Below are 144,179 nucleotides of genomic sequence, written 5' to 3' on the forward strand. Positions count from 1 at the left end.
TCTGGTGAAAATGGTATATCAACCAAATGCTATTAAGGTGGACATTATTGGTCAAAAATAGAATCATGTATTTCCTTTTACAAAAGACTAGAAAGACTTGGACTTTCCACACAGGGTGCTTGGGTCAGAGGTAGCATTTACTTTATGTGTTGCCATGGTGAATTTAACATTAGTTGGTTTTTCTTTGATGAGGTCATTAGTAGTTGCTTGGAAACAAGATTACCTATAGAAGGGTCACTTTCTCTGATGACCCCAATTCACATACCATGGTGTGTGTTGGTCTCATTGGGCATCTTTCTCATGATTATATACACAAGCTGGACTATTAGTATGATGTATTATTTTCCTTCCAGAGCTTGATTTGTGCAGAGTGGAATGGCCAGAGACTAAAGACTCTTGACGACTCACAGGCAGTCACTTTCCTTGGAGACCAGGCCTGCCTACACGCTCTCTGCTTCCACACATACAGTGGCTTCTGAGCTCAGAGATGGTCGGAATAGCATGGCACTCAGGGCAGTGGAGTAGTTTCTGCTTCCAGATTTTCTAGCTGAAAAGAGAGAAAAAACAGACAGTGACAGTTTCAGAGTTGGTGGCAGCACACATTGAGCATCCCATGGGTGGGAGAGCTCTATCGAGGACCATCAGGTGTACTTTCTCCTGCACCTTCCAAGGTTTTCTAAGCACCAAGATGATAACTAATCTCTTTAGTGATTTCTGGGTAATTATGAACCTGCTCTAGTATTTGTGTCCACTGCTGAAGTATTACATGCTGGGTGTCCTAGAGATGCTATCGATATTTCTTAGGAAAAAAGCTCATTTTAACTCAAGCTGTTTCTTTCCCTCTGCCTTCTGCCTCCTTCTGTTTGTCCTCTCATCAGTTATGATTTGGCTACGATTGTAAATGCAAGGCATTGCCTTTCTTTGAAATACATTTGCGTTTTTCACTTCTAGGTAGAGATATTTTTATCCCAATCTGATAATTAATGTATTTTTTTCCTGAAGTAACTTCTTTCAAGTTCACCCCTCCCTCATTGTGCCATCAGTTATGACAAGGAGTCTTCAAAATGTTTATGGAAAATTTACATTATGAGAAAATGATGCATGATTTCATTTTTTGAACCAAAATAAGCTTACTTTTAAATTCTATTTTCTGTGAACCTTTTGAAAATCTCTATGTTAAGTAGCAACATGACACTTGTACATGTGTTTGATGTGGCTTGATTTTTTTCAATTAAGGAGGAAGGCTGTGGAAATGAAACAAGTTCTGTGTGTAACAAGTAGTTGTTGCTATCACCGTTGCCATTTTGGTGAGAAGAAAAGGAGATATTTTTAAATGTGAAGGAATGTGAAATTTAAAAAAAAAACTTTATTAAAATTATTATTGGTCAATTTCAAATTTCAGGTGAGGTGAAGGAGTTTAAATGGTACAAGGGACTCTGGTCTACTGTCTACCCAGATTCACTTACAGATTAGAGTTACCAAATGTTCTTTATCCTTGGCTTTCTCTTTTGAGTCTCTCTCTTCTACTTGCAACTCACTCACACACACACACACACACACACACATTATCTTTAGAACCCTTTGACATGAAGTTTGCTCTTTCTTCCTAAGGATCTTTTGTGTGTTTCATAAAATTGATAATAGGTCAGATCACTGTCACTGTGGGTCAGGAAGTGCTACATAACTTTGCTGATTGTGCCAACAGGCCTCTGACTGACCAATTCTGTAGCTGGTCACACAGGCAATCCAGTATGGGCAGGAATCCACAGCACCATCCACTATATTGCTGTTGTCTCCTGGCAAATATCTGTTTATCATTCCTCCAGGTGTTGAAATTTAGCTTTGGGTCCTCAACTGTGACAGAATCCACTGTGTGTGTAGCCATCACCTGGTTTCATTGCATCACCTTGTGGGATATGGGGGCAAGGAAACTGGTACTACTTGCAAAATTTTGAATGTTTGCTGTGTTGAGTCTCTGTTTGCTTTTGGCATCTCTAGAGTTGAGGCAAGGCAACCTACTGGCTTGGTTCAGTCATCTTCTCTGAAGTTTCATTACCTCTTGCTACTTTCTAATATGCTAAGATTCATCTCAGACAAATCTGCAGAAAATGCACAGTACCAGGATAGACAATGACTTCTCAGAAGGAGAAAGACCAGAACTCAGGGGCTGGGTTCAGGGAAGTTTGGAAACTCCCTGGTGCTGAAAGCAAATATTCCGGCTTTTGTGATAAAGAAAAGAGTAGTGAGTGGGCCAGTTATGTGCTATCTTTTGAAGATTGTGACTTGGATCAATAGATGGAGGCTGAGAAGAATAAAACCTAACAAGCTGCCAGGATTTCTGCTTGCTTTCCTATGAGATGGGGGATTAGAGGACCACTCTGGGAGGAAGCACAAGTGAAGTCTTGTTCAGTTAAGCTCATGCCTTTCAAATGCTTCTCCTGACACCTGAGAGCCCTCGTGATGCAGGACTGTCCCAGGCTACGCAGAGGTGGCTTCACCAAACCATGTAATAGTGATTCACATCTAGATTAAACCTAAACTAGAGAAACTTGTATCCACTAGTTATACCTGGGAGACAGTAGCCACACATGAACACAGGGGTTACTACTGGCTCATCTTTGACCCACTGTGATATTGGCAGTGGCCACGTTGTCCTTGTTCAGGCCACAAGTAACAAGGGTTGTCCTACTTGAGGGGTAGAGTGGTGCCATATTTCCGTACACTTGAGTACTGTTCTTTGGTATTAGCGTCCACATTCTAGAGGCATATCAGGATCCTATCCTTAAATTTTGCTATCACAGGTAATGAGATGTAGCGAACCACAGCGATCAGCAGGTCAGTTTGCACTCCTCCCTCATAGTAAATGGATTACAGGTTGGCCTTAGACTACTTTGTGGCTGCACAGGGAAGGTTTGTGTTACTCTCAGCTGCTCATGTTGTGATTGTTGTTAACAGTAACATTATAGAGACACAATCTATGGAAACAATAAATAAGGAAGCTACATGGTTGTATGAAATTAGCCTCTCTGGGACTTAGCTGTTTCCAGGATACTGCACTGCATGATTGATTGATTAACCTCATCTGGTGGATGAGATTCTTTTGATAACAATCCTCACTTATCCAGGATAGTGAATGCAACAGGTTTGGTTCTAGCCCAGTATGTGCTATCCAAATTGCTGATGGGTTGATATAATCATATGAAAATTTAAGTTCATCTAAGAACATACTGGGCTGACAGGTGAATTATTGGGAGAGGTTGTTCACTGATCATCCCCTTCTATTCTTACTGAGGTGAACTCCAAGACCGTACTATCTCCTGACTCTTATTTGTTTCTATAGCTAGCCGCCCAGCCAGGTAAGAACCTCTATTTCTTGACTATAGGAGGACTACAAGATGACCACTTTGTAATTCTTGCTCCCAGGGTAGGAAGATTGGTTTGTTTACTGCTTACTTCCTTAATCCTTGTGGTAGGATCTTCAGTTGTGGTGTAACCCATTCTATGTATAGCAGTAACTGTGACCCTTTGGGTCATGCTGTAAGACATCGATATTGGGTCAATGGAACTGGTGCTATCATGCTGCTGCTCCTACTGTTTGCTGTGCTGTGACAAAGTCTTTTTGCTGGTCTCTGAGTCACTTTGTCTATTTTTGGTAGATATAGAGTAGTGACAAACCAACCTGCTTGCTTGCTGAATTCCTGCCTTTAGAGACTTGGAACTACCTTCTCTGTCCTAAGAGTGGATTTTCCCCCTGACGGTACCCACAGTAGAGCTCTTTCCATAGATTTGACATGTGACATTGGATAGAATACTTAGATACAGAGATATAACCTTCTAGCACCACTTTTGTCAATTGGTTTTTAAACTGTGATTTTTTTCATATGTTCTTCCTGACTGTGGTAACTAATAAAGCATCTAAAAGGTCATCTATAGAAGTGAAATTGACACTCTGAGATGTGATGACTTTGAGCAGCCCTTGCCTTGACTATTGAGGAACCATTTTTCTTTTAATACTATTTGTTGAGCTATTTACTTAGCATAGAGTTAATCTTATGTGTATAAAGTTATTTGAAAATAGATCTTAGTAAAAAATAAGAATGGGAATAGGAGAGGGAGGAAGAAGAAGGATGGGAGTGCAGATGGGAGGATGGGTACGGTGGGAAGAATCACTATGTTCCTAAAGATTTATTTATGAAATGTGTGAAGTCTGTATATCTTAAATAAAAGATTTCTGGAAAAAATAAACTGTTGTTTTTCCGGAAGGTCAACTAGAAAATCCTTTTGGGTTATTTTTTGGGCTTTATAAAAACAAATAAAATGTTTGAAAAGCTTTCAAGCTTCAAGCAATGCTTATTTGAGGTGATTTTAGTCTCCATCTATATTAAGAATTGTATTCATGTCCTATGGCTTTGGAGCTGGAGAGAATTTAAGAAATTATGCCTTTCAGCATCATCAATCTATGGCTGGAAGCAGAAACCATTAGAAGTGAAGCAATGCGCACAAGTGTGTTGGACAAGGATAGTTTAGTATTTTTATTTTCAGTTAATCTCCTTCACTTTCATTTGCTTTTTCTTACTTGTGATGCTGTATGAGTTAACAGTTGGAACCAATAACAGACTTGGAAACTTCTAAGCTGATTACAGTTTCAGGTAGTTCAAAATCTCATCCATCTCTCTCTCACACACACAGACACACATGTGCACACACACACACACACACACCTCTTTGGTGTTGATGACTCATAAGCAAAGACATCCATGTACCTAAGTAATTGGAGCTCATTCATCTTTCCAAGTTCCAATTAGACAAGTTGAGAACTGGAGCACCAGGGTCCAAATTCAGGAAGGGAGAATTCAAGGAGCAGAGGAATCATTTGGTCACTCAAAGGATGCAGACTTGAGCTGCCATAGGCTTCCTCCTGCTTTTGATATGGACTTATTTTGTTCAGTGTGATAAATCATATGTCTCATGAAAGAAAGTTTTGGTGGTCACTTTTGTGGTCTACCAAGAATCACTGGCTCCATGGTCTGAACAGGGTAATCAATCAAGCCCAAATGAGAATCCTTTTTCTTGGGCAGGAAAATGGGGCTAGGAAACTCCTGCTTGTTAAGATGTATAACTGAAGCAATGGCTGGCTTTGGACACTAGGCTCACACAGGTGGTCATCAGTAGGGCTGGCTCCAGAAGCCAGGTTCCCTGCCTTCTAAAAGCATTATTTCACCAGAAAATACTGTCATATCAACCTCCCACAGCTGAGTGTTTGTGCCTTTTAAAAGAAGTACGTTTTCTGCAAAAATATTTCCTTCAAAACAAAAGAATGTGTCAATTATAAGGCTTTTTCTTAGCAATGTGCAGTTTAATCCAATAAAAACACACCCCAAAAGTTACATAGACTCTTTTCCTTATAATTATAACCAGAAAGTGTCAAGCTTCAAAACAAATGCAAAACAAAAGTGAAAACCCAAACAAAAATACAACCTGCTCTGTTTTCAGAGATATGAAAAATTTATGTCTCGCTTGAATACTGAAGGATTTAGATCATCTGTTTTAAAGGAGTGAGAATAAGATCTTGACAGACAATTTTAGGATTCTAGTTAATACCTGGAATTGTGAGTCACATCGTTTATTCCAGTGAAACACTGAATTTAAATAGCTTCATGGCTAATCAGGGCATGCTTGTATACAGTGGATTTTTCAAAATTTCCTGGTGAAAACTGCTTTGTGTGAGATGTTATAAGATGTCCCTTAAAAAACTGGGCCTATGCTCAGATGAATTTGAGAACTTTGACCTAAAAAGTGAAATGGATATGTATGCAACACACACACACACACACACACACATGCAAACACTCATGCAATCCATCCCCCAGACCAAAATAAGATAGACAATATTTATAAACACTTGTTTATGTAGTTTTTTCATGTATTATATTAATGTTTTACTTTAGCATTAACATTCTACAGAAACCTAATAGAACTGAAAAAACTAAAAAGCTTACAGATAATCATCCCTTCAATCCCTAACCATCCAATCTTAATATCTGAATTCTCTCAAAGCCATTTTTTTTTCTGGGAAAAACACTGATATTTTAACATTAGAAATCTCTAGTAACAAGGAAACTGCTGTGTCTCCAAGCTTGGATAATTCTTTCTAAACTCCCCATACTGTAACTTTAAATGGATCTTTTTTTGTGTGTCAATCATATCTCAATAGTTTTTAAAAAATCACAATTCCTTCTTTGTTTATTCTGAGCTACCTTTCCCTATAATTTCTACTCTTTGTATTTATTTACTTAGTGGGATTATATTGTATAAATCTTATTCCTCATTCACATTTCTTTCAATCCTCAAACTATGTGATATACAAAATAAAGAATGACATGTTCAAAAACTCAATACATGAAAATGCATTTGTACTCACAGATGGCTATAAAATAGCAAGTCATTATTTAAATTTAATCAAATAGGAGGACAGCTCACTGTAAGTCATTTTTAAATGATAAATTTTTACATAATATTTTAAATAATTATCATTTTAAATGATATTATGTTGCTATATTTTAATTGAAAGAGTAGACAACAGAAAATGGTGTACCATTTACATCAGTTAGTCCAATCTGTAGGACTAAATCTTGAAAGAACAGAGATTGCTTTGAGTAAAGAACTGATTGGGTTATAAGCTCAAATTCAACTGGAGCCAAGATCAGCCACTTTTAAAGTGTTATTATGGGCAAGTTACTTTGTTAAATATAGGTTTTCTCACATGTAGAGTAAAAATTGTAATCCATACCTCAGGATTAAATAAGAGATCTTGTCTTAGATACAAACTGATCAATAAACATTGTTATCAACAATAATTAGCCAAATATTTATGTGAATAAACATATTCCCAATAAAAATAACTTAGCCTCCCAGATTATAATGAATTTATAGAAGCATGCTAATTTATCCTGTTTTTTTATGAGATAATATTCCTTTTCAACCTTGATATACTCTAATTCCAGAACCTCATGAAGAGCCATACCCCTGTCCATGCACACACATGCAACTGGACCCATTGTCTTTTTAAACTATAGAAATGAAACAAATTATCATTTTGCTTTCATTCACAAATATGCATTAATGTGGTCTAGTGCCGTAATTTTGTGAGCTATTCTCATTTGGGGCTTTTATCATGGAGTTGAAATAATCTCCTTCCCAGATTAACTCTCCACAGATGTCTTTTAAAAAATTGAGATCCAGCTTTGGAGAGTTAGTAGTAGTTTAAAACTTTAGGCTTCTGCTTTCTATTTAGCTGGGGATAATACAGTTTATGGTTAATTCAAATGCATAACATCTCCTAGTTTTTTGGGTCACAGTGTTGAGGAATGGACTTGCTGCATAATGATAGGGGATTAGGAGGACATACCATAAATTGAGCTTTCTCTTTGTTATATTACTTTGTCCTGTAAAGCACACTGGTGATATAAGGTTAAGGCCTTTTCTAATGATAACTTCATTGTTTTGTAAAACACATGGTTATTGAGAACACAAATTCTTGGACCGCAGCTCCACACAATGATCCATAATATACCAGAGGAGCTCCTAAGAAATTACATTTTCTGGAGCTCATGGTAAAGCTTGAGACTCCCTGATTGGGACCATACAATAACACTTGAGTGTCAAGTGGCCTTGGGTGGCAAGGCTGAGGAAAGCTTTGGATTAATGTTGCAAACCTTGGGTGCTCATCTGGATTCTGCCTTTTCCTGGTTGCTTGATATTTTATAATCATTTAACTTCTGTGAGCGTTTATTTTCTCATGTTTATCCATCAGGATTGTTGTAGGAAGCGGATGTGACAGGGTATATGAAAGCACTTTTTAATCTGTATCTTTCCATATGAACATAAGATATTATTATTATTTTGATGATAATTAGCATAAAATGTTTAAATAATGACCTAAATGACCTAGGAGTCATATATTTTCCAAAATAACATGCAACATTTAAAAATCACCTAAGTGGCAAAATAGAAAAATGCTTTACTGAATACCAGTAGGGTAGAAATCAACAAAGAATGCAGAATTGCAGGAGCCAGCATTTGAGATTTGAGTTGGATCTGAATTGGTCTGAGTACATACGGGAAGAGTTCTGAAGCAAAGTGGAGTTCAATAAGACAACAGCAGGGCAGAGAAATTAAATTACACTGAGAACAGATGGAAAATGAATGCCTATGCCTGTGTCTACCAAATAAAGACCTAGAAGCCATAAAGACAAAAAACTGAACATAAATCCCACATGGATGCTGCAGCTGGAGCAGTCAGCTGTACCGTGAAATGAACGAGAACATGAAAGTTCACATTTTTTAATATTAGCCTAGGGAAGACCTCTTCAGGGCTCTGAATCTACTTTGTCCCTTCCTTTAAAAATAAAAAAAAAGACAAGCATGTATGTAACTAATTTTTTGAAAAGTATAACTTTTAATCACAGCACCGAAGACTAGGAGGATAAAATGAAGGAGCCCTACAGTGAATACTTTCTGGTTACTGGAGGGTGAGCATGGAATAACATCACAATGTGAGGCCGTCATGTAGGCTGTCATTCGGCTGTGCAAGAAAGGGGTCATTCCCACTACTCTTCACATCTCCCGAAATAACGTGCATCCTTTCATCATTCATTCATTCAATATGCACTTTTCAGTACTTTCTAGTGTGCTAGATCCTCTGCTTAGTAAGTACTGGAGGGAGAAGAAAGTGCAGCACAGGTATCTTCCTGTCTGTAAGTGATGGCTTGCTGACCCATGCAGCATTTTCCTACTGTGGATTGTTAGCAAAAGTGGCCCCAGTTCTTCCCCTCCCTATTGCCTCATCCCTTTGCAATGTGACTGCAGATCCTATGGGCGAGGCATGGAGTACTTTTTCCCACCCCTTGAATCTAGGTTGACATGGTGACTTTACTTGACCTGTAAAAAACATGGAAGTAATTATCATGCATTTGCTGTGATCCTTGGAATCTAATATATGAATGGATTCTTTTAAAAAATAAAATAATAAAAAGCAAAGCAAATCCAAGAAAGCGTGGGAATGACTTCGTACTGGTTCCTGCCATAGACCTCAATAACCCTTCTTCTCTTTTCTTTCTCAGAACTGGTGGCTCCCCTTATGACATGTACTACCATGCAGAGGAAGAGAGCCCAGGTGGAGCCAGATGGTCTTGCTGAGGCCATTCTAGGTCATTCTGGCAGCTGAGTGCAGAGTGAGCCCAGCTAAGACAGGAGGGATGCTCTAGTCCAGCCCAGTTTGAATCATTAGTCTATAGAAATATAAACTAAATAAATGCTGCTTCAAATCACTAAAGTTTGGAATTGTGCAACAGAAGCCGATTGAGCAGCACTTAGCTATGGAAGTTTATTTTTGGCACAGAATTTTCTTATATGATTTATCAAATTACCTTTGTAACTGCCAAATCGCCACTTCACTTTGCGCGGTACAGACATGGTCTCAGGGTACAGTTGTCAGAGTACAGACACCCTGGGAAGGTTTGATATTGGATCTCTGATCTGCAGAATATGAAGTTGACTAATGCACTTAAAATGTGACATATATTTGTATAGTAAAACATATTTCTTGGAGAAAACACAAATACACAGGCAGAACATAAACACCTAAAACCAATATAAACTTACAACAAACACTTAAAAATTTAATGCAAATCAAATTATCTTTGTTTCCTAATATGATGTCCCATGATGTAAATAAAAACCAGGAAATAAGTAAAAAGAAACCAAACAGCTGTTTGTCAGATTCTCAATTTGTACTTCTAATCGAATAAATCTTATGGAAACAGCCATAAAGTCTCTGAGTTCTCCAAATGACCTCATTATTTTGGTATGTCATTGAAACTCTGATCAGAGGCTTCTAAATTGTTCCAGTTGTCTGCATGTTACTGCCAAAATTCTAATGATGACACATCAGTAGAGATTAGTGAAAGAGATCTTTGATTTATCCTAATTTTCAAACATGTCAGGATGCCTTTTCCTCTTTTCCTGGAGTCTTCCTTCTCTGTCCAGCTCTCCCAGTTGGGTATTTTGGGAAAGCAGCCAATTCCTGGGTAATGTGTTTCTGCTGTTATCTGACACTGATACTGCTTCATGGAGGCCACCACAAAGATAAGCCCTAATTGGATGCATTTTTAAAGAAAACTTAGAACTTCTCCAATTAGCTTCTTTTCTTCTGTATCTGACTGTGCAAGAAGCACACACTCAGGCGGAACTGCTGAGCTGGAAGGGATTCAAGGACAGGGTCTGGGCTACTGAAAGACGATGACGCCGAACTCAGGAGAAAGCGCCAGCAGACATGCTGGGAGTGCTGTTTCCCAAAAGTGAGACAAGGGAATGGAGCTGAGAAGGTTAGATATGGCAGGAGGCCCTGGCAGTAGCACGTAGAAGGAGGAAGAATCTGTAGCCCCTAAAGCAAAGAGAGTCAATGTTTGACAAGGGCCCTCAGTTTGCACCAATAGGAATATTTAACTCCACTGCAGAACATGTTAACCCAAGCTTAGAAGTGAGAGTTTTAAATTGGGTTGGAGAGAATATGTTTAAACCCTTCCCCTCTTTAAGTGGCTCTAGGTTTTGACAGCAATGGAAGAGGAGAGCTGCTTAGTAAAAAGAGCAGATACAGAAATCCTGAGGTGAGAAAAAAAATTAGATAAAAGAAGCAAAATCTGAAACCATTTCTTTCTGGCTTTTGTTTCTGAAATGGAATTAGGAGTGAGGTATAAGTGAATAATGTCTCCTTGGATGGAAGTGGGTCTACCAGCATTACTACATGCCTTTGAGGGCATGTGAGGTCTGTGTTCCTTGTAGCAGTACTTAATAACAGGGGTATACAGATTCTTGGACAGGTCCATCTGAGCCATATTTCATTAATGGTTAATCAAAAACTGTGATCCTGGGCGGGACCTGGTGGTGGTAGTGGGGCAAACAAGGACACAGTGAGCGAGGCACTAATCCCTTCTCTTTAACCACAGAACCAGAGCAGCAGTGACTTTTGAGAAGTTCCAAGGGTACTGAGGTAGTATCTGTGACATCTATAACATTTCTTTGGGAAATGATAGGGATTCTAGATCAAGATCACTTCTATAATATGATAAAATCTTAAATTTTGCATAGAAGCAAAAGTCATGAAGATAATAATTTTTTAGCAGCTTTATGGATTTGTAGTTGGCTTATGTTTATACCTGAACAATACATGCAGCCAAACACATGTGTGCCATATATAACAAAGCCATTCTGTGGCATTGTGATCACAATCTGCTCCCCTCCCCCTCCATTCTCATAATGAATTGCAATCCTCTAGTTACTGATCTCCTTATAATGATTTAAAATCTTGGACTCCTATGAAACTCTAATTTTTACATCATCCTCAGTAGGTTTATCTAATTCTAGAAACTGCATACCTGATGATTAGTCCTATCCACTGTATTGGCTGTGGAGGGGTGGTCTCTAGTGTTCTGACGAACTCGAGTGGAGTTTTGTTGCTCAATGGTGGAGGATGTTGGGATACAGAACTCTCTGAAGCATCGCTTGAAGTTTTCATCCAGAAATGCATAAAGGACGGGGTTGAGGCAGCTGTTTGTGTACCCAAGAGCAATGCAGAAGTGCCACGAAACTGTCTGGAAAGTAGTTTCTGGGATGTTGATCAATGCTTTAATGATGACATAAATGTGAATTGGAGTCCAGCAGACGATAAACACAGCCACAACCACCAGCACCATCCTGGTGATTCTTCGCAGGTTCCTGTCTTTTTCTTTGGAGCCTGAGAGCATGCGGACGCTCTTGAGGCGAAGGATCATCAGCCCGTAACACACTGTGATGATGAGGACGGGCATGATGAAGGCAAAAATGAAGACACAGATCTTCAGCAGGTTTTCCCAATACCAGGTTGGGTGAGAAAATGTTAGTGTACAATCTATGGAGCCTAGACGAAGAGGAAAAAGGGGCAGCAACACTTGGTTATAACATCAGACAATGTTTTAATTGTGCTTATCTTGCCATTAAAGGATATTACTGCACAAGACAATAAGAAAAGATTTAAGAAATTATGGGAAAAAAACTTAGCTCTCTGTTGATTTTCAGGGAGTGTCTTATTTTTCTCTAAATTTCTGATTATTTTTGGTCCACTTTGACCACATTAAGCTTCCATTCAGAGAACAATTATGGACTTCTGACCATGAGATAGACTCTCTATAGAGTCTACATTGATATAAAACTATAATAACTACCTAATTCATTAGAAGGTTTCAGCTAATGGTCATTTTCACTCTGATTTTTTTGATTGGTAATTCATTTATCTGCTATTAGATCTATAAAGATGTGTTTATCATGTAGGCAGCCACTTGAATTTTCAACACAATCCCCAAGGTGATTTTTAATTTAATCTTTAATTACTCTTAGATGAGCAATATTCTTATTTCCATACCATTTTTATGATATGAGTACAGAAAAATCAGGGACAAATAGATCATATAGTTGGTGAACTTATAAAGAAAATTTCCTTTTTCAAAAATATTCCAAGACATTTTGCTAGAGAGAATAATTAAAATTACATTTGACTCTCAGGCCAGCAACATCACTTACCATGCCTGTACTTTGTTGTTGCCATGAACATTACAGGCAGACCAATGGCTGAAGAGAGGATCCAGTTGCAGACATTGACAATTTTGGCATTTCGGGGTGTACGGAAATCCAGGGCCTTGACGGGGTGGCATACTGCAATGTAGCGATCAACACTCATGGTGCAGAGGGTGAATATGCTGGTGAACATATTATAGTAATCTATGGAGATCACAATCTTGCAAAGGATGGTTCCAAATGGCCATGTGCCCATTAGGTAATTGACACTCTGGAAGGGCAGAGTACTGGTTGCTAAGGCGTCTGCCAGAGCAAGGTTGAAAATATAGATGTTGGTGGCAGTCTTCATTTTGGTGTATCTAAGAGAGAAAGAAAGAACTATGACAGAGCCAGTGAAGACACCAGTTTGAAATATAGCCTGGCTTCCAACAAGATTATATTGTTTAGTGGAAAGCTTTCAAGATTAGATATAGAACTTTTTAAAAAAACTACTCTCTTGGCTATTTACAACCATGGCCTGTGGACTAGATTAACAATTGCCTCACTTCTTAGTTTTCTATCAGTGAACTAGTTATAATAATAGCAGCCAGGGTGCTTTATTGAAATTGTTTTCAATATGCCACTCACTGTGATAGGTGTAATAAATGCAGAGAGCTCCCAATCAAGTAGTATTGACAGAGACTGGATAATTCTCAATATACAAAAGAAATATTTAAATATATAGATATAATTAAAATTATTGAACTCTGAAATAGTGCAAAGATATGTATAGACACATACAGGTACTCATCACACATGCACATTCAAGCACACAGGGTCATCTGCAATCATAGAGAAGAGCTATCCAACAGAGAATAAGGCAAAGGAAACAGGAGCAGTAAGATGTGGAAGGCATTCTGAAAGTGCAGATGCCCAAGTTTAATCTTCAAGTGTAAGGAAGGGTATGAATTAATCAGTTTTGCTAGGAGCAGGTCATTCAAGCAGTGAAAAACAAGAGAACCCCAACAAAAGCATCGAGTTGAAATGGCATGATGTAAGAGTTTGGTACTATTAATGAGTAAAAATCTACCAGAGAATGGAAATGGATATGACAGAGGAAAAATATGAGGGTATTTCAAAAATGTTGTATAAAAATGGAATAAAAAGATAATCCTTTTTTTCCTGCAAAAATGTTGAAATCCACACATAATTTTCCCACAGTATGCATTTTCCGAAGTACAAAAATAAACACCAAAATTAAAACTGAGTTGAAGCTTTTAGAGTAACTGACCTCTATTTCAAGTTGTTAATTTTGATTCTGTTGGTGAGCAGCTTTCTTCCAAAAGGCACAAGACTCATTTTTGTCAGATGATTGTTGATTCTAGATCTCCATGATCTACTAGCGTGATTGACTGCATGAGTCACTTCCTACCAAACAAACCTTACATTTCACATCTTATCTTTAATAGAGTGTTTATGTTAAACAGTCAGGTTCTTTACAGTCAGGTTTCTGACTCATCACACGTCTAACTTCTTCAGATTTATCTTGGCACCATGCACTTTCAATGTATGACTATTTCCACTAAAAAGAACCCCTCATTTCCTCCCTCAGAATAATGTGTTGGTGAAACAAAATTGGGTTAAGGTCCTACATCACAAAAGGCAAAGCAGGGTAGAAAGAAATACATACGTCAATTAGCTTGATTTAACCACTCAACAATGTATATATATTTCAAGACATCCTGTTGAACACCATAAACATATACAATTTTATCTGTCAACTAAGTAAGAATAAAGAAAGAAAAATAAATATTTAACTACAGAAAGTAATTCAGTGGGAATTTTACAGGAAAAATGGTGATGGTGTTTAAATCTCCCAATTTATTCCAAAATTCCAAAATTTATTAATAAAGATAGATGATTCTGATTTCCATTACTCATGCTTTGAATCACGGCAACATATAAAAAGGCATACAGCAATTTCTTAAATGTAAGAACGAGGATTATACAAGACTCAAGTCTTGGAAATTTCAACTGTCTCCAAGGTATACTCAAAGATTCAATCTAAAGAGACGTTCTCATCAGAAAAGGGGTAGTGTATTTAGCAACACATGCTTTTATCATTCTGTTCTGTTCTTATATGGTGGTATGAGCATTGCCCTCAGCAGAGCTAAAGGAAGGATCTGAGTCCTACTATAAGCCATGTGCAGGAGTTTACAAACCAAACTTATCAATGAACCACAGGTGAGCTGAAGGAAGGATTAACTTGGCCTAAGCACAATTCTGGCTGTTAACACACAATCCTACTTCCATTCTCTGTGGGTTAACTGTGCCATGAATGTGATTAATGGCGAGGTGGGCAAAGTGGACTGAGAGGGATATGCAGCATTTCCTTAAACAGTCTCATCTGGACTCACAGGCTGGTCCTGATCTTGATGGTTTCTATGATGCCTCCAAATTGGTTCTACTCCTGTAGGCAGTACTTCAAGCTATGTTTTTAAGCTTTCAAATTATTCCATTGAAATTTTTGTTGCAAGTATATTTCTTTAAATGTGTCCTAGGAGATTGAGTAGATTCTTTTATAAAGACTTTATTTATTTATTTTAGAGGTAGAGTTGCAGACAGTGAGAAAGAGAAACAGAGAGAAAGGTCTTCCATCTGCTGGTTCACTCCCCAAATGGCTGCAGTGGCTAGAGCTGAGCCGATCAGAAAATAGGAGCCAGGAGCTTCTTCTGGGTCTCCCAGTTGGGTGCTGGGGTGCAACCACTTGGGCCATCTTCTATTGCCTTCCCAGGCCTTAGCAGAGAGCTGGAGCGGAAGTGGAGCAGCCAGGACTCAACCAGTGCCCATATGGGATGCTGGTGCTGCAGGTGAAGGATTAACCAACTGTGCCACAGAGCTGGCCCCAGAGTAGATTTTTTATGAACCCAAATTACTATGCATTTTTTTAAAAGTGTGTTCTTGTAGGACCTTTAATGTTTGACCTAATACAGTGATTTTATTTAGTTTCCAGATACTGTATTGGGGAAGAGCAGTATTTTATTGACAGCTCACTTGCCTTATGTTACATATTTTCCTTTTATTTGTAAATGTCCTTTTTATGATTATAAAACAATTCCTATTTATCTTCAGACCCAAGCTTCACACATTCCCACAACTATCACCACTTACCAAATCTTTGATTTTGAACAACTTGTACCAATTGAAGCTGCACTAAATAAATCATTTATGTCTATAAGATGGGCTTTGCAATTTATTGTTTTTTATTTTTTTCATTAATTATTTGAATTGTATGACTCTATCTAAGTTCAGAAATGCAACAGACAAAGGAAAAGAAGAAAAACATATTTTAGAATCCAGCCTGGAGATTTTGTACCATAGCAGCTCTTCACATTGTCCAACCACCTTTATTGGAGTTCCAAATAGAGCCAACTGGGATGTACAGAAGGCTGTCTCCCTTTTTAGGGTTGATTTTTCTGCTCTTTCATGTTACTACTAAATGAAACAAAGAAATATATCTCTATGAGTCCCTTTTATTATTTGCTTACTAATTTGGAAGTCAGAGTTACAGAGAGAGAGAAAGAGAAGGAGAGACAGAGACAGAGATCTTCACTCCCCAATGACTACAATGGCCAGGGCTGAGTCAGGCCAAAACCAGGAGCCAGGAGCTTCTTCTAGGTCTCCCACATGGGTTGAAGGAGCTCAAGGGCTTCAGACATCTTTTGCTGAATTCCTAGCCTTTTAGCAGGGTGCTGGATCTAAGTGGAGCAGCGGGTCATGAACGAGTGTCCATATGAGATGCCTGTCACTCCCCCTCTTCATGGAGGAATGACACTAAACCTGCCTAGGCTTCATATCCGAGTCACGGCACCATTATGTCGCTCCCCGTCTTCGTGGAGGAACGACACAGGACCCTGCACTGTTCTTTTGTCTGCTCGGCCCTCCCCGGGTTTGCTGCTGGTTCTTCCCGGGTGGGCTACTGTCCCTTCCACCTCCGTGGAAGGGCAGTTCCCCCTGCCACATTCCCCACTTCCGCAGGGGAGCGGCACACCGCCGGCCGGCTCTCTCGGGGGCTGCACAGGTGTTCCTTCAGATAGATGTTCCTCTTAGATGTTCCTGGTGCATGCCGTCTCTCTCCTCCTTTATAGTCCTCCTCCGCCAATCCCAACTCGGCTGCCCACACGCCGAGTACGCTGCTCTCCTCCAATCAGGAGCAGGATCAGCTCCTGGAGGTCATCACTCAAGTTGGCAAGAGGCAGCTGCGTAGAAGCTGTTTTCTCCTCTCCCAGCGCCATATTGTGGGAGAGCAGATGCATAGAATAAGTCTTAATTCCAGTAACTCAGTCCAGTCCGGGTTGCTCCCCACAATGCCAATATAGTAGGTGGTGGCTGAACCCACCTTGTCAGAACGCTGGCTCCAGTGAGCCCTTTCATGCAATCTATATTGTACTTGGACAGGTGTACCTCTTGCACTTGGCATGATTCTTATATTCACTTAGACTTACATGGATATCCACAATTTTCATGGAGATGAAACTCTTTTAAATAGTCTGATTAAGTTGTTAAATCCATTGAAATGAATCCATTCATTCTACATTCCAAATTGTTATTTAGATGAAGAAAATGATCAAATGAGTTTCTACATGGATTCTTTCATTTTTTATTTTTATTTTTATCCATTCAATTCTGATACTCTAGAGGTGTGTGTGTGTGTGTGTGTGTGTGTGTTTGTGTGTTAGGGAGAGAGAGAGAGAGAGGGAGAGAGAAAGTTATAAAATAATTAAAACTAAAACCAGTGATTATACTCTCACTTAGTATTACCAGAAAGAGACCATTTATTAGTTTAGTATCTTTTGTTATGTTCTCTGCTGGCTTAGTGAAGGAGAGAACAGTGGATAACTCAATTTATGTTAAATGTTCTAAAACGCTTCATTAACATTGATTTCAAAATAATGTCATGAAGTCATTTATCAACTTTCTAATGAACTAATATTATTAGTGAAGGCAGCGTGTAGTGACCTCCGAATGTGAACCCAGCAGAAGCAAAATGACTATTGCTTGCTAGGTTGCCTCAATAAAGAAGATAGAGAGACGCTTCCAGGTAAATAAATAAAAAGATATCTCCTTCCAATAGATCCTCTGGATGCTCTCTGTGCACCAAAGTGGGACGAGCATCAGAGTTATTTTGGTAGAGTGTTAACGTCTCTATATCCACATTTTCTTCACTTTGGTTCTTTCCTCTTCTTTCTTCCTGTTCCAGGGTTTTTTTTTTTTTTTTTTTTTTTTTTTGACAGGCAGAGTGGACAGTGAGAGAGAGAGAGACAGAGAGAAAGAGCTTCCTTTTGCCGTTGGATCACTCTCCAATGGCTGCCGTGGCCGGCACGCTGCGGCCAGGGCACCGTGCTGATCCGATGGCAGGAGCCAGGTACTTCTCCTGGTCTCCCATGGAGTGCAGGGCCCAAGAACTTGGGCCATCCTCCACTGCACTCCCGGGCCACAGCAGAGAGCTGGCCTGGAAGAGGGGCAACCGGGACAGAATATAGTGCCCTGACCAGGACTAGAACCCGGTGTGCCAGCGCCGCAGGCAGAGGATTAGCCTATTGAGCCATGGCGCCGGCCCAGGTCCTCTTAATGACAAGGAATGAGAAAAGTATCCATCAGACAAAGCAAAGGGAAGTTCTACTTTCTTGGAGCAATGGTGAGCTTTATACATAGAAATATGAAGTGAGTAATGAATCATGTTTTTAACTTTGCATGTGGTGTTAGGAAAATATCAGTAAAATTTGTGTCTCTAAAGAGTGGTGGAGAATCTAATGTCATACAATTCTATGGTATTAACTCTCCTGATCTCATGATATTATTTTTGATTTCTTTTTGTCTGTTTTCTTCATTTCTATCATATTATTGTGTGAATTTTTATAAGCCTCTTCAAATCCTCTTTCTGGAATTGGAAGCTGGGATGGAGAAGGGGAAAGAACATAGCCATAAGTCAGGACTCCATTTCCCTGGGCATAAGAAAGAAAGTGAAAGGAAAGATCCTTCCATTATGACCAAGAGAACTTGCTAACTCATTTTAAGATTATACTTTTTTGGAAGTGCCAATTTTCTGCTTTATTTGACTTCTGATATTTTACTTCAGGGCATAAATAACTTTTATCATAAGTTTAAATGAAAAATTGTTTTACTTTTTTGATTTCTGTATTATGTGATATTTATGTGTTATAGGGAAATATTACTATACCATATTCTACGATGTATACAAATAGTTATAGTTGAATAAAATATTCCTATCAGTGATTTTAGGTTTTTCTTTTAAGATATAAATAATATTCCTTTTTTGGGCTGAATGATTTAAAATCAGCATCGGAGCATCCACCTTGGAAGCTGCTGCTTTTTGGTTCATGGATGACAGTGTTTCGTTTTTTATTCTAACAGCTTGGTGTTTAGAACTTAGACATACCTTAGCTTTCAAGTGTAAAACTTCTAAGAGAGAAGGAAATTTCCTTTGTTTTAAGATCTAAGGGTTTTATATATAAAGAAAAATCAACTATGCATTACCAAAACTTCAAATAGTGATACATCCATAGGTATTTCTTGAATATTGAAGCAACAATAAAGACTATTTGAAATATGATAAAAGAATTACATTGGAGTCAATGTTATTACTTTTTGAAAAAATATCAAAATTAGTATTAGAAAATATTTTATTGATTTTTTTTGTAGAATATCAAGCATATGCTGTCAATTATAAATTTTTAGAGTATGGACCATCAGTACAAGTGTCTTATACTTAGTATAAATAATATAAAGCTTCATATACACTTTTGGTGATAATCATTCCTTGGTGATGATATAATCTTGCAAAATAGATAAAGTATGAAAGGTAAAACGAAATAGAAATTTCTGAGATGAGCAATGTCCTTAAACAAACTGGAAGGAGATGGAATTCAAAGCACATCAGGAAGGGTTGGTCACTTGACTACATAGAAAAGGTCTGTAGACTTGCTGAAGACATAGTGCCTGCTTGTAATTCCTTGGAAGCCTTTATTGTTCTCATTTTCTATTTTGTGATTTCCATTTCTGATTTTCCTTAAGAAAGAATCTAAATTCTGTTTTCTATTGGATAGCCACACTACAAATATTGGTTAAGTTAATAAGTGCAGTAAAACCATAAAACTTCAGTGGAAGCTGGTAGAGGAAAGCAGGAGAGCAAGAAAATACATTTAACAAAGAAGTTTTTGTTTGGCATCATTAAAGGGCTCATGGAAGAAGATTTGTAGCTTAGCAGAAACCAAAAATAAATGGTGAGGATGATAGATTGGAGAACTATTTTGAGGGCAAATTCACATTCAGGGTCTGGAAAGATGTGCTGTTGTTGAGAGATTTTGGAGTTACTGATGGTAGCTAGTTCTTGGATGTGACTATGAGAGGTAGGGAAAAACTTAGGTAGGATGAAATAGCATTGTTGAGCTTGGTTCACATAGCATCCCTTTCATGGTTCCTGATTCTTCCCCAAGGTGGAATCCTTCTAGCCTGTGAGTTCCCCTGGTGATTACTGCTGCTTGTGCGTCTTGACTCTCTTTGTTCTTGTTATGTTTTTACTCCCTTCTCCTATTCCCCTTCTTTTTTTTTTCTCCTTTCTTCATCCTTCTTCTGCTTTTATTGCCCCAGTTATTTTGTTTTACATTTAAAAAATTTTTTTTAGATTTATTTATCTTCTACTGCTTTCCCAGGCCACAGCAGAGAGCTGGATTGGAAGTGGAGCAGCCGAGACTTGAACTGGTGCCCATATGTGATGCTGGCACTGTAGGCAGCAGCTTTACCCACTATACCACACAGCTGGCCCCTGTTTTACATTTTGGTTATGTGCTTATGATATCCCTTTAGTGCAAGTCATTCTTTATATTTTAAAATATTTATTTATTGATTTGAAATAGCATCAAATTGGGGGGAGAACCTCCACACACACACACACACACACACACACACACACACACACACAGAGAGAGAGAGAGAGAGAGAGAGACCCAAAAAGCAGTGAGGCCTGCACCAGGCCAAAGCTAGGAGCCAGGAACTCCATCTGAGTATCCCACAGGGGTGACAGGGACCCAAGCACTTGGCTCATCTTCTGCTTCCTTCCCAGGCACATTAATAGGAAGCTGGATTGGAAGCAGAGCAGTTGGGATTCAAGCCAGCAGTCTGATACGGGATGCCCAAAGTAGCAGTTTAACCCACTGAGCCACAATGCTGGTCCCAAGCCATTCTTTAAAAACAGAGATTATGTTCCTTCTTCTCAGAGCAAGGTTTTAGGAGGTCGTGGCTGTGCTCACACACCACAGGTGATTTTGTCCGAGGGAGAACTACACAGCCCCACTAACTTTGAGTCTGACCCGGGAAGCTGGTAGGGGGCAGGGCGTCCTGTTAACTCCAAGGCCACATGGCTCAAGGCAACAGGTTCAGCTTGCTGAGGTGGAGCTCTAACTGACCTACGGCAGGGAGCTCACTGACCCCTTCCAAATCCAATTGACCCTCTCCTAGGATGGGAAACTTGTAGGACAGAGAATGGATTTCTTGCACCCTGTGATTTTGGGAGTTCTTAAATTTTGACTGTGGGAATCCTATGAGTGTGCAAGTTCCGCATAGGCTGTGAAATTCAGAAGCACCTGGGCGTGGTCTGGTCACTGGCCTGGTCCATCACCGGAAGCTCAGAACTCCCTGTGGTGGGGAGGCTCATCATGGAGGGGTCTGTGCTCATACTACAGAGAACCTATATGCTATGCGTGGTTCATGCACCTGAGTGGGTGGGGTAAACAGGCATTGTGAGCTCATTCTAGGCAGTGAGTCTATTTGCTCACCTTGGCACACAGAAGGGCTGGGTCTGTGAACATGCCAACTAGCTGGATCATCCCTTTCCCCTACTGACAGTAGAGGAGATCTAACATGCCCAACTTGAGTGTAATTTTGGACTCTTGCCCCACTCACAAATGCTGACTAGAGATCCCTGGACCCAACCTGTACACGTCACTGTATATCTGCTGTTAGATGCAGGCTTTCTACCAAGCTACAGAGGCACATTTCCAAGAACAGAACCTTCAGAGGTGACACTAACAAATGGTCCCCCAAATACATAAAAATAAATATAGAAATACATGAAATGTGAATTAGAAGGACAATGTTACTCAAAAACACAGGAAGGCAGTTACATGAAATAAGAAAATCTGCACTTGACATGGTTGAGAAATTCTTTAGGGAGATAGAGATATTAAGGAAAAACCAAAACAAAGTGTTAGAAATGAAGAATTCAGTATGTCAAATGAAAAAACACAGTGGAAAGTTGTAACAACAGACCTGGTGAAGTGGAGGAAAGAACATCCAAGCCAGACAACAAATCTTTTGAAATATCTCATGCAAACAACAACAAAAAAAGAAAATTTAGAAAAACTGAGAACATTGTTTGGTATCTGTGGGATACCATTAAACAACCAAATATACATGTCTCAGGAATTCTTAAAGGTATGGAAAAAATAGGCCGGCGCCGCGGCTCACTAGGCTAATCCTCCACCTTGCGGCGCCGGCACACCTGGTTCTAGTCCTGGTCAGGGCGCCGGATTCTGTCCCGGTTGCCCCTCTTCCAGGCCAGCCCTCTGCTGTGGCCAGGGAGTGCAGTGGAGGATGGCCCAGGTGCTTGGGCCCTGCACCCCATGGGAGACCAGGAAAAGCACCTGGCTCCTGGCTCCTGCCATCGGATCAGCGCGGTGCGCCGGCCGCAGCGCGCCGGCCGCGGCGGCCGTTGGAGGGTGAACCAACGGCAAAAAGGAAGACCTTTCTCTCTGTCTCTCTCTCTCACTGTCCACTCTGCCTGTCAAAAAAACAAACAAACAAAAAAAAAAACAAAAAAAAGGTATGGAAAAAATAGAAGGGCTTAGAAAACTTATTAAGTGAAATAATAGCAGAAAATTTCCCCAACTTGGAGAAAGATATGAACATCCAGGTACAGAATGTGCAAAGAACTCTAAATAGGCATGATCAGAAAAGATCTTCATTACAACACATTATAGTCAAATTTTCAAAAATAAAATATAAAGACAATATCCTAAAGTGTGTAAGAAGAAATGTCAGATTACCTTTAAAACATGTCCAATTAGATTACCATCAGATTTCTTATCAGAAACCTTACAGGCAAGAGAATGGAAAAATATAGTCCAAGTCCTAAAAGAAAAAAACTGTCAACCTAGAATACTTTACCCAGCAAAACTGTCATTTATAAATGAAGGGGAAGTGAAGATTTTCACTAACAAGCAAAAATTGAATGAATTTGTTACTACCAGTCCAACCTTACAAATGATGCTTAAGGATGTACTATACAAGAAACAGAGAAAGATAATCAGTATCACAAAACAATGTGAAGACAGAAAACCTCCTAGTAAAAGATGAAAGGAGATCACCCCCAAAGAAAAACAATAGGAATATTTATGGAAAAGTGGCAGTCATTACTTACCTGTAATAACTTTGGATGTAAATTGAGTAAATTATTCAATTAATAGATACAGATTGACTAAAGGGATTAAAAACAAAACCCATCTATATGCTGCCTACAAGAAACACACCTCAACAACAAAGTTGCACACAGATTGAAAGTGATGGGATGGAAAAAGATATTCCATGTAAACAGAAATAAAAAGTGAACAAGAGTAGCTATCTTCATACAAAACAAAAAAGACAGTAAGGCAAAAAAAAAAAACTGTTAAAAAAGACAAAGAGAGTCATTATGTAATTAAGGGATCAATTAAACAGGAAGATGTAACTATAGTAAATGTATATGCATCCAATGATAGAGTGCCTGGATGTTTAAAACAAATATTAATGAATCTAAAGTGAGACATAGAATCCAATATATAGCCCTGACTGTTAATGAACAACTTAATACATTATCCCTCTTAGTAGTTTTTTTATCTGTTCTACTTAATATGACTGGTTTAGTTCTGTAATTGATGCACAGTTATTCTTAAGTGTTGAAAATTAACTGAAATGTGATCCCTGTTGAACATGGGAGTGGGAATGGGAGAGGGAAGAGATGTATAATTTGGGACATGCTCAGGCTGACTTGCCCCAAGTGGTGGAGTTGGAAGCATACCAGGGGATTCCAATTCAATCCCATCGAGGTAGCATGTACCAATGCCATCTCACTGTTCCAGGTGATCAATTTCAGTTCACAGTTGGTCATGGTGGAGGGACTGGGAGTCAAAGGGAGCACATAGACAAGTCTAGTACCTGCTAACGCTAACCGATGGAGTAAATAAAGGGGAGAGTGATCCAACATGGGAAGTGAGATACTCAGCAGACTCATAGAATGGCAGATGTCCTAAATAGCACTCTGGCCTCAGAATCAGCCCTAAAGGCATTCGGATCTGGCTGAAAAGCCCATGAGAGTATTTAAGGCATGGAAAGCCAAGACACTCTGGCAAAAAATCTCTGTGAGTGAGATCCCAGTGGAAAGAACAGGTCATCAAAGAAGGAGGTACCTTTCTCTGAAGGGAGGAGAGAACCTCCACTTTGACTATGACCTTGTCTAAACAAGATAAGAGTCGGAGAACTCAGAGGGCTTCCATAGCCTTGGAAACTCATGACTGGAGCATAGGGAGATTACTGATGCCATAGACAGGAGTGTCAATTGGTAAAGTCAACAACAGGAGTCACTGTGCACTTACTCCTCATGTAGGATCTCTGTCCTTAATGTGCTGTGCATTGAGATTTAATGCTATAACGAGTACTCAAACAATATATTTCACTTTGTGTTTCTATGGGGGTGCAAACTGTTGAAATCCTTACTTAATGCATACTAAACTGATCCTCTGTAAAAAAAAAAAAAAGAAATTATCAATTCCCAACTTGACTCTCACTGGGATTAAACATGACAATAGGTCTGATCTGATTTCATCATCATTAAAAAAAATCATCTATTATTTTTCACTTTATGTTTCTGTGTGGGAGCAAACTGTTGAAATCCTTACTTAATGTATACTAAGCTGATCTTCTGTATATTAAGATAATCGAAAATGAATCTTGATGTGAATGGAAGGGGAGAGGGAGTGGGAAAGGGGAGGGTTGCGGGTGGGAGGGACGGTATGGGGGGGAAGCCATTGTAATCCATAAATCGTACTTTGGAAATTTATATTCATTAAATAAAAGTTTAAAAAAATAAAAAAATAAAAAAATAAAAAATACGATGTATATGAGCAAAATTGAAAAAAAAAAGAATCCAATATAATAATAATGAGGCACTTCAACACCCCACCTTCATCAATGTACAGATTAACAAGGAAAAAAATCAACAAACAACAGAGCTAATCTACACTATTGATCGAATGGATCTAATTGATATTTACAGAACAATTCATCCCACAACTGCAGAATACACATTCTTTTTATCAATGCATGGAGCATTCTAGGATAGACCATATGCTAGGCCATAAAACAAATATCAACAAATTCAAAGAAATTGAAACCATATCATGTATCTTTCCTAGCCACAATGGAATTATGACGGAAATTAACAACATAAAAAGCTATAGAGGGGCCAATGCTGTGGCATTGAGGGTAAGGCGGCTACCTGCAGTGCCGACATCCCATATGGGCACCTGTTCCAGTTGCTGCTGCTCCACTCCTGACTCAGCTTTCTGCTATGGCCTGGGAAAGCAATAGAAGGAGGCCCAAGTCTTTGGGCCCCTGCACCCATGTGGGAGACCCGGAAGAAGCTCCTGGCTCCTGCCTTTGGATCTGTTCAGCTCTGACCATTGCAGCCAGTTGAGGAGTGAACCAGCAGATGGAAGACCTCTCTCTGCCTCTCCATCTCTCTCTGTGTAACTTGGACTTTCAAATAAATAAATAAATCTTAAAAAAAAAACTACAAAAATATGCAAACGTATGGAGGCTAAATAATATGCTCCAGAAAGAACAGAGGGTCATGGAAGAAAGAGAAACAAAAAATTTCTTGAAGCAAGTGAAAATTACAACATAATACACCAAAACTTGTGGAATATAGCAAAAATAGCGTTTAGAGGAAATTTGAGGTGATTAGTGCCTATATCAAGAAATTGGAATGGTATCAAATAAATGATCTAAAATATGCATCTCAAGGACTTAGAAAAAAGCCAAAACTGAATTAGTAGCAGGAGGAAAATAATTAAAATTAAAGATGAAATAACAAAATTAAAATTAAAAAAAATAAAATGTAAGTAGAATGAAGATTTGTGTTTTGAAAAAAATAAATAAAATTGATAAACCATTGCCCCAACTAGACAAAAAGGAAAAGATTCAACTAATAAAGTCATAGATGAAGAGATATTAGAAGTAATATTACAGAAAGAAAAAGAATTAGCAGGAATTATTAAAAACAGCTGTAGGCCAACAAGTGGCCACACCTAGAAGAAATGAGTGGATTTCTAGACACATACAATTGACCAAAAATGAGGGATGAAAATGTAAACCCTGAGTAGACAAATAGCTAAGACTCATATTGAGTCAGTTAAAAAGACCCTCCCAACGAAAAAAGCCCAGGACCAGATGACCCCATGGCTGAATTTTCACAAATTAAAAAAAAAAAAAAACTTATACCACTTTTCTTTAACTACTCAAAGCAATTGAAAGGGAGCAAATCTTTCTGAACTGTTTCTATGAGGCCAGAATTCCCTTAATTCCAAAATCAGAATAAGACACAACAAAGAAAAAGAACTATGGACCAATATTTTTGATGAACTTAGAAGCAAAGATACTAAACAAAATACCAGATAATTGAATCCAACAACACATAAGAAATATAATTCATCTGGACCAGGTGGGATTTAACCCACTGATGTGGGATGCTTCAATATCCACCAATCAAAAAACACATCACATTAACAAATTGAAGAATAAAAAACTGTATTATAATCTCAATAGATGCAGAGAAAGCATTTGACAAAGTACAACATCCTTTCATGGTAAAAGCATTTTAAAAAATTGGATATAGAAGGAACATACCTCAACACAACCAAGGTCATAAACAACAAACCCATAGGTAGCATCATATTGAATGGGGAAAAACTGGAATCACTTCCAGTAATAATCAGAACCAGATAAGGATGTCCATTCTCATCATTACAATTCAATACAGTTCTGGAAACTGTTCAGAGCCATTAGCAAGAAAAAGAAATAAAAATCAAAGGGGGTACAAATTGGAAAGGAGGAAGTCAAATTATCCCTGTTTGCTGATGACATGATCCTATATAAAATGGAAATAAGATATTGTGCTATGAGACTATTGGAACTCATAAGGGAGTTTGACAAAATTTCAGGATATAAAAAAACACAAAATCAATAGCGTTCATAATATAATAAAATGCCATGTCTGAGAAAGAATATCTAAGATCAGTCCTATTTACAATAGGTACCAATATTTAAATACCTTAAGATAAATTTTTCCAAGGACCTGAAAAGTATCTACAATGAAAATTATAAAACATTAAGGAAAGAAATAAAAGGCACACATACAAAAATAGAAAAACCTTAAAAATTTTACATATTTGTGTATTAGAAGAAGTAACATGACCAAAATGTGCTTACTATCCAAATCAATGTACAGATTCAATACTATCTCAGTCAAAATTCCAAGGACATTCTTCAACGGATAGAAGACCTCTCTCTCTCTCTGTCTGCCCATCCCCTGTGTGTGTATAACTCTTTCAAATAAATAAATAAATCTTTTAAAAAAATCCCAAAATCCATATTGAAAAGCAAGAGACTCTGAATAGCTAAAGCAATCTTACACAATAGAAAGCTGGAGGCATCACAAAACAAGATTACAAGATATACCGCAGGGCTAATATAATCAAAACAACCTGATAGTGGCACATAAATGGACATGCTAACCAATGGAACAGAATAGGAAACCTAGTAACTTATCCATACATCTCCAAGCAAGAGATCTTCGACAAATAAGCTAAAATCATCCCCTGGAGAAACAAATCTCTTGAGCAAATGGTGTTGGGAAAATTATGACCCCTACACTGAACCCTATACAAAAATCAACTCACAGTGCATCAAGGATCTAAACTTAAGACATGAAACCATCAAATTACTATAGGAATAGATCAGAGAAACACTGCAAGATGTTAGCATAGCAAAGACTTCTTGGATATGACCCCAAAAGTACAGATAATAAAATCAAAAATAGGCAAATTGTACTACATCATGCTAAGAAGCTTCTGTTCTGCAAAGGAAACACTCAAGACAGTGAAGAGGCAACAGTCAGAATGGGAGAGAATATTTGCAAATTATAAATCTGATAAAGGATTAATATCCAGAATATATAAAGAACTAAGGAAAATCAACAATAATAAAACAAACAATCCTGCTAAGAAATGAGCAAAGGACATGAACAGGTATTTTTCAAAGGACCAACAAATGGCCAACTGACATAAGAAAAGATGCTCAGGATCACTAGCTTCAGAATGAATGCAAATAAATACCACAGTGAAGTTTTGCTTCACCCTAGTTAGAATGACCATCGTTCAAAAATAGAAAAAATGCTGATGAGGATGTGGGGGAAAAAGTACCCTAATCCATTGTTAGTAGAAATACAAACTTGTACAACCATTATGAAAGACAGTATAGAAATTCCTCAAAAATCTGAAACTGAATCTACCAGATGACCCTGACATTTCATTCATGGGAATTGACCCATATGAAATGAAATCAGAAAAAAAAGATTATAAGGATATTCAAAGATATGCAAGAGAATATAGATAGATAGTTTAATGAGATTAGGAAAGCAATGCATCATATGAAGGAAAAATTCAGCAAAGAGATCTTGAGAAAGAACCAAACAGAAATGAACAACTCAATGAATCAAATAAAAAATTCAGTTGGAAATCTCAACAACTGACTACACAAAGAAAAAGAGAGAATTTTGGACTTGAAGAAAGGTCTTTTGAAATAACTCAGACAGAAAGGAAAAAATAAAAATGCTTAAAAAACAATGAAGAGTATTTATTACACTTTTGCAAGTCCATTGAATAAGCAAATAGTTGAATTTTGGGACAAGAGAAGAAAAAAATGTATTCAATGATGTAAGATCTGCATACTTCCCCAATCATGGGAAAAATATGCACATGTATATTTGACCCATACAAGCCTAAGTGGACATGGCCAGAAAAGACCCTGATCATGACATGTTATAGTCAAATTGTCAAGATAAAATAAAGAGAATACTAACAACTGCAAGAGAAAAGTATCATGTCACATTTGGGGGAATTCCATTAAACAAACAGCAGATTTCTTATCAGAAACATTACAGACCAGGAGAGAACAGAATGGCATTTTGCATGTTCTAGAAGGAAAAAAATTCTGCTAAATTAGAATACTATAGCCAGTAAGGTTATCCTTCCTAAAATATGGAGAAATAAAGACTTTTTAAGACAAGGAAGTATGGAGAGAATTCTTCACCATCAGATGAATCTTATAAAAGATGCTTAATGGATTTTTGCAAATAGAAGCAAAAGGAAGATAATTACCATAACAGAAACACTTGGAAGTATAAAACCCACTAGAGGAGTGATATACAAAAGATAAATATAACAAAATTAAATTTTATCAATACAAAAATTATAAAACCACAAAGATGAGCAGCAATAGAAGCAGAGAAAAACAAAGGCTATTCAAAACAAACAGAAAAATATCAACAGAACAGCAAAACCCTAACCTTTATTTTCAAATAATCATCTTGAATGTAAATGAACTAAATTCCCTTATTAAAAGATACAGATTTGCTGAATGTATAATAAAAAGGCCCAATGACTCTCTGTCAGTGAGAAAGTCACTTCACCAGTAAACATGCATAGACTGGAAATGGAAGGATGGAAAAAGATATTCCATGCAAATGGAAAGGAAGAGGGAGCACAAGTAGACATACTAAACAAAGCAGACTTTAAGATAAAAACCGTGGAATGAGTCAAAGAAGGTTATAACATAATGGTCAAGGCACCAATTCAGCATGATGATATAAAGATCATAAATGTATATGAAAGTAATGGTGCAGCCTGTGACTTTCTATAATGTGCATGGTTAAGATTGTTATACTACTATAGTTTTAATGTTCTGTGATTATTTTAAAATTTACTGTATTGAATGAAATGGACATCTTTTCATTTGATTATTTTATAGCTCTTACCTATATTTCTGCTATGATCTTTTGACTTTTTACATGTTGAACTATTTAGTAGAATATTAAGCCTTCAACTATAATGTAAATTAAAAATATGCTGTCTAGGACTATCCTTGTGATGTCATGGATAAAGCCATGGCCTGCAACACTGGAATCCAATATGGGCACCGATTCAAGTCTCAGCTGCTCTACTTCCAATTCAGCTCCCAGCCAATGCACCTGTGAATAGCATAGGAAGATGGCCCAATGCTTGAGCCCCTGCTACTCATGTAGGATACTTGGATGGAGCTCTTGGCTCCTGGCTTAGGAGTGGCCTAGTCCCAGCCAATGCAGTCATCTGGGGAGTGAATCAGCAGATGGAAGATCGCCGCTCCCCCACCCCTGCCCACACACATACACACTCTTTCTCCCTCTCTCTGTAACTGTGCCTTTCAAATAAATAAAATAGATTTAATAAAAAAACATTATTTCACAAATTAAAAAAGAAAGAAAGAAAGAAAGGTAGGAAGGGAGGGAATGAGGGAGGGAGGAAGGGAAAAAGAGGGAGGGAAAAGCGGAAGTATCATTATGTTATTAGAATTTTATCTAGGAGCTATATCAAGCCTATTTTCTTTGTATTAATGCACTAATAGATTCCTTAAAAATAAATCTAAAGGGAGACATGGGTTACAAAACCCCTTGCATCAGGGGACAGATCATGCAGAGCAATAATAATAAAAATCAACACAGAAATATCAGAGTTCATCAATACCATAGACAAAATGGGTCTAACAGACACAGGAATTCACTCATCAGCTGCAGAACACATATTCTTTGTATCTGCATATGAAACATTCTCTATGATAAAGTGCTAATAGTAGATGTAAAAATCAAATCAATCCCATCAAGGTGGCATGTACCAATGCCATCTCACTAGTCCAAGTGATCAGTTTCAGTTCACAATTGATCATAATGAAAGGGTTAAGAGCCAAAGGGATCTCATAAACAAGACTAATGTCTGCTAATACTAACTGGAAGAATTAAAAAGGAGAGAACAATCCAACATGGGAAGCAGGATACACAGCAGACTCATAGAATGGCAGATATCCTAAATAGCACTCTGGACTCAGAATAAGCCCTAAAGGCATTCTGATCTGGCTAAAAAGCCCATGAGAATATTTCAGGCATGGAAAGCCAAGATACTGTGGCAAAACAAACAAACAAACAACAACTAAATGAAAGATCTCTGTGAGTGAGATCCCAGCAGAAAGAATGGGCCATCAAAGATGGAAGTACCTTTCTCTGAAGGGAGTTTAGAGCTTTCACTTTGACCATGACCTTGTCTAAGTAAGATTGGAGTTGGCAAACTCAAGAGGATTCCATAGCCTTGGCAACTCATGACAAGAGCCTCGGGTGATTACTGACGCCATAAACAAGAGTGTCAATTTGTTAAGTCAACAACAGGAGTCACTGTGTACTTACTTCTCATGTAGGATCTCTGTCCTTAACATGTTGTACAATGTAAATTAATGCTATAGCTAGTACTCAGTTAGTACTTTTACACTTGTGTTTCTGTGTGGGTTCAAACTGTTGAAATATTTATTTAATATATACTAAATTGATCTTCTGTATATAAAGAGAATTGAAAATGAATCTTGATGTGAATGGAATGGGAGAGGGAATGGGAGATGGAGGGTTGTGGCTGGGAGGGAAGTTATGGGGAGAAAGCCATTGTAATCCATAAGCTGTACTTTGGAAATTTATATTTATTAAATAAAAGTTAAAAAAAAACAAAAAATACATCAAACAAAAGACAATAAAAAAGAAAGAAAATAAGCAAGTAAGCTAGGAGTTTCACCATAGCAAGGAAACAATCAGCAGAGTGAAGATAATGAATAGAATGGGAGAAAATATTGCAAACTATCATCTGACAAAAGACTAATATCCAAACTGTGTAAGAAGATGAAAAATTCAAAAACATAACACAAAAAATTAGGTAAGAAATAGGCAAAGAATATGAACAGACAAATTTCAAAAGAGGAAAACAGATGACCAAAAATATATTAAAGAATGGTAAGTATCACTATCCATTCAGGGAATTACAAGCCAACACCAGTGAGGTAACATCTCATTACAGTTAGACTGATCATTTTCAAAAAGTAAAACAAATAACAAATGCTGGTGGAGGTGCAGAGAAAATGGAACCCTTGTACACCGTTGGCAGGAAAGCAAATTATATGGCTATTTTGGAGGACCATATGATGGCTTCTCAAAATAATGAGACTAGATCTGCCATATAACCCCGGTTTTTCACAACGGAAATGAAAGTAGCATTATCAAAGTGATGCCTGCATTCCCCTGTTCCCTGAAGCAGAAGTCACAATAGCCAAGGTTTGGAATTATCTAGAAGCCCATCAACAGAAGATTGGATGAAAAGGTGACGTACATAAACTATGAATATTATTCAACGTAAAACAAATGGTATCCTGACACTTGCATCAAGATGGATAGCAAAGGAGGTCATTATGCTAAAAGAAATACACCAGACACAAAAAGAGAAATATCATGTTTTCACTCACATGTGGAAGTTAAATAAAAGTCAATCTGGATTTAGAATGTGATTAATAGAGGCTGGAAACAGAGGCAGGAAGAGGGGGTAAGCGAGTGTAGACAACATTCACCAGTCGCCCAGATAAACAGAAGCGTCAAGTTCTAGCATCCACACCACAGTGGGATGACCATAATTCACAATGATGTATTTTATACTGTATGGAAAAATGAAAGACAGGAACTCCCAGGCTCCAAACATAAAAAAGATAAGGGACTTGAAATGCAATAACCTGACTCAACCAGTTTATATGGTATATATGTGTTGAATTATACTGAATTCCCTAAAAAAGTACAAATATCACATGTTAATTATAACAAGTTAAAAATAATGTGGTGGTTAAAAAACAATAACAACTTTAACTTTTTATGGGATATGTGTGCTTGCCATACACCTTCCTTATTCTGAGGTTATTAAAACTAAACTCTGAAATTTCTATTTGATAATTTAAAGATATTGAGTCTTTAGAATGTACATTTATTTGGTTTGTAAAAATGATACAAAGTTACTGTAAAAATATATAACAATACAGAAAAGTACAAAGAATGAACTAAAAGTTGAAATTTTACCATCTGAAGAAGGCATTGCTTCTAAACATCTTCCTATGAATAAGAGGAAAACAAACATTTGTGAATACTGCGTATGTGCCTGGTATTGATCTAAGTAATTTATAAAGTTTATGGGATTAGCGCTTTATTATTTCTATTTTACAGACAAGGAAACTAAGACTCAGAGAGATCAGCTTCCTTTTCCAACGTTGTAAAACCAATAACTGACAGGCTGGGTCTGTTTCCTGCTCCACTTGTCCTTCTCTAATAGGGAGCAGGGATGAGTCTTAACAGTTCTCCAAAGGCCAGTACTCAGTATGCACTTAACAACACTTATTTTGTTTGGCTATCTAAAAATAGATCTAATCTCTATCAACAAGGTGTGCAAACATAATTTCATTCCTGTGTTGCAACAAACTCTGCTGTGTTCTTCTCTTTCCTTGTCTCATTGGTGTTGTTCATGAGATGATGTTCAATATTTGTAACAGATTATCTTACTCTTGACTTCAATGTCAGTAAGTTGTATGCTTCTAGTGTAAGTTGTGAATGCAACTTCTAAAATATCTAACGTGGCTTAACAAACAAAGCGACTGCCTTCTCTATCCCTCACGTGCTGATGAGAACTCGGATTCTATTCCCTTATGAAAATGCCATTCCCTGTCTATTGCAGCGTTTGCAATCTTATTTTTATCTTTTACGTTCTTGAATTTCATTAAAACATGGTATGAACTTTTTATAGAAGATATTGTGCTTCACACATAGAGAAGTCTCAAGTTCAAAGCTCATCACATCTTTTAGTCAGGGGAAATCTGGAACTATTGTTTATTCAAATATTTCCTTACTGCTAGTCTATCTACTTCTAGTAGATAACTGCTAGCCTCCCTGAGCCCATGCTTCTGGTATTTTGTCTGTTTCTGCATAGTGTTCAAATCTATCTGACTTACTACATCCCTCCAACTCATTAACATGCTTTTTCCCTCCCCTCTTTCTGTTTTTTAGCTCACCCAGAAATTTTGATCTTAAAAATTATGGTTGCTATTTTTAAGATTTCCAATGTGTTTATGTAATATCTTATATCTCAGCCCTTACTCAGAGTGTTTAAAAAATGTTAAAACATTGAATCTACCCACCAAGTTATGAATATAGTGCTATAACCATTTCTATTTTACAGATGAAAAAACTAAGACACAGGTTAGCGAAGTGTTTCACTTCAGAGGCACTCACTAGCAGTTGTTGGAGACAGCATTTGAACACAGGTTGTTTGGGCCCTTAGTTGTGTTTTGTTGGTCACCTCCTATTATTTTCTAATTGTACCTTCCTACTTCATGGAAAACATGTTTTCCTTCATCTCTCTGAAAATATGAATTAAAACTTGTTCATTTATTTAACAGAGAGACAAAGAAAGAGAGAAAGTGAGAGAGAGCAAGGGAGAATGAGGGAGTGAGCGAGTGAGCTCATCTGCTGGTTCACTCCCCAAATGTCCACGGTAGCCTGGGCTGGGATACAGTCAAAGCCATGTGAGTTCCAGGAGCCCAGTTGCTTGCATTAGCACCACTGCCTTCCAGAGCTAGCATGAAGCTGGAAGTAAGATCTAGAGAAAGGAGCTGTTCTCTGATTTAAGATGTGAGCTTGTTAACTAGTGTCTTTACCATTAGGCTAAAATGCCCTCCCTGATAGAACTTTTCAAAAAGCTCTATTATTTATTTGAAAGGCGGAGTAATAGAAAGGGAGACACACAGAGAAATCTCCTGTTCACTGCTTCACTTTCCAAATTTCTGCAACAGCCAAGGCTGGGCCAAGCCAAAGCCAGGAGCTTAGAATTCCTTCTCTGTCTCACGTGGGTAACAGGATCCCACATACTTTAGCCATCATCTGCTGCCTCTCCGGTGCATTAGTATGAAGCTAGAGTGGGCTTGATCCCAGGTGGGCATTGGAAACAGTGGCTTAACTCTCTGTATCACAACACCCGCCCCTTATTTTAAAGCTCTGTGTGATTGCTTTTTAATTATTTCATCCTGTGTCATTTTTTCTTTTCTTTGTGTTCTAACCCCTATCTTCTCTTTCATGGTGAAGTCCTTCATTAACAAGACAATGAATATTGATTTTAAGATGATTCTCAAAACGAACCTTCTCTGGTAAACTGTACTCTGCCTCTGCGTGTGCAGACTGGGACCCCATCCTTGTGCACTATATAATGTCTGGTGAAAGTGAGGATGAGGGCTGGTGCTGTGGCATAGTGGGCTAAGCCTCTGCCTGCGGTGCCAGAATCCCATATTGGCGCCCATTTGTGTCCTGGCTGCTCCTCTTCTGATCCAGCTATCTGCCATGGCCTGGGAAAGAGTAGAAGATGACCCAAGTGCTCGGGCCCCTGTACCCATGTGGGAGACTTGGAAGAAGCTCCTGGCTCCTGTCTTTGGATCAGCACAGCTCCAGCCATTGTGGCCATCTAGGGAGTGAACCAGCAGAAGGAAGACCTCTCTCTCTCTCTCTCCCTATCGCTCTGTAATTCTACCTCTCAAATAAATGTATAAAATCTTAAAGAAAAGAAAGTGGAAGATGAGATGGGCTTGAGAATGACATAATGCACTGGGGGCTAGTTATCTTATTTGGAATGCCATGTCCTCCTCCAGAGAACTGCTAGTCTCCCAGGAATAGCCTCATATCTCTGCCCTAGCACTGACCCAGTTTTAAAATGGACATAGTTGATTCTGTGTAGATTCTATTTTGGAAGATCTACAAGAGACAACATAGCTGCTGCTACTGTAGACATCTGCTTCATTATGGAACAACATAGAGTGGGGGTTACCTCAACTACCTGAGGCATCTATTGTCTATTCATAGTCTCAGATATTCTTTCAGATTATAGTTTATCTGGAGTGGGAGGCCTTCTTTTCTTCTGACTTTACATTTCGTGAGTAAAGTCATCCATGACTGACACTCCACAACTCTCAGTTCCATTTTTTTACTGTTTATGAAAAATTTGAAATTTTAATTTCTAATAATATAAAGAGAATAGATTTCATATATCTCACAAGTTTAGCTCTACAAAGATGACCATACTTCTCTCCATCCCCTTCTCCTCCCGCAAACCCTCTCCTTCCCTCCCTTCTTTGCCTCTCATTAATTTTTGCAAAGACATAATTTTAATCCACTGTATAATCACAGGCTTAATTCAGCACTAACCATAATATTCAACAAGTAAAAATAGGAAGATCACAGTTCCTCAGAATTATAAACTAGGGTTAAATGCAGCAATCATAACACAATATATGCAGTTCACTCCTATACATTTTTGTATTCTGTATTAACTGTCACATATCAGAGAAAACACAATTTTGCTTTTTAAAAAGAGGGATCACTTAATCAATTTATATGCTTAGGGTGAAGAACTGGATATGTATGGCCTTACCAATCCCCACCCCCTCTTTGAGATTCCAACTCCCAAAGAGAGCACACGCTCTACACTACTACCCTGTGTGGTAAGTTTTAAGGGGATTGGCCTCCATGTGAATGATACTGGGAAAGAAAAATAATCCCCCAAAAGTTTTCAGAGAGCTAGCCTAGTTGCTAGTCAGGTTGTGGTATTCCTGGAAACAAATTTTGTAGATTATCAACTTCAGTCAACTCTTCATGACTGTGATGAAATAAGACAAATACAAGCCGATTTTGTAACCATATCTGAAGCAGAGATAGAACTATATTCACCTGCACCCATAAATAAGAAAATATTTCCCTCTTCTGGTTAACATTAAATGACCACCATTTCCTGGTCAATGAAAATTCTAGTCTTACTCTCTTAATTTTGCCTCTTAGATAAGAAGCTATTGATGTCATTAATCAAATTACCCTTGTTTTGGGACAGCATTCTGTATGGCTATTCCTTTATATCTTTGAATGATTTTACAGATAATGAAACATAAACTAAAATCTCTGTAGTATTTTGTCTTCGTTGTTGCAGTAAATTCAATAAATCAAGTTTTAAACAAATACGGGTATATTCCTGATGATGGTAGTACAGTGCACTTACAGATAACAATGAGGATCAGGAGTCTACATCAGCACCAGTAGGAAAATGAAACTCAGCAACTAGAAGGAAGCATTAGGAATTCTCCAGTGATATCCACAGATGGATATAGGCCACATAGGGAGCATTGAAGCTGCAGTGGCTGCTGTACCTTTGGAATGTTATCTTATGGACTCACCAAATGCCTATCTGTAGCAGACAAAAACACTGAAAGTGGACCTAAGGAATTGTAAAAGCTAGTATTGGGATTGCATGTCACCATTTACAGAGACTCTATCTTGTTTCAGATCCATGAAAATGCACTGTGCGTTAGCTAGATACTCATCATGGTCTAGGTAATTCTCTTTCCCTATTATGGGAAACATCATTGCAAGGACAAGTTGCACATTGCTTTTACCTATGGAAATCATTACAGTGAAAAACTTCTAACTCAATTGTAATGAAATGATTTATATTTACAGAACATATTTTCAATATCTCCTAGAGTGATTTTGTATGCTACAATGACTATTCAATTTTCTCTAAATTGAAATCTTAAGTGTTAGTGATTAAGGAAAAATCCCTACCTTTTTGGATAAAGGTATTCTTAGGATTTCCTGAATGATGCTAACTACTTATTCCATTTTAAAAGCATGGCCAGTTTCATCAAAGAGCTATGAACCACTGAATTTTTTTATTTGATTTTTTGAATTTCACCTCACTTGGCTTCTTAACTAAGTTAGGAATACAACAATCAGCATAGTCTAGGAGGCAGAATATTGGGTTTGAAATTAGAATACACAGCACTGTATCTGTGACCTTACCTAAATAGTTTAGCCTCAATTTGCACAATTGTAAAGAAGAGATTGTATTACCAATAAAAATTATCACTCCAACAAATTCAATGATAATGGAGATAGATGCTATGCTTTGAGCATTGTAATCACAGGTAGCATTTATTTAATTTATTTTTGCTGGACATTGCTCTAGGGAGTTCACTTGCATTATCTTACTTATAACAGACTTTTAAGACACACTGTGTCACTTTTTTAAGATGGTTAATTAAGATTGACAGAGGCTAAATAACTTGCTCAAGAGTAACAAGTTGGGAGGCTGGCGCTGTGGGAAAGCAGTAGAAGATGGCACAAGTCCTTGGGCTCCTGCAACTGTGTGGGAAGACTTGCAGGAAGCTCCTGGCACCTGGCTTTGGATCAGCGCAACTCTGGCTGTTGTGTCCAATTGAGGAGTGAACCAGTGGATGGAAGTCCTCTCTCTTTCTCTGCCTCTCCTTCTCTTTCTGTGTAACTTTGACATTCAAATAAATAAATAAATCTTTTTTTTTAAGAAAAAAGAATAACAAGTTGGGCAGATGGTCAAGTTGGAAGCACCAAGAATCTCTTTGCACATCCAGATAACAGTTGTGCTGGCATGATTTGTATAACGTAAATATTTTGAAATTTTGGAGGATATTAAAGTCTTACAACTTCAGAGAAACACCTGGGCAGTAAACTATGCTCAGCTTGGGTCAACTGTAACTTTTGTTTGGCTAGAAACTCCCCATGTTTCACCACAAACTGGGGGCATGCAACTTGCAGGTACCAGGATACGCAACAAGAACTGTCTTCCAAATATTAGGATCTGTGCTTTAATTGCTGCCTGCTGCTTCTGACCATGGAGATGCAGACAGAGATGCAGCTGGCTATATCCTCTTCACCAAGCAATGTTGCAAATTTCTTCCCTTATAGCTGGAATTGCTTATAAAGGACTTAAAAGGCATTTCCCATTCATCTTTATTCATTTTTATTTTATAATCTCTTTTTGAGAACCAAGCATTAAAATCCAAGACATTCGAAAGCAACTGTATATACAGGGAAAATTAGAAATTCAGTAAAGATTACCAGGGAATGGTTACACGTTCAGACAAAATCTGGAAAATCTCAGGCTTATCATTGGCATGAAGACTAAAATCTAAAAATCAAACCGAACCAAACTGAAGCCAAAAGAATAGTAGAGAATCCCAGGGTTATTGGAAGAACGACACTCTCTTATTTAAAGTTACCACATTATCCCGTTTAAATATACAACTTTCAACAACAACAGAAAAGCATAAGACAAGCAAAAAAATAGGAAAAGACATTCCATTCAAACACCAGTAAACCATAAACAAGCAAAACTGTCAATGAGGCAGATTAGATGATAAACCTACTAGAACAGACTTTAAAACAATGTCTTTTTAAAGATATTCAAACAACTAAATGAAGAGGTGAGGAAAGTTAAACATTGCAGACGAAATGAATGTCAATAAAAAATCTAAAGAGAAATTAAAAAGAAATTCTAGAGCTAAAAATTACAATAATTGAAATAAAAATTCACTAGAAGGGGGATGGTATTGTGGTGTAGTGGGTTAAGTACCGCTTGTGATGTCATCCCATATCAGAGTGCTGGTTCACGTCCCAGCTGCTCTGCTTCTGATCCACTTCCCTGCTAATGTCCCTGGGAAGGCAACAGAAGATGGTACAAGTACTTGGATTGCTGCCACCAATGAGGGATACTCAGAATGAAGTTCCTGGCACATGACTTTGGTTGGTCCAGACCTGGCTCTTATGTCCATTTGGGAAGTGAACCAGTAGATGGAAGATCTCTTTGTATCTCTTCTCATACTTCTGTTACTTTTTAAAATGAATGAATGAGTGAATGAGTCTTTAAAAATTCACTAGAGGGATTCAAAAAAAAAAAAAGATTTGAGTACATAGAAGAATCAATGAACTCAATGATAGGAAATTGAAAATATTAAGTCTGGAAAAGAAATATAAAAGTTAACAACCTAAAGGACTTGTGGGACACAATCCAGTGAACCAACATATACATGGTTGGAGTCAAAGAAGGAGTGAAAAAGAGAGAGGGAAATAGGAGTGATTATTTAAATAAATAATAACTGAGAAATTCCTAAATTTGGTGAAAGATATAAATACAAATGACTTTTAAGTAGGTAGGATGAATTCAGAGACTCGCATTGAGACAAATGATCAGATCATCAAGAAACTTGGAGAAAGATAGACTCTTGAGAGGAGAGAGATAGAACCAACCTATCACATAGAAGGTTTTCTCAATAAGATTACCAGTAGATGTTTCATCAGAACTCTGGAAGTCAGAAGGTAGTAGTTTGGCCTGCTCAAACTACTAGCAGGGAACAAAAAACCTGTTATCTGGAATCTTACATCTGGCAAAACTGTCCTTTAGAAGTGAGGAGGAGATTAAGACATTATCAGGTCAATGGAAGCTGAGGGAGTTTGTTACATCCAGATCTGCTCTGCAAGAAATGCAACAGGGAGTTTTGTAAGTTGAAATCAAAGGAGAACAGAAAATAAGCTACTGCCATATGCAGAAATAATGATTGCAGTAAAGGTGAATGTTTGGAAAAATACAGAAGCTGCTATTGTAGCAACAATCTAATTTAGTCTTATTTATTTTTTCACATGTTAACTTATTTATTCCTTTTAAAAATAAATTTATTTTTATATAAATAGAATAGAGTTTATGTATTCCATACATACAATTTTAAGAGCATAATGATACTTCCCACATTCCTTCCCTCCCTCTCATTCTCTCTCCTCTATCCTCTTTCCTTTCTTATTTTTCTTTTAATGTTTATGATGACATACTTTCAATTTACTTTGTAATCACAAGCTTAATGCTCCTATAAGTAAAGAATTCAACAAGTAGAAAGACCACTCTTCCTCAGGAGTATAGACAAGGGCTATAAATAATAATCAAATATTAAGATGTCAATTTCACTCATATACATTACATTTTTTTGTACTCTGTGTATTAGCTACCACAGATCACAAATCACAAACTATCTTTTTGAGTTTGGCTTCTTTCTTTTTTTAAAATTTTTTTTGACAGGCAGAGTTAGTGAGAGAGACAGAGAGAGAAAGGTCTTCCTTCTGTTGGTTCACCCCCCAAATGGCCACCACAGCCGGTGTGCTGCACCACCGATCCGAAGCCAGGAGCCAGGTGCTTCCTCCTGGTCTTTCATGCAGGTGCAGGGCCCAAGCACTTGGGCCGTCCTCCACTGCCTTCCCAGGCCACAGCAGAGAGCTGGACTGGAAGAGGAGCAACCGGGACAGACTCTGGCGCCCCAACTGGGACTAGAACCCAGAGTGCTGGACCCCGCAGGCGGAGGATTAGCCTAGTGAGCCGTGGTGCCGGCCTGGATTTGGCTTATTTCACTAAGCCTAGTGGTCTCTAATAGCATTTACTTTGTTGCAAACAATGGATTTTATTTTCTTATGGTGAGATATACATATATATATATATAAAATGTGATATATACATTATGTACATGTGACATATACATATATATAATGTGATGTATATGGAATATATATATATATATATCACATTTCTTTATCCAATCATCAGTTAATGGACATCTGGATTGACTCCATATCTTAGCTATTTTGAACAGAGCTGTGATAAATGTGAGGGTACAGATAATTCATATATTGATTTAATTTCTGTTTATGCTGTATTTTCCGTGTTCTACATGAATTAAGAGATGAATGCATCAAAAACATTATTAGTGTAGTTGATTTTATGGTTGTCACTTTGTTTTATAACTCTACTTTTGTTTTCTATTTGAGAGTAACATTTAAAATGATTAATTTATGTCTTTGAACATAAAGTATATATGGATGCAATTTTGTGACAGTAACTGGTAGCAATGGAGGCACAGCTGTGAAATAATAGATCTGTGAAATAATAGAATTCTTGTACAATATTGGAATTAAGCTAACATAAACTCAAATTAAGGTGTGAAAACTTTAGGATGTTGAATGTACTCCCAATGGTAAACACAAAGAAAATAGTTATAGAATATATACAAAAGAAAATGAGATGTGAATTAAAATATTTCGCCACAAGAACAGCTAAACACAAAAGGAAAACACTAACAAAGAAAATGACAAACAAAAAAGTTATAGCAAAGAAAACAAAATGACGGTGGCAAGTCCCTTCTTAGTAGTTAGCTTAAATATATACAGAACAGCTCCTCAATCAATGAACAGTTTTTTGTTGAATGGATTGTAAAACAAAATATGATTCTACTATATCCTGTATGTAGGACATTTGCTTCAGATCCAAAGGCATGAGTTAAGTTGAAAGTGAAAGGCTGGAAAAATATTCAGTGAAATTAGTAACCAAAATGAGAGTGGTTATATTTAAAGCAGACAAAACAGACTTTCTGTGAAAAGAGTTTTTAAAACATAAAGAACACTGTATATTAATAAAAGTTTCAAAACAGTAAGAAAATATGATGATTGTCAAGAGTTACTCATGCAATGGCAGATCATCAGAATATATAAAGTAAAAATGAATAGAACTGTAGACGGTTCTGTAATACAAGAGACTTCAGTGTTCCACTCTGAAAAATGGATAGAACAATCAGGTAGAAGACAAGTGAGGACATATAGAGAATTTGCAAAACACAGTCAATGAACCAACTTTCACGGCTAAACACAGAACAATCTACCCAGCAACAGATAATACATGCTTCTTGTTAGACCCTCGGAGTGAGGATGCTAACACGTCGAGAGGCACACCCCAGAGACTCAGACTCCAGACCAGCTGATGCAAAAGCAAGAGGATTTATTCGGCATCTGCGCAGACAGGCCTTCTGAACTCAGGAGTCCGGAGAGTGCCCCCAGTACAAGCCACACGGTTTATATACCCGCAGCGACCAATCAAAAGCACTATAGAGTCCATGCACACAGCAGTCCAATCCGTGAGTTGTTCATGTGAAGGGCATGTGTCTTCTATCCAATCAGCTATGGGATCACATGGGAGGCATGCACCTCGTCGCCATTTTGTTGTTTACTTCTTTAGTAGTTCCTTTCCCTGCCAGCGCCATCTTGTTCACCCTGAGGGGGGATGACGTCTCGCTCCCTTTGTTCCCCTTGTGGGAGAGCGGTGTCCCGCTTCCCACACCGTTATTTGAGTATTAGGAGTTATACAAACTGGGTTAGGTCTTAGCACAGTCAGGCACAAGCGTCACAGCTAGCTAAGCATAGGGTCCCTTATTTTATATAAAATTCTAGACATTATACATAGTGTCTCTCTGACCACCTTAGGATGAAGTAAAAATTCACTCACAGAAAACAGGAAAATTAACACATATGTGGAAACGAACCACATTCTGAAATGATAAATGACTCAGAGAAGGAATCACAACCAAAATTAGAAAACATTTAAGAAAAGTGAAAATGAAAACACAACATACTAAGTTATGGAGTGCAATAAAGCAGTGCTAAGAGGAAATTTATAAATATAAATGTTTACATTAAAAATAAGGAATACCTTAAGTCAACAACATAACTTTGTATCTTAAGGAACTAGAAAAAGAAGAAAAATCAATTCAAAGTCTGGTAGACTGGATGAAATCATGGAGCAGAGGTGAATGAAACAAAGAATAGGAAAACAATAGAGAAAATGGGCAAAATTAAAAGTTGTGTTTTCAAAAAGATCAGAAAAATTGCAAACTTTAAAATATATTAAGGACAAAAGAGAGAAAACACAAACTACTAAAATCAGAAATGAAAGTGGGAAATTACTGCTGCTTCTCCAGAAATAAAAAGAATCCTAGAGAGTTCTATGAATAATTATATAACAACAAATAGTATAACTTGGATGAAGTAGACAGATTTTGGAATACACAAAACATACTGAAATGCTCTGCTTGGCCTGTCACACGAAATACTACACTACGAGTGGATAAAACAGGGAAATTTATTTCTTTTGTTCTGGATGCTCAGCCATCCAAAATTATGGTGCCTCTCTCCATCTTTCTGGCTCTATTTCTCTTCTCTATAAGCTTACCAATTCCATCAAATTAAGATCTCACTCTTAAGACCTTATTTAATCTTAGTTCTCTTTTTGAGGCCCTATCTCTAAATATTGTTAATCTGGGAGTCGGAGTTTCAATATATAAAATTCTAGAAGGGGGATAAATTCAGACCAAAATCTTTTAAACTGAATAAATGAATTCCTCAAAGTAGCAGCATACAAAGTGAATGCATGAAAATCACTTAGGGTTCTGTGTGAACAATGAACTATCTGAAAAGGAAATAAGAAATGCAATTCCATTTATAATAATGCACAAAAGAATAAACCATTTAGAAATTATTCAGGGATATGACAGACTTGTACAATGAAAATAACAAAATATTGTTTAAAGAAACTAGAGAAGATACAAATAAATGGAAAGACATCTCATGTTCAAGGATTGGAGACATAATATTTTCAAGATACTGATAGAGATTCAATCTAGAGATTCATTGCAATGTTTATACAAATCCTAAGGAATTTTTTTACAGAAATAGACAAATGCATTTTAATATTCAAATAGAATCTCAAGGGACCCAGGACAACCAAAACAATCTTGAAAAAAAGTACAAACTGAAGGCATCACATTTTCTGATTTCAAAACTTATTTTTTTTTGAAAATTTTTATTTAAGAAATATAAATTTCAAAGGTACAACTTTTGGATTATAGCAGTTTCCCGCCATCTCACAACCACCCTCCCACCAGCAAACCATTCCATAACCTACTTCCTCTCCCATCCCATTCTTCATTAAGATTAATTTTTAATTATCTTGATATACAGAGGATCAACTTAGTATATACTAAGTAAAGATTTCAACAGTTTGCACCCACACAAAACACAAAGTATAAAGTACTGTTTGAAGACTAGTTTTACCATTAATTCACATAGTACAACACATTAAGGACAGAATTCCTACATGGGGAGTAAGTGTACAGTGACTTCTGTTGTTGATTTAGCAATTGACACTCTTATTTATGGCGTCAGTAATCACCAGAGGCTCTTGTAATGAGCTGTCAAGGCTATGGAAGCCTCTTGAGTTCACCAACTCCAATCTTATTTAGACAAGGCCATAATCAAAGTGAAGTGGAAATTCTTTCTTCCCTTCAGAGAAAGGTACCTCCATCTTTGCTGGCCCGTTCTTTCCGCTGGGATCTCACTCACAGAGATCTTTCATTTAGGTCATTTTTTTTGCCAGAGTGTCTTGGCTTTCCATGCCTGAGATACTCTCATGGGCTTTTTAGCCAGATCCGAATGCCTTAAGGGCTGATTCTGAGGCCAGAGTGCTGTTTAAGACATCTGCCATTCTATGAGTCTGCTGTGTATCCCACTTCCCATGTTGGGTCATTCTCTCCTTTTTAATTATACCAATTATTATTAGCAGACACTGGTCTTATTTATGTGATCCCTTTAACACTTAATCCTATCATCATGATTAATTATGAACTTAAACTGATGACTTTAACTAGTAAGATGGAATTGGTACGTATCAACTTAATGGGATTTGGAGTCCCATTCAAAAGTTATTTCAAAGCTCTGCTAGTTAAAAAAAAAACCTAAATGAAAGATCTCTGTGAGTGAGATCCCAGTGGAAAGAACAGGTCTTCAAAGAAGGAGGTACCTTTCTCTGAAGGGAGGAGAGAACCTCCACTTTGACTATGACCTTGTCTAAACAAGATAAGAGTCGGAGAACTCAGAGGGCTTCCATAGCCTTGGAAACTCATGACTGGAGCTTAGGGATATTACTGATGCCATAGACAGGAGTGTCAATTGGTAAAGTCAACAACAGGAGTCACTGTGCACTTACTACTCATGTAGGATCTCTGTCCTTAATGTATTGCACATTTTTATTTAATGCTATAACTAGTACTCAAACAATATATTTCACTTTGTGTTTCTATGGGGGTGCAAACTGTTGAATTTTTTACTTAATGTATACTAAACTGATCCTCTGTAAAAAAAAAAAAAAGAAATTATCAACTCCCAACTTGACTCTCACTGGGATTAAACATGACAATAGGTCTGATCTGATTTCATCATCATTTAAAAAAAATCATCTATTATTTTTCACTTTATGTTTCTGTGCGGGAGCAAACTGTTGAAATCTTTACTTAATGTATACTAAGCTGATCTTCTGTATATTAAGATAATCAAAAATGAATCTTGATGTGAATGGAAGGGGAGAGGGAGTGGGAAAGGGGAGGGTAGTGGGTGGGAGGGACGGTATGGGGGGGAAGCCATTGTAATCCATAAATCGTACTTTGGAAATTTATATTCATTAAATAAAAGTTTAAAAAAGAAAGAAAGAAAAAAAATACTATGACAATAACACGAAGGAAGAAATACCAATTAATGGATTAGAACCAAAAACAAAGAATTAAACTCTTGCATACATGGTCAAATTCCGAACAAGAATTACAAGACGACTCATTTAGGAAATGGTAATCTTCAATAAATGATGATTGGAAAACTAGATAATTCAGTAGAATGATCTTGGAGCTTTACCTAATGTGACACCTAGAAATTAGCTAAATAATTGGATTATATACCAATATATCAGAATTAGAACTACAAAACTATTACAAGAAAACAGAAGGCAAAACCTCATAGCATTGGATTTGATAATGAAAATGTTTAACACTGTACATTTGAACTATCTACTTTTGTTGCTTCACAAGCAAAATATCTGGACAATTATGTTTTGTGTGTGTGTGTGTGTGTGTATGTGTGTTTGATTGTCCTGGAGATATAACCATTTGCAATCTTTTAATAATAGTAATAAAGAGAGAATTATGTATCAGGATATTGTGCAGGGAGGTGAAATTCAAATAAAAATGTTCTTGTTGCTTCTGTTTTGCAAAAGGGAGACTTAATTAAGATCCATGAAGGCTTAATTTCAAATTTCATTTTTCAAAACCTATTGATTAACAATCCCTATTTATCCATTTTATTGTGCATGCTGATGTATAAATGTTTTGGCAATTAATTATTTCCTACAGCAGCATTTTCCAAAATCTTTTAGGTCCAATTGAAGGAAAAAAAATAAGCTAATGAAATTTGGTCCTGCAGATCTTGATTTATTCAAAACTGTGTATTTATGATAAGCATTTTTCACCTAAGAGGTAAATAATCCTTTGCAACTGTACTTTCATGCTACCCTAGGATTTTTCTAGGAAACAGAATGAGGCTTACTCAAATTTTTTTCTAAATATTTTCAGGCAAAGTGGTTTTTTGGAAGGTATTTTCCTTCCCATCCTTCCCCTGTGGAGAATTCAATAGCATTTGTTAGGAGAAAATGTGATTCATGAATAAGCCCATAATTTGGCAATGTATGTAAGTCCCATTAGTTTTTGAAAGAAGAAATTTTAGTCTTACAGTGCAGTAGGTATTATTAAATCAATACAGGATTGTCTTCCAACTTGGAATAGATTTCATTTCGCACTAACAATATTTTTAGTTACAAATTAAAGTATATAATTTTATTTCAAATAGGAAAACTCCAACCATGACCTTGGTTTATATTTTAGTGAAAAAGCTCTCTAATGTGATATTTTATTGGTTTTCAAGATAATATACTTTTGAAAAATTTCTCCCTTTATTTTCATATTATTGTGTTTTTCCACTGTACATTCAATTTTTAGAAGTCTGAAGAATATTGAACTATTTAAAGCTAAAATATAAATCCTTGTAAACAACATGCACAGGCAAACACTGAGAACAGTGTGGTAAATTTAAAACTCTTATTTTGTGATCAGAGTCATGCTCAATTTCTCCTAGCTAAAGATAAAAGGTTTATTAGACTTTACGTCTGTATCCAAAGAATTATCTGTTTTTAATTTTCATAGAGCATATTTTTCATAACTGCTTTGGTTCACTATAAAATCTTAAGAGTCAACATTGAGTCAACACCAATTTGTTTAACATTTTTAAATTTTAACTTTTGTTAAATATGTGGTAGACACTGGTTCTCAACTGAGATAAGTCCCTCTTAACTTAGAGGCGCAGGCTGGTGCTGCGGCTCACTAGGCTAATCCTCCGCCTTGCGGAGCCGGCACACGGGGTTCTAGTCCTGGTCGGGGCGCCGGATTCTGTCCCAGTTGCCCCTCTTCCAGGCCAGCTCTCTGCTGTGGCCAGGGAGTGCAGTGGAGGATGGCCCAGGTGCTTGGGCCCTGCACCCCATGGGAGACCAGGATAAGTACCTGGCTCCTGCCTTCGGATCAGCGTGGTGTGCAGGCCGCAGCCCGCCAGCCACGGCGGCGATTGGAGGGTGAACCAATGGCAAAGGAAGACCTTTCTCTCTGTCTCTCTCTCTCACTGTCCACTCTGCCTGTTAAAAAAAAAAAAAAAAAAAAAAAAAAAAAAAAACACTTAGAGGCGCTGTCATTGTGTTGAGAAACCAGAACCAAGGGGTTTCAAAATGGCAAAATGTTTAGAAATTTTGGCAAGGTAAAGCAATATCGAGAGGAGTACCCATGTGTCAGGAATGCTCTAATTGTCCAAAAAATTGTTTCCATACATGACAATATTAAATTTGCTTTTCAGGGTCATGTGCCCAGTTCATTCTGCCAAAAACTTTGTGTCTGATACTGGCAGGAAGCCACTAGCGTAGGATCAACCTCAAATGAGTTTATTTTTTTCCAGAAACAAATGTAGATCTACTTTCTTTAATTAGCCATTGTATTTTTTCAGAAATGAATATAAACTTATATTAAATACATTTAAATTCACACATTTTACTATGTATTTTATGCTATTTTACTGATAGTGAGATATTAGTAAATTTTATTGACATTGTATTTTCCATTCTGTGAAGTAGGACTTCCTTCCTTTTTTATAAGTTTTATTTAATTTTAAAGTCAGCATGAGAAAGACAAAGAGACAGTGAATGTGTGTGTGTGTGTGTATGTGTAAGACAGAGAGAGAGAGAGAGAGAGAGAGAGAAAGAGAGTGAGACAGAGATCTTCTGTCCCTGGTTCACTCCCCAGATGGCCACAAGGGCCAGAACTGGGCCAAGCTGAAGCCAGGAGCCAGAGGCTTAACCTGGATCTCCCATGCGTGTGCAGGAGCCCAAATACTTGGGTCATCTGCCACTGCCTTTCCCAGATTTTTAGTAGAGTGCTGGACTGGAAATGGAGCAGCTAGGATGTGAACTGATACCTAAATGGGACACCAGGATTGCAGGTGTTGATTTTACCTAGTATGCCACAACCCTGGCCCAGGACTTCCTTTCTTATCCTACGCTTTGTATTTTACAGTGTTTGTGAAATGGTCGATAGAGAGTAGAGATTAGAAATTTCATTTGGACACCTAGTTAACTCCTAGCGAGATGTAATGATCTAGATTCCTTAATTAATGTGTTATCTTGGGATTTCTTCCTTCCCTCAGATCCTGAGGGGTGAATCCTACGTCCTTTTCCTGCCTCTGTGGCCATCCCGTCTCATCTTTTTTCCCCTGTGGAGGCATAAGTCTTTTGATTTTTCAGCAGAAAATATTTCAAGAGAATTTTTTTCTCAGTGTTTTCTAGTTTTCCATATTATCATATTGGTGTAACAAAGCAATATCTCATTTACTAAAAATCTTCCTAGGTACTCCATCTTTTACCTATTTGCTTCTAAGGCATGGAATGTGGAATAAGCTGGAAGAGAGAAATAATTCTTCTAGGACAAGAATTTGGACATGATTGAGAAGGGTGGGGGTGGTTTCTAGTTCTGGTATCTGTTTATTTAGGATTTCAGGAGTAACTCTGACAAGCCTGGTTACTTTCATTTGGCAAGAATCCCAGCTGACATGCCCTCAGCCTGTCCATCTGGTGTTTTGTTCAATAAGGATGGGAGACAAGGGCTTGTAGTAGAATGCCTTTCTTTGAATTTAACCTAGTGGATACTTTTAGCGAAATCCTTGAGTAAAGCTGTACTCCCTTTTTTTATTTTCAATTTTATATCTCTTAGATTAGCTCTTTTTCCAGATTGAATTTTCTGTTACTATCTCTTCATGACTCTCCTCCCATTTGGATTTCTTGAGAGAATGAAGTTGAAGGAACAGGCAAAACCATCATGGGCTCATGTTTCTTACTCCTCTTGAATGTGAAAAATGATCTCAGAAAACATCTTTGCTTAGAAATCAAAATAGCTACCATTTGCATAAGATTTTAGTCTTGGGAATTTCCCAGTTTCTTTCAACCATTACCTGCAGGGGAACAAGAGTCTACAACTGATTTTCATAAACCAGAGACAGAGCACTGAAACCTAAAGGACAAACTTAAATGCAGCATTTACATAATGTTACAAGTATAATCAACTCAGTGTCCTGAGACAGTTCACTGCTTTCTGTCCCACGACTATTTGCTCCTTCACTGGGAGCTGGGATATCAAAGTGAAAAAGCAAGCATGCTCTTTGTCCTCAAAGAGCTTATAGTCTTCAAATTGGAAATTTCATTTTCCCAAGAACTATAAAAAGAGATCATAGGTGTTAATACTAAATGCTAAAATGTGATGGTGTTTGGCATAATTTAAAAATCCAGAAATGTTACCTAGATCTAAAACTGCAATACTGAGCCTAGCACAGTGCTTGTCTTCTGATCTCTTTATTGACCTGAATTAATAGTATCCATTGGCCAGTCACAGCTAAGAAATAATGCTATTAGAGGGAGAAGATAAGAGAACCTTTAGATCACACTTGAGTTTTTGATGAATTATATCCTTCCAGGCTGAAAGACAGACTGAGTTAAAGACCTGGATCCAGTTAGTTCAGAGACAAAAGGTTAATTCAAAATGTCACAGCCTAATACAAGGGGAAAATTCCAGGTGTGTACTTGAAAGAAGAAAAATTTCCTATCTCCTTCATTCCCATTTTCATGAGACAGACCTTTCAGTAATGGTTGCCAATTTGGGAACATTCTGGGAAGTAAGAAACAGAAGCTGAGATAATGTACCTGTCAGCTATCCAAAGTAATCCTCAATAAGAGACTTGAAAATTCCTCCTTGAAGAAGCTGGATATAATAGTTATTTTTTTCTTTCAGTTGAGAGGCAGAAAAGATAGAAGGAGAGGAAGAGAGATATGGAGACGGAGAGGGAAAACGAGAGGGAAAGAGATAGAGAGAGCATGCTCATATCTCATATCTGCTGGTTCATTCACTCAATGCCTGCAATGGCCAAGGCTGGATGGGGCCAAAGCCAGAGCTAGGACTCAATTCAGATCTTTTACATGAGTGTTAGGAACCCAATCACTTGAGCCATCATCATTGCTTCCCAAGGACTGAGTTAGAAGGAAGTTTTGTGGCATTGACTGATGTATCGTTGTGCTTTATGGAGATGTGACAAATTTGGTTACAGCCAAGCAATTTATCCTTTCTTCAGAACCACAATTCTTTTCTTAAAGGATGGCACCAATCTAAAGAATAATATTTAAAAAGTGTGTGTGTGTGTTTTTTTTTAAAGCTGGCATCAGGGGCCAGTGCTGTGGTGCAGCAAGTGAAGCTGCAGTCTGTTGATGCCAGCTTCCCATATTGGCATACTGGTTCAAGTCCTGGCTGCTTCATTTCTTTTTTTTTTTTTTTTTTGACAGGCAGAGTGGACAGTGAGAGAGAGAGACAGAGAGAAAGGTCTTCCTTTTGCCGTTGGTTCACCCTCCAATGGCCGCCGCGGCCGGCGCGCTGCGGCCGGCGCACCGCGCTGATCCGATGGCAGGAGCCAGGAGCCAGGTGCTTTTCCTGGTCTCCCATGGGGTGCAGGGCCCAAGCACCTGGGCCATCCTCCACTGCACTCCCGGGCCACAGCAGAGGGCTGGCCTGGAAGAGGGGCAACCAGGACAGAATCCGGCGCCCCGACCGGGACTAGAACCCGGTGTGCCGGCGCCGCTAGGCAGAGGATTAGCCTAGTGAGCCGCGGCGCCGGCCCTGGCTGCTTCATTTCTGCTTCCAGTCTGGCTCTCTGGTGATGCACCTGGGAACACACCCAATGATACAAGTACTTGTGCCCCTGCCACCAATGCAGGAACACTGGGTTTGGCCTGGCCCAGCCCTGGCTGACACACTCATTTGAGGAGTGAATCAGTGGATGGAAGATCTCTCTTCTGTCTTGCTTGATGTAACTTTGCCTTTCAAATAAATAGAAAAAAAAGCTTACACAAAAAATGTAAAATAAAAAAGATGGCATCAATTTATTCCAAAATAATTATATACTTAATTTCACAAAAAAACTGATAAAAAGATCAGAAGCTGCAATTCTGACTGCCAATTTAATCTTTCTTCTGTCTGCATTTATATGACAGAATATTCGTAAGCAGACATGTCTTTGTTTCAATACAATGACACAAATCTGATGTCCTAAAGTAATAACTCTTGAGATTTTCTTTCTATTTATTGCATTCATTCATGATACTATTATTCTGTTGCAAAATCCTTACTATTTATAAAAATGTTTATATATCTATTTTGAGAAAAATACTCAAATTATAGTCAATAGTGTTCTCTTTTATTCTTTCATAAAAATTAACCAAGACTCTTTCTATGAATTTTTCTCTGTCTTGTCTATGAGACACAAATAATGTCTTTAATCAAATTTTGGAAATAGAATAAAGACTGTAACAGGAGTTTTCCCATTAATGGGTTTCATGATGAATAAGATGAAGCTCAAGAACAGAGATTTCTTATAGTGTGGCTGAGAGAACAAAAGGTTAGTTATTGTAGTGCTATCCCTGATATTTATTTATTTTTAAAGATTTATTTTATTCATTTGAAATATAGAGTTACAGAGAGAGGAAGAGACACACAGAGAGACGTCTTTCATCTGTTGGTTCACTCCCCAAATGAACACAATGGCTGGAGCTGTGCTGATCCAAAGCCAGGAGCCAGGAGCTTCCTCTGTGTCTCCCATGTGGGTGCAGGGGCCCAAGGACTTGGACCATCCTCTGCTGCCTTCCAAGGCACACTAGCAGGGAGCTAGATTGGAAGTGGAGCAGCTGTGACATGAACCGGTGTCCATATGGGATGCCAACACTGCGGGCCGGGACTTTAACTGCTGCGCCACAGTACTGGGCCTGTCCCTGATATTAATTAATTGGTGAAATGATTTAGTTTTCTTTTTCATTAGAGTTACCTTTGGAAAGAGGTAAGACTCTTATCTATTTTGCATACTGGTATTTCTAGAGCACCTAAGAGTGTTTTGTACTCAATAAAGACAGTAACTATATTTTATTTTCTGTAATATTAGTCTAGTTAACACTTTCTTCCATGTATATACTTGTAAAAATTCTATGAGGTCATATTCCTCAATATAATGAAAAAGTTTCAGGCATCATCTTTAGTCTGAACTTTGCTAGATACATGCTTTGTTTATTTTGCCAAGAAGTTAAATAAGTTTCCTTTTGTCATCAGAAGGAAAGACTCTTTGAAGGATCTTAATTGATGCTGTCTGCTTTGAATAGAACCACTGATTTTGGTGGCCTTACACCACTTCTTAGGAAGCATGCTCATGTTTAATTTCATTCAATCCATGTGATTTCCTTTCCAGAGCCAGTGGGGGTTGAATAAGTATAAAATTATAATGTTGAAAATAATTTCCTTTGTTCTTCTTGCAGGCACAGCAAGGAGGCTCTGATGTTCATGTTTTACTGTTGGAAACATTTCAATTCACATTTAATACTCGCCCACACAAAGCTCAACCTCTCACTGGCACCGAAGCCAAAGTTTCATTGAAAAAATGCTTGCAAATAAAGGCCTTCCCTTTCACTGACCTTCTGTTTCCCACAGCTTCTACACTTGGGAGAATCTTAGTTCTCAGGGGCAAAGTAAATCTCAAAGTTGTTCTCCACTAATCTGTGTGCTTGCTTTATTGATAGCACTTACTTAGCCTGATTTAGGAAGTTGACAGACATTACTTTGCAAGTCCTGGGAAAATCCATATGGAAGTGTCAGGATAAATAGACTCATAGAGTCACTGAATCATCACTAAGTCACCCTTTATGAAGATCTCCATTGGCCGGTGCCGCGGCTCACTAGGCTAATCCTCCACCTTGCGGAGCCGGCACACCTGGTTCTAGTCCCGGTCGGGGCGCCGGATTCTGTCCCGGTTGCCCCCCTTCCAGGCCAGCTCTCTGCTGTGGCCAGGGAGTGCAGTGGAGGATGGCCCAAGTGCTTGGGCCCTGCACCCCATGGGAGACCAGGAGAAGCACCTGGCTCCTGCCTTCGGATCAGCGCGGTGCGCCGGCCGCAGCGTGCTGGCCACAGCGGCGATTGGAGGGTGAACCAACAGCAAAGGAAGACCTTTCTCTCTGTCTCTCTCTGTCACTGTCCACTCTGCCTGTCAAAAAAAAAATAAATATAAAAAAAAATTAAAATGAAGATCTCCATCTTTGGAACCAATTTTACTGTGATTGGAGAAATAGATGCAACAGAGTCAGTATGGAATTATAAATGCTTAAATTTCCAAAGTTGGTGTTAGAATTATTGTTACATGTGATTTCTTCTGATTCAAATGAGCACCACTTCAGAACAAAAAGGAATTTAATCAGATACAGTAAGCACTAGAATTCTGCTTTTGATTCTTCAATTACAATAGCAATTCAAACATAGAAGAATTAAATCAGAAAAATGATATTTTACTGAAAAATAATTGGTTGGTATCTTTTTCCCCACTGAATTTATTAGATGATACAAAAAGAGTGATCAGTAGGGAACCAAATGAGTTGCAGTTATTTGATCTTAGAATTCTCTTTCACATCATGGGTCACCAACTAGATGGTTTTGAAATGACACAGTGCATTGGGAAAGAGCTGAAGAGAATGAGAAGAGTGAAAACAGTGACACCTGTGCAATGGCTTGCTTTGTGCAGAAATTGTGATTCTGAAAGGATAAACTATCATTAAAAATCTTACAGTAGATGGCCTGCGCCGTGGCTCACTAGGCTAATCCTCTGCCTAGCGGTGGCAGCACACCTGGTTCTAGTCCCGGTAGGGGCGCTGGATTCTGTCCCGGTTGCCCCTCTTCCAGGCCAGCTCTCTGCTGTGGCCCAGGAGTGCAGTGGAGGATGGCTCAAGTGCTTGGGCCCTGCACCCCATGGCTCCTGCCATCAGATCAGCGTGGTGCGCTGGCCGCAGCGCGCTGGCCGTGGCGGCCATTGGAGAGTGAACCAACGGCAAAGGAAGACCTTTCTATCTGTCTATCTCTCTCTCACTGTCCACTCTGCCTGTCAAAAAAAAAATCTTACAGTAGGTAAAAGACTTGATCTAGCAGGAAGCAAAAGCACAAGGTGAGTATTGACATGCTGCACGTAAGGAGATGCTGTGAGCCCACAAGGAGCACAGATAGGATGGGAACAAACAACAGCACTCTTCACAATCTGACAGCTCTATAGGGTTTACCACACTCTTTTATGGACCATACCCATTTTGAATCTAAATCTCACGTGGATGGAACATGGTTATTATTCTTTCATTAAAGCTCAAGTAATGAGATTTAAAGAGGCTGGGTGACTACCACAGGAGCCTGCATGAAGTTTGTGAAAATGGAATTAAAAGATTTATTTATTTTGTTGTAAAATATTTTTAAATCCACACATGGTTTTTCCATAATATGCACTTCCATGGAATTTATGTAGTCCTTTTGTACATCTAATAAGGGGCAGAGATTAAAACATGTCTTCTCATTCCTGGTTTACCACTATGATCCACACTTCTATTCCTACTTTGAAAAGACATGACCAGAATTGGTCAAACTTCAGGAAAACTTAAAAGCATCTTGAAAATTACCTTTTCTGCAAGGTAGCACAGTTCATTATTAATTGTATGACTATCTTCTTAAAGTCAGAGAGGTGAAACATGAATAAATCTTTAATTTCTGATACATTTATGACAGATAAGTGTCTTTAAAAATTAATTTATTTGAAAGGGAGGAATGAACCTACTAATTCACTCAGCAAAGGACTTCAATAGTTGGGTCCAGGCTGAATCCAGTAAATCTAGAATTCCATCGGGATCTCCTAAATGGGTGGCAGGACCCAAGTACTTCAACCATTACCCACTACCTCCCAGGGTGCACACTTGCAGGAAGCTGGAATGGGGAGCCAATCCAGGACTGGAACCTAGGTATTCTAATGTGGTATGCAGGTCTCTCAAGAAATATCCTAACCACTGCTTCAAATGCCAGATGCTGGACAGCTCTTTCAAACTTCCTTAACAAACAGGATTCAGAAAATGCATAGGTTTGATCAGGCTTATGCTTGTTGATCTTGATTGCACATTAGAATCAATTGGGGGAGTTTTCACACCTATGTACTCTCAGGAATTACTCCCAGAGATTCTGATTTAATTAGACTTAAGTAGGCTCTACATAGCCTTTTAAAAAGAAAATTTTTTCCAGGTGATTCTTATGAGCAGTAAAGAGTAAGAAAACCACTGGATCAATACAACCAGGTCGTCTCATTCTTTTGCATGCTTAGGCAGCTAGAATTTATGTAATAGCTCTGACATCCCATGAGTTAACTGGAGGGAAACTAAAATTTTGTTATTCATTTTATTCTGTCTGAGTTCCTTGTTGTAATTTGGGTTCAATTGTCACTTTAGAGGTTCTAGAAATGATAGAATTTTTCAGTGGTCTATACATCATTCAATTAAAACTCCCCTTCAACTTGGCTTTTCTTGCAAACTTCTGCCAGGTGGAGATTTGGCTAATCTAAAGAACTCTTATACATGCCAGAAAGTTTTCTTTGAGCAAAACTCATCAAAAGAGGGGTTATTTAGACATGGGTGCTGTGGAACTGAATTAAAGTTGTGGATTCGAGTGGGGAAGACATTTCAATGAATCTTTAGGAAATCATTGAATAAAACCATGGACAAGAAGCCAAGGGATGAGAAATGTATTCAGGACACCTTAATATACCCTAGGATTCCTCTTTATCCAGGTGGGTGGTTTGGTCTTCTTTTTCTTTTAAAGACTTATTTTATTTATTTGAAAGACAGAGTTAAAGAGAGAGATAGAGACAGAGAGGGAGGTCTTTTATCTACTGGTTCACCCCCCAAAATGGCCCCAATGGCTGGAGCTGTGCCAATCCAAAGCAGGAACCAGGAGCTTCTTCTGGGTCTCCCACGTGGGTATGGGGGCCCAAGGACGTGGGCCATCTTCTACTGCTTTCCCAGGCCATAGCAGAGAGCTGGATCGGAAGAGGAGCAGCCAGGACTAGAACCACTTCCCATATGGGATGCCGGTGCTTCAGGCCAGGGCTTTAACCCACTGTGCCACAGTACCAGCCCCTGGTCTTACTTCTAAAATATAGGAAATGACTTTAAAAAAAACCTTTGAGAGCCTCAGAAAAATAAATAAATAAAAAAACAAATTAAATAAGTCAGAGAGAAAAGGAAAAAAATTCCAAGCAGTAAGCTGTTTTGTTAGAGATGGTATATATAAGTGGTTGAATCTAGTGAGGGTGCCCCTAATTATCCAGATGTACACAATGGGTGCAAGATGGCTGATGTGCAGGCAGAGATACCTTTGAGGACAGATTTTATCGTGCTAAGAAGTTAATACGAATTGGCAGATGACAGTTTCGAGTTTTCAAATGATTGAAGATGAAAATACTGTGAAAAAGCCTAGAAAATTGCCTGATTTAAGATAACCACAAGTCATATCCAATAGAGGGAGATTTTTCAGAAATATCTTTTTACAAGCACTTGCTCCTTAATCACTGGGTAAGGGTGATAATGAATGTTGCTGATCATCTTGGCCAAACGCACAGCAAGGAATTATGATGAGGTCCTAGAACAACACAGAGAGGATCCTGTGTGAGTGCTGCTAGGGCCCAACATCAGCACTAGTGCCAGAGCAGCCATTTACTCTGACCCAGCAATTCCTGACAACCATGGCTGATTTGTGATAACTTCATATTTGTATGGATGTTTTATGATGTTGAAAGATACCTTAAGTTGGGAGTAGGTTATTTATAGCAAAATATTTTTTCTCCATCTGTTAAATAACTTGCAATCAAATATGCCCAAGAAGGTACCCTGTTCTGATTTCATGACCACTGCAAAACTCTGAATTTTATGTAGCAGATTCTGCACCAATGATTGACAAATTGATACCTTGTGAGCCAAGTCCAGTTCATTTTTTCTCTCTATAACTTGCCACCTAAGAGTGGTTTCAAATTTTAGGTGGTTAAACAAATATAAAGAAAAACAACATTTTGAGGCATCTGAAAATTAAATAGAAATTTAAATTTGAGTGTCCATATAGAGTTTTATGGGAATGTAACAATGTCACTCATGTATGTATTGTCTATGGCAACTTCTAGACTCCAACAGCAGAGCTGAGTAGCTGGGAAAAAGATCTTTGGGTTGCAATATTTGCTTTCTAGCCCTTAAAGGTAAAGACTGAGTAAGGTGGCCACTCTTGGTCCAATGGGTATGACTGTATTCACATTGAAAAGCAGTAAAGTGATGTGAGTTCTTACTTGGAATTATTGAATTACAGCTTTTTATCTAATGAACAAACTTTTGCTTAAAGTAGATTTTTATATTCTATATGAAATCCTTCATCTATTTGTGCTTTCTCACCATTTTAAGTATTGAGGGAGCAGGATAATTCACATACCTGTAGTTATTAAACTGTAGGCTAATTCCTTCTTGGCTTCTTATTAAAAACCAGAGTTAGGATTGTGTAGCTAAAAATTGCTCCAAAAATTTTTAAGTGTCGATATCTTGTTGTTTCATAGATTCAGCAGTTGCTATTTGTTAGGTAAATTTTTCCTTCTGAATTTTAGAAATTAACAATAAAAGCATAAGATTTCTGACACGCAAACTGAAACCTAACTTGTAAGTATAACCAAGACATTCACATATTTACATTACATAATTTAAACTTCTACTCTTAGAAATATGAGGAAATCAATATAATTTTGAACATTTTAATATGCAAATAAAATATGCCATATATATTTTTGTGTATTTGGTAACAGACTGATGAGTGACTCATATAGACATCCATTTTGTTTTCAAACCATTCTGTCTGATTATAATAAATTATGTATAAAAACACTTTTCAGGTCATGAGTTTGTCACTGTATTTTATATGGAATATAACTTCCTCATTTTCCTGTCTAGTTGTGCTTTTAAAATATTTCTTTAGGGCTAGCACTGTGGCACATCAGGTTAAGACCAGCATCCCATATTGGAGTGACAGTTTGACTCTCAGCTCTCTTCCAATCCAGCTTTCTGCTTATGCACTTGGGAAAGCAGCAGATCAAGACCCCTGCCACCAACATGGCAGACCAGAACACAGTTAGTTCTTGGCTTCTTCCTGGCTCAGCCCGGCTGTTGCTGCCATTTGGGGAGTGAAGCAGAGAAAGAAAGATCTCACTTTTCTTTCTCTCTCTCTCCCATTCAAATAAACTAAATCTTCAAAAAGCATTTCTTGGAAAATTATTACATATACATTTGATTCTCATTATCTGAGGATCCTATTTTTGTGAATTTGTTCACTTATTATAGCTTATTTGGAATTTCAAAGCAATAGTTGTGGACTTGCTTTTGAGGCCTCATATGACACGTGCAGAATGGTTAAACATTTCAGTTGTTCTGAGGACAGGGCTGATGCCTGGCTGCCAACAGAAGCTGAGGGTCAGCAGTTGTGTGGTACACTCCACAGTGGGTTGGGCCACCATCTTGCTGGCTGTTGAGCTGGGCTCAGGAACCCACTGGTGGCGTGGGTTGGCTGGTTGTGGAGCAGGTTCACTAGCAGGGTAGACCCTCTGTCCGTCTGGTTGTCAGTACCAGCACAGGTCTGTGAGGCTCCGTCAGGTCCCCAACTATGTGCCCACTTTCCTGATGTGCAAGTTTTCAGGTGAAGACAAGCAAGGTGACACTCTTCCTCCTTGTCCCAGCTCACTCTGAGAAAAGGGGTTACTTCTAGTCTCTTTATTGCCATGTTTTCTGAAGTCTGTACATTTGGGGTGTGACTTCACAGTTTAAAATGGTTCAACATATAGTACTGAAGTATTGTCTAGGGTCCCCAAGCACAAGTTGGCTATGATTAGCCTTTTGGGAATGCATGTGTGTTCAGGCATGAGTCATAGCATTGTTCATGGGGAGTCAAATGATAATGAATCAATAATCTATAATCAATAAAGTATTTTTAGAACACATTTTAAACAAGGTTATATATTGGTTAGTCAGTGAAAATGTAACCAGAGGCTCCCAGAAACCAAGCTCTGTATTTCCTCTGGAAATGAAGCTGCAGTAGTTACCAATTCATTGGTCATGGAGACTTTATAACCAATCATGGCTAATGAGAATCAACTGTGTTTACTTTTAAAAAAAACTTCTTCACATTTTATTCTCTGCATTTCTATTATAAGTGTACAAATCTATTTCCTATTCAAAATTTGTGGATTTTTGAGTGCGCATGCACACGCGTGTGTGTGTATGTACTTGAACTTATGATTTGTTAATATCAATTCATGGTACAGATTACTTTTCAAGACTCAAGTGATACAAGCTAAACATGCATGAACAAGATGAATTGAGGGAACTGTCTGGAAGATAATTTATACTTAACTAGTGTGACATAAATTTGAATTGTTTAAAAATTGAATTATACAGTATTTTAAATATATACAGCTCTTTCAGTCAATTTCAAGCATGAAATTTCTGAGCTCACTCAGGATAATACACTTAGTTCAAGTCTTTAAGAATTGTGATGGGACATTGTGTAAGGTCCTATACAAATGCAAAGACTCTTTACAATTTTAGCATATACCTTGGGGAGTTGGCTATAGGAGTACTTTGGGGAGGCTGCAAAGAGGAATGGAGTTGAGTTGAGACTTGAATCAGGGTTTTATAAAAATATTTCAATATTTTATTTGTGGTGCTTTTAAAGAAGTTTGGTAACAATTGTGCATATTCATGCAGTACAATGTGATATTTGAATACATGTATACAGTGTGTACTGATCAAATAAGGGGAATTAACTTTCCTTTTCTTTGTCATTATTTTATGATTATAGTTTTGGAGTTCCTCTCTTTTGTTTACCCAAAAGTATATCATAGTTTAAGGATTTTAGTGGGAAAAATGAGTAGAGAGATGGGGAAAAAGAAAAACTAAAGGAGAAAGTATAGATGAGATTAAACATGAAGCACATTAGAAGACTGAATCAGGTTGGTTTAGCTTATTCAAATATTATATTATACTAATACTTTTTTTATAAACATGAACAGTTACTATTTACATCACTTCAGGACACCTTGTGCTGTAGACTGAATGATTCCTCTCTAAACTCATGTGTTGAAATTTAATTCCCAGTATAATGGCATTTGGAGATTGTGCCTTTGGGAAGTGATTAGGCCATGAGGACTTGGGATTAGTCCATATAAAAGGCCCAGAGTGCTCCTTCACCTCTCTTGCCGTGTGAGGTCACTGAGCTAAGATAGCTGTCTATGAACCAGGAAGCAGACTCTCAGCAGACACAAAATCTGCTGGCATGTTGATTAGGAACTTAGTCTACAGAACTGTGAGAAAGATATTTCTGTTGCGTATAAGCCATGTAGTCTATTACATTCAGTTATGGCAGCCCAATGGACTAAGACAGCTACTTACATACAACTGATACTCTAGGGCACGACTGAGTTAGAAAAACTACTTGAACTATTCTTGCCTGGATAGAAACCTCATCCAGAACTGAATGATTTCTCTCCTTAAAACCCATGATGCATGTGAGTTGTTACTTTATGAAGGTTCACTTGATTACATTTGGTGGAACCAGTAACTCTTTGCACCAGTTTTGGAGTACAACATCCCAAATACGACTGTAGGAATATATTAAAGTAAACACTGATAAATATAAAAGAAACACTGATAGGGAGAGGAAGATGCTCATCTTCCCCAAGTAAGCTCTTACACATTTATGCATTTATAACCCAAATGTCTACATTTGGAATCCTCCATATCAAGGGCTCTCCAGGGGGCCCTTGTTTAGACCTCCTTATTAGGGTTCTTTGAATGCTCTTATCTGCTCTCACTCAGGACTTTCTCACTCCTAAACTTATTTTCCCATGACTTTGTTAGGTCCTTGGGTCCATAAAATAGCAGTGTCCTTGGGTTGGGAGCTCCTTATGTTTTAAAAAGATTACTTTTTCTCTTCACTCTCTATCATCTGGTGGCTTCCATGAGGAAAAACAGCTGGTAAAGCACCCTGCTTAATCTCTTGCTTACATTATACCAAGTGAATAAAAGCTTGATTATTACTTTCAATGTGGCTTATTGCCTTGAACATGGCCATAAGGACACCTGGCAGCTCAGTTCTCTCACTCTCCCTCTGTCTTCTCTCTCTTCTCTACTTCCCCCTCTCCCTCTCTCTCTGTCTTCCAATCTTTCTCTAAGAACTCATTTGAGCTCCTGTAGAATCCAAGGGGTTCTGATGGAATTGAATCAAGATTAATTTTCTGTATGATTACCCTTTCTGTGGATAAACAGTTATTGAGTGTGCCATAGGAATTCCTGTTACCAGAAAAGACCTTATGTTTTTTTTTTTTTTTTTTTTTTGATAGGCAGAGTGGACAGTGAGAAAGACAGAGAGAAAGGTTTCCCTTTGCCGTTGGTTCACCCTCCAATGGCTGCCACGGCCGGCGCACTGCGGCCGGCGCACCACGCTGATCCGAAGCCAGGAGCCAGGTGTTTCTCCTGGTCTCCCATGTGGGTGCAGGGCCCAAGCACTTGGGCCATCCTCCACTGCACTCCCTGGCCACAGCAGAGAGCTGGACTGGAAGAGGGGCAACCGGGACAGAATCCGACGCCCTGACCGGGATTAGAACCTGGTGTGCCGGTGCCTCAGGCGAAGGATTAGCCTATTGAGCCGCGGTGCCGGCCCCTTATGATTTTTAGTCCAGTTCACACATATTACAGATGAGGAGAGTGACTTACAGAATGATTTGAAGTTGAGCCACAGTTGGCTCTTGGGTTTCTGAGCTAAGACCAAACTTTCCTTCCATGCTATTTTTCTCTTTCTGAAATCATATCTTTAAATATAATTCATTTTAAACACATTTTAAGGACATACTTTCAATTTATTTTATAATCATAAAAGTAATCCTCCACTAAGTAAAGAATTCAAAAAATAGTAGGAAGAAAAAACATTGCTCTTCAATAGTACAGACAAGGGTTGTAAAGAGTAATCAATTCTCAACATGTCAATTTTATGATTTAAATCTTGGTACAAAGAACTTTAATCTAAGGAACTGTGGGAAAGGACATAAGATTCCTGAAGAAATGAAGGTGAAGGAAAGAAGCTGATATGCACGTTCAGTACACGATGCTTCTTGTATGTGGTGTTTCAACTCCCTTTGGAGGGGCCCAAAATTTTCCTGAGCTAGATTCTCACAAAATACTAAGGTCAATGTGTAACTTGATATCAGTGGGGATAATGGACTATCAGATAATTAGTCAAAAGGCATAGGTGGTTTTGCAGTATCAGATAATTAGTCAAAAGACATAGGTAGTTTCATTTGTTTTTACATATAAGAGGCCATACTTCTTTCAACACCCTGACAGCGTGAGAAGAAAATATGAATGTTGCCCCCTCCCTTCTCCATTCAGAAAAATGTCTGTCTTTAAGAACACAAATGAAAGGAAAAACTTAGCTTGTTAACTCTTTTTGTAAATCTGATTGGGGCTACATATTAGAATTTTTTTAAAACTTTGCAATTATTAAGAAAAACTATAAGAGTTTTCTTAACTAATTTTTACTGTGCTAACATATAGGAACCATCAGGAAATATGTTCTTTGTAGGGTATAAGACAAAGTATGTGTGAAGGTGAATCATTTTGAAAAGTGATTGTAGGGGAAAACAGTGGGGGATTAGAAGAGTGAAATAGGAAAGAGGAAAACCTAAAACAAGGCATATTCTTGAGATTATCACAATGTGAGCAGGATGCTCTCATGTGCCTTGTAGTTGGTGCCTTAAAATCATGCAACTGAGAAGAAGGGGGAGTAGAAAGTGTTTGCCCACACATTTCCTTTTCCTCAGTCCATGTTGGTTCCATGGGATGTTGACTTTCTTATATGTTCGGGTAGTTTCTGTGGGAGTATCAGGCTGCTGTGAGACAGAGTCCCGAGGATTAGAGAAGTTTCAACCGTGAAAGCAAGTGATGCTGATGCAGCTAACGTGCCATTACTGAGTTAACTCTGGGTAAACCTGGCAACTCTAATCATGGATGAAGTCAGTGGTGAAGTGAATCACAGAAGGCAGGACCCAAGGAGGATCTAAAAAATACAGAAGCCATTTTTTTTTCTACTGCTGCCCAAGAGACACCTAGAAATTCAATGAGCCTTGAAGACACCAACAGATGGTAGGAGCAGGGTAGAGATGACAAATTGAACAGTGCTCTTGAGCCCCAACACATGATTAAGCCTGAACAACTCTTTGTTATATATATACACATATATACATATACATATACATATACATATATATATATATTTGACAGGTAGAGTTAGACAGTGAGAGAGAAAGAGACAGAGAAAGGTCTTCCTTCTGTTGGTTCACCCCCGAAATGGCCACTATGGCTGGAGCTATGCTGATCCGAAGCCTGGAGCCAGGTGCTTCCTCCTGGTCTCCCGTGCGGTTGCAGGAGCCCAAGCACTTAGGCCATCCTCTAATGCCTTTCCAGGCCACAGCAGAGAGCTGGATTGGAAGAGGAGCAACCAGAACTAGAACCGGCAACCATATGGGATGCCAGCACTGCAGGCGGAGGATTAACCAAGTGAGCCACGGCGTCGGCCTGATATATTTTTAATATTTACTTCCAAGTTGTTGACATCAATGTCTACCTATAAAAGCATGTTTACTGGGAGACCTGGAAGAAGCTCCTGGCTCCTGGCTCCAGAATGGCCCAGATCTAGCTGTTGCAGCCATTTGGGGAGTGTATCAGTGGATGGAAGTCCTCTCTCTCTGTTTCCCCTTCTCTCCAAGTGTAACTCTGCCTCTCAAATAAAAAAATAATCTTTTTTTTTTAAAAAAAAGCGTTTGAAGACTCTCAATAATCAAATCAATTATATATTGGAATTAGGACTAAAGATTTGAAATTCTTGTATTTTAAACTTTCATACAATATTTAAGATAAATAGTGAAATCATGTGCATTATTTTAACATACCACTGTGATACCAGTCATAATGTATACATTTATTGAGATATCAGTTGGTGTCCCATATGCACGTAGAACTTTAAATTAATAATAAAATTTTGAAAAGGTTATAAGATGGAAGAAAGTATTTTGTTTGTTGAAAAATATTCGTTTGAATAATCAACACAAAAGTTATGGTAGTGCAATCTCCAGGGAAGATAGTAATGTGAGCGGAGAGGAGAATTTATCTGTTCCATATAAGGGCATATATATATATATACACATATACATGCATACACACGTTTTCAGATTTATGTATGCATATACAGAAGTATAGATGAAATTACTAAAATTACATATATTTTAAGAGAGAAAATTATATAACATATATCAATTGTGTTGGAAATAATTCACAAAATGTAAAATCATTCTTTCTTTTAAAGAAAGAAAGAGACAAGAGTGTAGGAAACTCAGTGATATCTCCATGCAAGTGGTAAAGACACAGCATACAGCTAAAGAAAGGAAAAACAATTTGGTATGTTCATGAGAAATAAAGAGGTATTCCCAATGGAGATAGAATCTCTATGGGAAATAGTAAATTAAAGGCATTTTTAAAAATGTTTTAAGCATGTTAATTTTTATTTGATTTTGAAAGGCAGACAGAGACAGACCTTCCATCCACTGGTTCATGTCCCACATGCCTGCAAAAACTAGGTCTGGGCGAGGCCAAAGCCAAAAAATTGGGAACCCAATCTGGGTTCTAAAGACTCAAGTACTTGCTTTTGCTTTCCAGGATGTGAATTAGCAGGAATCTGCAATTGGAAGTGGAGCTAAGACACAAATTCAAGCACTTTGATGTGGGGTGCGGGAATACCAAGTGAAATCTTAACCACTGTGCAAAAGTTGTTAAGTTCTGATGTCCTCTTACAGTAGGGACATAATTTTATTTGGGGCATTTTCATCACTTTACATCTATTTTATATTAGAACAGTTTGTGATCTTAAAAAGTAGAGTGAATTTCATCAGTACTTTGGTTTCCTAAACAATTGCTATTTTTTTTTATAAAAATTACTGGTGAACATATTTATTGACATACGCATTGAATTAATTCAAGTGCATATGTATTTATGTATTTTCATACATATATTTAAATATTTTTTTATTTATTTGAAAAGCAGAGTTACAGAGAGAGAGGGAGAGACAAATCAAAACAGAGATCTTCATCTGCTGGTTCACTTCCCAAATGGCTACAAATGTCAGAGTTGGTCCAGGTAGAAGCCAGGAGCCAGGACTTTCTTCCGGGTCTCCTACTTGGGTAACAGGAGCCCAAGCACTTAGGCCATCTTTTGCTGCTTTCCAAGCACAGTAGGAGGAAATTGGTTAGGAAGTGAAATAGCTGTGACCTGAAACGTGGCTCATATGGGATGCCAGCATTGCAGGTGGCTACTTAACCAGCTATGCCACAATGCTGGCCTCCATACATACTCTTAAATTGAATGAAAAATTTTTATTCCTTATGTCCTTTACTATCCAAATATGAATTAATCTCAGCATGACTTGATTCAACTTGAATCAAACATTTAGTATATAGAACAAGTATAAGCTCATTAGACTTTTTCAAACACCAGGAATATATTTTAGGGAATAAAAATGTTATTACCATCTTCCATATATTTAAGTGTTCTTTGGTAATAGCCAAACTGAGAATTTATCTTCTCAAATGAAGAAATAATCTTAAAAATGAAGATAATAGCATTTGGCACTCTTCAGTGGAAGGAAGGTTTACACAGCCTTCAGTGATCCAAATGCTTCTCACCCTTTGATTTCTTCGACAACATTTGTCCATACCATGTTCTTAGGTACATGGACAAATCTTTTTTGAAAACAACTCATGAAATGAATGCATCTGGTATTATGTTAGTTTTTTATGGGAATGGCTACTTCTATACTTTGATCAAATGTATTCTGTTAGTGAAGTATCTCTGGTACTGTGTGTACTATTTTTATTCACTTTTTCTTTAAGATTCTAGGCAAAAGCATTCTATTATCCAATTTTAAATAAGTGCTACTTTTTGTACTATTTGTATTATTCTGTTTTCCAAAAATCATTATCCTACAAACATTTTTCTCTTTAAAACTAAAACCACTTTCAGGCATGGCTACTAAAATTTTGTCATTTAACATCTGGTGCTTAATTTTCTACATCATAGGGCAGTGTGTCTTCCACTCTTACATCACTTAGGATAGCACTGTATAAGAATCCCTTTTACTTAATACCAATTACGTTGCTGATGAAGGTATGATAATGATGGCGTCAAGAGACACACAACATAAAAGCATCAGTCACAGTATGTATATTTCCAGCTGTTTATGTTGCTGTTGTCATAGTCATCTGAACTTCATGATTTACTCAATGCACTAAGACATTCTAATCTTAATCTGTTCACAAAACTAACAAGATGATCATTTACTAGTGCTCTGGATTTTAAATAGTGAGAGGAAGTGAGCATTTCTCTTCAGTACTTCAATAAAGGCAGCATTAAGCCATCTTGTTAGTAGTTAGTAATATCCCTGAACTCATCAGTTGATAGTTAAAACTTTGGAGTGGAGGCAGTCAGTTAAATAATATCAGATAAACTGACACAGTTTCTTCCATCCTTAGATGCTCTTCCCATCACATCATTTGTCATTGAACTGCCTAGTTTTCTGTTTCACAGTCAAATCCTCAGAGGGTTATCTGACCTTGGAATTAAACACTCAACCTACCACAGGTGGATGTTTGGGGTGACATTTAAAAGAGTACTGCATTTTTTTCAGAACTTTCAGTACAGAGAAGAAAGCATAATATCACGTTCTCAGTAAGATGCAATGTCACCATGTTTCTCCAAGTCAACAAGGAGCCAGAAGTAATGCCTTTAAAACAAACTCACCCAAGTAACAACCTCTTAAACACTGGAATAAAGCCAATCTGTTTATTTCACAGCCTATTTCTGTGCTATTGGATGTCTCCTTATAGCAGAGAATAAACTAGAGGGTGGGGGGAGGGAGTAAAATGCTAAGGAGAAGCAATGAAAGGGGATAAAAGATCATGATTCAGATGGTGGAGTTTATAGATGTCTCAGTAATTTATATCGTGTTTTTTGCTCCAGGATTCCATAGATATACATTTTTGATAATTTATTGTTCTATCATTATTACTGCTGACTAAATCTACTCTGTCAATCTAGTAGTTGGCTAATTTAAATCATGGTTTGTCATCTTAACAAACAGAAAATTATGCTAGCTAAGATTGGTTCAGTGGTATCTTTTTTCAACTTTTTTATTTATATAAAGTGAACAAATTTCATGTATACACATTTATGAGCATAGTGATATCTAAGAGGAATCATTTATATTTTCTTTACCTTTTATTCACAGAGCAAAGATAATCTGTAGTCATTCTAGTTTTATCAGTCTATGTGATTTTTAAAGGGATAAATGAGAAACATTTTCTTTTTTAAGAGTAGACCTTCAATTATACTTTTTATTGTCGTAATTGCAGAATAAGACTAGTTTTTTCTCTGATATGAATTTTTTATTGAATTACAGAAAGCAGTTTTTTTTAAAATAAATTCTTTCATTGATTCTTTTCCTGAAATTTTCCTTCTGTTGTTAGCTGTCCACTCAATAGATGGTGCTCTTTTCTCAGAGACACTTTCTTATTTTATTGCTTATCAAAGTATCAGGGAAATTAGCTTTACTTTTTAACAAACATTAATTAAAGAAATCAGGCATATAAATAGGACAAGTCAATTACAAGCAATTTGCAGCACTTTGCTAAGGAAAGCATAATGGGAACAGTGATTATTTGTTAAAGGATTCAAGTACTCCACTGAAACCTGCGAAATACTTGCTGAATAGGTGAAGCAAACACTGTAACTAAATATGAAAATGACACATTGGCTGCATACCTACAACCCCCAATGGGAAGAAACAAGCCTTACTAAGGAACTATGTTAAACAGCTAAAAATATTTGTTTACTTCTTAAAAAGTGAATATTTAGTATTCCACATTCACATGATGTGTTTGGTATACATATCAAGACCAACACAAACAACATCAATCTCATTCAATATTGAAAATTTGCTCACCCCTTGTCTAATGAAGCTGGAACATCTGGGAAACAGACAGTAAACCATAAATTCTTTCGAAATAATTTTACTAAAGACACATTTTCTTTTTCCCAGAGTGCCTATGACAACTTCCTATGTAACAGTTTCTAATGGAGAATTATGATGGGTCACTCTTCATCTGTTCCAATGTGTGGAGACACTGAAAAACAATTCTGTTCTCCTGAACCACCCTACCCACTCAAGATGCAGCTTGCAATTGCTGTAGCAGAACCACAGCTGTCAACTGCAAAGGGTGGAGGTAACAAAGTGACATTACCAGGGAGAGATACCAGGAAAACTTCCTCTGCCTCATGTGGCCTTAGGGTGGAAGCAGGAATAGGTACACGTGAAGATCAGGGGTGGGGCTGTCTACAGAGAAGTCCTCCTGTACCAGCAAAAGTAGGAAAGTTGCCACCTGAGTGGACTCAGCCTCCCAATTCGGAAAAAAACACACCTAAACGTCCTCCCCCATTCTTCACAACTTATGATGCCATAGCTCTTGCAAAGGGAGCCACCGTAGGACTCTGTGCCAAGAGTTTTCTTGTCTCTGTACAAGGGAGAGCTTCAACATGAAGCATTTTCCCCCAACTCTCACCCCCAGAGCTTTATGCCTTTTATCAAAACAGCTTCTCTGTTCCTGAATTTTTGGATTTTTTCTTTACCAGTGGAAGAAAAAAAATAGAAAAGTAGCTCCCCATCCACAAACACACACAGCAACCGCTCCATCTGGGGTCGCCCCCAACCACACGCTTAGTCTTGGGATGCAAGGGCCTTTTGGGAGCCCTTTTAGCCGCTGAACTCCCCGTTCACAGCCCTGGCGCCCTCCTTACCTGATGATCACGTACATGACCAGGAAGTTTCCGAAGAGACCCACCACGCACACGATGGAGTAGATGGCCATGATAGTGACGGCTGTGACCATGGAGGGACTGCCGGTCGGGGGGCACAGGCCGTCGCGTCCGCCCAGTTCGGTGCGGTTCGGTCCACACGGGTCGGACAGGTTGCTATCGAAGTGGGACAAATTGACCCAGGACCCGGGGCTGGGTGCTGGGGAGCAACTGGAGGAGTGCGCAAAGGGATCAGTGCAATTGCTTGCGCTCGCTGGGACGGCGCTGCTGTCCATGGTGCTGACGGCGCTGGGGAGCGGGAGGCCAGCTAGTCGGGAGCCTTGGGACTCGGACTCTGGGCGCTTCAGCCACTGGCTCTGGCCACGGCGGCCGCAGCTCTTTGCGGTTTCTTACCGGGACCAGCCTCGCGGAGCCAAAAGCAGCGTCAGGCAAAAGGCGACAGCGGAGCGTCTGACATTATCCTCTGCTGGTGGCCCCTCCCACCTTCGTAGTACACAGAGGCTCATCCCAACCCGGCACCACAGGGCTGAGGAGGGCAAGGCAGGCGGTGCGGGCTCCGCAGGCTGGAGGGGAGGAGGAGGGGGGAGGTGGATTTTGCGCAAAGCAATCGGAGGAGTTGGTCCTCACCCTTCGCGCTCTTGAGAGCAAACACCTCGAGGGCGGGCGGAGCTGGAAGGGAGCTGGAGGGGAGGGGTGGCCAGAGAGGAACAGAGCTACTTTTGATAGCAGGGAAGCATAAACGAGGGGGCTGATAGATCTCCATTTTTCCAGCGCCGGTTTCTCTTTTTAATCTACGAGGAAAGACACTGGCACGCTATAACTCTAACAGCCCTTGAGCCCCAATGCCCTTCCATCTCTATGGCCCACCACAATTATTGGAGGTAGGGGGCACAAGATCCTCTTTCCTCTACATCGCCTCATCTGACAGAAGACAATCATGTCTTTGAAATTTCCAACTCTACAAACCTGTCTGTACCCAGAGAGATCCTTTATTTATTTATTTATTTATTTATTTTCATAGAAAGGATCTCTATGAAAATAAATAAATAAATAAATAAACTTTGTGGAAGAAACCTGCTCCCTTTATTTTTCATTGTTTCAGTTTCTCTAAGAATAGATGTTCCATTTGCATCCTTCCATAGAATTAGGTAGATTGTGACATGCAAAAAAGTCAACTGAAGATATTACTGATCCACATCTGAGGTCTCCAAGACCCTTTCAGAATGATTATACATTCCATCTGCGAACATACCAGATAGGCGTATACTTTTCAGAAGAAGGCTGTTAAACCCAACAAATTTTGTTTTATTTCATTCCGTTTTCTAGTGTAGACATTCCAGGAGGAAGTACATAAACTTCTGCGCTTGGAGTAGCCCACAAAATGTTCTCGAGGAACAATGATACATTAAAAAAATTTGTATTCACTTTTAAGTCCGTGAGCTCTTCCAATTAAAAAAAATGTAAATACAGTAAGAATATTATTTGTAAAAAACCAACACTAATTCTGCAGTAATTCTCATTTCTGTGCATGAAAATATCTTTTAGCCATAAACACTGGAAATAAATATTCCCAATTGCTGATGGAATAACTGCAGTGTTTTGTGAGCAGGGAAGAGGGAAACCTGAAATCAGCTTTTAATTCCAATATTACTTTTAGGCCATCTGTCTTGAAAACAGATAACTCAAAGGTAAGCTGTATTAATCATAGGAGATATTGCCAATGTTCAGTGTTATTTTTATACTTTATTATTAAAGGGTGTAATTTCAGCAATAAGTTCTTTTATGAAGACTAGTAAAAATGCCTAAAAACATTATAGACTTTGATTTAATGTGTCATCTCATTTGCGCTGAGCTCTGCTATTCATTCTGTCCTTTGAGGATCCATAAAACCAACACATATAAACTTCAAATGGAGGACAAGTAGGCATGTGGAACTGAAATCCTGATATGGGAGGCAAATCATGTTGTGAATGAGCTTTGTCACTTTTTATCTGTATGAATTTGGGAATGTTACTTTACCTTATGGAGAGACAGTTTTCTCCTCAGAGTAAGAATTTGAACTTTATGCTTCAACCATATATTCACAACCAAGATTGGTGTTTTCCTTCTGTTGTTCTTTCTCATATTTGGCTGATGAAACACCTATATCAACAAGACTGAAGGTAAAGGATGGAAAAAGATATTCCATGCTAACAGAAAACAAAAAAGAGCTGGTATAGCCACCCTAATATCAGATAAATAAACTTTACTAGGAAAACTGTTAAAAGAGATTAATAAGGGCACTACATAATGATTAAGGGATCAATTCAACAGGAGGATGTGACTGTAATAAATGTATATGCACCTAATTCCAGGGCACCTGGCTATTTAAATGAAATGTTAATGGATCTAAAGGGAGACATAGACTACAATACAATAATAATAGGGAACTTCAATACTCCACTTTCAACACTGGACAGATCAACCAGACAGAACATCAGCAAGGAAACAACACTATAGACAAAATGGACCTAATGGATACCTACAGAACTTTTCACCCTACAGTTGCAGAATACACAATCTTCTTACCATTGCATGGAACTTTCTCTAGGATAGACCATGCAATGTTCTATATAAATGTTAGGCCATAAAACAAGTCTCAGCAAATTAAAAAAAATCAGAAAACATACTATACATCTTCTCTAACCACAATGGAATGAAGCTGGAAATCAACAACTCAAGAATCTCTAGAACATTTGCAAAGACAAGGAGACTGAACAACATGCTCCTGAATGAACAATGGGTCATTGAAGAAATCAAAAGAGAAATAAAAAAATTTCTGGAAATGAGTGAAGTTGATCTGTACCCCCATGTTTATTGCAGCTCAATTTACAACAGCTAAGGTATGGAATCAATCCAAATGTCCATCAAATGAAGACTGGATAAAAAATTATGGGATATGTGTACCATGAAATACTAGAGTGGTAAAAAAAATGAAACCCTGTCATTCACAATAAAATGGATGAAACTAGAAAACATCATACTTAATGAAATAAGCCAGTCCCCAAAGGACAAATACCATATGTTCTCCTTCATCTGTGATAACTAATAGAGCACCTAAAAGATAATCTATAGAAGTGAAATCAACACTTTAAGCCCTTGTCTTGACTGTTTAAGAAGCTTTTTTTCATACTATTTGTTGAACTCTTTACTTAGTATAGAGTTGAACATAGGTGTATACAGTTAATTGAAAATAGATTTTAGTAAAAAATAAGGATAGGAATAGGAGAGGGAGGAGGAAGAAGGGTGAGAGTGTGGGTGGGAGGGTTGGTATGTTGGGAAGAATCACTATATTCCTAAAGTTGTACTAATGCAATGCATGAAGTTTGTATTTCTTAAGTAAAAAGTTTCTGGAAAAAATTATCATTTCTTTATTTGGTGCAGAATTTTCTGGACAATATTGGGTGTCCTCCATTAAACTGTATTAACACTTATATCGCAGTATCTCCTATCCAGTCAATTTATATTTTGAGAAAACACAGAACAAATTTTATTTCTCTTTCAATAATATCCACTAAGACAGTCTTGAGAAACCAAGAGATAGTGACATTAACTTTTTATTCTTATAACAGCTCTTCTCTGGGTTTGTTATAAAAACAATAAATCAGTACTACTCAATGCATGGTTTAAAAAGACCTCATATTCTAGCTTATCTTATGTCTTAACTTCTTCTATAATTATACAGTGGTCTGAAAACTATTATGAAAGCTCAAGTGTCCCATCAAAATAAAATAGACTGTAAATAAATCAATCTATTATAATTCTAATTATCAATGTAGTTTTAGTATTGGTATAAATCTCACATCATACAAATTTTTCAGAAAAACAATTGTTTCAAAACAATGCTTTTAATCATAGCATGGATGTATCCCAGGAGAGTGCTAAAAGTCACCCGTTGCTTGAATTTCAAAACATGTTGGCTTTAGTAATTCATATAATTGCCATCATCCTATACTTATGTTAATAGCTTGGTCCTGATTTTTTGAGTGGGTGTTAATGGAACACATGATTAACAGCTATTAATGAGGAAGAACAGAGACATAAATACTATGCGTGAAACAACTTCGTGATGTGATGCTCAGAACAAAGGGAACATCCAAGGTTAAATTGGCAGAACACTTCATGGATTTGTTTGTAGATATTTTCTATGTCATCCAGCATCTAAATGTGTATAGTTAATGGAATTAAAATACAATATTATCATTGGTCACCGGATTATTGCATAAAAATCTACTAAATTGGGGAGCCAGCATTGTGGCGTAATAGGCTAAGCCACCACCTGTGGTGCTGACATCCTAAGTGGGCACTGGTTTGATTCCTGGCTGCTTCACTTTTGATTGAGCTCTCTGCTATGTCCTGGGAAAGCAGAGAAGATGGCTCAAGTCCTTGGGCCCCTGCACCCACGTGGGAGACCAGGAAGAAGCTCCTGGCTTGCGGCATCGGATCAGCTCAGCTCTAGCTCTTGCAGCCATTTGGGGAGTTAACCAGCAGATGGAAGACTTCTCTTTCTCTCTCCCTCTGCTTCTGCCTCTCTGTAACTCTGCCTTTCAAATAAATAAATAAATAAATCTTTAAAAAATCTAAAATGGAATAAATTCTCTTTATTTATATGGTATATACATGAATAAATAAATAAAATGTAAAATCTTCACATCAACTTCATCTGATAGAGTAGGCAAAAACCCTGGACTTTAAATAAAATAGAAGCTCAAAATTCAAGCCCTATTGTTTACTTTCTATGACTTAGTTAAACCATGAGTGCTGGTTAATATGGTCAATAATGTTTTGGTCAATGATAGAGCACACACTCAGTGATAGTGGTACCATGAGACTGTAATGAACCTGTAAAATTCCTATTGCCTAGTGTTATTGTAGCCACCATGATGTCATGTTGTGATGCATTATTCACATGGTTGTGGTGGTGCTGGTGTAAAAAACCTACTCTGCTGCCAGTCATACAAAAGAATAGCCCAAACATTGTGTACTCTACATAATACTTAACAATATTGAACTATGTTATTGATTTGTATATTTACATACTATATTTTTATTATTATTTCAGTGTGTACACATCTTTCTAAAAACTTGACCTAAAAGGGTAAAAACAGTGTACTGTGTTATGCTGCTAGCAACCTCATAATCTTGTGTTAGTCTTCTTATTATATTAAGAGGTCACTTCTAATGACCACCCTATACCATTTATGCTTGTGTGAGTACATCCTATGACGTTCAGACAATGAAGAAACCACCTCCCAATGCATTTCTCACATCATATCTCTGCTGTTCAGTATGCATGACTATACAATAAAAATAGAATAAAATTCAAAGGAGTTCTGCAGTTCTACATATATATAATTATTTTGCATATTGTCTCATTTTACCTTTTTTTAAACTTTTATTTAATAAAATTAAATTTCAAAAGTACAACTTTTGGATTATAGCAGCTTTTCCCCCCATAACCTCCCTCCCATCTGCAACCATCCTATCTCCTACTCTTTCTCGCATCCCATTCTTCATCAAGATTATTTTATTTTTTTAATAAGATTTTATTTATTTATTTGAGAGAGAGAGTTACAGACAGTGAGAGGGAGAAAGAGAGAGAATGCCCCAAAGACCGCAATGGTAGGAGCTGTGCCAATCCGAAGCCAGGAGTCGGGTACTTCTTCCTGGTCTCCCACACGGGTGCAGGGACCCAAGCACTTGGGCCATCTTCTACTGTTTTCCCAGGCCACAGCAGAGAGCTGGACTGGAAGAGGAGCAGCCAGGACTAGAATCAGCACCCATATGGGATGCTGGCGCTGCAGAGGATTAACCTACTGCGCCACAGCGCCAGCCCCCAAGATTCATTTTCAATTATCTTAATATACAGAAGATCAGCTTGGTATATACTAAGTAAAGATTTCAACAGTTTGCACCCACACAGATACACAAATTATAAAGTACTGTTTGAGTAGAGTAGTAGTTTTACCATTAATTCACATAGTACAACACATTTTTAAAATTTTTTTTTATTTTTTGACAGGCAGAGTGGACAGCGAGAGAAAGAGACAGAGAGAAAGGTCTTCCTTTGCCATTGGTTCACCCTCCAATGGCTGCTGCGGCTGGCGCACCGCGCTGATCCGATGACAGGAGCCAGGTACTTATCCTGGTCTCCCATGGGATGCAGGGCTCAAGGACTTGGGCCATCCTCTACTGCACTCCTTGGCCACAGCAGAGAGCTGGTCTGGAAGAGGGGCAACCGGGACAGAATTCGGTGCCCCGACCAGGACTAGAACCCGGTGTGCCGGCTCCGCAAGGCGGAGGATTAGCCTAGTGAGCTGCGGCACCAGCCAAGTACAACACATTAAGGACAGATATCCTACATGGGGAGCAAGTATACAGTGATTCCCATTGTTTGGAAATGAATAAGAATTCTTGGAAATATTTTACTGTACTTAATGGCACAAGATTAACCTTAAAGGGCTTGATTCTCCCAAAAGACTGAAGGTGGTGTTTCTGGGTCCAACTTATCAGTATTCTCAATAATTCATCTAACTGGAATTCAAGATGGTGGGATAGAGAGGGAGCTTACTGCTCTAGTCTAGGGGAAGACAGAAAAAAGTGGAGAGAGTGCAATCTCAGGGTAGTGAGGAAGAAAACTATAGTGGAAAATCTGTGCAAGTTAGATGGAAGCTTGGATCTATGTGAAAGGTGTGGACATGCAGTATGAACACGGACACAACACAGGATCCCAGCAGCTGAGAGCCTCCTCAGCAGCTTTGGAGAGTGAAGTGAGACCAGACCGCGGCAGGAGATTCGCCATGCCCAACTTGGATGTCACCTTGGACACTCCTCTCACCCTGATGCACCAAATAGAGCTCCTTGTTCACACTCAGCACTCGCCTCTGGGTATTCACTGAAAGAGCAGGCACTCCACTAAGTAGAAACAGAGGCACAGTCCAAAGATAAAAGCCATCAGAGTGGGAAACAAACAAAAACCCAAAGCAACCATATCTCCATCAATGTCTAAAAATAAATGCAGAAATTGGCCGGCGCTGCAGCTCACTAGGCTAATCCTCTGCCTTGTGGCGCCGGCACACCGGGTTCTAGTCCCAGTCGGGGCGCCGGATTCTGTCCCGGTTGCCCCTCTTCCAGGCCAGCTCTCTGCTGTGGCCAGGGAGTGCAGTGGAGGATGGCCCAAGTCCTTGGGCCCTGCACCCCATGGGAGACCAGGATAAGTACCTGGCTCCTGCCATCGGATCAGCGCAGTGCACCGGCTGCAGCGTGCCGGCCGCGGCGGCCATTGGAGGGTGAACCAAAGGCAAAAGGAAGACCTTTTTCTCTGTCTCTCTCTCTCTCACTGTCCACTCCACCTGTCATTAAATAAATAAATAAATAAATGCAGAAATTTAAAAAACAAGTATAAGGAAGACAACATGACACCCACAAAGGAACATAACAACATGTCAGTACTAGAATGTAAAGATGAAAAGACAGAAGAAATGCTGGAAATGGAATTCAAAAAATTGATTGTAGGATACTCAGTAGTAATAAGAAGAAAATCCTCAAATTGAAGAAATCCATACATGTCATTAAATGTCTGATATAGAAGCGGACAGTTGGAGTCTCATATTTGCTTCTGCATTGAATCTGTTATAACATGTTAGGTTGAAGTATATGAAGAAAACATGGACAGACCCAGACAAAAGGTTGGAAAAGGATGAAGCATTTTGGTCTATTTTATATACACAATGGAGGATATTTTCACTGATGCTAAACTCAGCAAGTTCTAATTTATTAAACGTTGATTGGAATGTGGAAATTGAAGCTACATTAACGATTCTTTTGGTACTGTGATACAACTAAATCTATTGGTCTTGGGCTCATTTGGGCAGCACATATACTAAAATTGGAACAGTCTATTGGTCTGTTTCCTGATTTGAATGTATCTGTTACACATGCATGATTTTGTGAAATGCCTTGATCATTCAGAGAATACTAGTTGATTGCATCATGTTACTTTCTATGTGAAATATTTCATTATAGAAATATAATAACTACAAATCACATTTGTTAATATCACCACTTACCTTACAGGAAATATCATCCAGTAATGAGATACTGTCAATATCACAATGGAGGAAAAAGTTCTTCAAATTTGATTTTTACTTGAAAACCTGGATTTTATCATTAGTAATTAGTATTTTCAATTTTTCATGCAGCAATACACTCCTTCTTTCATTTTCAGGAAAATATCTGCCAAAGATGCAATTCTGAGTAAATGCAGCTTACATTTCAGCCATTCTTTTTCATGAAAATAATATTCTTGGAAAAGTGATTAGTTCAGTCCACAACCACACAGGTGCTTTTCTTTAGGACAAGCATCCTTCTACGGCAGTAGAGCTTTATGTGTATCTTTTTCACATAAAAATAAAAGAGTCTTACTGAAGGATCATAATTTATTATGATTAATAATTCTTACTGATCCATCAGTGGAACTTTGTTTTTTTCCCCTCTGTGCATATGAGCCTGAAGTACATTGTGGAATGACTGACTTGACCCCTGCTAAGGTGACAGTAGATTTACCCACCACTTCTATCGCAACATTGATGGAAACATAAATACAATGAAAAAGTTTTATGACTTCCTAAAATGATTATTTAGTCAGTTTTGACCCCGTTGACCCTTGGAAAGAGTCTTACAGACCCCCAAGATCCACCAATCACCCTTTCAGAACCACAAAATTTGGCTATTATAAAAACATGCTTGCTTTCTTACTTTTATTTTCTATTAATTCACTGAATAAGTATCACTGCTGTAGAAATCTCCCTAAACTTGTTCCTTGAGCAAATCATTCCTTTGCACCATAGTCTTTGATGACTCACTAGAAAATAAAAGTCATATCAATCTGCACTCTTATGTATTTTCTGCTCTGGGCCTTTGATCCTTTGTTCTTTTGTTTTCTTTCTATTCCCTCCTCCATGAAATTCCATGCTGCACAGATCACAGAAGAAGTGGTGGCTCTTTTCCAGTGCTTGAGCAGTTAACACACAGTTGCAGATCTGCCCATCTGCAAAAGATCTTCTTTACGTGTGAATACCCTCAGCTTGTTCGATTTTCATTATTCAACTTTCATCTCTTACCCAAGTGCTGCCCTCAGTCTTCTCTGTTTCCACACAGCCTCAATCATTCCTCCACATTTTAAATTTCTGCCTTCTTCCCTAAAGACATCAGTAACTCCTAATATTTTGCCCATTATCAGTTTAGTCTTTGACTTACAGACTCTCTGTTCTTGATATTTTTAACTGCTTATCTCCACAACTTTATTTCTTCATTATCCTCCCACTCGACAATTCTTTCTGTTTATCTTAAGGATGTTTTTTTCCTGTGCTTGCATCATACATGTGAATGTTTCTCAGCATCCTCTCTACTTTCCTTTTATTTATGGTTACTTGAAAAGTAACCGTAAATCATCATTGTCTTGATTTAAAGCTGTATGTGGATTGATCCAGTCACATTTCTAGCTGTTACTTTTATCTAAAGCTTCATAGTCTTGTATGTATGGTTTTGGTAGAAATTTCCACTTGAATAGTCAAAGGTACTAGGAATGCACTGCACCAAATATTGCCACTTTCCTATCAAATACATTTAATGATCCCACCATCCCAAGTTTCCCAAATCACAAACCTGGCAGTCACACTCTGCAATGTGTCATTTTATAGTGGTTTAGAGTATAAACTCAAGTATCTCATTTCTTGGTAAAATCATGCTTTTTAAATTTTTTATATGAAAGAGAAAGAGAGGGAGAGGGAGAGGTGGAGGAAGAGGCAGAGGGAGAAGGAAAGGCAGAGAGAAAGAGAAAGAGAAAGAGAAAGAGAGAGAGAGAGAGAGAGAGAGAGAGAGAGAGTTTCTATTCACCAAATGCCCAAAACAGCTGGTACTGGGCCCAGGGTGCAGCCAATGGGGCTGGAAATTTTATCCAGATCTCACACATGGTGGCGGGGATCCAATTACTTGAGCCATTACCAGTGCCTCCAAGGATCTGCAGTGGCAGGAATCTGGGGTCAGGAGCTAGAACTGAGAAGTGAACCCAGGCACAGTGTTTTGGGATGTGGGTACCTTAAATTCTAGGCTAACTACCCATTCCATACAATTAGTTTTTTTTTTTAAACTTTTATTTAATGAATATAAATTTCCAAAGTACAGCTTATGGATTGCAATGGCTTCCCCCCCCCCCATAACTTCCCTTTCACCCGCAACCCTCCCCTTTCTCGCTCCCTCTCCCCTTCCATTCACATCAAGATTCATTTTCAATTCTCTTTATATACAGAAGATCACTTTAGTTTATATTAAGTAAATATTTCAACAGTTTGCATGCGCATAGAAACACAAAGTGAAAAATACTGTTTGAGTACTAGTTATAGCATTAAATCAAAATGTGCAATACATTAAGGACAGAGATCCTACATGAGGAGTAAGTGCACAGTGACTCCTGTTGTTGACTTAACAAATTGACACTCTTGTTTATGGCATCAGTAATCACCCTAGGCTCTTGTCATGAGTCGCCAAGGCTATGGAAGCCTTTTGAGTTTTTTTTTTTTAAAGATTTATTTATTTATTTGAACAGCAGAATTACAGAGAGGCAGAGGCAGAGAGAGAGAGAGAGGTCTTCCATCCACTGGTTTATTCCCTGGATGGCTGCCACATCCAGAGCTGTGCCGATCTGAATACAGGGAGCTTCTTCCTAGTCTCCCATGTGGGTGAGGGGCCCAAGGACTTGGGCCAACTTCCACCACTTTCCCAGGCCACAGTGGAAAGCTGGATCAGAAATGGAGCAGCTAGAACTCAAACCAGTGCCCATATGAAATACCGGCACTGAAGGTGGCCGCTTTACTTGCTATGTCACAGCTCTGGCCCCACAATTAGGTTTTTAACAGTGCTGATTTATGTGTTGTTATGAGTATTAAATGAGTTTTGCTAATAAGGCACTTATAAAAGTCTTTAGTATATGTAAACCTGATGCAAATATTTGCTAAATAAGATCATAGACTGCACTCTTTCCTTTTTCATTCTACATTCTACATTCAGTCACCAGGTTGCTGACTCTGCCTTTTTAGTTCTCTCTCCCTCATGGCATCACTCTACTAGCTCAGACTTTTATTGCTCATACAAAATGATACTGTGATCTGTTAACTAATCTGTTTCTCTGCACACATTCACCCTGTATCACCCTATATACTTTTTCCAAAATGAGATTTTGAAATACAAATTGAACTGTGCTTTTGCTGGTCATGTTTCTTGGCTCCCCAAAGCTTGCAGGGTAAAATTGAATCTTCTGATACCTATGGCCCTTCAGGACAAACATCCTTCTAGCAACATCTTCGGCTACTTTACCCATAAGTACTGAACAATGGAGAGTTCTCTGTACATCACATGGCTTTCCTTGTCTCTGTCTTTTAGCTCATTGTCTCCAGCACATAGTCAACTTTTAATAGACATTTGTTGGCTGACAGTAAGCCACTGCTTCTGTTGACAATGTGTAGTGATGAAATACGATGGATCTTCAGTCGTTTAGGTCTGATGGTTAGATGCATTCTAGAAACATGGGACAAAGTATCTCAGAACTTAAATGCACTTGTGCCAAACAACTAACTGATCATTTTTCCTCTAAGCACCTTCAGTAAAATAATCATTTCAAATTATCTAAATACTTATTTTTATATTAACATGTAGAGATTACATTTTGGAAATAAAATTTAAAGAAATATAAACTACTCACAGGACTTTTGATGATATTAAACCATCATAGAAATTTTGATTTTTTATTGCTTTTGATAAAAAGGTAAGATCAGGTTCTACCGTAGAAGTAACACACACTTGGATTCTAGGTGGCTGTCTGTTATTTGAATTACATTTTGTCATCTTCATATGCATCCATTTGAGGGTAGAGAGAACTACATTATTATGACTTCACCTTAGTTTGTGTCCATTCTGTGATTCTTTTCATATTGTAACAATGAAAGAAATACATTTATTTTATGTAATTTTTCACCTTGATTCTTTTTCTTCATAGAAAGCTTCCTCTTTTCAGTGAAGAGATTGCAGTTTAATATAGGATGGGACCTATAACTCACATTTTCTCTTATATCTTTGGAGAAAATACTATCTTTTTTTTTTTTTTTTTACTAAAAGTGTATTTAATGGGAAAAATGAGTGTACGTATTTGGTTGATACTATTATTCTCCTTTTTGTAAGTTAAACTTTTATATGGTTTCTCCTCAATTCCCTTGAAGAGTCTAGGCATGTAGTAAGTTTTTTTTTCATTAACAAGCTTTTTTATTTGAAAGACAGACAGAGAGAAAGAAATAGAGAGAGATTTCACATTTGCTGGTTTAGTCCTCAAATGCATGCAACAGCTGGGACTTGGCCAGGCAAACCTGGGAGCTGGGAACTAAATCTGAGTCTTCCCCAAAGGTAGCAGGTTCCTAAGTACTGGTGCCACCACCACTGCCTACCAGGGTGCACATGATCTGGAAGCTGGATTAGAAAGTGGAGGTGGGACTCAGACCCCGGCACTCTGATACAGGATGCATACATCCCAAGTGACAACTGAACTGCTGCACTAAACACCCACTCCACAGTACAACTTTCATTTGAAGCTAGATGATAAGATGATAATAAACTGGTAAGTTCATCCTTCAAAATAATCTATTATTGGAAATTTAAATTCTTTAAAATATATTTATATTCATGTTATTTAAAGGCAGAGAGAGACAGACAGAAACAGAAAAATCTTTCATCTGCTGGTTCACTCCCCAAATGTCCCAATTGCTGGCACTTGGCCAGTCCAAAGCCAGGAGCTAGGACAGAACCTGGGTCTCTCACTTGAGTGTCAGGGACTCAGCCACTTCAGCCATTACTTGCTACCTCCTATGGTGTGTATTAGCAGGAAGTTGGAATCTGAAACAGTGCCAAGACTCAAAACCAGGTACTCTAATATGAAACGTGGGTTTCCCAAGTACTGTTCTAACTGCTGTGTCAAATGTCAATCCTTAAAAATTTAAATTCTTAAAGAGACATATGAAGCCCTGTTTTGAATATTAAAATTTTTTCTGAGCATAAAAGTCCCTGTAGCACTTCTCGTTTTCTTTCCTTAATCAAGTTTAAGAACCTCTAGAGCAACAATCAGGATTTACACTTCTTTGTAAACATATTAAAATGCATTCTTCTTAAATATAAATATATAACAAGAGGGCATTCTCCTAAGGGCATAATATTTCAGGTATTCTACTATCCATTAAGGAAATAGATTTGGATATAATGTATTAGGGATATATCTTCAAATTCTCCCTAACGGGAAGCAACAGAAATATCAATGATAATTTATGTTTTTTCTAGAAATTATTTTCTGGAACTCTGCTTCCTTATAATCAACATAAACTCTACAACAGTTGTAAGTGTTTATTTCTTTATTCTACGACAGAATATATTTAATGAAATACTTATAAAACCCATTTTGAGTCATGTTTATGTATTGTGTACATAGGATTTTATATTGCTTTTTTAAACTTCTATTTAATAAATATAAATTTCCAAAGTACAACTGTTGGATTATAGCGGCTTTTCCCCCCCATAACCTCCTTCCCACCCACAACCATCCCATCTCCCACTCGCTCTCCTATCCCATTCTCCATCAAGAATCATTTTCAATTATCTTTATATACAGAAGATCAATTTAGTAAATACTAAGTAAAGATTTCAACAGTTTGCACCCACACAGAAACACAAAGTATAAAGTACTGTTTGAGTACTAGTTATACCGTTAATTCACATAGTACAACACATTAAGGACAGAGATCCTACATGGGGAGTAAGTGCACAGTGACTCCTGTTGTTGATTTAAAAATTGACACTCTTATTTACGATGTCAGTAATCACCCAAGGCTCTTGTCATGAGCTGCCAAGGCTATGGAAGCCTCTTGAGTTTGCCAACTCCGATCTTATGTAGACAAGGCCATAATCAAAGTGGAAGTTCTCTCTTCCCTTCAGAGAAAGGTACCTCCATCTTTGATGGCCCGTTCTTTCTGCTGGGATCTCACTCACAGAGATCTTTCATTTAAGGTTTTTTTTTTTTTTTGCCAGAGTGTCTTGGCATCCCATGCCTGAAATACTCTCATGGGCTTTTTAGCCAGATCTGAATGCCTTAAGGGCTGATTCTGAGATGGCATTGGTACATGCCACCTTGATGGGATTGAATTGGAATCCCCAGCACGTTTCTAACTCTACCATTAGGGGCAAGTCTGATTGAGCATGTGCCGAACTATACATCTCTTCCTTCTCTTATTCCCACTCTTATATTTAACAGGGATCACCTTTCAGTTAAATTTAAACACCTAAGAATAATTGTGTGTTAATTAAAGAGTTCAGCCAATACTATTAAGTAGAATGAAAAAATACTAAAAGGAATAAAGTAGTAAGTTGTTCCTTGATAGTCAGGACAAGGGCTGATCAAGTCATTGTTTCTCATAGTTTCCATTTCACCTCAACAGGTTTTCTTTTAGGTGCTCGGTTAGTTGTCACTGTGTATATTGCCTTTTGAAAAAGATTTGTTTACTTATTTATTTATTTGAAAGTAAGAGTTACAGAGAGAGGAAGAGACTGAGAGAGATCTTCTATCTGCTGATTTATTCCTCAACAGCGTCAACAGTCAGGGTTGGGGCAGTTTGAAGCTAGAAGTTTTATTGTGGTCTCCCATGTAGGTGGCAGGGGCTCAGGTACTTTGGCCACCTTTTGCTGCTTTTTATAGGCAGGAGCTGAATCAGAAATAGAGCAGCCAGAACATGAACTGGCACCCATGTGAAATGCCACGGTTGCAGGTAGAAGCCTCACTTGCTATGCAAAAATGCTTGTCCCTATTTTGGGTTTTTAAAAACTATTTTCAGCTTTAGAGTACGGTGAAGAATTTTTAATAATTTGATTTGTAAAATTTTTGAGGGCAATTTCAAGATTGGCTCTTGAAATAATGAGTATTTCTAGAAATGTACAGTATTAAAAATGGCCATTTGAAAGACTACATTTATTTAGATATTTGTGTTCTAGAATGCCTAGGTTTTTTAAAACAAGTTAATACACAGTACCTTAGAAAATATTGATCTCATGTATATGTAAGCATTTTAATGGCAGATTATAGCATAAGGATAGCACATCTCAATATGTCATCCTGAATTTGATTTCAACAAAACCCTAGAGGAGACATAGAGACCTCTACAAGAGAAGGGATGCATAAGCTGAATCAAAAAAGATGATGATACTATTAAGGAAAGTTGATATGCTGAAAAAAGTCTGTAAGAGAGAAATTATGTGTCCAGAAAGAGAGAGATGTTTAGAAAAATTATTTATTTGACACAGAGAAGCAGAGGGAGAGAAGAAGGTCAGAAACAGAAAACTCTCATCACTGGTTCATTCCCAAGATGCCCACAAGGGCAAAACCAAAACTCAGTCACTGTCTTCCACGTGAGTGGCATGGACCCAATTACTTGAGCCATCATGTGTTGCCTCCCAGGGTGCACATTTGTAGGAAGCTGGCAAAGGGAGCAAAACTGGGACACCAATACAGCTTCTCCCATTTGGAATGTCAGCATTCTAACTTGTGGCCTAACCTTTAGATTAAACACTCAACCTGGGAGAATATCTTAATTGTGGATCTAGGGAAGATGGACCTTGAACCTCAATAGAAAGTGCTTTGTTTTTCCAGGGATGTAGGAAACATGAAGAGATAGGTCCTTCTGGGTCAGGGGGCAGTATTATTTTCAGTAGTTGAATATTTTCTTGGGCCTGCAGATTGGAAAAGAGAATAATACCTGCTTAGATGAGATTATCTAACACTTTTTTTTGGGACATTATAAGTAGACTCTGTCTTTTACTATTCACCAGAAGTATAATAGGTTTTAGACTTCCATTTTTTCGATGAGCACAACTTGAATAGACAAGGAAGGAAATTATGGGGGCCCAGCTGAAAATGAGAAAGGAGTCTGAAATCAGGGAAATGCTCTTTACAGGGAAAAAAAATGTTCTCTATGTTTAACCTGGGGGCAAGTAGAGGAAAGTTAAACATAATTAAGAAGAAATTAATAAGTCTTTTGTCTGCAGTTTCCTGAAGGAGTGCATGAATGGCCATATTATTCTGCTTTGTGAAGAGTTCAGTGCCTTTTACACTGTGTGGGATCATGATACATACTGTTTGATTGAGTGAATGATTGACTTAATTGGCTAAATGGATTGAGTAGGTAGATGACAAAGAACCCAGCACAGTTATACAGTAACACAGCACTTCTACTTAAATGATTTCTTGTTGATTAATGATGTTATTTTGTTCCCACTTTACTGTTCAGAAACAGATGCTCAAATAATTTCAACCTAACAGTGGTTGCCCATATACAAAATAACAAAGGAGATTTAGGGGACCTGGGGACTGGGGTATCTTCATGATTCCTTTGGTTCTCCTTAACCCTTTGTCACAACTTATGAGTATGAATAGCACATTTTCTCAAAGCTGATTGTGTTCTAAGCAACATAATGGGGTCTTTACTGTAAATAGCCTTAAAAAATAGATACTACCCTAAATCTCTCCATTTGAATGAATAAACTAGGTTCTGGAAGAAGTTGGAGTGAGTGGTTCACAATTTTCTTTTTAACCACTTCAGTCTGCCATGATATCATGTACCCCTGTGCATCAATGTCGTTACAAGTTTGGAAGAGTTGCTGCCCATACTGAACACCTGGGTTTGCAACTGTTGACCATACCTAATCTCCAAGAGATTTTTTTGTTATGACAAATAAAACATCTTGACAAATTCATTTACCTAAACATGTATTGGGCATCGTCTATGTGGCAGCCACTGATGCACGTTACTCAGTTAAAAGATAAATAAAGGTCCTGCTTTAATGGAGCTTACATTATAGAGAGAGGCAGGAAAGAGTGATGCAGGTGGCAGTAAAGAGGAAATAAGCAGGGAGAGAGGAAGGGAAAGAAAGGGGGAAAAGAAATAACTTAGAATAAAATGTTAGGTGGTTGGCCAGTGCTGTAGTGTAGTGGGTAAAGCTGCCGCCTGCAGTGTGGGCATCCCATTTGGGCTCCAGTTCCAGTCCTGGCTACTCCACTTCTGATCCAGCCCACTGCTATGGTCTGGGAAAGCAGTAGAAAATGGCCAAAGTGTTTGGGACCCTGCACCCGTGTGGAAAACCCCGAAGAAGCTCCTGTCTCCTGGCTTTGGATTGCCACAGCTCCAGCCGTTATGGCCAATTGGGGAGTGAACAAGCAGATGGAAAACCTCTCTCTCTCTGCCTTTCCTTCTCTCTGTGTAACTCTAACTTTCAAATAAATAAATAAAACTGGAAAAAAAAAGTTAGGTGGCGATAAGTACTGGAGAGAAAATCAATACTGCATCAAATTAGATTGATATTTCAATGAGAAATCAAATTAAGAGCTATACTGGGATATTTGTATATGTTTATATAAATTGAATCAGCCACTGTAGATAAATCATAGCTATATAATTATTTTGGGATACAGTGATTAGCTATTGGTGTTCTTTATACATATAAACGTTCTTTTTTTCTGTTTGGCTGATAGCCTGATTTTTAATTAAGAAATTCACCACCAGACTCAGACTCTTTCATTGTTCTACAATAGAGTTCACATTCCAGTGAAAAATATAGTCCAAGCATATGGTGCTTTCTTACAAGCCAAAATGTGTGATATTTAACTAACTTAAGAAAATAATATAATATCTTGTTAAAATGCTGAATTGTAATTCCTAGGCTTAAAAATATCTCTCAGCATAAATTCTTTAAATTAATTTCCAAGAATTATAGTATTGAAATATATGCTTTAAATAATAAAAAGTTTAACAAAAAAGCAAAAAGACAATAGTGTAGTGAAAATATAGACAATAGCAACAACAATAATTGAAAGGAAAAATGACCATTTCACCCATATACAGTAAATTTTAACTAATCACAGATCACTAAAACTATAGAACTATAACATTCTCAGGGCCAGCACCGTGGCTCACTTGGTTAATCCTCTTCCTGAGGTGCCAGCATCCCACATGGGCACTGGTTCTAGTCCCGGTTGCTCCTCTTCTAGACCAGCTTTCTGCTGTGGCCTGGGAGGGCAATGGAGGATGGCCCAGGTGCACCCGCATGGGAGACCAGGGAGAAGCACTGGGCTCCTGGCTTAAGATTGGTGCAGCGCCGGCCATAGCAGCCATTTGGGAAGTGAACCAATGGAAGGAAGACCTTTCTCTCTCTCCTCTCTCTCTCTCTGTCTATAACTCTACCTGTCAAATAAAAAAATAAATATAAAAAGAATTATAACATTCTCAACCACTGGTTTGACAAAAGTATAAAATGAAATTATACAAACTATATTGCAGCAACACTAGTACACATAGGCAATTCTTTTATTTTTTGATTTTACCCTTCTTTTCTTTTTTTTTAACTTTTAGCTCTCACATATAAGGGAGAACATGTAGTATTTTCTGTGTCTGGTTTATTTCATTCAACATTTTGTTCTCCAGTTGCATCCATTTTAATGCAAATGGTAGAATTACATTCTTTTTTTTACAGCTGAATAATATTCCCTTGTGTATATATACCACATTTTCTTTATCCATTTAACTGATGATGTACACCCTGGTTGATTCCAAACTGGCTACTGTGAACCATGTTGCTTTAAGCGTGGTGGTTCATGCATCTCTTTGATATAGTGTATTCATGTCTTTTGAGTAAATACCCAGTAGTGGGATCACTGGACCATATGGCAAGTCTATTTCTAGTTTTTTAAGAAATCTCCATCCTGTTTCCCACAGTGGCTGCACTAATTTACATTCCCACCGACAGTTTGTAAGTGTTTCCTTTTGTCTACATCCTTGCCAGCATGTGTTACTCTCTGTATTTTAAATTTTAGCCATTCTGACATAGGTGCGGTAATATCTCATTATGGTTTGGATTTGCATTTCCCTGATGGCTTGTGATGTTGAGCATTATTTCATATATTTGTTGGCCATTTGTATTTTTTCTTTAGAATTGTCTATTGAAATTTTTTGGCCATTTTTAAACTAGATTTGTTGATTTTTTATTGTTGAGTTTTTAAATTTCTGATGTATTCTGGATATTAATATTTTGTTGGCTAGGTAGCTTGCCAATATTTTTTTTTCCCATTCCTTTGGATGTCTCTTCACTCTTGATTATTTCCTTTGTTGTACAGAAGCTTCTGAGTTTGATATAGTCCCATTTGTTTCGTTTTCTTTTGTTGCCTGTGTTTGAGTGTCTTGTCCAAAAAATAACCCCCTACACTGATGATTGGAGTGTTTCCTGTACATTCTTTTGCAGCAAAATCAGTCTCAGCTCTTCAATTTAAGTCCTTGAGCCCTCGTGACTTGTTTTTTGAATATGGTGAGAGGTGTGGAACTAATTTCATTCTTTTACATATTACATCCAGTTTTGCTAGCATTACTTGTTGTAGAGATTATCTTTACTCCACTGTGTGTACTGAACACATTTGTCAAAAATCCACTGGAGGGCCAGCACTGTGGCGTAGCAGGTAAAGCTGCTGCCGGCAATGTTGGTATCCCGTATGGGCACCAGTTTGAGTCCTTGTTGCTCCACATCCAATCCATCTCTCTTCTGTGTCCTGGGAAAGTAGTGGAAGATGTCTCAATTCCTTGGATCTCTGTACCCATGTGGGAGACCTGGAGGAAACTCATGGCTCCAGGCCTCATATAAGCCCAGTTCTAGCCATTGCAGCCATTGGGGGAGTGAAACAGTGGATGGAAGATCTCTCTTTCTCTTTATCTCTCTCTCTTTCTCTTTCTCTCTCTGTCTCTGCCTTTCAAAAAAATAGTTTACTGTATGCTTATGGATTAATTTCTGGGTTCTCTGTTTTTTTTTAACCTTCATTTAATGAATATAAATTTCCAAAGTACAGCTTATGGATTACAATGGCTTCCCCCCCAATAACTTCCCTCCCACCCCCAACCCTCCCCTTTCCCTCTCTCTGTTTTGTTACATTGATCTATACAGTGATTTTTTTTCTTTGATTTTGAATTATTTTTTTCTTTTTTTTCAACTTTTATTTAATAAATATAAATTTCCAAAGTACAACTGTTGGATTATAGTGGCTTTTCCCCCCATAATCTCCCTCCCACCTGCAATCATCCCATCTCCCACTCCCTCTCCCATCCCATTCTTCATCAAGATTTTTTTTCAATTATCTTTATATACAGAAGATCAACTTAGTATATACTAAGTAAAGATTTCAACAGACTGAACTGACACAGACACACAGAGTATAGAGTACTGTTTGAGTGGTAGTTTTACAGTTAATTTGCATAATATATCACATTAAGGACAGAGATCCTACATGGGGGTAAGTGCACAGTGATTCCTGTTGTTGACTTGACAATTGACACTCTTGTTTATGGCGTCAGTAATTTCCCTAGGCTCTTGTCATGAGTTGCCAAGGCTATGAAAGCCTCTTGAGTTCGCCAACTCCGATCTTATTTAGACAAGGTCATAGTCAAAGTGGAAGTTCTCTCCTCTCTTTAGAGAAAGGTACCTCCATCTTTGATGGCCCGTTCTTTCTGCTGGGATCTTACTCACAGAGATCTTTCATTTAGGTCATTTTTTGTTGCCACAGTGTATTGGCTTTCCATGCCTGAAATACTCTCATGGGCTTTTTAGCCAGATCTGAATGCCTTAAGGGCTGATTCTGAGGCCAGAGTGCTGTTTAGTACTTTTGCCATTCTATGAGTCTACTGTGTATCCAACTTCCTATGTTCGATGATTCTCTCCTTTTTAATTCTATCAATTATTATTTGCAGAAACTGGTCTTGTTTATGTGATCCCTTTGGTTCTTAATCCTATCATTATGATCAATTGTGAACAGAAACTGATCACTTGGACTAGTGAGATGGCATTGGTACATGCCACCTTGATGGGATTGAATTGGAATCCCCAGCACGTTTCTAACTCTACCATTAGGGATAAGTCTGATTAAGCATGTGTCGAACTGTACATCTCTTCCCTCTCTTATTCCCACTCTTATATTTAACAGGGATCACTTTTTAGCTAAATTTATATACCTAAGAATAATTGTGTGTTAATTAAAGAGTTCAACCAATAGTGTTAAGTAGAACAAAAAAGTACTAAAAGGAATAAAGTATTAAGTTGTTCCTCAACAGTCAGGACAAGGGCTGATCAAGTCATTGTTTCTCATAGTGTCCATTTCACTTCAACAGGTTTCCTTTTAGGTGCTCAGTTAGTTTTCAGTGATCAGGGAGAACATATGATATTTGTCCCTTTTGGACTGGGTTATTTCACTCAGCATAATGTTTTTCAGAATCCTCCATTTTATTGCAAATCATCAGATTTCTTTTTTTTTACTGCTGTATAATATTCTATAGAGTACATATCCCATAATTTCTTTATTCAGTCTTCTGTTGATGGGCATTTAGGTTGATTCCAGGTCTTAGCTACTGTGAATTGAGCTGCAATCAACATTGAGGTGCTTCTGAATAACCCTATGATAAATCTTTTGCATTTTGTTTCCAGCATTTCATCAATCTCTTTATCTTCACATTCTAGTACTGAAGTGTTTTTGTGTTCTTTTTTGGGCATCAAGCCCTCTTTCTTAATCTTATTTCTTGAATTTATGCATTTATTTTAAGCATTTGTGGAGATACTTATTGATTTTCTTTCCTTTGATGGCTTCTATCTTTGGACTACTCCTCTGTGGCTTAGTGGAGCATCTGCTTTTTCAGTGAATATTGACATGAGTGTGCTGGTTGTGGCCAGGGAGCTCTGTTCAGTGCTCCAGGGGTTAGAGGGGGAATATCCAGGATGACACCCAAGTTGGACATAGTAGATTTCCTTTTTTGTTTTATCAGAGTGGAGGGTTTTATCAGCTCTGTTGACATAGTCTCACTCTTACCTCCTCTCTTCCAAGGTGATCAATGTCTGGTGCTAACCCCAGTGGGTACAATATTCATCCATGTTGCCAAAAGAACCACACAAAGGATCCATGTGGTCCTCAGTGTTAGCATGAGTCCTGCCTCATTGACCCACCCTAGGCAATCATGGAGCCCTGAGCATGGGGAACTACCCAAAGCAACTGCCCAGAGACCCAGCCACACCTCCTGCTCTCCCATGAAGCCACAGTGTTCCTACAGTCCCAGCACACAAGACTCTGAGTCATAGAGCACCAAAGATCCACTCTTCCCTGCCAGTCAGTCCCACTCATAGAGAGGCAGAGACACTAGAGATAACTAGAGATGTAACTGGTTACATGTGAAGAGACTTAGGTTTTTGCGTTTATAAACCCTGTTGCTTTGGGCTTTAGGGTTGAGAGTTTTTTAGGGCATGAGCCCACTCTCCACCACTGGCAATAAAGGACCATCACACATTTTATCAATGTGTGATATTCCTTGGTTTGCACTCGCTCAAGTACAGCAATGTATTCAGAGGTGTCAGGCACCTCACAGTCCTATGTGGGTACTCAGCCCCCTGTCAATCCTCCAACCAGACTCAGGCATCTCCTCTTGGCTGGTTGTTGGGTATGGGGGCACAAGCTGGCTCAGCTGCTATATGTGTACATCATGGTACTGACCTTCTCTCAGCCAGTTTCAGAGTGAAATTGTCGGGAGGATGGGAAGCGAGAAACATGCCACTTTTTTCCCTCTCAGTTGGCAGGTACTCTGTCCCCCACAGGGCTCCAGGCCTGACACATGCCAGGCTCTCCCTGAAGCTACACTGTCAGTGGCTTGGGCTGCTGCAGTCTTGTCTCACCTCACTCTTCAAAGCTGGTGCTGAGGCTCACGGCTGGTAGAATCCTGTGTTGTATGCGTACTTGTGCTATGCGTCCACACCCTCCATGTAGAGCCACAGTGTCCTTCTTTTTCCTTCTGTGGAGTTTCCACTGCTGTTTTCTTTCTAACCTTTTCCTGAGATTGCAGTTTCTCCATTTTTTTTAAACTATCTTTGCCTAGTTTAGAGCATTAAGCACCTTCCCAATTGTGCCTTTTTGGACTATCTCTGAAAAGTTTACCCTTTAACCTCAATCTTGAAAGGTGTACTATCTTATAAGTATATATACATGTTTGTATACATGTATGTATGAAACATAATTAATTTCTGAAAATTTATTCTATAACATCATTCTGTCTTTATAGAACAAACTCCACACAATTAGGAGACTTGTAGTGCATTTTAATAACTGATAGGACAAATCCCTCACTTTTCCACTTTTTCCCCATTTTTTTGCTTGTTTATTTCCAAATTAAATTTATAGTTAACTTGTCCAATTTTAGAAAAAGAAAAATAGTATTGTGTTCTATTTCTAAACTACATTAGGGAGAACTGATCCATTTATAATATTGGTTCCTCTTGTCTAAGTACACGATTTATCATATAATTTAAGTTTACTTTTATGGCATTCATAAGAAGATGTCCTTTTAGAGATGTGGACATTTCTTATTAAAATCTAACATGTATTTTATATTCTTGTAATTATAGTTTTTTTAATTGAAAATGTGATCTTCTTTCCATCATATTTTCAATTTGGTTATGTTTCTATGTATAAAGGATATTACATTTTGTATGCTAAATTTTTATAAACTCTAATTATTAAATTCATCTACTATTTATAGAAAAAAATTTAGTTGGGGAAATTTCAATTTAATTTTTGCATAAACATGGCAATATGGAAATCATGTAACTTAAAATTCAAAATCCCATAGAACTTTTTAGAAATGTATGTGCTATATCAAAGAAGAGACATTTGTGTCCAGTGAACCTTGCAATAATATGTACAAGAGCATAGCTTTGTTGAAGTTTATGCTTAGGTTGGCTATTTCTGAAATTCAGCATAATCAAATTGTAAATCACCTTAGCCGGAATAGTCATTAAATTGCCTTTAAGGTACTATGAGTATATAATTTTGCATATATGAATCTGCACGTAGAATTCATCAGTTTTTCTCCTTGTAAGTATAGAAGTATGCTTCTCTGTGGCTCTCAATTTACATTTTTCATGACCACTAGGCAGCCTACCATTTTTTCTGTGGTATGAATCCCCTTAAATAAGCAAGTTATATTGCTCCTTCTCATAATCTTTAAATATTTTTAAAGATTTATTTATTTATTTGAAGTCGGAGTTACAGAGAGGCAGAGGGAGAGAGTGAGAGCGAGAGCGAAGCGAGAACAAGAGAGAGTCTTTTCCATCCGCTGGTTCACTCTTTAGATGGCTGCAATGGCCAGAACTATGCTGATCCTGAAGTCAGGAGCCAGGACCTTCTTCCAGGTCTCCCATGCAGATGCAGGGGCCAAAGGACTTGGGCCATCTTCTACTGCTTTCTCAGGCCATAGCATAGGTCTGGATTGGAAGTGGAGCAGCTGGGCCTTGAATAGGCACCCACATGGAATGCCAGCACTGCAGGTGGCAGCTTTACCAGCTATGCCACAGTGCTGACCCCTTTAAATCTTACTAGAGTAAAATCGAAGTTCTTTCAGTGTCCTAGCAGGAGAGCTCTACATAGTTTATACCCTGATTTACCTCCTCTATATCCCCAGTAACTTCCTTTTCTACCAGTGTCCTTTCATTTCTTCCATACTCTTTCAAGGATTTTGCATTTGAAATATTTCTCCTAGATATCTCTGTGGTTCACTATCTCATCTTCTTAGGGTGTTTTATTAACTAGACCATTCATCTCCTTCCCAAATACTCTTTTAAAGTAGCATCCACATTGTGAAAAAGTATCATTGGCCTCATTTCTTACCCTTTCTCTGCATCTGTGACTTACCATGTGACTCTCCAGCTCTCTGGACAGGGGGTAGTGGTGGTGGTGGTGAGATGCCCTGCTCTTTGGTTCTAGGTTCAGTACTATGACCTTCTTGAACAGCAGAATGAACTGTAAGCAACACTGTGTCAGTTGCAAGCCTGGTTCAAACAAATGCTTGCTGTTCCCGCTTGCTTCCCACATCTCTTCCAAGGCTCTGAGAGCTTTCTCAGACTAGCCTACTGGGGGTTGAAACTCTCGGGGGTCAGAGATGGGTTGCATATGTCACCTCAGCCAAGGTCAGTCTTCCTCATCCTATAGTCAGCCAACTCCAGCCAAGGTCAACACAGTTGACTGGTCCCACGCACATGTGCAATAATCAGTCATTGCTGAAAGAAATTTTGTGACAATGGTAAGCCAATAGACGCACCACTGACACTTTACTAAGGTTTATTTAACACTCATCACTGTTAAATTTTACTTGTGTATTCATTGCTTTCTGTCCTATTACATTAAATGCATAAAAGTATGAAATTTTGTTCAGTATAAAATTGGTTTGAGTAAACATTTGTTGGAGAAATAAATCCAAAAATTCTGAAAACATTTTAAATTAACGATAGTTGTACATATTAGTGGGGTATATTGTAACATTTCAATACATGTATACAGGATAATCAACATTTTCTCCTGAATAATGTTACTTTATGCTTAGATCCTTTGGAGCTCCTTCTATTTGTTCATAAAATATGTAGTAGGTTGTTGCTAGCTGCAGTCAACCCATTAGGCTGTGTAACATGAGGAACTTATTTCTATTATCAACTTTGATTTGTTACACATTATTCAACCTCCCTCCATCCTATCTTACTTCCCTGGGAGTTTTTCAACATGCATAGTGTCATTCAAATGAATGACACTACTGATAAAACTTCTCAACCTATTTATTCTTTCTTTCTTATAAAGATATATAAAGGATTTAAATTTAAAAAGCATAGTGGTTTTTAAACTTTCCTTAGAATTTTATATATTGTTTTTGAGAATTTACTGGCTACAACTGGTTGGGACTCTATATGTCACTTCCTCCATTATTATTAAGCTCTGTTGATTATTGGCTGAGTTAAAAAAAATAAGTAACAAATTACTTGGGAATTAAGGCTGATGTCCAATTGGAAACTCTCTTTTAGTAGCACTAAATCATGTTGGGCATTGAGCAATAGATCATACAAAAAATTCACTCATATGCTGTAGACGGAACGGTTGAGACCTCTCCCCATAACTCATATGTTGAAACCTGCTCTCTGATGTGATTGTCTTTGGAGATGGAACCTTAGGGAAGCAATCAGTTTTTAAGGGTGGAGTCCTTGTTCTGGGGTTTGTGTTTTTATAAGATGATGCAGAAGAAGGCTTGCTTCTTTCCTTCTGCTCTTTGTCATGTGATAATATAGAAAGAAGACAGGCATCTGAAAATCAGGAAGACGGACCTCACCAGAATATGTCCATGCTGGTACCCTAATGTCAGACTTCCAGAGTTCAGAACCGTAAAAGAATAAATATTTGTTGTTTAAACCATTTGATCTATTGTATTCTGTTGCAGCTGCTTGAAATCAACTTTGACTTCATAACATTGTTAAGGATATATGTTTAAAGTTATAAAAAATTTAAATTGATTGAAATGCAACTGAAATCAGACTAATCATGCTAAAAATTCTGACATTGAATGTGAGACTCTAGGGTGTGCTTGCTGGTGCTGAAATGTGCCCCTCCCTATCACCTTAAACTTTTGGAGAGATAATACTTGAGATGGCTCTGAAAATAAGATGTTACCATAAAGACCCAAATTTTGTCAAGAGTGAGACTTCAGGGGGCCGGCACTGTGGTTCAATGGGTTAGCTCCCTGGTCTGAAGTGCTGGCAGCCCATATGGGCATCGGTTCTAGTCCCAGCTGCTCCTCTTCTGATCCAGCTCTCTGCTACGGCCTGGGATAGCAGTAGAAGATGGCCCAAGTCCTCAGGCCCCTGCACTCACGTGGGAGATCTGGTTCCTGGCTCCTGGCTTTGGATTGGCACAGCTCTGGCCATTGCGGCCATCTGGGGAGTGAACCTTTGGATGGAAGACCTCTCTCTCTGTCTCTACCTCTCTCTCTAACTCTGTCTTTCAAATAAATAAAAATAAATCTTTAAAAAAAGAGTGAGACCTCAGAATATGCCCAATAGCTTTTAGGAAAAAGAAAGAGATAGATTGGTTCATTCTCCAGAACAAAGATTGATGGTTTATCTCCTGCTCCTTCCTGAGAAGCAGTGATTCTTAATAATTTATGAGTTATTAAGAGCTTTCATCACAACAGTAATTAGAAGACAAATGTTTATTTGTACTGTTTTACTTGCCTGATATTATTTTGGAAGATTGTCAACTATTCAAACTCACTTAATAAATATTGTATTTTGTTATAATTCTGTTGTTTAGCACGTAGTAAGCTTTATGTTGCTGTATTCATCATAAATATTCAATTCTACTGCTGTTTATTGAGTTAGTTTCATCACATATCTGCTAGAAATGTAGTTAATTCTCTCCTTCAGTTGTGTTGTTGAGACAGAACTTCTGTAGTGTGCATATGGAATAGAATCGAAGGAGACATTTAAAATTTTGCATTTTGAAGTGGAAAGCTAATAATTCAATTGGTTGAGAGTTGAATTATTGCTAGGATTGCTTGGAAATTCAATTCAACTTGACCCTCAGAGTATCTCTATTTTTAGCACTGAATGAACATTCTTTCATGATTGACATTAAATACAACTTTTCTGCAAACATTGCTGTGTCATAATTTTTAATAGTGCATCTGTGTTGGCAATTCATCTGTGAAGTAAATCCACAAATGAATCTTTTTCTTTATACCAATGACTGCCAAATATGATTTTTTTGAAAAGAAAAAGATTTCTAAAACAGTCTACACATAAATTAAATGGAAATTAATGAAAATACTTTAAAAAGTATTGGAAGCTCAGATTATTTTTTGCCTTTTTCTTATGTCATTCAGATAATTGTGAAATACACAATATTTCAATTCAAACTGCAGGGACTTAAAATTCTTAGTGTGTGTGACCATATGGGAACATACGTACAGTCACTCAAAAGGTAGTTTATATTTTTGCTGGGGAGAACAGTTGTGAAACTGTCCATCTGTTGATGGTCTCTCTCTTCTCTTCTAACTTTGGTTATTTTTCTAAATATCTAATTTTTGTAGCTGGGAGCCCTAGATCTGGGTATAAGCTTTCCAAGCTCCCATATGTATGAAAAAATTAAGAAGTAATCACAGGAGCTCTGAAATAACTTCTGCAATACCATTTGGCCAAAATATCATTTGTTCCATAGCCAATCTGGGAAAGCATAGGCATGTATGCTTGCCTTATCATTTAACTCTCAAAATAGTTAATTATTGTTTTTGTGCTTGATGTTCCTCAATTGCCTGTTCCTCTACAACAGGGCCTGACTAGATTGCATAATATTCAGGAGATGAGTGTCAAGTAGCCCTTATTTCTGTTTTTCCAGCCAATTAGGTAGAAAAGGTTTCTACAACAAAACAGCCCTATGCTTCCCTTCCTTGGACCATGCTCTTCTAGTCACATGGCATGTTCTGCTGCTCCCGGCTCGATGTGAGAGGATATCAGAGCTCTATGCTCCAGGTTTCCAGGAAAGATTTTGATGGGATTCAAGAGCTGGTCCTTCTCATAGAATGACATTTATTGCATGTAACAAGCACAAGAACAAGGGGCTGCAGTTACAGAAAAAGCTGAGGCCCATTTCTGTCTTCTTAGAGTAACCCAGTTCTGCCACATCCACTTGACTGCCTTTTCTTGTTTGTATGAGAAAAGGGCAATTAGTTCAGGCAAAGTCATTACTCAAAAGCCTGCCTGACCCAGCTGCTCTTTTGTGTTCTCTTTCCCTCTTCCAAGTGAGTGTTTAGAATGCAGACTTCATGCAAGCCTACAATATTGTGACAGATCACACTTTCTCTGAGCTCTGTGGCGTGCTTTCTCTCCAAATGAACCTGGAGAGCTTCCCAGCTTTGGTGCTGATGGATTTAGTTCCTATTTTTTTCTTTACAGGAAGACAAACAAAGAGTTATTGGTTGAGGGGAAAGTTTAACACAACAAGCAAGTGCATATGCAGTGAGGGGTAGGCAATTTCGCCAAGATTTTGAAATTAAAGTTCTAGTTGTCTATGTTAGATACAGGATCAAAAGTGGTTCAGAGTGATTTGACTGTGAAACATCTCAATTCACTAAACTAATTAGGGATGCTGTAATAAAACTGTGATCATCTTAAGTAGAGAAAAAGGGTTCTTAAGAGAAGACAGACTAATTGTTTTCATTTACTAAGGTCTATGTAAATTATCCTAGAATGGTTTAAATTTATTTTAAAAGATATATTTATTTATTTGAAAGGCAAAGTTACAGAGAGAGAGAGAAAGAGGGAGAGAGAGAGATATCAAAGGGGGAGCAGTCAGGACTCGAGTCAGTTCCCAAATAAGATGCCAAATAGGATACAATGGCTTAATCTCCTGCACCACAACCCTGGCACATTCAATTATTTTAGTCTATGTAAAAATTCTATGAAACAAACTTTCTCTTTATCTCCACTTACTGGTGAAAGAACATTAAAGTAATTTGCCAAAGTTCATGGAGTTACCATGGAGTAGAATTGGGTATCACCTGGTAGTATGGTATCTAACCTACCCTAACCACTTTGGTCACTGTTGCTCTTTGAGAGCATGGGCTTTGGTTTGCAGGTGGATAAGCTGGTCTTAGACCCTGGATGTAACAGTTCTCGGTCATGAATTTTTGAGTAAGTTATTTAACTTCCAAAAACCTAAGTTTCCTCACATGTGAAATAAAGATAATATGGTCAACCTCAGTGTGTTTGGGAGGAATAAGTAGAATGTGCTTGACACACTTGTTTGAATGGAAACTGATAAATTAAAGATATTCTGTTTGTTTAAACTTTAGTTCAGGAACCATAGTGGTGGCTAAGTGGGAGTCTCTAGTGACCACCTCCTAGCAGAAGCACCAATATGCACGGCTCTACATAACAAATCACCTTCATAAGAGCCAAGGAAGCTAGGTGAGAGACCACAGTGCCTTATCTTGTTATATCATGAGAAAACTCAGTGAAAAAAGCAAAAAAAAAGTTGTTCATGTCACTCCTCTGACATCTCCAAGGAGCATAATGAGGAAAGAGATGCCTCCTTCTCACATGGGAGAGGGAGAGCGGAATGAATCCCAGAGCCAGGTCCAATGTAGAAAAATCCAGTAGAACTGAGCCCTCAGCCTTGACCTCAGATCCATATCTAAAGAGTGAATATTTGGAGTTTCTACAGCTATGGGGCCTCTGCCAGGGCTTCTGCAACCACCAGCAGAAAAAAATTCCAGCTGTATGGAGAAACCAGGAGAGGGAGATTAGGTCACACCCTGGAGCTCAGAGCTTGACCTACAATAATGGGACCCTGCACTGATAAAGCCCAAATGTCTCTGGCAATCTTACACACTGAGCCTCTGAATTCGCCCAGCATTAAGCAGAGACCTGTACTTTGGAGGCTAGGACACTTTGGCATGTGTCACTGCCAACTTCTGGTAGGCTTGGCAGAAGCCCCCAAAGATGTTGTAGGTATCTTGACTGTGGGACCCAGGTGTGACCGGTGAGAATCCAGTGTGAGTGGCCAAAAAGCTGGCCTTTTCATTCTCTGTAAATCTTGGGCAGTCAGCAAGGGGCCACAGTGGTCAGATCATAAAGGTTTGTGTTCCAAGAAAAGTATCTATGGATGAAGTCTCTGGTCTAGCCCCAGTGTTAGGCAGAGAACTACCCTGGTGAGACAGACTTGGTCTGGCAGGCCTGGTGTGCATTCCAAAGATTGCACAGGGCCTGATGACTGTGAGAGCCAGGTGTGACCCAACTAGGACTTTGCTTAGCAGCAGAGGGGCTGCCTCTATCACCTCTTCTATGACCTTGGGAAGAAAGGAAGGAATCACAGGACTGCTTAGCACACTCACTGCCAGGTAGATCAACTTTAGCATTGAGCAAATTCTGGTGGTCCCTGTCCCCAGGAAAGTGCTGGCAGACAGACACTTGGATTTGCTTTAGTGCCCATCAGAGTTCTGTGGTCCCAGTTGAAAAATCTTATACCTCAATTAATAAGACTGATTGCTGTGAGGCCAGCTCAGCAGCAGGAAGACCACAGCAATGGGAGCTTTGGTCCTGCCCAGGCTGCATTGGTCTTGGTGGGCTGAGAATTCCAGATGTGTGTGATCTTGCTTTGTGCCATTTTTGGACACATGGCAAGCACTCTGAGACTCTAGGCCTATCACAAGTCCAAGAATAGGCTTGTAGGAGAGGGCCTACCCATTTTTATGCACTTTTCCATTGTATACTGAACAACATATCAGCCACAGGATCAGTAAAAAATATATATCAAGAGCAGACTCACAGGATATTGCAACCTAGGGTACTCTTCAGTGCTGAAATTTCAAATATCCATAGGCTGAGAAAATAAACAGACTACTTGGAATTTCTAGAAGGAAAGCAGTGAATGAAGTCAGAGTGCTACAACTAATTTTCAACATGTAGAAAATATAATGCAACAATAAGCATTAAGGGCTTCCAAGGAAGCATGGGCTAACCTAAAGAGCAAATAAGGTGTCAGAAATGAATCATCCAGGAACTGAAATTTCCAAATGCTCTGAGTAAGATTTCAAGATGTCGTTTTAAGAGAACTCAACTAAATTAGAGTGAACATGGAGAAGCAATTCGACATTCGTGTTTTTAAAAAGATTTATTTGAAAGTCATAATGACAGGCAAGGAGAGACAAAGAAGGGGCACACACATACACACACACAACTCTTCCTTCCACTGGTTTGCTCTCCAGTTGCCCACTACAGCTGGGATTGGGCCAGGCCTAACCCAGGAGCAAGGAACAACTCTTGGACCCCCTATGTGGGTGACAGGGACCCAAGTATTTGGGCCATTATCTGCAGCCCTCCCAGGTGCATTGGCAATAAATTGGATGAGAAACAGAGGAGCTATAACTTGAATAAGCACTTTGATACAGGATGGGGTGTCCCAAGTGTGGCAGCTTAACCCACTGTGTCACAATGCCTGCTACTTCATTGTATTAGATTTGATAGAGATAGAAGTAATTAAACAAATAAACAAAATCAACTAGAAATCTTTAACTGAAAAAAATACTAAGTGAAACTAAAAATATGACCGAGCATTAATTGTAGACCAAATCAAACAAAAGAGACAATCAGTGAATTTGAAGACAGTCTGTTTGAAAATTCATAGTTGGAAAATAAAAATAGAAAGACTTAAGAAGAATAAAGAAATCGGTGTGAAGCATGAAAAAAGCAAGTATTTGAGTTATTGGGATTTAAGAGGGAGTTCATAATATCAAAGTGGGTAAAAAATATTCTAAGAAACAGTAACAGAAAGCTTCCCAAACTTAGAGAAAAATACAACTATCCAGCTACAGAAATGTCAGGCCAGATTTAACCCAAGCAAGTCTACCCCTAGAAATAGTTGAGCCTTCCAAAGTTAAAGAATCTTAAAACAAACAAGCAAAAAGAAACAAATAGCACACAAAAGGGTCCCAATTCACATGACTGCAGACTTCTAAGCAGAAGCCTGACAGGCCAGGAGAGTGTGGGATGAGGCTTTTACAGTACAGAGGGAAAAAACTGACAGCCAAGAATACCGTATTCAGCAAGGGTAGCTTTCAGATACGAGGGAGTGAGAAAGACTTTCTCAGACACAAAAAAGCGCTGAGAATTTATCACCACTAGATCTGTGTTACAAGAAATGCTAAAGGGAATTCTTCAAATAAAAGAAAGAGATGCCAACAAGAAAGAAGGAAATATCTGATGGTGGAAAACTCACTGGTAAGAGCAACTATACAAGCTAATTCAGAATGTTCTGATATTGTAAATAAGATGTACAAACCATTTATTTTACTGTGAAGATTAAATAAGTTATAACACTACATTAAAACATTAAAATATTTTACACAGATCTTTAATATATATATATTCTTTCCACCTTATGATCCTTGTCATAAATTCCTCATCATGTGACATTAGTTTCCCTGCTTTCAAGAAAAAAACTATGTAAGTGTATGTGCATGATATTCATATATGAAGTGGATATGGAAAATGTTAAAGTTGTTAAAATATGATGTTGATTAGAAAAGAGATAGGCAATATAGAAAGAGGTGAAAGGTAACATCAAAAATTCATAATGTGCAGAGGAATGGAGCACAAATGTAGATTCCTCTATTAGGGTTTCTTATCTCTTTGATTTTCATTTGTTTCTTTCCATAGTGTTAAATCAACATTAAATAGTTATTTCAAGATAGTTTTATAAAGCCAAAATAAAATTTTTAAAAATATACTCATTATTTTATTACTTTAAAGCTTTTTAATTTAAGTCTTGAAGTCATCTTTGATTCATCCAACTTAATTCATACCCCATGTCATTACTATGGAAGGTGCAATTTTCCCAAAGTTTTACAATGTTATTTAAACATTGCATATGTAATAAGCATAATACAAACTAGAATCATGTCACAGTTGTATCCTCAGAACACTATAATCCTTGACATATTATTATTGTATATGGGTCTTAATATACCCTTTTTTTTCCTTGACAGGAGGACTGGGTATATTCATATCACATTGCATGGGATTCATGACAAAGAACATAAAGTGAGGAAAGAAGGTATATTAATATGGGGATATAATTCAATGAAGACAGCACTTATAAATATCTATATACCAAATCATATGGGATCCACACATTGTTGTTATATATATATATATATATATATATATATATAACATGTTTTTATATATGAGATAGCACATGTGAAATATATGAGATAGCTCCTGTGAAATTTGTTATTCAATATCTGCTTGTTTCACTTTGCATAAGGATTTCCAGTTCCATTCAAATTTTTTCAAATGTCAGGATTTCATTGTTTTTCACAGCTGAATAATATTCAACCATGTGTATGTGTGACTTTTTTCTTTAATTTAATTTTTTTAGAAAACTTTTAGTTAATGAGTGCAAATTTCCTAAGTATAACTTTAGGAATACCATGATTCTTCCCACTATAGATGTCTTCCTTCTCCCCTCCCTCCCAAATTCTTCCTCTCTCTCCCATTCCAAGTCCCATTCTCCAATAAGATTTGTTTTCAATTAACTTCATACACAGAAGACCAACTCTATACTAAGTAAACATTTCAATAATTTGCACACACAAAACATAAAAAAAATGTTTGAGAGCAAATTTTACAGTTAATTCTCATAGTACAACTCATTGAGGACAGAAGTCCTGCATGAGGAGTAAGTGCACAGTGACTCCTGTTAATTTAACAATTAACGCTCGTATGCATGACATCAGTGGTCACCTGAGGCTCTTGACATGAGCTGGCAAGGCTATAGAAGCCTTCTGAGTCAACAGTGTCTGTCAGTATTCAGGCAAGGCCACAAGCAAAATAAAAATTCTCTCCTCCCTTGAGAGAAAAGTATATCCTTATTTGATGCCCCTTCTTTCCACTGTGGTCCCACTCACAGAGATCCTCAAGTAGGACATTTTTTTTCCACATTATCTTGGATTTCCATGTCTGAAATGCTCTCGTGAGCTTTTCAGTCACATCCAAATGCCTTAGGACTGATTCTGAGGTAAATGTGTCATTTAGAGCGATTATCATTCTATGATTCTGCTGTGTGAATTGCTTCCCATGTTGGAACATTCTTTCCTTTTTTTAAAAAAAGAAAGCTTTAATTTAATGAATACAATTTTAAAGGTACAACTTTAGGAATATAGTGATGCTTCACCCCATACCTGCCCTCCCACTCCCACTCCTGTCCCACCTCCCACTCCCTCTCCCAACCCATTCTTCATTAAGATTTGTTTTTAATTAACTTTATATACAGAAGACCAACTCCATACTAAGTAAAGACTTCAACAATTTGCACCCACATACATGCACAAAGTATAAAGTACTGTTTGAAAAGAAGTTTTAGAGTTAATTCTCAGAGTACAACTCAGAGGTTCTACATAGGGAGTTAGTGCAGAGTGACTCCTGTTGTTGATATAACTTAACACTCTTATTTATAATGTCATTGATCACTTGAGGCTTATGAAATGATCTGCCAAGGCTATGGAAGCCCTTTGAGTCCACAGACTCTGTCAGTATTTAGACAAGGCCATAGGCAAAATAGTTCTCCCCTCCCTTCAGAGAACAGTACATCCTTCTTTGATGGCCCCTTCTTTCTGGTATCTCAGTCACAGAGAACTTTCATGTAGAATATTTTTTTGCCACAGTGTCTTGGCTTTCCATGTCTGAAATTCTCTCATGGGCTTTTCAGCCAGATCCATATGTGTTAAGGGCTGATTCTGAAGTCAGAGTGCTGTTTAGGGCATTCGTAATTCTGTAAGTCAGCTGTGTGGACTGCTTCCCATGATGGAACATTATTTCCTTTTTAGGTTTATCTATTGTTATTACCAGACACTTGATCTTATTTATTTGATCCATTTACCAATTAATTATATATATATATGATCAATTTAACACTTAATATGATCACTTCAATATTTAAGATGGCATTATTACCACTCAGCTGAATGGGACTTGGAGTCCCATCAGAAGCTTTAAACTGTACCCTTAGAAGTATGTCCATAGGAATGCATGTGAAGTATATAGCATTATAGTTACAAACTTCCACGTCCTTCTCTTATTCCCACTCTTATTTTTTACTGGGATCTATTTTCAATTGACATTATATACATATGATTTTTTTTTATCTTTTATTTAATGAATATAAATTTCCAAAGTACGTCTCATGGGTTACAATGGCTTTCCCCCCGATACCGTCCCTCCCACCCACCACCCTCCCCTTTCCCACTCCCTCTCCCCTTCCATTCACATCAAGATTCATTTTCGATTATCTTAGTATACAGAAGATCAGCTTAGTATACCTTAAGTAAGGATTTCAACAGTTTGTTCCCACACAGAAACATAAAGTGAAAAATAATAGATGATTTTTTTTAAATGATGATGAAATCAGATCAGACCTATTGTCATGTTTAATCCCAGTGAGAGTCAAGTTGGGAATTGATAGTTTCTTTTCTTTTTTTTTTTTTTTAACAGAAGATCAGTTTAGTGTACATTAAGTAAAGATTTCAACAGTTTGCACCCCCATAGAAACACAAAGTGAAATATACTGTTTGAGTACTCGTTATAGCATTAAGCCTCAGTGTACAGCACATTAAGGACAGAGATCCTACATGAGGAGTAAGTGCACAGTGACTCCTGTTGTTGACTTTACAAATTGACACTCCTGTTTATGGCATCAGTAATCTCCCTATGCACCAGTCATGAGTTTCCAAGGCTATGGAAGCCCCTTGAGTTCTCCGACTCTTATCTTGTTTAGACAAGGTCATAGTCAAAGTGGAGGTTCTCTCCTCCCTTCAGAGAAAGGCACCTCCCTCTTTGAAGACCTGTTCTTTCCACTGGGATCTCACTCACAGAGATCTTTTTGCCAGAGTGTCTTGGCTTTCCATGCCTGAAATACTCTCATGGGCTTTTCAGCCAGATCCGAGTGCCTTTAGGGCTGATTCTGAGGCCAGAGTGCTATTTAGGACATCTGCCATTCTATGAGTCTGCTGAGTATCTCACTTCCCATGTTGGATCACTCTCCCCTTTATTTATTCTATCGGTTAGTGTTAGCAGATACTAGACTTGTTTATGTGCTCCCTTTGACTCTTAGTCCTTTCATTATGATCAATTGTGAACTGAAATTGATCACTTGGAATAGTGAGATGGCATTGGCACATGCCACCTTGATGGGATTGAATTGGAATCCCCTAGTATGTTTCCAACTCTACCAATTGGGGCAAGTCAGCCCGAGCATGCCCCAAATTATACATCTCTTCCCTCTCTTATGCCCACTTTTATGTTTAACAGGGATCACATTTCAGTTAATTTTCAACACTTAAGAATAACTGTGTGATAATTACAGAATTAAACCAGTCATATTAAGTAGAACAGACAAAAAAAAATACTATGAGGGATAATGTATTAAGTTGTCCATTAGCAGTCAGGGCTATGCTGATCAAGTCACCATTTCTCATAGTGTCCATTTCACTTCAGGAGGTTTCCTTTTTGGTGTTCAGTCAGTTGTCACATATGATTAATTCTACATTAGGTAAAGAGTTCAACCAATGGAGAAGTGAAATGGACACTGTGAGAAACAATGACTTGATCAGCCCTTGTCCTGACTGTTGAGGAACAACTTAATACTTTATCCCATTTAGTATTTTTTTTGTTCTACTTAATAGTATTGGTTGAACTATTTAATTAACACAAAATTATTCTTAGGTGTTTAAATTTAACTGAAAAGTGATCCCTGTTAAACATAAGAGTAGGAATAAGCGAGGGAGGAGATGTACAGTTCGGAACATGCTCAATCAGACTTGCCCCAAATGGTAGAGTTAGAAATGTGCCAGGGGATTCCAATTCAATCCCATCAAGGTGGCATGTACCAATGCCATCTTACTAGTCAAAGTGATCAGTTTCTGTTCACAATTGATCATTATGATATGATTAAGAGTCAAAGGGATCACATAAACAAGAATAGTGTCTGCTCATAGTAACTGATAGCAATAAAAAGGGAGAGAATGATCCTATGTGGGAAGCGGGATACACAGCAGACTCATAGAATGGCAGATGTCCTAAACAGCACTCTGGCCTCAGAAACAGCCCTTAAGGCATTCAGATCTGGCTAAAAAGCCCATGAGAGTATTTCAGGCATGGGAAGCCAAGACACTGTGGCAAAAAAAAAGAAAAAAAAAACAACAACAAAAAACAAAAAACAAACAACAACAACAACAACAACAAAACTAAATGAAAGATCTCTGTGAGTGAGATCCCAGTAGAAAGAACGGGCCATCCATCCCACAAGGAACTTCAAAAGCAGTTCACCAAGCTCTGTCTCCCACTGCTATTCACAGTTCTGTGGACCTGAAATTTCCCAATTAACTGCCCCGATCCATGCCTCCACTATTTCCCTTTCTTATTTACTCCTTCAGCATGGACCTGCAATGTCTGTGTTGGCCTCCTGGGCTTTCTATTGTGATTTCTCCTGAATCTATCTCAGGCATATGTCTTCTTTCCTTTTCAGCTATCTATTTTGCCTCACGTGACTCGGATATCCTGTTGCTACACTACCATCTTGGGACCACAATCAAAATTTTTCTTGATCCAGTTATCAGTTGACACAAATCTAATTTGGTTCTATGTTTTTGTTACTGTGAATTAAGCTACCATAAACACGGGAATGCTAGTATCTCTTTCATATACTGACTTCATTTCCTTTGAATATATTCCTAAAAGTGAAATTGCCACGTCATATGATACATCTATTTTTTAGTTCTTTGAGAAATGTCCATACCATTTTCTTTTTTTTTTTTTTTTAACTTTTATTTAATGAATATAAATTTACAAAGTACAGCTTATGGATTACAATGGCTTATAATTATAATTATAATAATAATTAACAATTAATTAATTAATAATTAATTAACTAAGTATAATACTTAGTATTATAAGTTTCCATCTACTGGTGAATGGATATAAAAAATTTGTTACATATACACAGTAGAGCATTTTGCAGTCATAGGAGATGGACATTTTGTCATTTTTCAATAACAGGGATGCAACTGGTGGTCATTATAAGTGAAATAAGTCAGGCATACAAAGGCAAATATCACATGGTCTCATTCACATGTGGAGTCTAAAAATAGGTGATCTCATAGAAGTTAGCAATATAATGGTGATTAGCAGAAACTGGGGAAGGAAGTCAGAAGGGAGGGAAAAGTTCGATTGATAGATGCTGAGTTATACATAGGTAGCTGAAAAGGATTAAGATGTTCTTGGGTTCTCAAAGCCCAGAAGTGTTTATGTTCTATATATTTATCATTTTAAAAAAACCTAAAACATAGGATTTTGGACAATTTCACTATAAAGAAATGCTTACATTTTTAAAATTTTTTTAACTTTTATTTAATGAATATAAATTTCCAAAGTACAGCTTATGGATTACAATGGCTTCCCCCCCATAACGTCCCTCCCACCCGCAACCCTCCCCTTTCCCACTCCCTCTCCCCTTCCATTCACATCAAGATTCATTTACGATTCTCTTTATATACAGAAGATCAGTTTAGCATACATTAAGTAAAGATTTCAACAGTTTGCTCCCACACAGAAACATAAAGTGAAACATACTGTTTGAGTACTAGTTATAGCATTAAATCTCAATGTACAGCACACTAAGGACAAAGATCCTACATGAGGAGTAAGTGCACAGTGACTCCTGCTGTTGACTTAACAAATTGACACTCTTGTTTATGGCCTCAGTAATCACCCTAGGCTCTTGTCATGAGCTACAAGGCTATGGAAGCCCCCTGAGTTCACCGACTCTGATCATATTTAGACAAGGCCATGGTCAAAGTGGAAGTTCTCTCCTCCCTTCAGAGAAAGGTACCTCCTTCTTTGAAGACCTGTTCTTTCCACTGGGATCTCACTCGTGGAGATCTTTCATTTAGGTTGTTTATTTTTTTCCCCAGAATGTCTTGGCTTTCCATGCCTGAAATACTCTCATGGGCATTTCAGCCGTATCCGCATGCCTTAAGGGCTGATTCTGAGGCCAGAGTGCTGTTTAGGACATCTGCCATTCTATGGGTCTGCTGAAATGCTTACTTCTTGAAAGGGTAAATATATTTACCCTATTGGATATTACACAATGCATTCATGCAAGGAAACATGCATAATTTGTATTTGTTTTTTTAAATATAAAAAAGGAAGAAATATACTTTACATGTTGTAATGTTAAATAATAAGACGAATCTTTGAGTGCTACTTATTGTATTTACTTGAGAGACAGAGAAGACAGACAGAACTCTAATCCACTAGTTTACTCCACAAATGTCCTTAATGGTAGGGGCTGGCTATTCTGAAACTGAAAGCTGATAACTCAATCAAGTATTCCACAATGGTGACGGGATCCATCCACTTGAGCCATCATGTGTTGCCACACAGGGTGCACATTAGGAAGAAATGGGAGTATAGCTAAGACGAGCCCAGGAACCTTGATGGGGTATGTGGGCATTCTGAGATCCTTGGTGCTAGGTCAAACATCTGCTCCTCCTCATCCTTAAATCTATGCTTGTTTATTTGTTCTTTGTCGATTATATCTCCCTCATATGTGGGAGAACTAACTAATTCTCCTAGTTGCTGAAGGAACACTGAACATTTGGCTCTTTTGAGTGAAATTTCAGGAAAGGTACATTTTGCAGTTGCATGTGAGGTCAAGCCCTCTGTTTTTGGCATGGTGCTTCTTGGTTTTATATAATCAGAGAGAAGATTTCAGTGATGCACATTACACGATAACTGTCATTTCACAAGAATCTATGTCATAAACCATTTCTTCTTGCTAAACAGAAAGGATATTTTTGTCTAGACACTTTAAAAATAAAATTGTGCTGCTACTATTGAATTTTCACAATAAGTTGTTTGGCATAAAAATTCATATACAGCTGGCTTTCCACAAATCTTTCAGGATTGTGAACTGCCACGAAGGTTTACCTTTCTGATGATGCAATGCACCTTTCTGATTCTTTTGCTAACTTATTTATATACCCCAAATTGGTGCCATCACAATTGTCCAGGATCTTTTTCAGTAAAAAATGTGAGGAAAGATATGAAAACACACTATAACATCATCTCTACAAATTCCTTCCTTGACTGCATGTCTCCCTTTGTTGATGTCTTCACTTTAGTGCCTTCCTTCAAAATCATTTCTTCCAAGTTGTCACTCGTGCGATCTCTACTTGCTTCCTTCCAGTGACTTCTCATCCTTACTCAACCTTGTTTCCACTTTGAATTCTTCACACAAGTTTTCATTCACAAGGGCATCATTGACTCTTATCTTGAAAGAGCTAATTGACCTATTTCTTTCCTCCACCTACTTACTTTTGCTTTCTTAAAATCTTTTCCTGTTTTGCTCTGTGTTATATCACATTGTCCTCCTCTTTCCCCATATTCCTCTCAGGTCAACTCTTCCCTTCCTATGTCCAAAATCTAGATTCTAGGATTTTTTTGTGGGAGGATAAGTATTAGATTCCCTTTATTGCATCCTCCCACTAGGGGAGATTATTCAATCTCATGTTTTTAAATATAATCTAAATTTTAATAACAATCAAGATTGTATTGTTATTTTCAATCCCTCCTCTTAAATATTTATTCAGCTGGCTGGTGAGTATCTATTTTGGGAACTTCTAGGCATCCCAACCTGAATGAGCTCCACACTGAACTGATTCCATCTCTAACAGCCAGCATTTTCCCATCTCAGTAAAGGGTATCATGGTTAACAGTGTCCAAACTAGAAACTTGTTAGTTAAGCTTGGATCCTCTCCTTCTCTTATCCTCACATCCATCCCTAAACAACCCCCGTCCCACAATTACAGTCACACACTCTTGTTCCTTTTCACTGCCACCACCACTCTAGTTGACTACCATGTGCTGGACTCCTGTGTTAGTTTCTAAGCTGATATCTTTGCTTCTACTCTTGCCTCTCTCCAACATGTTGTATATAAGGAAGTTGGGTAGTCTTCTTAGAACTTAAAGAGGATCATACGGTCTCCTGCTTTAATTCTTCAATGGATATTGCACACAGGACTGTAGGCCATGTGGTGTTTGCTTATCCCAAAATGCATCTGGTTCTCTTTCCCCTGTTGACCTTCAGCCACAGTGGCTTTATTTCACTTCCTGAACATATTAAGTTCTTTTTTCCTATCTTAATATCTCAGCACAACCATTTCTCTCTCCTCCTGTAATTCTTTGGTCTCTGCCTGTGATTAGTTCTTTTCATTTAGCATATCACTTTATATATAGATAGTACTTATTATCAAAACTGAGGTAATCTTAGTCTGTAGCATAGCCTTTTGTTAATTTCCTCCACAGCATATAGCACTCTTGACCTTTAAATACTTATTCATTTATTTACTTTTATTATGCATTTCCACAGATTATATACTTCATGAATACAGAGGCTATTTTTTATATCATGTATTATATATTTAGCATCTTACACAGTACACTGACATTGTAGACACTCAATAAATATTTATTAAATAAATATGTAAGCTGAGTAGAAAATTGTTTTTGAGATATGGTGTGTGCAAGCATTCCTTAGTGTAAGGCAAAATAAAGAATAATTATAGTTGTGGAGTTTGGAACATGTTTTATGAGCTCCTGGGGCTTACATTTATTAAAACCTCTGTGAACTTCTCTCAAGTACAATATGAAGTCCATAAAGAAGCAGTAAAAGGAAAAACAACTGAACATGGTTCATATACTCTGCTTTCCTGCATGAGTCCCAGGTGATTCTATGTATTGTTTTCCAGTCAGAAAAAGGTGTCTATAACTAATGAGAACTATTCAATAATTTCATTTGGTGGAATGGTCTCCTTTTAACGTAGCTGATGGAAGAATTAAAAGATGATAACAGTTTAGAAAATGAAAGAAGGGGCACACTCAGATGCCTTTATTGAGAGAAATACAGAAGTCTTCAAAATATTTGTGGAAAATATGTATTATGAAAAAAATATGCTCATGACTAGAGCCTAGAGAGATTACTGACACCATAAACAAGAGTGTCAAATTGTTAACTCAGAAACAGGAGTCACTGTGTACTTACTTCTCATGTGGGATCTGTCCTTAATGTGTTGTCCAATGTGAAGTAATGCTATAACTAGTACTGAAACAGTATTTTTACACTTTGTGTTTCTGTGTGGGTGCAAACTGTTGAAATCTTTACTTAATATATACTGAATTGATCTTCTGTATATAAAGATAATTGAAAATGAATCTTGATGTGAATGGAATGGGAGAGGGAGTGGGAGATGGGAGGGGTGCGAGTGGGAGGGAATTTATGGGGCGGAAACCAATGTAATACATAAACTGTACTTTGGAAATTTATATTTACTAAATAAAAAAAGAAAAAAAAAGAAAAAAATATGCTTGGATTTCAATATTTTTCACCAAAATGAACTTCTTTTAATTACATTTTCATGAACTCTTTGATATAATGTATTAACTGGCCTCTATTGCATATGAAGTGAAAAAATGTTAAAGAAATATTTACTCTATTAATCATCCAGTCTCTTGCAACATTAAGTACATATATGCATAGAATAAGGGCATGTTGTCAAATATGGATTGTTTTCTTACTTAAGATCAGCTTTTTGTAAACTTAAAACCTTAGTCTTAGGACTTCTGTTTCTGGTGGAGATGGATTACAGGGAATAGATTTAAATTTGTGCCTGAAACTACTAAAAATGTATGAAGTGGTGTTCAAGACATTGGAATTAAGCAACAAAGGGCGATGATGTCTGGGAGACAGGAAACATATGAGGAGAATCTGAGCATTAGCCAAACTCATATCTGGAAAAAATCCTGAGACTGAAACACAGGTTGGGAACCTCAGGCAGAATCTGGTGTCTCCTTGAATTGAGGAGTGAGCATGAAGGCCATGGAGCCCAAGATGGTTTGAGTTGGCAGAGCATAGTACCAGAGTGTGCTGCATATCCAGAGCACTGTGAAGTTTCCTCTAAAGTCCTTGTTTGGGTGCATAACAATAAGGATGTGTGTGCAAATAAATGAGTGGGCTGAAGAACCACCTGACAATATTAGAGCAACATGACTTGAAAGGAGGTTGAGAATAGTTGCTAATCCATCAGAGAGAAAACACTTCTAATTTGTAGGATTTCAGGAAAAGTACTCAAAAGTCGTTTATCTCATGAGTGGAAAAAGTTAACCCTAGATTAAATGCAATGCCGTTTCTGCTTCTCAAAGCTTAAAAGCAAGACCTGTAAGAATCGTATTACTTCATTTACCCAAAGGAAATGAAATTGGCAAACAAACAAGCTGTCTGCACATTAATGTTTATTGCAGCTCAATTCACAATAGCTAAGAGCTGGAACTAACCCAAATGCCCATCAACACTAGACTGGATTAAGAAATTATGGGACATGTACTCTATAGAATACTATACAGCAGTCAAAAACAATGAAATCTGGTCATTTGCAACAAGATGGAGGAATTTGGAAAACATTATGCTGAGTGAATTAAGCCAGTCCCAAAGGGACAAATATCATATGTTCTCCCTGATCGGCGACAACTAGCTGAGCACCAAAGGGGAAATTTGTTGAAATGAAATGGACGCTATGAGAAACAGTGACTTGATCAGCTCTTGTCCTGACGGTTGATGTACAATGTAATACTTTATCCATTTTAGTATTTTTTTTTGTTCTAGTACCATTGGTTGAACTCTGTAATTAACACACAATTATTCTTAGGTGTTTAAATTTTAACTGAAAAGTGATCCCTGTTAGGAATTTGGAAAACATTATGCTGAGTGAAATAAGCCAATCCCAAAGGGAAAAATGCCACTTGTTCTCCTTGATAGGTGACAACTAACTGAGCACCATAAAGCAAACCTGTTGAAGTGAAATGAACACTATGAGAAACGGTGACTTGATCGATCAGCCCTCACCCTGACTTTTGATGAGCAACTTGATATGTTATCCCTCTTAGTATTTTTTTTTGTTTGTTCTACTTAATACTTTTGGTTGAATACTGTAATCAACACACAATTATTCTTAAGTGCTGAAACTTAACTGAAAAGTGATTGCTGTTAAATGTAAGAGTGGGAATAAGAGAGGGAAGAGATGTGCAATTTGGACATGCTCAAGCTGACTTACCTCAAACGGTAGAGTTAGAAACATACCAGGGGATTCGAATTCAATCCCATCAAGGTGGCATGTACCAATGCCATCTCACTAGTCCCAGTGATCAATTTCTGTTCACAATTGATCATAATGATAGGACTAAGAACCAAAGGGATCACATAAACAAGAATAGTGTCTGCAAATACTAGCTGATAGAATAAAAAGGGAGAGAATGATCCAACATGGGAAGTGAGATACACAGCAGACCCATAGAATGGCAGATGTCCTAAACAGCACTCTGGCCTCAGAATCAGCCCTTAAGGCATGCGGACCTGGCTGAAATGCCCATGAGAGTATTTCAGGCATGGAAAGCCAAAACACTCCGGGGGAAAAAACAAACAAACAAAACAACAACAACAACAACAAAAAACCTAAATGAAAGATCTCCACGAGTGAGATCCCAGTGGAAAGAATGGGTCATCAAAGAAGGAGGTACCTTTCTCTGAAGGGAGGAGAGAACTTCCACTTTGACCATGGCCTTGTCTAAATATGATCAGAGTCAGTGAACTCAGGGGGCTTCCATAGCCTTGGCAGCTCATGACAAGAGCCTAGGGTGATTACTGAGGCCATAAACAAGAGTGTCAATTGTTAAGTCAACAACAGGAGTCACTGTGCACTTATTCCTCATGTAGGATTTCTGTCCTTAGTGTGCTGTACATTGAGATTTAATGCTATAACTAGTACTCAAACAGTATGTTTCACTTTATGTTTCTGTGTGGGAGCAAACTGTTGAAATCTTTACTTAATGTATGCTAAATTGATCTTCTGTATATAAAGAGAATCGTAAATGAATCTTGATGTGAATGGAAGGGGAGAGGGAGTGGGAAAGGGGAGGGTTGCGGGTGGGAGGGACGTTATGGGGGGAAGCCATTGTAATCCATAAGCTGTACTTTGGAAATTTATATTCATTAAATAAAAGTTTTTAAAAAAGTATCATATTACTTCCAAGGATTTTATTCCTTTCCCAGAAAGAAGTATAAAATAATATAAACATAGCATTCAACCATCTAAATTTGTGTCAACATTCAACTGTAGAACCTCAAAGAAGTAAGAAGATATGATCCATGATGAGATGAATAATCATTTAACCAAAATCAACTTAAAATAACACACATCATAGAATTAGTAGACAAGGATCTTAAAATGGTGTTATTATAAAAGACATATGCTCAAGCAGAGCAAAGACAGAGCGTGGTAAATGCAGACGTGGAAAAATCCCCATATCAAGATTCTTGAGATGAAAAAAAAACTGGATTAGATTGATAGCAAATTAGACATTGAAAAAGAAATAATTATAAAACTTGAAGTAAAATAAACTGTCCATAATTGAATACACAGAAGAAAAGAATGAACAAAATCAAAGCAAGACTTCAAATCTAACACATATATACATATATATATACACACATATATAAAATAGAGACCTGAAATGTGAATGTAAAAAATATAGCATAAATATATTACAGTAAAATAGTGTAAAAAGACTGCATTGTAACAGTAATTAAGAGAAACCTAGGGTAATTATCTTAATATGAGACAAATTAAATTTCAGAATGAATAGCATTATCAATCATAAAGAGAGCCATTTTGTGACATAAGCAGGTTAGCTCTTTAGGAGGAGGACATAATGATCCTAAATAGTTATTAATTTACTAATAGTACCTAAAATATATTAAGAAAAAACAGAAGATCTGAAAGAACAATAAGATAGAGGTCCATAAATACAGTTGAATTTCAGTACCTGTTTTCAATGTTGATACAAGAAATAGACAGAAAATCCATGAGTACAGGAGACTTAAAGAATACTTTCATTCAATCTGAACTAACTGACATATGCATAACATTCTCTCAACAAGATCACAATACACAGTTTTTTATGTGCACATGGAACATCAAACAAGCCAGGCCATATTCTGGAACATAAAATAAGTCTCAATAAATTTTAAAAAGATTCAAGTCACAGAAAATGTGTTCTCTGGGCACAACAAAAAATTGAAAGCAGTGATAAAAAAAATCTCAGGCATCTTGAATATCTTCTAAACAACCCACGATGAAAAGTAATTCAAAAGTGAAATTAGAATGGATTGTGTAGTAAATAAAAAAGCAAACTCACCGTATCATGCTAAAATTTGTGTGATGCACCTAACAGAGTACTTCAGGAAAATCTATAGCACTGAAGTCTTGTAATTTAAAAAAGCATCTCAAATAAATGATTTCAGCTTCCATTTTAAGATAATAAAAAAAAGCACAAATTAATTCAAAGTAAGCAAAAGAAAAGACATAATAAAAGGTCAGAAAATAAATCAATGAAATGCAAAACAAAAATAATAGAGCAAATCAATGAAAACACAGGCTGACTTTTGAGAAGAGAAACGAAGTCACAGAAATATCATTTCCCTTCCAATCCATGTATTTTCGTGGGTGTTTTGGACATTGGACTAGAGAACCATCAGGGTGCTCTGTCCAGTGACTCCTCCAAGTATGATCTTTCCCATCTGGCATTGTTTTCAGCACTGTGTGTGCCCATAGCTGCTGCCTCTAATCCTTCTGTGTGTTCTTTCCCCAGTCTCTGCTGGTTCCCCCACTCACATGCACTGCTCAGTACTGTGTCGAACACTTAGATGGACCATCTGCTGGCTGCAGTACTGTTTCTCTGTGCAGGCATCTCCTATCTGGTACTCTGTTCTGTTTATCTCTATCTTCTCTTAACTCAGATTCTCTGCCTAGGTTCCTGCTTGGTGCTGTGGCCCCAAAACTCTCCCAAGGCAGGTACAGGCACTAGATAGGAATAATATGATTCTCATCTCTCATGGTTCACTGTACGTTATTGCTGGATGTCCCATTTTCTGATTGGTTCAGATGGGAGTCTTAATTAAATTACTCCATCGTACAAGTTTATTTTTTGATGTGTTTGGATTTATAGCTGCCAGACTATTTTGTGTTTTCTTTTTGTGATTCTTTCCTATGCCCCCTCTTATTTGACAGTTTCTTATCATCTGAGTTCTTAATTGTGTCTCTCTATTTAGATGTCTTATATTTTTCCTTTGTGTGGCTACACTAGCAGTAGCAGTTAAAACATATTTGATTGCTAAATAGTCACAGGGCCACCGGCACCGCGGCTCACTAGGCTAATCCTCCGCCTGCAGTGCTGGCACACCGGGTTCTAGTCCCGGTCGGGGTGCCAGATTCTGTCCCGCTCACTCCTCTTCCTGTCCAGCTCTCTGCTGTGGCCCGGGAGTGCAGTGGAGGGTGGACCAAGTGCTTAGGCCCTGCACCCCATGGGAGACCAGGAGAAGCACCTGGCTCTTGGCTTCGGATCAGCGCGCTGCGCCAGCTGCAGCGTGCCAGCCACGGTGGCCATTGGAGGGTGAATCAACAGCAAAGGAAGGCTTTTCTCTGTCTCTCTCTCTTGCTGTCCACTCTGCCTGTAAAAAAAAAAAAAAAGAATAATCACAGGGCCAAGAATTAAAACGATTTAAACTTTTTCTTCAGAAAAAGGAAAGCATTTAGCTACTTGAGATTAATTTACTGCTATAGGACAGCAATTTACTGAATGCATAGGGTATGCAATAGTGGTCTGTGGCCATACGATACCAAAATAAACACTGGAATCAGTCAATATACCATTAAGAATGTGCTTAAAATTCAAAACTATTCCTCAGATTTTCAACTATCATAGATCATATTGCTATTGTTTAAATATTGAAAGTCACCTTGATTTAATCCAAAACCCACTAAATGTGAAACACAATCTATATATAATGAATTATCAATATGCTCTGACCAAAGACCATTGGACATATACTTGGAGACAGAATAAGTTTGGTTTATTGCTTGTTTCAGAAGGAAAAATGCATACCATGGAAAATGGAGTCATCTCAGGAAAGGGGTTTCAGAAAAGAAAACTTTTTTCGTTATATGAGGGTTTGTGTTTAGTGATTTTGAGAGGGGATAAGGAGGCAGGCTTTCCTCTGGATTGGACATTGTCAGAGAGCGAGATGGTTCCCTCTTAATAAATCAATCAAGAATGAGGAAAGGATAGACTGAGGCTGAAATCAGGCATTTGTTCCAGCCATGTTGAAGAATGCTTAGACGGTTTGTATTTTGACAAAAGCGATATTTCTGTCTGCATTTGGCATGATTGAGATGTAGCATTATCTTTGTCTCTATCCACCGTAGTCAGAGACTGGCCTTACCAGATGTTGATGTTCTCTGAATGAGAGCTGGACCAGTTTCTGACTGTCAGGGACAGCTTTTCTCTTTCCCAGTGCAAATTTATACAAAACTAGGTAAGAGAAACAAAAATGTCAAGAATAGAAAAGTCTGTTAAAGGCAAAGGAATGATGAGTTACAAAATGTATGCCACTGTATGAGTCAGGGCTCTCTAGAGAAATAAAACCCTTATAGTATATGCATACATTCTGTTCGTTCTGCTTCTCTGGACAGCTTTAATATAATATGCATCTCTCTTTGTCTCTTCACACACACACACACACACACACAGCACAGAGATATATATGATATGTATGGGTGTATATCATTAGTTTAAAGAATTGGCTCATGTGATTATGAATGATAGCCAGTCCCAGTCTTTGCATTAGCTGGAGATAAGGGAAGAGCCAAGGCTGCAGTTCAAGGCTTCCTGCTGTCAGAATCCTCTCTCTCAGGGTAGATTCATGGTTTTTTCCATTCCGACTTTCAAATGGTTATAGGAGGACTACTTGCGGTATGGAGGACAATTTACTCTGCTTGAAGTCCAGGAATTTAAATGTCAATCTCATACAAAAACACCTTACAGAAATATCTAGAAAATGTCTGACCACATATCCGGGCACTGAGGTCTAAACAAAAAATAATGTTCATAGCTATGAAGTGTTCTACAATTGTTGTAAAATGAATGTAAGCAGCTATCTGTTTCTCAGGGTCCAACGAGTAGTTCTTTTCTGTAAGAGACACAAGTTTTCTTTTTGCCATTGAAACCAGTGATATATTTTCTGTGGCTCTCATGAAATGGAGAGACAAATTACCTGTTTATGCACAGAGTGCCAGTCCATTTAAAAAGAAATACATTCATGGGTGTGTTGCTCTAAAACTATGCCTGTCTCTGTTTCTATCACTTAAACTTAAACTTAGACATGTTACAACATACCCTGAGGTTTAGATTCTATAGGAAAGATTGCCTACCAGACATTTTAGTTGTCTGCAAGATGGCTTGGATTATCAGACTTCTGAAGCCGCAATGAAAATATTTGGACTTCTCTCTGATCTTTAATGTTAAGTATGTGAGGATGAGGTTTCTTGGTAAGAGAAGCAAGTTTTGAAGTACATTTTATAATCAGATTTAATTAATGTGAACCAGAAAGATAAAATAGTATTTATGCCAAATAAATGGTTCATGAATTCACTCAAAAACTAATGATATCTTCTAATATCCCTCAACTACCTGTGAGGAAAAACTGCCTCAATAACAATTATGAAATAAGTATGACTTGTTATGATGTGAGAGACAGACTTTGCCTTGAACCTGTAATAATTTGAGATCGTCTAATAAATGGTACTGAACTCATTAAAAGCTTTTCACTTCAGTTATTTTCCATTTGTGGTTAAGTTTCTTGCCTTGTTATTTAATTACTGTGTATTCACAATATAATCCTTCAACCATGTTCAGATTCTTTTTGGATCAAAATTTTGCCTTCTATTTTATTTGTGGTAGTGACACCAGTTACACAAGAGTTGCATAAACAAGAGGTGTAAGCACTTAAAGATTTTAAGTTATTTTTATTTATTTGGAATATAGAGAGAACTTCCGTTATCTTGTTGACTCCCCAAATGCTTGGAATGGCTGGGGCTGAACCAGGCTAAAGTGAGGAGCCCAGAAGTCAACCTGGTTCTTCTATATGGATAGTAGTCACCTGCCACCTCTCAGGGTGCACATTACCAGGAAATTGGAATCACGAGTAGAATCTGGATGCAAATCTAGACACTCTTATATGGGATGTGGGCATGTCAAGTGGTGTTTTTACTGCTATGCCAAATACCTACCCCCGAATACATTGTTGAGAGGATAAATAAGGGAAGGGAAATGTGAAAATATGGATAAATGAATAAACAACACATCAGGGGTAATCTTAACTCATTGTATCTTATGATAAAAGAAGTATAACTTTGTGAAGACTACAGCATGTGATCATACATCTCTGGTTATTGTCCACAGTGAATCAAAGAAGTGTCAATAAGCACCTTGCAATGTAATTTTTTATCCGGTAATTGAATTAAAGTTATAAGACAGCACACTACAAATGTAAGTTTGTGCATTTTATCTATTCTTTGTCATAGTTTAATATCTTAGATTTTCTCCTATCTGTCCTTTTAATGAAAAAGTAGCAAGAATACTAATCAAGTAATTAGAAGAGTTGGTTTTATGTTTTGGCTCCACTGCTTATCACATCTCCAACATTAGCTAAATCACTATGGTTAAATAATTTGGGTTCTTAACTTAATAATGGAGACAGAAATGGTGAAGATACATGATGAATATAATTGACCTTTAGAGGTGACAAGACTCTATAGGGGATGGCAATTATATGTCCGTCAATTTTGCTGGGAAAATGTCAATTTCTTATCCACTTATCCATCTGTAACTTTGTTTAAATGTGTATTCTTGAAGTGCCCTTGAGACTACGAATTCCAGATGAACTAAAACATGAGGTACTTACTAATCCTGATAATTTAGAACATCAGTGCACTTGCACTTGGCACTTCCAGAGAGTGCTGCTAGTTAATATTAGAGAGGTTTCTAGGATCAAAAACATACAGGTTCTCACAGGTCATGCTAACAATTAGGAAATCCATTTTGAATGTGATGGAAAGACTTTGGGGCATTGAGAGCAGCGAGTGATATGCTCTAACTCTAAAGAATGGAGTCTCCAAAAATGGATCTCAATGGACCGCACTTTTCAGAAATTACACTCCTGTATTTTCCTCTCCCATTAATGTATCTTGGCTTGCCTTTGACTTACTTTAACCAATAAAATGTGACAGTGATGCTGTTCTAGTTCCAGGCCCAGCTGTTATGATGTTTATCAGTCTGTGCTTCCTCTCGCTTGGAATACTCACTTTGGAAGCCCTCAGTTCCAACGTAAGAAGACTAGCTAGACAGATCACAGAGAGAGGACAGCACCCAAGGAGGAAGAGAGAGACAGAAGAAAGTGGGAAAGAGAAATACAGAGAGAGAGAGAGAAAGAGAGAGAGAGAGAAAGAGAGAGACAGTTTTGTCAGTGTCCCAGTCATTAGCAAACTACAATTGTGTTATAGTCAGTGAGACCAACCAAATAATCAACACAGAGAATTATGAAAAGCAATAAAATTAGTGTTGCTCTCAAATCATTATTCTCTGACAAAGTTGGTTACATTAAAATAGGTAACCAAGAACATGGATAGATAAAGGCTAAAGAAGCAGAGATCAGTTAGAGGATTATTCACTTGTCTGGGTGTAAGATGATGGGCCTTGGGTAATTGTTCAGGTAGTAACAAGAAATTGAAGTCAAAGATGGCAGATTTTGTTGACTTACTAACGGTAGTAACTATCAAAGGGAAGAATCCAATGTTATTCTGTATTTATTGATTAGAGTAGTCGAGACGATGATACAACTTAAACATGAGAAAAACTTAAAACTACATTTAAGAAGGAGAAATTGAATTCAGCTTTTAGATGTTTAATATGACTATTAGATATTGTACAGAAATCAGAGGACATGTTGGAGTTGAGGTATGTTTATTGGTGTCACTACTGAATATATGATACTAACATATGGCACTGGATGAGATTGAGATCATCTAAAGCTGAACTGTAGTTTGAAAATAGATATGGTACAACGCAGAGCCATGGAATATACCAATATTGTATGTTTTATCTTTCTATTAAAGAGAGCAGAGGGGCTGGCGCTGCAGCACAGCAGGTTAAAGCCCTGGCCTGAATCACTGGCATCCCATATGGGCGCCAGTTCTAGTCCTGGCTGCTCCTCTTCTAATCCAGCTCTCTGCTATGGCCTGGGAAAGCAGTAGAAGATGGTCCAAGTTCTGGGGCCCCTGCACCCATGGGGGAGACCTGGAAGAAGTTCCTGGCTCCTGCTTCAGCTCTGCGCAGCTCTGGATGTTGCAGCCATCTGGGGAGGGCCTCTCTGTCTCTGTCTCTACCTCTCTCTGTAACTCTGTCTTTCAAATAAATAAAATAAATCTTTAAAAAAAGAGAGGGCAGAGTGATAGGTATGCAAAGCTGGAGTTATGTGAGTTTGTCGGAGGACATTTATTTGCTATTACACTAGAATCATCCAGAGAAAATGTAGCCACCAAGAAGATAGCTGAGCTGATTTTAGGAACAAGTTCTTGAATAGGTCAGTAGGCTGGGATCCAGACAAAGGTGGAGGAACTGACTTCTGAAGAAAGCCCACGTGCTTCTCTTACAGAAAGGAGGCAGCATACGTATGCACAGATGTTAGGTCTTGGTGGAAGTGGTAGAATTTAAGGTTATCTTATGGTTGTTTTTGCAGCTAGAATATTTTGGTTAGGAGACATTGGAAATATAATATCATAGAATAGTTGCCTGATTGAGTGGACAAGGATTTTGGAAGCAGGCTTGATATTTTGAGTTTCTATTTCTCCGAAGAAGAACTATCTGATCCTGACTCTGTTCTTTTGCAACATAGTCTGCTGTTTTGTCAAAAAATATGGTTGAAATTATTATAAATTGATGTTGCCATATATTTTATGTATTCAGGCTAAGTGAATTGTCCCAGGTTCCTTGTCTGTTGGGGATATGTTCATGATGAGTATGACACTGTATGAGATAATTAGACTCCATGTAAGCTGGCTACTGAAGTAACTGCCTGTCACTATGAAAGTTCAGTGATGTGTTGCAGCAGAGTTATTGCAAAGGGTATGACTCAATATTGGAGACAGAAAAGATGTTTGCTCTACCTCTGATGAGTTGTTGAAATCATTCAGCTGGTCTCAGGATGGCTCCTTGTTCTCCACTTACTGTAAGTTGTTCTCATTGGATCATTTGTCTTGCTCCTCTATTATTCTTGCCAACACATTTTCATCCATTAACAAAGCTGTTTTTCCCCCCTGAATTATTCCTTACTTATCAGTGATGACCCACAGAAAGGTCAGATAAGCTTGGAGCACCATCTCCCTATTCTCACAGAATCTATCTATTGATGTATCTATCCATCTATCTGTCTATCTATCTATCTATCTATCTATCTATCTATCATCTATCTATGTATCTATTATACCATGTTATATATGTGCATAATCTCCCATGACTCTCTAATAGGCACTTATTTTCAAAAGACAGACATTCAATTATATAAATGGTAAATATAAAGAAAATATTTCTAACAGAATTTTGTCTAATCTTGAAAAATAAACTGATTACTATATATTTTAAATGAATAAAACTCTTCAATATTGTAGTGGCATAGGTCAGGATGACCTTCTGATGGTATCCATGACTAAGGAAGAGAGAGATGTGATTTGTTTTTCCCAGTGCCAAATATAAAAATCGTTAAACAGGCATTTGGTGCAGTGACTCTAGTCACTACTTGGGACAGCTGAATTCCATATTGGAGTGCCTGGCTACTATGCTTCTGATCCAGCATTCTGACAATACACATCTACAGAGGCAGCGGGTGATGGTTTAAATGTTTGGGTCTCTACTTCCCTTGTGGGAGACCTGGATGGAGATCTGGGCTTCTGACTTTGTTCTGGCCCAGGCCTGGGTGTTGCAGGCATTTGGGAGTGAATCAACAGATCTCTCTTTCTGTCTCTCTGTTTTCAATGCCTTTTGAATAAAAATTGGAAAAAATCAAGACAATCTCCTTTTTTAGACATAAATTAGGCAAAACCTTACTTGTGTGTAAATAATCTAACTGGTCAGAACAATATGCATTGATATGTTATAGTGCACAATGATATTTTCTGGTGCACGTTGATACAGAGACTATAGTTATGAAAGATAATTATTTGGTGCCTGTTCAGAAATGTTGTAAGTGCTCTGATGTTAAACAAAACCATTTGGCTAATTTCAAAATGTCATTTTCTGTACTCCAGTATATTTGCAATTTTAGATCAAATGTAGGACTTTTCACTTGAGTATAAAAAAATCTGGCTTTGAGTCACTGAATTGTCTAATGGAATAAGCAGTACAAGCACTGCGAAGTGATAATGGCTTGGTGATTTAAACATGCTTTTTAGCTGCCTTCACTCCCCTAGGGAATAAATATTTCATTCTTTGGAATGAGAATTAGCTTTTGAAGCAACACTGATAGCACCAGAATTTTCCAAACTCCATGCCTCTGGAGACACTATCTGGTCCAAGTAATTGAACCTTTGGAAATGAAGACGATAAATGCCCATAAACTGAAATTTAAATTCAGACCAAAGCATGGCCAGAAGTTATTTGGGCCTGTAATGAATTGGTGTGGCATGGAATAGCAAAGCATGTTTTTCTGAAGACCCCGTGCTAAAATGGCTGAGAAAGTGCATGCTTTACCTCCTTCCCCGAAGCTTGAAAGGCACCTGTGGATTCTCGCGTTTGGTTTCAGTTAAAATATCAGAGGGGTGATCTGAACCCAGAATGTAAATACAGAGGATTAGAAGGATAACTAGAGCTGGATTAGGCAATGTTAAAGACCCCTGGCTTGCATTTCCTTATCTATCAGATGAAGCCAGATGATATGAACTTACATATTAATCTTCTTAGAATGGCTTACCTTTCCCCTGACTTGAATAAGACAGATGCAATTTGGGGCATTTTCTGATTTATTGATGCTAGAAATGTATGAGGGACTCGGGCTCTGAGTAACCATAGAGTAAAGCTTTTGTTGTCCAGTGAGAGCCTTTCCAGGATGTTTTGACCTTAGAAGGAGACAAAAAAGAAGACTGTCAGAATTTAAAAAAACTACTACTATAGGGTCAGGGCAATGATTGTAAGAAGGAGAAAGTGGTTTTACTCTTTTATTTTGTGTGTTTTATCCAGAAGACATGAGGAGACTGGTCCTAATTCTATTTTGTCTATTAAAGGAAGTTAATAAAAATTTCCTAAGATTTGGAAAACTACAATGATTGAATTTACACAAAAATCATAAGGGTCATGATCATTGAAAAGTTTTCCTCTTAATTGTAATAACCCTTACTTGAGGGGCTTAGAGAAGCAATATCTAAAGCATAGAGATGTGGCTGGCACTCTTTTTTTTTTTTTTTTTTTTGCAGACTTTTCAAGTTTTATTACAAAAAGAACATGACCCCAGCCCAATTTTCCAACAAAAGTCACCAACTCCAACTTTGATTTGGTCAGGGCTGCTCTGGCGGAGGAGCAGGCTGGTAGATGGGAGCAGGATCTCCCTCTAACCACCCACACATCATCATCCCCTGCCCCAGGATGGAAACGCAATAATGTAAGAAGATGTTCTTGCAGATGCTCACTGGGCCTCGTTGAAGCGGGTCACCATTGTCTTGTGCAGTGTCTCCTTGTAGGACTCGGTGGAGGTGACCCCATAGGAGCTGCCCCGGGCACCCAGGCCGGAGCCCCGCACCCGTGTTTGGGCCTCAATGGGTGTTACGATGCCCTGCTTCTTACGGCCCAGGCCGCTGCCTTCTTTCCAGCCCATGGCCTGGAGCGTGCGACTGCCGATGTTGACACTGCCCAGCTCATCCTGAGTGGGCTGGTCAAAGTCCACGGAGGCTGCCCCTATGCCACCGTACTTCCTCCTCTTGGGCTCGGGGGGCTCGGGGATGCCGTACTTCTGCGTTCAGCGGCACGGTCCCGGTTTTAGTCCTGGCTGCTCCTCTTCTGATCCAGCTTTCTGCTATGGCCTGGGAAAGCAGTAGCAGATGGCCCAACTCCTTGGGCCCCTGAACCCACGTGGAAGACCCACAAGAAGCTCCTGGCTCCTGGCTTCGGATCAGGTCAGCTGTGGTAATTGTGGTCATTTGGAGAGTGAACCAGAGGATCAAAGACCTCTCTCTCTCTGGCTCTACCTGTCTCTGTAACTCTGTCTTTAAAATAAGTAAATTAAAGCTTTAAAAAATGATAAAGGATAGAGACAGTATAATAATTTTCATTCTGAAATCCATGTGGAGTATTTAATGGAAAATGCAAAATAATAAACTTGCTTTCAGGAAAGAAAAAGGTCATTTTTTTTAAATGACCAATAAGTCCAACTCTCAAAACGTTCTACAAGGGCTAATACTAAAACTAAAGTGAAGTACAGTAGGAGTGGACCAATGACCTGAACAACCACTTCTTAGAGGAGGAAATAATCAATAGGCACATGAAACATTTTTACCTCCATTAATCATCAGTGAATGTAAATTAAAATCACAATGTGATATCTCTTACCAATGGAATGACTGTATTAGCAAGATGCCAAGGTAGTGGAGAAAATAAAATCATTGTATATTGTTGGCAGAATATAAATTGATATAATCATTACATAAATAGTATGATAGTTCCTAAAAATTAAAATAGAATGACCTATGATTCAGTAACACCATCTCTGTATATACCATCTCTGGATACACACATATTAAATAAGTATGTCAAAGAGATACTGTAGTCTCATGTTCATGTCAGCATTTTCTGCAATAGTCAAAGGAAAAGGAAAGGGGGTGGGAGAAAGGAGGAAGGGAATATCATAGGTTCTTAGAATTCTTAGAATTGCATCCACAAATCACATTGAATCTGTTAGAAATTAATTAAAAATCAAATAAAAAATTAAAAAAACAGAAACAAACTAAATTTTCATTAATATAAAATTGAATAAAGAAATCACATTTTTTTCACAATAGATTAGTCTTAAAGAAGAAGGAAATCCTGTCATGTGAACAATGTGGATGGCCTTGGGGGACATTTTGTTCTGTGAAATAAGCCAGTCTCAGAATGACAATTACTTCATTAGCTCACCTATATATAGAATCCAAAAATTTCAGACTCATACAGAGTGGGATGGAAATTACTAGAATCCGTGGTTGAGGAGAATATAGAAAGGTGTTAAGAGGATACAAAGTTTCAGATATGCAAAAAAAAAAAAAAAAAAAAAAAAAACCCCAACCCTCTGGGCAGTTTTCATAGCTATGACTCTACTTAGCTACTATATTGTAGACATAAAATTGCCAAGAGAGTGCATCTGATTGTTTCTCAGTACACACACACACACACACACACACTTTGTGAGTGATGAATATGTTTATTAGCTTAATTGAAGTGACCTCTTTAATAAATAAATATATCAATTTGTATACTTTAAATATATACAATTACTAATTGTCAAGTGTATCTCAATAAAGGTAGGAAGGAAAGGAAAATGTCATTAAAAGCCAACTAACACATGAACTACTAGCAAAGTATGTGAAAATCCTACAGAAGAGATTAAAAATACTTTCTTAATTCTTTGAGAAAATAAATGGAGAAGTATATAGTGATACTAGGTTATAAAATGTTGATTCTCTTCAAATGATGTGTCAATTGAATATAATTTAAATCAAAATTTCAGGAGTTCAATTTAGTTTTTTGCAGAGCTTTGACAAAATGTTTTGAAAGCTTTGCAATCATCAAACCTGTATAAAGATATGGTGGTTAGGTTAAGATTGCATTAGAGTAAAAAAAGATAAAATGATGAATTGATATAGACAAATAGATATGAGATGGAGAATCGTAGAAGAGGAAAAATTTAATTGACAATGGTGTGAAAATAGAAAATGTGGAAAAATTGAAATTGGATCTCTAACTTAAATCATATATACGAATCAATCTCAGGTAGATTAAAGAATTACTTATAAAAAGTAAAATGGAAACATTTAGAAAAAAATGTAGCCTCAATCCGTATGATCAACTACTGAGCAATAAATTTAAAAGAATAAGACTTATGAAGTGCTAATTATAAACCTTTTGAGAATTTTCTGTATGTTAAAATTAAGAATGTCTCCTCATTAAAAGACACCAATAAAAAGATGGAAAAACAGACAATAGAGCGGTATATATATTTATAACACAAATATATGATGATAAATGATCAGTTACCAGAACACATAATAGTGAAATAAGCCAGCCTGAAAAAGACAAATATCATATGTTTTCTCTGATTGGAGCTAACTAATATATAATAGAGTACAAAAATTGTAATGTGTATGAGTAAAATTGACATTTTGACATTTAATTATTATTTATAGCCCTTGACTATATTCCTGAGGAAAATTTGTCTTTTTACTTACCACTTGTTATTTAGTGGAAAATTTAAGCTTGTGATTATAAAGTAAATTCGAAATATGTCGTCATAAAAATTATAAGAAAATTAAGAAAAGAAGGAGGATGGAGGGTGAGAAGTATTATTATAGTCTTAAAAGAGTTTATATGAAATGTGAAATTTATTCCCTTTATATAAACCAAATCTTAAAAGAAAACCTCACAAATATCCACTCACACATGTACATACAAATATATTAGGTTTTTGGTGTTTTTTTAAGTGATGCTTCCTTATTCTATTTCATCCTGTTCAGTATCAGTTGATTTGATCATAACATATTAGCCAGTAGCGTTTCACTCTTTTTCTGTAAACTAAAAAATTATTTTCTCAGTATTATTTTTAGACCAATACAGATAGTTTTGGTCATCTCTCCTTTCTCATTCTTAGTGCATCATATTTCTGCTCCTCCTTTTAGTCACAATTTTTGATCAGTTGTATTGATTATATATCTATTCAAATACCAGAATGGTTTTAATTTGTATTTAATTTCTTTTTTATCATATTTTTCTTTTCTTCACTGGAAATGAAATTACTTAATCAAAGTGATATCTGCATTCTATTGTTCATTGACTATTATTATTATTCTATTGGACATTGAATATTATTCTATTGTTCATTTACTATTATTTACAATAAATAAAAGGAACCTAAATATGTCTTCACTGATGAATGGCCATACAAAGTGCAGTACATATGTACAATGGAATACTATGCAGCTCTAATAAGTGTTGGAATTTTGTCATTTGTAACAACATGGTTGGAAATGGAGGTCACTATGTAAAGTGAAAAAAGCAAAGCACAGAGACAAATACCACAAAATTTCACTCACCCACAGAGTGGGAAAAAAGTGAGGCTATAGAAGTTAAAAGTTTAATAAAGGCTCTCAGAGATTAGGCTTAGAAAGAGGGTGGGGAGAATGGGAAAAGTTAATTAATCAATGACTACTTAGCAATTAGATAGGAATAAGATATTCTGGGGTTCTAGTGCACAATAGGTGACTGTGGATAATGATAAGGTACTGTACATTTCTCTATAAAAACTAGAAGATAGGATTTTAATACTTTATCATAAAAATGTTAAATATATGAGGATATATATATATAAATAAACTTTTATTTAATGAATATAAATTTCCAAAGTACAGCTTATGCATTACAATGGCTTCCCCCCCATAATGTCCCTCCCACCCACAACCCTCCCCTTTCCCACTCCCTCTCCCCTTCCATTCACATCAAGATTCATTTTCGATTCTCTTTATATACAGAAGATCAGTTTAGCATACATTAAGTAAAGATTTCAACAGTTTGCTCGCACACAGAAACATAAAGTGAAAAATACTGTTTGAGTACTAGTTATAGCATTAAATCTCAATGTACAGCACACTAAGGACAGAGATCCTACATGAGGAGTAAATGCACAGTGACTCCTGTATATATTTAACCCGATTTGAAATTATAAAGTGCATACATATCTGAAAACATCACATGTCCCATAAATTTAAAAAAATTAAATAAGAAAAATATTTCAAGAAATATGTCCAAACTAAATAAAACAAATAAAGCCAGACTATATAGTGAAAAAGCAAGCAGTGTAGTTTAAAATATAAGAGACCATGTAGTGACAGAGATAAGACCACAATAATGTACTGATAGGTATGGATTGGTTAAATGAACTCACAAAAAAGAAAGGTTTCCAATTGAATTACAAAACAAAACACAAATGATCATTGCTGCATGAAATACATCTTTTTTTTTTTTTTTTGACAGGCAGAGTGGACAGTGAGAGAGAGACAGAGACAGAGAGAAAGGTCTTTCTTTTCTGTTGGTTCACCCCACAATGGCCGCTGCTGCCGGCGCACTGCGGCTGGCGCACCGCGCTAACCCGAAGCCAGTAGCCAGGTGTTTCCTCCTGGTCTCCCATGTGGGTGCAGGGCCAAGGCCATCCTCCACTGCACTCCCGGGCCACAGCAGAGAGCTGGGCAGGAAGGGGAGCAACCGGAACAGAATCCGGCGCCCCGACCGGGACTAGAACCCAGGGTGCCAGTGCTGTAGGTGGAGGATTAGCCTATTGAGCCGCGGTGCCGGCCAATGAAATATATCTTTAATACATACATTCAAAGTGCTGAAAGGATAAGAATAGACATCAGGAAAAGGCATAACAAAAATTTAAAAAGAAAAGTAAAGGAGTCATTATCTTAATTTTAGAATAGAGTAAAATCAGAAAAGAACACATCAAATGAGATAAAAGAGAATAAACTATAAACATCTATGCACTAAACACTATAGTATCAACTATGTGAAATGCAGAAGAAAAACTCATATAATTTTCAATTCACTCTTCTCCAATTATGATGGATCAAATGAATAAAAAATAAGATTAAGGATGTTATAAATGACCTGAATAATTATATGTCTGTATGCTCGTAAAGCAGATTTTGTGTCCTTTTCAAAGGCTTCTGATGGTATAAATAAAAATTGATCATATATCAATTGAACTTCAATGAACTCCATCGATTTTAAAATGTTTCTTCATCAAAATTAAATGACAGTAAATGTACTTATAAGAGAATTCAAGAATAACACAGCATCTATTAGAAGAAAATTGAATATATAGAAAAATAAAAAAAGAAAAAGAAAACCAATAGATAATAAGCTCCCCTAAAGAATTGGATAAAAGCATATATATTCTAAAATAGAAAGCCTGGAAAATGAAAAATAACCAAAAAACTATGTCTTAGAACCTTTGGCATACAGATGTAATAGCATAACTGTTTGTAGGTATTCAAGAGAAAAAGAAAATAAAATATTGAAGATCCAATACAAAAACTTATAGGAACTAAAATAAACTTGGAGAAAAGAGAAGGAATAAATAAATAAAAGTCAAGGCAGAAAACAATGATTTAGGAACTGACAATTACTAGAAATGAGGAGTGAATTCCATTGGGTTATTCAGGAGGACAGACTATAAAATTGTTAAAACTTAGCAAAACTAATCAAGAAATAGAGAGCAGCATATGCCAATAAGCCATAAAAAACAATGGGGAAGTTACAAAAGATACTACAGGAATTTAAACATGCAGAAGAGATGGCTCTGTCAAAATTACCCAATTTGCTCAAATGTATTTTCTGCAAGAATGTAAATTGCCCTAATTGCCCCCACAGGAGATGAAATAATAGCACTGAAAGCTGTTTCTTCTGTGCCTGAGATTTTGTGAGCTCTACATGGACCTTCATTCTCGTCTTCACAACAAGTTTCTGGGGTATTACCATTGTTATTCACTATCCTCATAGTTCAGAGGAAGAAATACCGGCCCAGGCGGATCACTCATTTTCTGAAGGCAGTAAAATGAAGGCAGTACAGAATGAAGGTTCTAGCTCGCACATCTGGCACCAGAGTCCATGCATGCAGCCAGTAGGATGCACTGTTTCCAAGAAAATAAAGTAGGCCAAATGTCATGTAAAAAGCAGAATTTCTGTCACAGTCACTTTATGAAAAAAAAGTTTCTGACTAAGGAGTGGAAAAGAAAATTCTACTATTTAACGCATTTTGGCCAGTTTCAAAAAAAAAAAAAAAGAAAAAGAAACTGAAAACCTCTAATTTCTTTTGTGAAGGATACACAAACGTGATTTTTAAAAGAGATTTATTTATTTATTTATTTTAAACTTTTATTTAATGAATATAAATTTCTAAAGTACAGAATATGGATTACAATGGCTTCCCCCCCATAACGTCCCTCCCACCCGCAACCCTCCCCTTTCCTTAAAGTCAGAGTCACACAGAGAGAGAAGGAGAGGCAGAGAGAGAGAGAGAGAGGTCTTCCATCTGCTGGTTCACTCCCCAATTGGCCACAGTGTCAGGAACTGCACCAATCCAAAGCCAGGAGTCAGGAGCTTCTTCCGAGTCTCCCACGCAGGTGCAGGGGCTGAAGTATTTGGGTGATCTTCTACTGCTTTGCCATGCCACAGCAGAGATTTAGATAGGAAGTGGAGCAGCTGGAACTCGAACTGGCTCCCATATGGGATGCTGGCACTTCACGTGGCATCTTTACCTGCTACACCACAGCACGGGCCCAACTACCTTGATATATTAATGCGTCCCAAAAGGGCACCTTAAAACTTTATTTTTAACTTTTATTTAATAAATATAAATTTCCAAAGTAAAACTTTTGGATTACAATGGCTTTTTCCCTCCATGACCTCCCTCCCACCTGCAACCCTCCCATCTCCTGCTCCCTCTCCCATTCCATTCACATCAAGATTCATTTTCAATTATCTTTACATACAGAAGATCAATTCAGTATATACTAAGTAAAGATTTCAACAGTTTGCACCCACGCAGAAACACAAAGTATAAAGTACTGTTTGAGTACTAGTTATGCCGTTGGCACATTAAAGCTTGAACAAACTACATATGTGTGTGGATACAGATAGAAACAGCCTAAGTAAACAGAACTCTGAGAAGATAGATACAATCAGTATAATGGCAGCACGATAAACTGCATTTTATTCTAGTCAAATCAGGGATCTTCAAAAATTCATAGAAAATGTGTAGAAAGGAGGCTGGCGCCGTGGCTCACTAGGCTAATCCTCCTCCTGGTGGTGCCGGCACACCGGGTTCTAGTCCTGGTCGGGGTGCTGGATTCTGTCCCGGTTGCCCCTCTTCCAGGCCAGCTCTCTGCTGTGGCCAGGGATGGCAGTGGAGGATGGCCCAAGTCCTTGGGCCCTGCACCCCATAGGAGACCAGGATAAGTACCTAGCTCCTGCCATAGGATCAGCGCGGTGCGCTGGCTGCAGCGTACCGGCCACGGTGGCCATTGGAGGGTGAACCAACGGCAAAGGAAGACCTTTCTCTCTGTCTCTCTCTCCCACTGTCTACTCTGCCTGTCAAAAAAAAAAATGCATAGAAAGGAAAAATGCATAAATTTCACACATTTTTGCATATAAATTTTATATAAATTTTATTTTCATTTTTCAAAACTTAAGCACAAGGTAATCTATTAATATAAATAATCAGTGAATGCATTTAAATAAAATACATTTTTTTTTTTTTTGACAGGCAGAGTGGACAGTGAGAGAGAGAGACAGAGAGAAAGGTCTTCCTTTGCCGTTGTTCACCCTCCAATGGCCGCCGCGGCCGGCGCGCTGCGGCCGGCGCACCGTGCTGATCCGATGGCAGGAGCCAGGAGCCAGGTGCTTTTCCTGGTCTCCCATGGGGTGCAGGGCCCAAGCACCTGGGCCATCCTCCACTGCACTCCCTGGCCACAGCAGAGAGCTGGCCTGGAAGAGGGGCAACCGGGACAGAATCCGGCGCCCCAACCGGGACTAGAACCCGGTGTGCTGGCGCCACTAGGCGGAGGATTAGCCTAGTGAGCCGCGGCGCCGGCCCTAAATAAAATACTTTTACAAATCATATGTATATATATATACATATACATATATACATACATACATACATACAGTGTTAATAGCCATTACAAACTAATTTCCAAAGCAACATTCCAATTTGCACTCCAAAGACCAAATTATGAAAATTTGAATTCCTTCACACCCTTGCCAAGATTTTGTTGAAAACAAAGTTGAGGGAAGTCTATAATCAATGATTAGACAATATTCTTGGGGAAAGTTGTTTGGTCTAAGAGTTAAGACAGCAGTTAAGGTGTCTTCATCCTACACTGGAGAGCCTGGGTTTAAGTCTTGGCTCTGCTTCCAATTCCAGCTTCCTGCTGTTGCAGAGACTGGGAGGCAGCAGGTGATGGATCAAGTAGTTGAGCACTTACTATCCACATGGGAGGCCTGGATTGAATTCTCAGCTCTTAGCTTTAGCTTGGTGTACGCCTAGCCATGGTGGGTATTTGGGGAGTGAATCAGCAGACAGGAGCTCTGTCTGTTTTTCTCCTTCTCAAATAAATAAATTTGTATAAAAAATAAAATTTTCTTGTTAAGTTGTAATATCTTTTCTTGGAACAAGACATGGACTTGTGTTAAGTTGATAGTCTATTTGCAATAATTCTTCCAGTGATATTCCAGGCATTGAGGTGCTTATACAAGTAGATAAAGAAGCCAGAGAAATGGAGTTAAATATTTTTTAAAAAAGAATAAACAAAATGTGATTCTGGTAAACACTAATGAGAATTGTTAAAATTGAAAAGACCAACAAAATCTTGGCAAGGGTGTGAAGGAATTCGAACTTTCATAATTTGGTCTTTGGAGTGCAAACTGGAATGTTGCTTTGGAAATTAGTTTGTAATGGCTATTAACACTGCATGTATGTATGTGTGTATATATATATATGTATATGTATATACACATATACCGCTGCACCTAGGAATTTATTATTACAATTATATAAATACATACAAAAGAAATGGGGACATATTTCTACTTAAAGGCATGTACAAAATGTGTTTGTAGAATTCTTTCTGCAATATGTAGCAGTTTATTTTGTAATAGGTTCAAAGTGGAATCAACCTGAATGCCAATCAGTTTTAGTGTGGATAGATGCATTGTGGGATACTTATTCAGTGGGGAATTGCATAGCTACAAAATGGAACTACTACTATGCACAAAAACATGGAGGAATCTCACTGTTTTAATAACTGAATAACTAGACACTTAAGAAGATGAGGAACAAACAAAATAATGTATCGTTTTACAACAGTGGCTATTGTGGATGGATATTGGCTGGAAAGCAGTATACTGGAAATTTCTGGGGTGCAAAAATGTTCAAAATCTTTTTCTGGTGATCATCACAATGGTTTGCCTGTATAAGAACATTCATCGGATTGTACACTCAAAATCTATGTTTCTTTTTTAAGATTTATTTATTTATTTTTATTTGTATTTGAAAGGCAGATTTACAGAGAGGTAAGAAGGAGAGAGAGAGAGAGAGGGAGAGGGGGAGAGGGAGAGGGAGAGTGGGAGAGAGAGACAGAGAGAGAGAGAGAGAGAGAGAGAATGAAGAGAATCTTCCATTCACTGGTTCATTCCCCAAATGGCTGAAATGTCTGGGGCTGGGCCAGGCTGAAGCCAGGAGCCAGGAGCTTCATCTGGGTCTCCCACATGGGTGGCAGGAGCCCAATTTCTTGGACCATCTTCCACTGCTTCCCCAGGTGCATTAGCAAACAGCTGTATCAGAAGTGGAGCAGTTGGGACTCAAACTGGCACTCGTATTGGATGATGGTATCACATGCTATAGCTTTACCTTCTGTGTCACAGCACCAGCCTCCAAAGCCATCCTCCCCATCTACTATAGCAATAGACATCAATAATACACTCTAAAATATTAATAAAACACAAAATATAGTGGCAAAATTTAAGAATTTTGAGGTTTAGATGAGAGAGAGAGAAAGAAAGAGAAAGAATGAATCTGCTAGTTCATTTCCCACATGGTTGCAACAACTGGGCACCTGAAACTCCACCTTCTAGGTCTCCCATGTGGGTGGCAGGGGTCCAAGCCCTTTGGCCAACTTCTGTTGCTTTTGTGGACACAATAGCAGGGAGCTAGATCAGAATTTTAGCAGCTGGGACATGATCTGCCATTCATATGGGATTCCAGTGTCATAGGTGTGGCTTAATCTGCTGTTCTACAACACTGGCCCCAACATGCAACTAAAAAGGATTAAAATCTTGAGTATATAACAAATCCCTTCAGCTAAGAAGGAGTAAGCCATGAATACCACTAGTTAGCCAAGAAAGGGTGTAACTAAGTAATTTGCAGGAAGGGACATCATATCTAATTTAATGAGTGATCAGTTCTGGGAAATAAAATTCTACTTTTTTCACCCTGAAAATAGCTCCCTGATTCAATTTAAATATAATTAGTATCAGGGGAAAATGCTGAAACTTTAGTAAAAAAAATTGTACAATCTACAATTTTACACATCAAAATTTTCATCAAATCATTCTTAAACACCAAACTCATAGTCAAACTAGTTCTACTCAATTCAGTTTATTAACAGCAAGATCCATGCTGAGTTGCAGACATTATCTTTTAATAAAATGTACAGGTGTTTATGATTTATAGATCACTAGGGCACACATTGGCAACAGTTAATATCTATTCTTTTTGAATTGTGTCATTTTGTTTCTACGTGAGCAAATCAAAGAGCATCATAGAATGCGATGGTTAGAAACTCCCAACAATTGAGCCAGATTCTAATACTCACTCCTTACTAAATTTGTGTCACTGTAGAAATGATGTTTGATCTTTCTGCCCAAGCTTCCACATGCATTCAGTTGAATGAATGTCTATAATTTGTTATTTGGGTTCAGTTCACTGTTGCCTAAAATGTTGTTAAAAAAGTCAGAAAGTCCAGCAATATGGATCTGAGCCATACATATCTTACTGCCAGTTGCCTCTGCCCTCACACAAACCTTCCCTGGAGCTCCTCACAGCAGGGCTATGATATGCTCAAGATTTCAGCAAGCAAGCAAAAGGAGGAACATCTGGTCTAATCACCTCATTGCTACACTCTGGTAAGCAGTCAGCCACCTTGATGACATCTTGAGCAGCCAGTGCAGAGTGTATTGCTTTCCATTAGGGTCAAAATTTCAATGTGCCTACAGAAGAAGGGTACATTACAAGGGAAAACTCACAGTCACGGGTAGACAGGGATCTTAGTGTGTGCAACAGCACTTATCCCTGTATCGCTGTCCTCACATATTTCAGTTGTCCCTTTGCTTTGGATATACCCATGTTACAATTATGGTAGCTTCAGGATATTGCTCTAAATGTCTATGGATTCTGCAAATTAGACCAGCAATTTAAAATAGTTCAATATACAATGCTGAATTGGATTCAAAAATCCATCTACATTTTTTGTACACAACTTCAACATTAATTTGCCAATGAAAGAAAAAGAAGAGCTATAGAAATTTTCAACTATAATTTAAACTATGGTTATATTTTTCTCCACAAACTTACTGTAAACAAAGTTTGATTGATGAGCACATCAAGAACTTGAAAACATCATTGTTTATAAGCCAAAGCTGGAATGCACTCAAACATTCAAAACAGGAAATGTATGTATGTATATTATTTCTAAGTAGAAATGCCCAGGTATTGTAGAAATTACTATTCCTTGGTTATCTTTGGGAGCTTGCACAAGTCACCCTCCTACAGATAGGCATAAACAATTGTTTAGTTTTTGGTAATATTACTTGAGAAGAAATTTCTATAGATAGATAGATATAGATATAGATATATATTTATATATATCTATATCTATATCTATCTATCTATCTATAGATATAGATATCTATAGATAGATAGATATAGATATAGATATATTCCTTCTGGTATGAAATTTTCTAGCTTTCTGTTTTCCCCACCATGGCAAGGAATAACATTCCAGATGGCACAGCATCAATAGTCACTGCAGAGGACAGCTCCGTGGTGCAGTGGGTTAATCCTCTGCCCCCGGCACTGGCATCCCATATGGATGCCAGTTCTAGTTCTGGCTGCCCCTCTTCCAATCCAGCTCTCTGCGATGGCCTGGGAAAGCAGTGGAAGATGTCCCAAGTCCTTGGGCTCCTGCACCAGAGTGAGAGACTTGGAGGAAGCACCTGGCTCCTGGCTTCAGATTGGCACAGCTCCAGCCATTGTAGCCATCTGTGAAGTGAATCAATGAAAGGAAGACCTCTCTCTCTGTGTCTCTCCCTCTCATTGTCTGTAACTCTACCTCTCAAATAAAAAAAATAGCCACTGCAGATATTTGAGTCACTGTGTAGACCCAGTAGCTGTCCTTAGAGCCAATGGCCTATGGCAGACACATCTACATTTATGTGTGAATCCACTGTTAGAGGTTATTTCTTCCTCAGTACAATTCTAGCATATCCTGAAAAACACATCAAAATATTAAATATAACGATTGGAAAACAGAGGGTGGCTTGTTCTGGTATGCATAAAGAACAACTAAAGACAATTTTAGAAAGATGACCTGATAAAACAATGGGCGAATGTCTTAAATACAAAAGAAGACACACAAATGTTTGATCAACACGTTAAAAAGTACTTGACCTTAGTAATTCAAGAAACACCATTTAAAACATAAGACTGTTCATGGCCTTTCAGGATTAGAGGAGATGAAGTCATGGGCATTCTTTTTTCTAGTCCCCAGCTTCAGGGTCATTTCAGGGAGATTCCAACCTTGGCAAGGAAGCAGTTCTCACCTGCATGTAGCCCCCGGATTGCTTCTCCATCATAAAGAACGTGATGATATGACTGACCAATTGAGGAAAGTCATGACCACTTCTGACTAAATGGGAGCCTGAAGTGTACTGAACATGCAGCTCCTCATCTCCCAACTTTGAACTGTAAGACTCACTGCCTTTACTATCTTGAGGAGCCCAGGAATTAAGTAATAGCTGCCCAGCCCCTTGCTCTATTTGCAAAGAAATACCTACTTTCTTTCATCAAAAAAGTAAAAGAGAAAAAGAGAGACAATGAAAATGAAAAAAGACTGTACATGTACAGTTGAAATAAATTCATATGTTTTTCATATTATACAATTTCCCTGAACTTTTCATAGAAACAAAATTGATAATATACAAATATATGCACTTAACATATTTACTTTCCTGTGGCACAAACTATGAAGACATTCATATAATTTTTTAAACTTTTATTTAATAAACATAAATTTCCAAAGTACAGCTTATGGATTACAATGGCTTTTCCCCCCCATAACTTCCCTCCCACCCACACCCCTCCCATCTCCCGCTCCCTCTCCCATTCGATTTGCATCAAGATTCATTTTCAATTCTCTTCATATAAATATTTTTAAAAGCAAAATCTTCATTGAGATGAATAATTGTTCTATATACATTTTCTCTGTGCTTATTATACTTAAATAAAGAATTAAAAGGAATAATTTCAAGATGAAATGTCTTTCTGATAAAAATGCAATTAGGCGATGAGAGTAGTCTTGGAGTACATATTCTAAACAAATGATACTGTATGGTAAAATATAGAAAGTTTGTATTCTTTCCTTGATTTTGCTATTTGGTATATTTTATTGTATAATATTATTTAATTAGAAAAAACAAGACTATTAAAAATAGAAGCATGCCTTAACCTTATGGTAGGCCACAAAATTTTCTCTTCCTTCAAATATTTACTTACAAGTCAGAATGGCAGAGAGAGAAAGAGTGAGAGAAAGAAAGAGATCTTACATCCACAGGTTCACTTCCCAAATGGACACAACAGCCAGAGGTAGGAACTCTGTCATGGTCTCCCACACAAGTCCAAATAATTGGGCCATCTACCTTTGCCTCCCCAGGCACGTTAGCAGGGAACTGTATCAGAAGTAGAGCAGCTGGAACTTGAACTGCCACTTTGATGTGGGATGCTCACACTGAAGGTGGCATCTTAGCTTGCTAAGCTACAAAAATTTCTTTCGTAATTTTGTCAAACTTTCATATCTTCTCTCATTAATTTTTTCGGAAATAGTAAACTTAATATGACATTCAAAACTATGCATCTGTATTTCTGCTTTATAAAATTAGTATTGTTTCAATAATAATGATTTTATAAGTTTCATGCTCCATTAGTAATTGATTCTGACAATAAAAAATTAGAAGGCTAAGCTATGAACTTAGTCATTTTCTTATTAGTTTCTATTAAGAAGTAGATTTGAGTTATTACATACGAGTAATGGAAATTTTTGAAACATAAAATTCCTTTGGGAAGTTGAAGATTTTGCTTTTAAGAAAGTGTTTCTATGAATGTCTCCTTAGTTTGTATTACAGAAAGATAAATATGTTAAGTGCATTTGAATGCATAATATCAATTTTGATTCTTCTTAGTTTAGGTGTGATGAGTGATTTTTATCATCCTAGGACAGATTTTATTATAAAATAGTTGTAGCCAAAGTGATATTTTTCAAAATGAGATTTTGGGGATTATACCTGATTGAACACACACACACACACACACACACACACACCTTGCTTTCAGATATATGAGGGCATTTCAAAATGTTCATGGAAAATGGAGTACAAACAAGTTTATTTTGGTGAAAAATATTTTGAAATCCATGTGTATTTTTTCATGAAACACATTTTCAACGGCACTTAAAAAGAGTATTTACATGCATGAATTTCAAACTGTTCTGCTTCCGCATAAATTTATTGTTTAATTCCATTTTCTTCAAACTTTTTGAAGTGCCTTTGTGTTTGGAAAGTGGCGTCCCCTCTAGAGTCTTGCAGAGGTTAACAGACCATATTAGAACATCCAGAGGATTTCAATAGCCCTGAAGATAATGAGCCTCCTTCATTAGCCTTAACACGTTCTTTACATAATGTAACTGAATGAGAACATTTTCCCCATGGACTACAGGCCTGAACATTCCTGTCTCATGAAGTCCTGGCTTAAGTGGAATCTGTATTTTCTGTAACTCCACTCTCATCAAGCAAGACACCTGTTTTGTCGACTGCCTAAGGACATCTGAATAGTTTTTGCCACAAATCTTAAGAAAAATGGAAATGATTGCCACCTTTCTTCTTTCCTTCTCTGAAAGGCCTTCATTTAATTTGGTTTTAATCTTAGTGGTAAAACTGGGATGTATTACAGAGTAAATTGTTGAAGTAGCTGTGTTTGACCTCATCTACCCCCTACACCCCAGCTTCCACACCGCCTCCCTTGCCTTGCTCCCTGCCTCCACTGGGCTGCTCTCTTTGCCCACTCCCCATTCCCTCCCGTCCCTCTGACCCCTGCTGACCAGCTCCCTCCCTCCACAGCCTGCACAGCCTTTCTCAGTGGGCTTTATTATCTAAAAGAGACTCTCACCATCATCATCTAGCCCATTAAAACTTCCATTTTCTGGGTATGGTTGTTAGGAGATAATCATTTTCACAATTTCACATAGTGAGAGATAGCATGGCCTAATGTGTATTTTTTTACCTTAGAATTTTAGCATTTTTCCCCATAAAGAATGAAACTTCTAAGTATAGAACTAGACCTGGGAAAGTAATCAAGGGCATTTACCACAAAAGAACATGGGGAGATATGTCTTCAGGATCCACTTATCAGACCATGCAGGAGTAGGGGTGGTAACACCTGTCTTGTCCAAGTTGCTTTCCAGCCTCACCAATGGGTTTGGTTTGGGTAGCAGGCCCAGATTTCAGTAGGCATATTTCAACCTGGACTTGTGCCATCTAAAATAGAGGTTGGAAACTATGGCACAAAGCCTATTTTGGACAAGTCCATTAGCTAAGCGAGGTTTTCACATTTTTAAGTAAGGGAGAAAGATATCAAGAATAATATTTTGTGACACATGAAAATTATAGGAAAGTTAAATTTCTGTGTTTGCAGATAGAGACCCAGCCACTGTCAATTATTTATGCATTCCCTACAACAGACTGCACTTTTACTGCAACAGCAGAATCAAGTAATCGTGATAGAGACCACGTGGCCTACCAAGTTTACAATATTTAATCATGATAGAGACCACGTGGCCTACCAAGTTTACAATATTTAATCATGATAGAGACCACATGGCCTACCAAGTTTACCAGATAGAAGTCAGAAGGAGAGAGAGAGAAAAAAAGAGAGGGGGAGAGAGACAGAAAGAGAGAAATCTTCTATCCACTGGCTCACTTCCTAAATTCCCACATCTTGGGCTAAGCCAGGCTGAAGCCAGGATCATAGAACTCAATCTGAGTCTCCCATGTGGGTGCTCAGGCACTTCAGCCATCACCACTGCGTCCCTGGATTGGCTTTAACAGGCATCTGGAATCTGAAACAGAGCCAGGTCTCCAGGCGCACTACATGGGATGTGGCATCCGAAGCAGCATCTTAGTTTGTGCCAAATATCTGCCTGCATTTTGTTTTATAGTCCATTGGCTTTTTTGAGGTCTTAAACTGTTGATTTTTTAAATAGCTAAAACAACACTTGCTTCCTATGAAAATCATAGAGTAAAATATATTTTTTAGAAAAAAATGAAAACTTTCTTCTTACCCCTATAAAAGGTCCTTGCCAGAAGTGAACATTATGAACAATTTGATGTATACATCAATAAGCTGCTATGAAACAGAAACAAGCAAGTGTAGGATCTGGAATATTGTTTGTATAATGCCTGTGTGTGTGTATGTGTGTCTGCATTTTAAGAAATACATATTAATTATAAATCTGTAACCCAAAAGCACAGTCCTTGGTAGGTTGTCTGTAACGCATTGCTATTACTTATTTCTGATTGATTATGGTTTGGATGTACCATGATTTAGGCAGCATTCACTTTTGATAAGGCATAATTTTTTTTCAATTTTGTAATCCAGTTCCAGTAAACTTGTTCCATACAAATCCCAACATAATGGAAATTCTAGGTCAGAGCCTCCAACATGGAATCAATGTGTCAGAAGATTTTAGCAATTTTTTTTCTTAAAAAAAAAGCTATTTCTTATTAATACAAGGAAGAAGACAATACTCTTTTAAGGATAATCAATGATTTGAATACATCTCATCACATCTTGGTTTTTTAAAGAAAGATTCAATATTATAGAGATGCTTATTTGAAAGCCAGAAAAACAGAGAGGGAGAGAGAGAGAACAGAGAGAGATGGACAGAGAGAGAGATGTGTGGTGGAATGAGAAGGCCATGCCAAGATGGCCACTGGCAAGTGAGCCTCAGTTACTCAGGAATGGCTTTGGAAACCACCTGAGAAATCACCTGGCAATGGAGCCTGCCTGGCAACAGGCTGTGATTGGTTACGGCATAAACCTCCCTTGACCACATTTGCTGCCTCAGCTATATAAGCTGCTGTACCAACTGAAACAGATGAGTCTACGGGCTGCTTGCCTCTGGCCTGCTTTCACCCGACTCCTGGGGTCTGTGTGGTGACTCCGTGCCGCTTGCCCCCACTGCGCTGCTCCTCTCAGAAGGAATCCACAGCCACAGAGAGGGGGGGAGAGAGAGAATAGAACACAGAGAGACTGAGAGAGAGAGATGGTTCACTCCTCAAATAGCGAAAATAGCTGGCACTAGGCTAGTTCAAATCCAGGAGCCAGGAACCCTATTCTAGTCTCCCAGATGGGTGACAGGGTCCAAGTATTTGGGCTGTCATCCACCACTATGCAGGTATTTGTTAGCAGGGATCTGAAATTGGGAGTGGAAGAAATGGGGCTTGAACGGGAACTCCCATATGGGATTGCATTGTCAGCCATGTCTTAACCAGTTGTGTCACAATGTGTGTCCCTCCCTATTTATATTAATTTA

At 37.9% G+C, this 144,179-nt stretch overlaps 1 protein-coding gene across 1 annotated transcript; it reads right to left on the bottom strand.

The window, feature by feature from the left end:
- Nucleotides 1–360: 360 nt before the first annotated feature.
- On the bottom strand, nt 361–70,320 carry OPRM1 (opioid receptor mu 1). The gene is made up of 4 exons (XM_017345438.3): nt 69,895–70,320; nt 12,616–12,968; nt 11,436–11,956; nt 361–547 (listed from the first exon to the last, which is right to left on the bottom strand). Exons 1-4 carry the CDS (start codon nt 70,185–70,187, stop codon nt 509–511), a joined length of 1,206 nt encoding a protein of 401 aa, XP_017200927.2. The 5' UTR covers nt 70,188–70,320; the 3' UTR covers nt 361–508.
- Nucleotides 70,321–144,179: the final 73,859 nt, after the last annotated feature.

Source organism: Oryctolagus cuniculus, chromosome 5 (assembly GCF_964237555.1).
Source record: "Oryctolagus cuniculus chromosome 5, mOryCun1.1, whole genome shotgun sequence".
In the NCBI taxonomy this organism is placed as follows: domain Eukaryota; kingdom Metazoa; phylum Chordata; class Mammalia; order Lagomorpha; family Leporidae; genus Oryctolagus; species Oryctolagus cuniculus.

Coding starts and splice junctions, on each gene's coding strand:
- OPRM1 (XM_017345438.3), bottom strand. CDS start 70,187: ATGGACAGCAGCGCCGTCCCAGCGAGCGCAAGCAATTGCACTGATCCC. Junction 12,969..69,894: donor GTCATGTACGTGATCATCAG/GTAAGGAGGGCG, acceptor TTTCTCTCTTAG/ATACACCAAAATGAAGACTG. Junction 11,957..12,615: donor AACAACAAAGTACAGGCATG/GTAAGTGATGTT, acceptor CTCTTCGTCTAG/GCTCCATAGATTGTACACTA.